Here is a 144179-nt window from a genome sequence, read left to right as displayed (position 1 = left end):
ATGGTAAGAAATTGTATTATTTCGATTATTTAGCTTCAAAGGACACTTGTAATATATGAATAAATATTTGAATAAATATTCTGTTTTCCACCTTGGTTGAAATTGTCGATATTCTCTGTCCAGTTTGTGTTTTTTTGCCATTGTGCTAGTACCAGAAATAATTTATCTTGTTTACATGTAGCGTAACATTTTTCTAACGTCTAAATTAGAGAGCAGGGTGAAGCGCAACATCACCACCTCAATATTATAATGGTCCCAAGACCTAATATTTAAAGCGAGCGCGGGCCACTTGAACTTCATTACCAAAACTTGTCAGGTCTGATTAAATGTTTTGACAAGCCGCATTTGGCCCACGGGCCTTGTAATTGACACATGTGCGGTACATGATGAGATTTGTAGTGATAAGCAATTTGGCTGTTTGCACCAGACGAAACACATCAGAAAATTAAATACAGCCATTCAGAAGCACAGAATATGCCCTCACTCACGAAATGGTAAGGATTATAATCTAGTTAATACATATTAAACATATTTAACATTATTAAATGTAGATGCTGAATCACTGATATGTGTTGGTTTTGAGTCACAGACATCACAACCATCTGCTGCTGCTTTCAGTAGTATGGCAATAAATGTCATGTAAAATGGCATTCAAACTCACATTATTAGCATTTAACACTGAATAAAACACATGAGGTGTACCTGAGGTGATCATTGTCAGTTTTCTGTTGTTCAACTGAAAGAAATAGAAATCGTTTCTAAAAATATAAATTTCAGCTGTTGGTTAGGACAAAAACTCATTTTAATATGGAGAATATTTCTTCTATTGCGTGCCGTTGCTTTTATTTAGAACACGATTTAATCTAGCCTTTAGGCTCAATCATCAGACTCGCTCCTTTTGGTCCTTAATCTGGCAATCTCCGCTTACGTTTGTTTTGATCCAGGAATGCAATACCTAGTTCAACCACTGGGAGTCAAACTTACCTAATACACCTTTAACAAAAAAAGTATTCTAATATTCATAAATCAACTTATTATAATATACAACAGATATATTCAATCATTCATTTTCTTTTTAGCTTAGTCCCTTTATTAATCTGGGGTCACCACAGCGGAATGAACCGCCAACTTATCCAGCACATTTTTACGCAGCAGATGCCCTTCCAGCCACAACCCATCTCTGGGAAACACCTATACACACTCATTCACTCTCATACACTACGGACAATTTAACTTAGCCCATTTAGCTGTACCGTATGTCTTTGTACTGTGGGGGAAACGGGAGCACTCGGAGGAAACGAATGCAGGGAGAACATGCAAACTCCACACAGAAATGCCATTTGTTCATCAATTTTCTTTTCGGCTCAGTCCCTTTATTAATTTGGGGTCGCCACAGCAGAATGAATCACTAACTTATCCAGCATATGTTTTATGCAGCAGATGCCCTTCCAGCTTCAACCCATCACTGGGAAACACCTATACAGTCTCCTTCACACACATACACTACGGACAATTTCAGCTCACCCAATTCACCTGTACCGCATGTCTTTGGACTTGTGGGGGAAACCGCAGCACCCAGAGGAAACCCACGGGAACGCTGGGAGAATATGGAAACTCCACACAGAAACACCAACTGACCCAGCTGAGGCTTGAACCAGTGACCTTCTTGCAGTGAAGCGACAGCACTACCTACTGTGCCACTGTATCACCATTACTATTATTTATTAGTTATAATTATTTTATTAATATAATATGATTATTTAATTTTATTATTATAATATATTTTTCTTTCTATAAATTAAATTAATATATTTATATATTTTTTGTTACTCTTTAGCATTGTTTAAATGGCCATTGTCTGTTGTTTTCTTGTAATGTGTTTTGTCACTAATACTTAAAAAGTTAATACAAATATGCAATTAAAAAAAGTTTCTGTTTCAGTAATTATGTTCTGTAAATGTCTCAGTTTTTACATTTTAGCTACCAGCTAAAATAAATAAATAAAAATAAATGAATAAATATATATTTCATTTTATTTCAGTTAATGCTTATTTGATTGAATGAACCTAATAGTAACAATTTACACTGGCAGTGCATCACACACGTTTAATTTCCTCAAACAATTAACACATTTTCTCTTGAATTTCCACCGTAAACTGTAACATTAACTTCTTTAAACCTCCAACACAAACAGCCGAAGACCCCTAGCTGTTCACAGTATGAAAAGAAATCCGTTATACCATGGAAAATGAAACATAAGGTGTGTGACTCTGTCTGCAGTGTGTTTGTGTCTGTGGTTTTCCTGTCGCTTTGGCTGAAACACAATTAAGTGGTATTGTCACCTGAATCACAATGGTAGGTGTGCTGTACGCGTTTCACAGCCTCCTACTCCTCCAACTGTACACTGCCAGATCTCGTCGCTGGAATATTCAACACGTTTCAGCCGAGCATGACAAGCAATTATGGAAATATGAAAACTGCGGGTTGGCAGTTGAATATTTTCCTGGCTAGAACTGACACTGGCAGCGTTTAAATAAGTGACAGACTTGAGTTGGTTTTGATTGTGAATTTTATTATTGATGATATTGCGATTAGGGGCCAGCAATAGAGAAATGACCACTAATGCTCTGTTCTCTGACAATCGAGATTTAATCGAGTTTTAGCATAAACATTGTGATTGAGACTGCTTACCAGCTGATGTGGTGGAGTTGCACTGATGTCTCCAGAAGCTGATGGCAGATCTCTGCCTGCTGTGGAGTCGGTTCAGCCTTTCAGCAAGACCCCCTCTATGAAGAGATTACATGAAATCAGTCCAATAAAACAATCATATAGTTACAAAGAATCATTATGACAGAATCAATTGATTGAATCTTTCACAATGAATTAATCTTAGAGATTCATTTATCTAAAATCAATCACTCTGCATCAAAACATGAATTTAAGCTGAGTAAAATCTACACCACAGAGTCAATAAAACAGAATGAATCATTTAGAATCAAAGCAGAAGATTCAAAGCACCCTAAATGAGAGATTGAATCAGAATTTCAGAATTGATTCACCCTAGTCATTCAAATCACTTGATTTTACGCAGCTAGAATTCATGTTTTGATGCCAAGTGATTTGATTTTATACAAATAAGTCTCTAGGATTAATCAATTCTGAAAGATTCAATCTCTCATTCACGGTGCTTTGAATCTTCTGCTTGGATTCAAAATGATTCATTCTGTCTTATTGATTCTGCAGAGTTGATTTTACACAGCTTAAATGTTTTAAAGCCAACTCTGCAGAATCAATAAGAAAGAGCGAACCATTAAGAATCAAAGCAGAAGAATCAAAGGACCATGAATGAGTGATTAGATCTTTCACAATGTATCAAAGCAGAAGATTCAATGCACTGTGAATGGGATTAAATCTTTCAAAATTGATTAATCCTAAAGACTCCTTTGTATAAAATCAGTCACTTGAAATTAAGACATGAATTCAACCTGTGTAAAAATCAACCCCACAGAATCAATAAGACAGAATGAATCATTTAGAATCAAAGCAGAAGATTCAAAGCTTTGAATAGTTTTGAATAGTTTCAGAATTGATTCATCCTAGAAACTCCTTTGTATAAAATCATATCACTTGGCATCAAAACATGAATTCAAACAGAGTAAAAATCCACCCCACAGAATCAATAAGAAAGAATGAATCAATTAGAGTCAAAGCAGAAGATTCAAAGCACCGTGAATGAGTGATTGGATCTTTCACAATGAATCCAAGCAGAAGATTCAATGCACCGTGAATGAGAAATTGAATCTGTCAGAATTCATTCATTCTAGAGACTCATTTGTATAAAAGCAAGTCACTTGGCATCAAAACAAAGTCAAGCTGTGTAAAATCAACCCCACAGAATCAATAAGAAAGAACGAATAATTTAGAATCAAAGCAGAAGATTCAAAGCACTGTGAATGAGAGATTGAATATTTTTAAATTAATTCGTCCTAGAGAACCGTTTATATGAAATCAATCACTCGGCGTTAAAACAAAGTCTAGCTGAGTAAAATTAACCCCACAGAATCAATAAGACAGAATGAATCATTTAGAAAAGCAGAAGCACTCTGAATGAGAGATTGAATCTTTCACAATGAATCAAAGCAGAAGATTCAAAGCACCGTGAATGAGTGATTGGATCTTTCACAATTAATCAAAGCAGAAGATTCAAGTGATTTGATTGAATCAATCGCATAAAAACATTCAAAGAATGAATCTCGTTAATCATTTACACTGATAGCTCTGTATAAATTGATCCTGATTGAATCAATCATTGAGAATCAGTTGCATTGAACATTATAATAAATCCAGCCAAATAAATACAGGGGATTTGTTTGCACATACTCAAAAAGAAGCGATTAAAGGAACAATTAGATTTCAGACCATAAAAATCAATCACACAAAATCAATAGTCAATAAATCCAACTCATTCACAGAAAATAAAACAGACTGAATGAACCAGAATAAACAAACAATTCACAACCAGCCACTCTGAATCTATCAGAATCAATCACAGAGAGAATCAGTTCCTTAAAATTAATCATTGAATCAATCAAATCTACAGTACATTCACTCCACTTATGGTCCTGCACACAACTCATTAGGCTTACATATGCAGCAGACTAGTTCACATTAGCATAAAAACTCAACTCTGCTTGCTATTAACTATTATTTACTCTATTTATATTTACTTTGTGCTCATTTTATATTAGTGAGTAGCAGTTTTTATGCACTCTATTATATTTATGTGTGCTGTAATCACATAAAAGCATAATACAAACACATTAAAAAGTCAGATTAAATATAATAAGCAAAAAATCCTCTGAATTTTGTGATATTTGGGAGGTGTTTTTGAACTTTGTAAAAAATGGAGATATGGAAGAAGCTTTGGAAGGCTGAAGTTGTGGAATGTGAATTGGTGCTTGATTCGAATGTTATATTTTTAATTATTATTTTTTAATAATTAATTTATTTTAATATTATTTTTAATTATTTTTTTAAATGATTATTATTATTTTTATTTTTTTTCCAAAACCTGTCTGGGGTAAGTTCTGAGTATTGGGGTTTGAATTATTGTAAAATCTTGAAAAAACTCAAAGACAAAAAAAATCATCTTCTTATACAAAAAAAAAAGTCAGATTAAAACATGCAGAGGCGACTGATCCAGTGTTTTTCTGCAGAAATAACTGAGGGTCAGCAGGAGGATCTGTGGACTATCAGGAGCCAAAAAGAGGCACAGCTCCCCCGTGAGGGAAACAAACTCCACACAAACTCTCCCATTCATAAAAGCTGACTCATTTACAGTACAATGTCAAGGGCAGGACTCCATCTCTGATGTTCCCTGAGTAGTGTTGTTGTCATGATTATCAGTTTCAAGGTAAACCACTGTACGTTTTCAGATGGTTAGTAATGCCATTTTCATTTATCATTAACACTGTGACTGATTATCATGATTTTGATAACTTACAAACCACAGCAGGGCCGGGATCATGAGGGCCGGGAGAATTCCCGGTGGGCCGGTCCCTTTTTTGGCTGCGAGAGCCTGTGTCCCTAGCCGCCTGCACTTTCAGCAGTCGCAGTTTTTTCATTTCTTTATTTATTTGACCATAGCCTCACTCGTTTTATTCATTATTTTACCTCAGATCCACTCTTTATTTATTTTCTCGCCGCCCCATGAGCTGAATGCAGCCTGCAGGTTAATGATGACGTAATTATCATTCGACTCTAACAGCAGCACCTTACTCATCAGCAAAATCATTTGTTAAGAGATACGCGAGAGACGAAAAATCGTGCAAAGGTGGCTCTGAAAAGGCCAGAATTAAAAAAGCGAAAGTACAACAACACATGAAGACGATGAAACGGCCAGTAAATTGACATTAGGCTAGTTAGGAGCAGTGCAAAACAACGATTACGTTTACTTGTACTGTAGCTCTTCAGCAGCAGCCTGTTGTCCTGTTTGCTCCTAACAACGACGAGTCGGTCCCCGTAATATTACCAAGGACCAGTCATGAGCACAACACACTAAAATGGGCTGGTAGGATTGTCATTGAATGTAAGAATTCGAATTATCAATATTAATATTAATGAATATTACACCTGCTCAATGAAAAAAATGCCCTGAGACAATTAATGAAATCAGATGATTCACTACATTAATAAATCTGACTTAACTTGATCAGAAAGCTAAAAATGGGGGAAAATATGAAGCCATTATTAGCTGTGATTAAAAATGTCTGGCAGATAACAGTGTTAAGACTTGTTTTATTCTTTATGTTTAAGGACTGGATGTCTGTACACTATTTCGCACAGAATATATATTCAGATATTGCAGAAAAGGACGTTGTGATGTTTTAAAGAGTAGTGTTGGAGATTTAGCTACCCTTTAATGTTCTCATATTTATGAAAAATAAAATTCAATACATTTAATTTTAATCTTTATTTTATACACAAACGTATTTGATACATATAGCTTAATTTATATTTGTATTTATTTGGTATTTTTTCATTTCAAGGTTTGTATATTTATGAGCACAAACTCTTACAGAAAATAGATTCTGATACTGTTAAACATTATTGTACGTGGTGTTAACTGTTAAATAAATCTTCACTGTGAAGTACTGAATTGGAAATTACATTGTTTTAATATATTCAGTCTTGAACTGAAATGGACTGGTCTAAGGCTCGAAACTCCAGGGCTGAAAAGAAGTCCCACTCCGGCCCTGATCCACAGTAAATCCTGTAACATTGTGTAAGCTAATTGCAAAAAAGGATGTAATGTAAATGCATGCTTATAAAGACATTTAATATCTATCTATCTATCTATCTATCTATCTATCTATCTATCTATCTATCTATCTATCTATCTATCTATCTATCTATCTATCTATCTATCTATCTATCTCCATCCATTTATATCCATCCATCCATCCATCCATCCATATCTATCCATCCATCCATCCACCTATCTACCTATCTATCTATCTATCTATAGCCTATATATCTATCCATCCATCCATCTATATCCATTCATCTATATCTATCCATCCATTTATATCCATCCATCCATATCTAACCATCCATATATATCCATCCATCCATATCCATCCATATCTATCCATGCATCCATCCATCCATATCTATCCATCCATCCATCCACCTATCTACCTATCTATCTATCTATAGCCTATATATCTATCCATCCATCCATCTATATCCATCCATCTATATCTATCCATCCATTTATATCAATCCATCCATCCATATCTAACCATCCATATATATCCATCCATATCCATCCATATCCATCCATCCATCCACCTACCTACCTACCTACCTACCTACCTACCTACCTACCTACCTACCTACCTACCTACCTACCTACCTACCTATCTATCTATCTATAGCCTACGTATATATCTATCCATCCATCCATTTATATCCATCCATCTATATCTATCCATCCATTTATATCCATCCATCCATCCATCCATACATTTATATCCATCCATCTATATCTATCCATCCATCCATATCTATCCATCCATCCATATATATCCATCCATCCATATCCATCCGCCTACCTACCTACCTACCTACCTACCTACCTATCTATCTATCTATCTATCTATCTATCTATCTATCTATCTATCTATCTATCTATCTATCTATCTATCTATCTATCTATCTATCTATCTATCTATCTATCTATCTATCTATCTATCTACCTATCTATCTATCTATCTACCTATCTACCTATCTATCTATCTATCCATCCATCCAATCATTCACCCACCCACCCATCTATCTCCATCCACCCATCTATATCTATCCAACCATCCATCTATCCAGAAAAATCGTGATCTTTATTTTAAGCAAAACAAATCGTGATTCCTATTTTGGCCAGAATCCTGCAGCCCTAATTTTAACAAGATAACCGGAATAATGTCAGTCACTATAATCAAGATATGAACTTTTCATACTGCTGAGTAATATCAGACAAAAGGCCTTAATGCTGTTTCTTGTGCGCATAGGAGGAAATACTCCTAAATTAAACAAGGTGACACACACTCACTCACACACAAATGTGCAAAGAAAGCCACTCCCCGATAGCCAATCAAAAACTAAGCTGACCAGGTTTTTTTACGGTAAGGGTGTGGATGTACTATTAAACTGCTTGAGCTAGACTTTGAGCTCTTTTGTATTCAGTCTGTTTACATTGATATGAAATTTCGGGGTTGTGAACTTGACGTCAAACAGAAAGAGAGTGAGAGAGAAAAAGAAAAGAATAAATAACAGTGTGAAAGGATTACCATCCGTTAAGGTGATAAATCCCAATCATAAAGCCAGAGCCTGAACTCATAAATGGAGTTCATCTTGCACAGGGTTGCACCAAAGTGAAGATTGTGGTCCAAGTGCAATAGATCATACCTTTCGAACCTCCTCCTCTTTTTGCTGGAGTCCTCTGGGGTTTTGATGGTCTTGGTGGTTTGCTTCTGAGGTGTCTGGAGAATGGCCTGAGCGGAGCGGATCCACTCGCTGACTGACTGTTTGCTAGTGTCGGCCGCCAGAGAAGATTCAGCTCTGCTTTCATTTGGATCTTCTTCATTACCTTCGTAAGAGGAGTAGTCGGAAATCTCAGCCGGTGACTGAAAAAAGAGAGGAGAGTTTGACGTTTGATCATCTGACTGATGCTTTAGTCAACAACTGTGCTATTGTTAACTAAAAGTATTAAAAATAAATTTAAATTAAGCTGAAATGCAATAAAAAGACACACATTTAATGAAAACCATGTGGTAAATGAAACCAGTAAGAAGGCTAATGGAAACATAAGTTGAAGTATCAAAATGGTTAAATGTGTAACAAGTTATGAAAATATATATATATATTTTAAAAAATGTCTATTAATTAACTTAAAGCTTAAATTTAAAAAATTTAATACTTATTAAAAATGTTAATTGTTTGTACAGAATTTAATTATTTTTACTTAACAAAAATTAAGCAAAAGTGCCAATTTAAATGTTACTTTGGCAAATAATACGTTGAAATACTAAAAATAACTAGAATACATTAAAGTAAAACAATATTTAAAATCTTAATAATAAGCAAAAACAAAATAAAAGACAAATATTTCATAAAACCTAATTAAATCAAAATCAAAATTATTGCAATTAATGATGAACAATTATGTGCTTGGTTGCTGCTTTTTTTATTTCCATATTCTAAAAGCTACCTCTCGTCTACCTGTCTTCCCCTGAAATGTGTGATGTTTGTGTATGGTCGGGGGGTCCAATTTCGCGACATGTAAAAGTGTGACAAATAAAGGCTTCATCATCATGAAAAATGATCTATTTTTTTTTTATTCATTTAGATAAAGCTTAAATAAAACAAAATCCCTTTTATAATTACAAAATTACAATAATTTATTATAATTAATAATAAAGTGACTGAAACCGAAATGAATTAATTTAGGGAAAATATGTATAATAAACTATTAAAAAATAAGATTAAATGCAATAAAATACAAATATTCGATGAAAACCAAATATTAAATGAAACCAATAGGAATGCAAATGAAAATTTTGCTGAAATAAAACAAGTTCAAGTATCACAATGGCTAAATGTGTAATAAAACCTCATTAAAACAATATGAAAACATTTTTAAATATCTATTAATTAAAATAAAGCTTAAATTTAAAAGAAATTTGAAATACCTTATTAAAATTTAAAAACTAAATTACAGAAAAACTTAAATGTTGCTTTGGCAAATAATAAGTTGAAATACTAAATATAATTGAAACGGGAATAAATGAATTAAAAATATATAATTATAAAAGAATATTTTAAATTTTAAAAAATAAAAAACTAATATTTAATGAAAACCAATGAAATTAAATCAAAATTATTGCAAACAATGATGTCAATATTTTTTAAAAAAACCTTTTCATTTAAATAAAGCTTAAATTAAACAAAATAGCTCCTCATAAATTAAAACCTAAAATTAAAGAATAGTGTAATCTTAAATGTTGCTTTGGCAAATAATATACTATGAGTTGTAAAATAAGTATGTTGTGACGTTGTGAAATAGATTATTTTGAATAATTAAAGATAATAATATTAAAAAAAACGGTTTAAAAATAAGCTTAAATGCAATAAAATACAAATATTTGATGAAAATTAAATAATAAATGAAACCAATGCAAATGAAAATTTCACTGAAATAACACAAGTTTAAGTACTAAAATGACTAAAAGGGTAATGAAATGAATGCAAACAATTATAAAACATTTTTTAAAGCTTAAATGAAACAAAATACCTCAATAAAAGTAAAACCTGAAATTAAATAAGCGCAAACTGAAATCTTGATTTGGAAAATAATAGAAAAACAAAAAGTTGAAATGTTAAAATGACTGAAACTTAAATTAATTTAAATGAAAAAAAAAATCTAATAAAAATCAATTCTGTTAACTGATGGTTCACATAAAACTACAAAAAAAAATATTAGATCAACATGCAAATATTATAAATCTTTCAAAAAAGTATATCATTTTTAAATAACCCTAATGCACCCCCCCCCCCCACCTCTTACAAATGAGGAACACCACGTGCATGAATAAATGGCATGCATTTTAAGATTTATTTCCACTCTTTATTGACAGAAATTGTCATACAATACAAGTAATTAATAATTTGGAGAGAAAGGGAACATAATAAGTCAGCATGATACTTGTCAGACTTGCACCATCAAAGTTCAATATTTAATACTAACTGAAGACCTGTGACCTCTAGGTCAAGATCTGTCTTATAAAGAGTGTCATTATGCGTCAAAATATGACTAAATAATAAACATTAAATGTACAAAGTCAAATGCCAATGACAATCCCAAAGGAGTCGCTGTAAGCTATATGAAATCCATAACATTGACATACTATTATGATTGAACAGCAAAGTAAACACTCTGGGTGGTCAGTGTTTACAAAGGTCAATAAGTTGATCATCAAAACAAGTACTTGGTTTACAAAATCACAGGACCTGATTGATGCCTTCAGGCTGTCAACAAGTGAAATTACACACTAAACAGGTGTTGCAAAAATATGACAGCCTGTATTTTTTTCTAGGGCTGCACAATACAGAACATTTTAAGGGATGTAAACAAAAAGATCCCAATGCAGTTCCTGTTTTACATTTCTAATTTCTATAACTTCCGAAAATCTAAGAAGAGCCACATATTGATAAATAATGCTATTATAGCCGTTTTAACATCAAGTTATGATTGAATTTCCTCTTGTTACACTTATGAAATAGCTTGATAACAAGCAGGAAATGTTCATTGGCCAATGACGACATCACATTGAAATGATCTATTGACCTTCTTCTGCAATATGGAAGCGTGCTCCTTTTTGTGATTGTTTTAGAACTTCCAATTCAGCCACCAATGGAAGAAATGACTAGGAATAATAAACGTCAAAAAATGGTCAACCTGTTTGCTCTACAATTAAGTGTGTTCATAATTATACAGACAAAGCTGAATAATATAATAAGAAAATATCAGTTTGCAACATCAAAGCAGCACAATGAGCTGTTTTTAACATCTAAAAATGAATGGAAGTGAATGAGACCGGAATCTAGAGACAAAAAGATTTAAATGGCTATGCCCGCTCGTACGTGAAGAAGAAGGTCAATACCGGAATGGTATTGATAATGATATATGCAATATTAACATCGCAGACATGTTCCCTCCATTAATTTTGGACCAATGAATTCTGGACCAAACTTGAGATGCCAGAATTGTAAAGGCGTTATAAGTCGAAATTTTTATACTTGCACTGTCGTTATACTTGCACTGTCGTTATACTTGCACTGTCGTTATACTTGCACTGTCTGTATTTTGCACTGTCGTTATACTTGCACTGTCGTTATACTTGCACTGTCTGTATTTTGCACTGTCTTTATAGTTGCACTGTCTGTATTTTGCACTGTCATTGTATTTGCAATATCTGTATTGTGTACTGTCTGGAGCCAGCACCTAAGCTTTTCCCTCATCATCGCACACATGCTGCTGATGATGTGACAATAAAAGTGATTTGATTTGATTTGTTAAGATGCCCGAAGCTGCTGAAGTGACAGCAAACACCACTAGGAGGTTACAAAACAGTCGAGGTGATCTCAGTTTCACTTTTACCCAATAAAAAAGATGCGCCGAGGCAAGATGAATGCTTTTTTTCATTGATGTCTGAGCACAATGAGCTGTATGATAAGCGCAACAGCAACTATAGTGGGAGTTGAGTGTAGCAAACATGATGGTGAGTTTCATTTCGCATTTCTTTCCTGATTTGCAGATTTATTAAGCGGCATCGAATGTTAGGGGGTAATTTTGCACGTTCACTCTGCTGGTGAAAAATCGACTGGGTTTAAATGCAGAAAAACGTCTTGAAAATCCTGATTATAAACAGAAGGGAAAAGTGTCCCGGTGTATACAAGTCTTAAGGTTGTGTGTCCAACGAAGCGTTTTCGTGCTGCAGAAACGTGAGCCTTGTTCTAAATGCACCGTGAGGGCTTTTGCAGCACAGTCGCTTGCTATGATATAGAGTATTGTCGCTGTTCCGTTACAAGTCTTTAGCAGATTATTTGTTGACAGTTGTGTGGTATAGTCCCGCCTCTCCTCAACTGTGATTGGACGGCTAGCTCAAAAGTGACGCTGATGGGAGCAGCATTCCTCCACTTTGCAATGTCTGAAGATCAACATCAAAAAATGCAGTGCTATCACTGATAAGAACAAAAAACAAACACAGCATGAGAAAAAACGCCACGGTGGACAGACACACAGCCTAATGGTGTGAAATCTTTTTATTTGGATGCGTTTTCAAGGCCTGCGACTGTAAGATTACAAGCAAATATAAACCATTTGGGCACAAGAAATTATCAAATTTGCCACTATAAGATTAATTGTGTTTAATTATGCAATGAATGAATTATACAATGAAGATTACATAGTGTTATTTTAGATTTAATAACTGAATTTCTGTACCTCAATAATGATAGGCTGAACTGAAAACCATGGAGCACTGTTTATTTCCATTTTACCTTTGTTTTGTTTTCATTTGTGCTTAATGCTTATTTTATTTGGTATATTTTACACAGATTCACTCTAGTACAAAATAATCCCAATCGATGTCAAATTATGAATTCTATCCAAAATAGAGTCATCTTGTGAAATTACATTCATATCACAATATATTCATTCATTCATTTTCCTTCGGCTTAGTCCCTTTATTCATTAGGGGTCGCCAAAGCGGAATGAACTACCAACTTATCCAGGATATGTTTTAGACAGCGGATACCCTAATATTATGTACTGTCATAATCATCATGGCAAAGATCAAATAAATCAGTTATTAGAAATGAGTTATTAAAACTATTGTGTTTAGAAATGTGTTGAAAAAAATCTCTCCATTAAACAGAAATTGGGGAAATAAATAAACAGGAGGCTAATAATTCAGGGGGGCTAATAATTCAACTTTAACTGTATGTGTTCTTCCAGCCATCTTAGCTATTTTCATAGGAAAGTCGATTTATAATCTGCTGCTAACTGCCATAGCATGTTACAGTAGAATGTAGCTATAAAATAATATGCTATATGCAAGAAACTCACTGTGGTTTAACTATTACAAAAACAGACGTGACTGGCTATATCATATCTAGATCATATCTAGAAAGCTAGAACAATTTACGTTTTTCTGACTAATTCGCATGTATTTACATTGATATGATGCACATTTTATTTATTACAGTTATTTTATTTCACCAAAACTACACACATTTTATACCGTAAACACAAATATTAAGCTTCATCAGTAGTTAGAACTATTCAGTTTTGCGAAAGAGTTGTATTATTAGCTCATCAACTTCAGCTCCTCAAAATAATGAATGAAGTGCAGTGGCAGAATTTTTTTAAAACCATGTGACAACAGAGCCACTCCCACCTGCCGGTAGAAACAGGTACTGTTGAACAGCTGACTATTTAAAACGTTTGTGGGTTGTGGGTTGTGCGTTAAGTGGAATGCGCGTGATGTATGTGGTAATTTTTAATACTTAGATAACAAAATAAATGTTATACAACATATTTTTATTTAAGTGCAACATATTCCAAAAGATCAAGGGCTTTTGACAATACATCAGGGGCTTAAGCCCCCTAAGCCCCCTCCTCGCAACGCCACTGGGCCAGTATGATCACCCGCCGGTGACCTACTCACCCCTGCAGTTCTCCTCGATGGATGACCAGCGTTCTACAGATCTGGCACCTAGACTGCAGTTACGCACAGGAAGTTTGGCCAGAGGACAAATGGTCGTGCCCAACTGAGCCTGGTTTCTCTCAAGGTTTTTTCTTTCATTTTCATCAATTGGTGAAGTTTTGTTCCTCGCCACCGGCTTGCTTGCTTTGGGATTTGTAGAGCTGCGCATCAATGGATTTGCTCTTCAGTGTTTGGACTTTCAGCAGTGAAAATTAAACCACACTGAACTGAACTAAACTGATCTTCAACTCTGAAAACTGGACTTCCGTGTTAAGCTGCTTGACCGTGTTAAGCTGCTTTGATCTACATTGTAAAAGTGCTTTAAAGAATGTGTTTTGTAGCTCCTGGTCAACTATAATTCTACACTATAACTTTGCACATCTTGCGATGTGACTATTGTGGATGCGCACATTGCAATATCGATGCAGAAACGATATATTTTGCAGCCCTAATCAGAAACATCACTATCACAATACTCAATATCCCATATTTTCCCAGTATCTTGCAGCCCTAATTCTTTCACATTACTCACACACACACACACACACTAAAACAAATCATGCCATGCTGGATTATAAAAGCGTCCACAATTTTAAACTGGAACCAAATTCTCATTAGAAATGGCTGAGGGCCACTAAAACAAGCCAAACGCTGAAGATCTATGAACCAGTTCCTCGTAAGACAAGATCACTACTCAAATTAGTGTTTCCAATGAACACTAGAGAGGAAAAGAAGTGAGAAGAGCAAAGGTGAAACACTAGAAAACAAGAACTCGGTGACCTGCCATTAATCCTCTCCTCTTGCACATCTCGTAATTCCCAACAGGCCTTGCAAACACTTTGTGAGCGTCTGCCGATCCAACACTGCGTTAATATCAACCTCTGGCCTCTGGAAAAAAAGCTCTTATTAAGCTCTGCCAATGAACACTGAATCCACATGTAACTCCTACATCACACTTCCCACATACAACACTTGCCTTTTAGCTACTAATTCTGAAATCACTACTTTGTGAGTTGCAAATTGCTGAACTTCCTATTAGTGCTTGGTAAGGCAACAATTACTGTTGTTATTATTATTGGTCAAGCTTAGGGTTGAGGGTTTCTTCAAATAAATAAGAAATGTGCCCTGATTCAGACAAACAAATCTACAATCTGCATGGGAATAACTCGTGTTGTTATTACTTATAATTATTACTACAATTAATAATAAAAATTGATTGTATTATTATGATGGACGGACGGACAGATATAAAAACAGATAGAAAGACGGATGGATGGATGGATGGATGGATGGATGGATGGATAAAAACAAAGATGGACGCGAAGAAAGACAGACAGATGGATTGATGGATTGATATAAAAACATAGAAAGACAAACAGATAGAAAGACAAATGGATAGATGCAGCCATAACATGGCTTGGATGCAACAAACATTTGGATGGATGGATGGATGGAAGAATAGATGGATAGATGGACAGATGGATGGATGGACAGACAGATATAAAAACAGATAGAAAGACAAACAGACAGAAAGATAAACAGATGGATAGATAGAAGAATGGATGAATATAAAAAAAATACAAAAAAGGGATAGAAAGACAAATGATGGATGGATGGATGGATGTAAAACAGATAGAAAGACAAACAAATAGAAAGACAAACAGATGGATAGATGGATGGATGGATATAAAAAAATAGAAAGACAAATGGATAGAAAAACATACAGATAGAAAGAGTGATGGATCGAAAGTCAAACAGATGGATGGATAAATGGATGGATGGATGGATAAATGGATGGAAAAAAAACAGATAGAAAGATAAACAGATGGAGAGATGGATGGATGGATGGATGGATGGATATAAAAGAGATAGAAAGACAAACAGATGGATGGATGTATGGACAAATGGACGGATAAAAAAACAGATAGAAAGATAAACAGATGGAGAGATGGATGGATGGATGGATGGATGGATATAAAAAGAGATAGAAAGACAAACAGATGGATGGATTGATGGATAAATGGACGGATAAAAAAACAGATAAAAAGATAAACAGATGGAAGGATGGAAGGATGGATGGATATAAAAAGAGATAGAAAGACAAACAGATAGAAAGACAAACAGATGGATGGATGGATGAATGGTTGGATGGATGGATACAAAAACAGATAGAAAGACAAACAGATAGATAGAAAAACTGATGGACAGATAGAAGGATGGATGGATATAAAAACATTAAAAGAGAAATGGCCAGAAAGACGGATGGATGGACGGATGTATAGACAGACGGATGGATGGACGGCGGATATAAAACAGATAGAAAGATGGACAGATGGGCGAATATACAAATGGAGAGAAAGACAAATGATAGAACGACAAATGAAAGAAAGACAAACGATAGAAAGGCAAATGGATGGATGGATGGATGGACGAATGGATATAATAACGCATAGAAAGACAAACGATAGAAAAACAGATGAATGGATAAAATACCCTAATTTCATATCTTTTAGCAAAACAATGAAATAAAAGCAGCACGGTGGCGCAGTGAGCAGCACAATTGCCTCACAGCAAGAAGGTCGATGGTTCGAGCCTTGGCTGGGTCAGTTGGTGTTTCTGTGTAGAGTTTGCATGTTCTCCCTGGGTTCGCGTGGGTTTCCTCCGGGTGCTCCGGTTTCCCCCACAAATCCAAAAACATGTGGTACAGGTGAATTGGGTAAGTTAAATAGTCCGTAGTGTATGTGTGTGAATGAATGTGTATGAATGTTCCCAGTGATGGGTTGCAGCTAAGTTGGCGGTTCATTCCGCTGTGGTGACCCCAGATAAATAAAGGGACTAAGCCGAAAAGAAAATGAATGAATAAAGTAACAAATATATAATAATAATATAAATAATAATAATGCATAATATATAGCTATGTACCAGCATACATTATTATAGTTTTCCTTCAATGCTATTTTTAATATTGTCATATTTTACAATACATATGGAATATTAAATTTTTTTAAAATATTTTTTACATTATTGCATGCCATGATAGAATATTCAAATGCCTAATTATATAATTACATATAAACAAACTTTTATTTTATACACCTTTCGTAACCAACTGTGTTAATTTTATTAAAAATTTTATTTAAATAATCAATAAATCAAATTTTTTATTTGACTTGATTTAATTTAATTTGAATTCATTTATTGATTTACTTATTTAATCAATCAATCTAAATAAAAACAAATAAGTTAAATAAAAATTAAATTAAACTATCGATTCCACATGCATTATGGAAAAAAACATCTGCGGGGGCGATCAGAAAATTGACAAGAGACACCTGTCCTGATAAAGCACACACCCCTAGAGCAAACAATAACAAAAGATGATACATTCCACAGATTGACCTGAAGATACGACCCGGCCCTTTAAGAGCCCTGATCATATGAGATACACTTATGACAGGTCGTAAAACCAACAGAAGTTAAACTGCTTGTGTGGTGGCTGCATTGTCACAAACTGGTTTTCCTGTGGAAAAAAACAAAAAAATTCGGCAGCCTCCTTATCATGTGGAGACACGAACAGCATTCCAGGCCTCTAACAGCCTACACACACACAAACACACACACTCCTTTATTTGAATCAACTTGACCCTGCAGGGCAGCCTGCCAGCGAACAGCACTACGCGCACTACTTCTCTCTCTCTCTTTCTCCGCAGTACACTATGTTCCTGGCCTGCGCTCAAAAATGTGTTCACCCTGCACTGGCTCAAAATGAATGGAGGAGTACACAAACTTTTCGCTCTGTCAAATGTGTATCACTCCCCGCTTAGTTTTTTTTTTGTGTAAAATCCAGAGACGTCACAGAGGGGCAGTTCCCAAAACCAGCGGGAACAGGACAGATCTGCTGCGCTCACGGAGAGGCTGCAAAAAGTGTGTCATAGCCAAGGACGATGAAGTATTGCACTCGGAAATGAATGATTAAAATGCAGGTGTAATTAAGAAATAAACGTGCAATAAAACATTACGTCTAGACATATGTCTGTTTTTTTAACTCTTCCAGTAAATGGGCCCAAAATGTTTTTCCTGCGAAAGCCAGGCAAGTAAACAATCTGTTTTTTAAACAAATGGTTTCAATCTTGAATCCAGGAGGCAGGATTGATGTGGAAGATGCTTTTAATATGAGGCATGAGAGTGGGTGCTAAACATAGTGGAGATTTAGATGTTTTATACACTGTAAAACCCAAAAAGTTAAGGCAACTCAAACTATTTCAGGAAACTGAATGCAACAAATCATTTAAGTTCAAAAACTAATCCTAATGAGTGCTGTGAACTTAATCCATTTCAGTAAGCGAAGCAATTTGAGCACAGCAAAACCCAATAAATGAAGAGAACTCAAACCAACTGAGTACTGCAAAACTCAATAAGTTAAGGCAACTCAAACCATTTGAGGAAACCGATTGCTACAAACCATTTGAGTTAAAAAAACTAATCTATACGAGTACTGTGAACTTACTCCATTTAAGTTGAAGTAATGAGGTATTTAATTAACTCTTTACCTTTAACACTGATTTCAAAACTCTTTTCAAATGAGTAGAATTAACTTTCAGTCAATTTTGAGTTAACTCCACTCATTTCATTTGATAAAGTTGGCTGTTGGGTTTTACAGTGTATGAATGTGTTTTTTTCAGGACTTTGATTTATGTCAAAGAGCTGATAAAAATTGTTGACAACTTTCTATTTAGAACTGAAAGATCTATTTTTGTCTTAAAAATGCAGCGTAAAATTTCTAGTGAGCCATTAAAAAGTCAGTTTACCCCACCAAAAATGTATATCCTCATTATATTTCAACATTCTCAAAGTCTAGTGGTTGTAATATTTCACAAATTTATTTCTTCCGATGAACAAAAGCTATATGGATATTAGAAAACAGACATCCATTCATTTTCTTTTCGGCTTAGTCCCTTTATTAATCTGGGGTCGCCACAGCGGAATGAACTGCCAACTTATCCAGCATATATTTTATGCAGCGGATGCCTTTCCAGCTGCAACCCATCACTGGGAAACATCCATACACATTCATTCACACACATACACTACGGACAATTTAGCTTACCCAATTCACGCATGTCTTTGGACTTGTGAGGGAAACCAGAGCACCCGGAGGAAACTCACACCAACATGGGGAGAACGTGCAAACTCCACACAGAAACGCCAACTGACCCAGCCGAGGCTCGAACTAGCGACCTTCTTGCTGGGAGGTGATCGTGCTACCCACTGTGCCACCATGCAGCCCAACAGACATCCATTGTAGAAGCAAAAATACTATGGAAGTCAATGGCTGTTTTTTCCAGCGTTCTTCAGAATATCTTCATTTGTGTTCAACAGAAGAAAGAAAGTCAAAGAGGTTGGGAACAAATGAAGGATGAGTAAATGATGACAATTGTCATTTCTTGGTGAACCGCCCCTTTTAAAAATGTGGTTTTTTAGTGTGTGTGAGTAAAACATTTCCTTTAACAAACAAACTTAAATATTTAACAAATTACCATTTAAAAATCCATTAATATATTAAGGGTGTAAATTATATTGGTAATCAGGGGTGGGGGGTTCTTTCCTATTGTTTATGTATTTATTTAAATTACATCAAATTTATTAATAAAATGTATTCAAGTTTTCAGAGATTTGAGGCATATTTAATTTATTCTGACCTACAGTATCCTCTGATTAGCTATTTTATTAGCTGTTTTAGGCTAAATGTAGATTCAAACAGCTATTTTACAAGACAGAAATGTCTTGTGAACACTTATGATGTTTAACAGTGCTCTAGATCTGCCGGTTTGAAAACAGTTGAATGAACATTTCACGCATTGAATGATTGTCGTGATTATGAATTCACATTGATATTAACAGTTATAGGGGTGGTCAAATATATATTTATAATATTATCTACTGTTTTAAGTTTTTTTTGTGTGTGTTTCCCAGTGATGGGTTGCAGCTGGAAAGGCATCCGCTGTGTAAAACATATGCTGGATAAGCAAACAATGAAATTCTTTCTTTTTTACTATACCTTTAAAGTGTTTTTCGTGCGTGACTGTGTGTGTGTGAACATTTTCCTAACTAAAAACTAACTAACTACTAACTTGCGTTAATATATAATTGTATATATGATATGCATTTACAGGCTTCATGGTGGCGCAGTGGATAGCACAATAGCCTCAGCTGGGCCAGTTGGCGTTTCAGTGTGGAGTTTGCATGTTCTCCCCGTGTTGGCGAGGGTTTCCTCCGGGTCCTGCGGTTTCCCCCACAAGTCTAAACACATGCGGTTTAGGTGAATTGGGTAAGCTAAACTGTCCGTAGTGTATGTGTGTGAATGAGAGTGTATGGTTTCCAAGTGATGGGTTGCAGTTGGAAGGGCATCAGCTGAGTAAAACATATGCTGGATAAGTTGGCGGTTCATTCCACTGTGGCGACCCCTGATTAATAAAGGGATTAAGCTGAAAAGAAAATGAAATGAAAATGAAATTTGCATTTACTACATTTTATACATTACATCATAGGCCAAACAATTCAATGTATTTCTAAAGGAAAGGAAGTGAGTGCCAAACGTAGTGGAGATCTGGGACAAGTTCAAAACTTTTTAGATGAAGAGGTTTCAGTGGCACCTTGGATGAATATAAACGTTGCTCTAGATTAGTGGTTGGCAACCGTTTTATCCAAAAACCAGTTGGTTGTGATTAGAGCTGGAAAGTGCTAAATGCACTTAGCTGTTTTTTATCTTCAGCTGCTGACGTCAAATGCCTTTAATCAAACAATATGGCATTTTTGCCACAAATTAATCTGTCAACTGGTAAAGCCCAGACATATTGTATAGTTGTCAACGTGAACAGGTTCAGTGACATGCACTCATTGTCAAAAATATGAACCAAAATACACAACACAAATAGAAAATAAGACTCAAAAGTCACTTCAGCTTTAGACTAAAGGCAAAGTGTTTGATATGGTGAATTATTGCCTGCATAGATTTATTTTACCTAATGTAAATTTACATAATTATTATTGTAATACACTAATAATATTGTAATCATAAATATTTTCATTTATATTCATTAAAAATAAATACATAATATATACCATTTAAAATAAATACTTCATAATGTTTATATCAGCTTAACATTAAAACTATTCTGAATAATTTAATTGTACACATGTATTACTTCTATATTTTTATTATAATCTCTTTTAATTTTCTATGCATTTATAATTATGCATTAAGGTGTTTAGATTAATGACAATGATAGCACAATTAAAAACAACCCAAGGGACAAATCGTTCCAAGGTTTAGGAGCAGAGAAGGCTCGATCACCCTGACATTTAAGCCTATACTCAGGAATCAACAAAAGTCTCTGATTTGAGGAGCTGGATGGATGGTGTTCAGTCAAAAGGGCTGAATGTTAAGATGAAGCTAAGCCATTCAATGATCAAAAATAAGAAGTAACATTTTAAAATCAATTTTGTAGAGCACCACAGATTACAAAGAAACTATTTTTGTTTCTGGATTTATTGAGAGTTAATAAACACCCCATTTCGCATCTCATCTCTCACTTCTGAATGTTTTAATCTATGTGTAATATCATGCCTTCCAACTATTCCAACTATTTATGAGTCCAGTCATAGCTGTTTATGCAGTGCTTCATTATAACATCACAGATTTGCATAAAACTGCCCTTCCAGGAATGAGACTGAACTCTCTTTCCAACATAGTCTGGACAGAACTTCACCTTATGACAGTAATCATGAATTCAGTGAGATGAATCACGCTAAATTATGCTAATCACGGTCAAAGATCACTAGCAAAACATAAATGCATTATTTCATGATGTCATTACCAACAGTGACACGGATGTTGGTAATAAAGTTCCTAATAAAGAAACATCAAATCGCCATATAGTAACACTTATCACTACAAAAGTGTGTGACTTTCAATTTTCACATGAAGAGATTTCAAAGAATGCTGTAACTGCTTCGGTCCATACAATGAATGTCAATGGAATCCAATGACGTTTTGATAATGTTAATATAATTAATATGAAAATATTAAAAAAAAAAAAAGCAGAAGCAACATTCATTACTCATTTAATCCCTCATTTTTTTCTTGCGATATGAGAATACATCATGATCAGAATTGCACTGGTGTGTGTGTGTGTGTGTGTGTGTGTGTGTGTGTGTGTGTGTTCACGGATAAATGCAGAGTACAGATTGTAAGAATGGGTCACCAAACTTGGTTACTTTTTACTTTCACTTTTGATTGACTTTAATTATTACTGTGACTGTTAACAAATTTCTAAAGAGTTTTCTTTTAGATGTGCAAGCAAGCAGAAAGTATGTAAACTGGTCATGTGACTAAAACATTTTAATCAAAACGATCAATTTTTTTACACTGTAAAAAATACCCATTAATTTACAGTTTTCTGTATTTTTGCCAAGTGAACATGCTTAATTTGCTTCAGCCGTGTCTTCCACATTTATCAGAAAAGAGAAAAAAAAGCATGCATGCTGACATCATGAGGAAAACTATGCTTGTACACTACCTGACTAAAGTCTTGTCAACGATCCCAGTTGTAAGAGCAACATATAATAACTTGACTTCTAGATGATAATTTATAAAAGTGGCAGAAGGTGGATTTTTCAGATGAATCATCTGTTGAACTGCATCCCAATCATCACAAATACTGTAGAAGACCTACTGGAACCTGCATGGACCCAAGATTCTCACAGAAATCAGTCAAGTTTGCTGAAGGAAAAATCATGGTTTGGGGTTACATTCAGTATGGGGGGCCTGCGAAGAGATCTGCAGAGTGGATGGCAACAACAACAGACCGAGGTTTTAAAACATTTGTGCTGCCCATTACATTACAAACCACAGGAGAGGGCAAATTCTTCAGCAGGATAGCGCTCCTTCTCATACTTCAGCCTCCACATTAAAGTTCCTGAAAACAAAGAAGATCAAGGTGCTCCAGGATTGGCCAGCCCAGTCACCAGTCATGAACGTTATTGAGTGTGTCTGGGGTGAGATGAAGGAGGAGGCATTGAAGATGAATCCAAAGACTCTTGATGAACTCTGGGAGTCCTGCAAGAACGCTTTCTTTGCCATTCCAGATGACTTTATTAATAAGTGATTTGAGTCATTGCAGAGATGTATGGATGCAGTCCTCCAAGCTCATGATGGAGTCAGACACAATATTCATTCCTTTTCCACTGCAGCATGACTTTATATTCTATACTGGACATTATTTCTGTTAAGTGAGAAGGCTTTCGTCTAAGCAAAGTTAGACTTTACTGTCCTAATTAAACAATTAAAAATCAAGGCATGATCATATTTTATTTTGGTAAAATAAGCGTAATCTAGAGGCCTTTGCCTTTCATATAAGCCACTTCTGATACCCAATGATCAACTAGAAGTCAAGTTATTATTTGTTGTTCCTAAAACTTGGATAGGCGACAACACTTTTGTCAGGTAGTGTAGTGTCTACATGATCATACTGTATGTGGAGTTTCATAAAATTTTCACCCTGACCGGAGTTGACAAAAGTTTCCGTTTCAGTGACCTGACACTGCATTTTCATGTGGAAAACAGCCAAACAGCATAGACAAAATACACGTTTTAAAATTACCCATGTTCGCCTAGACAGGGCTTTAGTTTAGAACTGCCACGAAAAAAATATGACACTAAAACTCACAGTAACTGGCAACAAGTCTGTGTCTGTACAAGTGATGCATTGAAACATTCACTCGAATAATTTGCTCAAATCGACACAGTGGCTTAGTGGTTAGCACTGTCACCTCACAATTAGAGGCTTGCTTGTTCGAGTCCCGGCTTGGTCAGTTGGCATTTCTGTGTGGAGTTTGCTTGTTCACCCCGTGTTCACAGTCCAAAGACATGCAGTTTAGGCGAATTGGATGAATTAAATGAATGAGTGTGTATGGGTGTTTCCCAGTACTGGGTTGCGGCTGGAAGGGCATCCGCTGTTTAAAACATATGCTGGATAAGTTGGCGGTTCATTCCGCTGTGGCGACCCGAGGAAAAAAGGGACCAAGCCGAAGGAAAATAAATGAATGAATGATTTGCTTAAATTGCTGCTTAATTTTACTTTCATTAACGAACCACTGCACTGATTCACTTTCATTTATTCATTCAAAGACGAGCACTGCAATGTTGGCTGTGAGATGCATGAATGTTCTGCCCAGGCTTTGTTTGAAATTATAATTGTTGCCAAAACAGAAAAAACAGACTATACTGTGACTCAAATGTTTTTGTATGACATACAGGTATATGGCACTCTTCCTTGTGTGATATTACTGAACTATATCATATCATAAATGTATATAAAAACACACTCACAGATGTTTTGATATATGAAAATACATTCTCATAGATGGACTATATTTTCATTCATATTTTAAATTCTAACAATATTCTAACAGGTTTTATCACACAATCAATGCTTTCTGACCGTCAATACATGTTTTTATTTGTTTTAGCAATTATAGTATTACAGTAAACTACAAAAATCAGGGTTATGAATATTTAAAGGGTTATATAATATTTAAACCTCCTTCGTTTAATTCCCTGAGCATCTCTACAACATCTCAGGAAAGATTTGACTTTATTTCAGTTTTTAGATAATATGCAGTATCTACAATATACCATTATGAGATGCATACATGTGGATTTGCAGAACAGTAGATTTGACTTTGACCATCATTAATTACCTTTTATACAACTACTGAACTCAAAACTGGTGACGCGGTGGCGCTGTGGGTAGCACAATCGCCTCACAGCAAGAAGGTCACTGGTTCGAGTCTCGCGTTTCTGTGTGGAGTTTGCATGTTCTCCGTGTTCGCGTGGGTTTCCTCTGGGTGCTGCGGTTTCCCCCACAAGTCCAAAGACATGTGGTACAGGTGAATTGGGTAAGCTAAAATTGACCATAGTGTATGTGTGTGAGGTGAGTGTGTGTGGATGTTTCCCAGTGACAGATTGCAGCTGGAAGGGCATCCGCTGCATAAAACATCTGCTGGATAAGTTGGCGGTTCATTCCGCTGTGGGGACCACAGATTAATAAAGGGACTAAGCCGAAAGAAAATGAATGAATGAACTCAAAACTAAAGTCTTCACTTAATATCACGTTAGATTGGTATGTCCCTCTGAGACTCGTTTGATTTTATATTCAGATGATATGAGTGACACTTGTGCTCAACATAATGTCAAATATTAATAAACTAAAAGTCAGGAAAGGTTACAAATAAAACATTCAGGCCAAAGGTGAGTCCTAAAAGGAGCAGGAACATTGAGAACCCTGATGAACACCTAAAAAGCTGCTGTTTGAGGACTCACAGCGCCACCTACTGAACAACCACTCACAAAGCCTTTTCTTAATATATTATATGTTTTCTTTCTCTAAAATTGCCATGAAATGACTTTAACACTTATGAGATGCTTCGGCCAATATTAAACTTTAAAACACACTTACCACAGCAGGATTTAGGAAGTCGCTATGCTCTTTGGAAGCTGAATTCTCCTCCTCGAATTCACTGTCTGAATCAATAGTGGGCAGTTCATCTGTGTCTGAGGGCAAGCAGAAGGTAATATCAAGTATTATCTGTATTATTATTTTTCATAATTGTATATATTGTATATATATATATATATATATATATATATATATATATATATATATATATATATATATATATATACACACATACATACACATATATATATATATATACACATACATACATACACACACACACACACACACATACAGTACATACATATACATACATATATATATATATATATATATATATATATATATACATATATATATATACATATATATATATATATATATATATATATATATATATATATATATATATATATATATATATATATATATATATATATATATGTATGTACTGTATGTGTGTGTGTGTGTACTAATATACATTTTGTGTGTGTGTGTATACTGTATATAACTAATAACACAGTAAACATATATATTTTATGTTAATACCAGCTTTTATTTTGGATCTCATTATTCGCTTGACATCACCAATTCATTTACGCTCATATCTAAAAGTCATAGTGCTCACCTACACCAGTACTAAACATCCGCAGACTCCTGTGCTGGTCAACTGGATGCTGTTTGTGTGCTCTAAGTGGCTGACGAGGAGCAGGAGGAGGAGGATTATCACCATCTGAATCTTCCTCTTCACTGGAGCTCCAGGCAATGTTCACCGCTTCATCTGTGCCAGCGCCTCTGCTACCTGAAATCAACACCTTTACTGAGTAATAGAGTATGAAATCAATCAAGACTAATAAAATCTCTAACATTTAAGCTTTGCACCATCAAAACTAACGACATTTTAAATTACATCCAAATAGAAAACATTTATTTTAATACATCTTATGAATATAAAAACATTTTATTTCATGGCATCAGAAAAAATACACAGTTTGCAGTATATAATACTTATTAATAATATATTTTAGTGTAATATTAAACACCTTTACGGGGATGCAGACAGAAACTGAACATCAGCATTGAGAAAGTTGCAATCTTGAAAGTACAATGTGTACATTTAGCATTTTATTTAGCAATATTTTTCTTTTTTTATGTTGTAACCTTAATCATTCGTTTTTCAAAAGAGTTTTACATTTTATTAACATTTATTTTATATTTTCTACATTTTGAATCATTGAATTCATTCATTTTCTGCCACTTTTCCAGGGACGGGTCGCAGGGGTAGCAGTCTTAGGAGAGAACCCCAGACTTCCCTCTCCCCAGACACTTGCTCTAGCTTCTCCTGGGAGATTCCGAGGCGTTCCTAAGCCAGCCGAGAGACATAGTCCTTCCAGCGTGTACTGGGTCTTCCCCGAGGCCTCCTCCTGGTGGGACATGCCTGGAACAACTCCCTAGGTAGGCGTCCAGGAGGAATCCGAAACGGATGCCCGAGCCACATCAACTGACTTCTCTTGAGCTCCTCACCCTATCCATAAGAGTGCGCCCTGCCACCCTTCAAAGGAAACTCATTTCGGCAGCTTGTATCCGAGATCTTGTCCTTTCGGTCATGACCCAAAGCTCATGACCATAGGTGAGTGGAATTGACCAGTCAATCGAGAGACATTTTGAATCCAGATTTTCTCTAGGATTTTTTTCCAGCTGTGGCGGCAGGCCTTTTCTACACAGATCTACCAACTACTTGTGGCGTTATTTCAATGACAAATGTCGTGAGCGCAGTATTACAAGAAGAGATCACATTTATGTAGTAGCATACATACAAGCATGCGAATCTCTTTGCTTGTGTGCTGATTTCCTCTGCTCGTGCACAAAACTTCTTGCACGCCCCCTCAAATATACGCTGCTCAAGCGCAGATCTTCTTGTGGGCTCTCAAATAAACGCTGCTGAAGTGCGATTTAGTGCGTTTATGTCACAAGTATGTCTCCAACATTTATTAGATTTGGTAGGAATATTTATGAATGTCTCCAATAGACCTACAGAGCGGCATTAATGCGTCCTGAAGTAAAGTGAAATGGCTATACGTTGTGTTTGCTGGCCTCACGCATCATGCACCTGTCAGTCAGCCAGTCAGTCAGCACGACAAATGACGCACATCACTACTACGGTTACAGAAAAGATCTGTATTAATTACTGTCATAAATTCACTTACCCTTTAATACGTTTTGGTGCGATTATCACTCACCATTTAAAAAACATGACTGAATGTTTTGAATAAAAAGCTGTGATGTAGCCGTGGCAGGATCAATTTTGGCATGGCGCCCCGCCATGGAAGAATGAATGTAGCGGAAACCATGGAATCAAATAAGAAAATTAAAATGAATGAGTAAATGAGTCAATTTTTGAGTACTTTAAAATGTAAAAAAAGAAATATTCGTTCACATGTGTTCTATATATATATATATATATATATATATATATATATATATATATATATATATATATATATATATATATATATATATATATATATATATATGTGTGTGTGTGTGTGTGTGTGTGTGTGTGTGTGTGTGTGTGTATACATGGTTTCCGCTACATTCGTTCTTCCATGGCGGGGCGCCACGCCAAAATTCATCCCGCCACGGCTACATTACAGCTTCTCATTCAAAACATTTAATTTTTTTTATAGCAGGTGATAATCTCACCAAAACGTATTAAAGGGTAAGTGAACTATAACAGCGCGAACTTTTCTGTAACCGACCGTAGTAGTGCTGTGCATCATTTGTTTAACACTTTAAGGTTACGTGCTGACTGACTGGCTGGCTGACTGACAGGTGCGTGAGGCCAGCAAACACAACATATAGCAGTTTCTCTGTAGGTCTGTATAACGCTCTGTAGGTCTATTGGAGACATTTATAAATATTCCTTGGGGGGGGGGGGGGGGTAGTCGTGTCGGGGAGGGATATCACAAACGTTTATACACTGTTCTAAGCATAGTCTTGCATCTCTAAGCATGGCATCTCTTTGGGAGATCAAAACGGGTTTATGAGGGCGGACCGGGGCTGGCGGACACGCCGTTGCAAAACCGCCCAAATTTTCACTACCTGCCTGTGTTACTTTTTACCCACTAAAATATTTTCAAAACCACCCAATCTGGCAACACGTATTTGAGGGCGCGCGAGAAGCTTTGTGCACGAGCAGAGGAAATCGGATATATATATATATTATATAGTGAGAGAGAGAGAGAGAGAGAGAGAGAGAGAGAGAGAGAGAAAGAAAGAGAGAGAGAGAGACTATTAATTAATTAAATTTACAAAAATAGAACTATATCATGATATATATCGTAATCAGGATATGAGCACAAAGAACATTTCCATAAAAAAAAACAAATACAATCCTTAGAATGTGTACATAAAATGATATATATTTTTTATATTAAATACATAATTTTTTTTACCAGTCAGAGAAACTTTGCATGCACTTCTGCTCTTCCTCTCTGATGTTTGCAGTTTCTGAAGAAAAAAACAAACAAAAAATTACATTCAGTCCATTAGTGTAGCAGAGCAGTAGCATTACAGTAACAGTACATAGAAAATGATGTACTAATATGTAAACTAAACATTATTATGATCTAAGGCTTAATAATGAGTTAAGGTATGTGCTAATCATGAACTAGCTTTATCTCTAACATGAGTCACAGAAGTTCATGTGTGAATAATGGCTACCTTAATTACTTGTTAGTTCATGTTTGTTAATTTAGTTTACATTAAATGTAACCAACATGAACTCTGTTAATGTATCTTTATGTCATGACTTTACTTGGAGGGGCACATTATTATTAACTCCTGTGTTTGACCTGTTCATTTTGATGTAGACAGAACACGTTTCTATTGGTCTTCAATGTAAACACACATTTGATGGATGTGCATTCACCTTTATTTGTATAGCGCTTTTACAATGTAGATTGTGTCAAAGCAGCTTCACATAAAAGGTCATAGTAAATAGGAACAGTGTAGTTCAGTTTGTAGCGTTTATGTTCAGTTTAGCTCAGTTCAGTGTGGTTTAATAATCACCACTGAGAGTCCAAACACTGAAGAGCAAATCCAACGATGCGCAGTTCTACAGATCCCATACCAAGCAAGCTAGTGGCGACACCGGAGAGGGAAAAAAAACTTCACTAATTGGCGAAAGTGAAGAAAAAAAACCTTGAGAGAAACCAGGCTCAGTTGGGCACGATCATTTTAATTTCTCCGCTGGCCAAACGTCTTGTGCAGAGCTGCAGTCTCAGTGGCGGAGGCTGGAAGCTGGCCTCAGCGAAGACTCGTCTGTCTCTGGAGCTTCACAGTAATCAGTCTCATGTTCTCCACTCCTCTATGACCACCACAGCAGCTGCTCAGGATACGGCGTGGTCCAGGATATGGAAACCTTGGGATCATCTCTTCGTTGGTCTTGGATTGAATCAGTGACTCTGCATAGTCTGAGGGCCTCTGGAAGAGTATCCCCAGGTGGAAATGGAGAATAAAGAAAATAATTAGCGTAGCTGCTGTTCATAGTGTATATAAATAGATGCAGAAACCTGTGTGGAAACCCGCTAAGTGGTGCACCGAGTGTATGCTTTACTAAACAGATGGGTCTTTAATCTAGTTTTGAATTGGGAAAGTATGTCTGAGCCTCGGACGTTATCAAGAAGGCTATTCCAGAGTTTAGGAGCTATAAATGAGAAGGCTCGACCTCCTTTACTCGACTTTGATATTCTACCAGAAGCCCTGAGTTTTAAGAACTTAGAGCGAGTTGGATTGTAGCAAGACAGAAGATTGGTTGGATAAACAGGAGCTAGATTATTTAAAGCTTTATATGTAAGAAGCAATATTTTAAATTCAATACGAAACCTAACAGGCAGCCAGTGTAAGGAGGATAAAATTGGGGTGATGTGATCATATTTTCTAGACCTGGTAAGAACTAGCTGTTTTGTACTAGCTGAAGTTTGTTAATAGAGGATGCTGGGCAGCCAGAAAACAGTGCATTACAGTAGTCCAGCCTAGAAGTCATAAAATCATGGACTAGCTTTTCTGCATTTGAGATGGGTAGGATACTTCGTGACTTAGCGATAATGTGCATAACTGTTATGTTTAAACACAGGAGTTCATGAGAAAGAGTTAATGATAATTTATGTGCCCCTCCAAGTAAAGATAAAGATTACATTTCATAAAGATACATTAACAGATCATTAGTTTGTGTTAGTTAGATTTAGCTAAAACTAAAGTGTTAATTAATACACTAATTAACAAACATGAACTAACAAGTAATTAAGAAAGCCATTAAGTGATTCATGTTGTAGTTAAAGTTCATGATTAGCACAAGCCTTGACTCATCATTAGTTCATAACGAAGTAACATTTACATATTAGTACATCATTATTCATGTACTGTTACTGCAAAGTGCTACCAGTATTAGTTATTAAGTATTAACGTAACACACATGGATGACGGCGCTGTCCAGAAAACTGTCTCCACATGTCTCCCATGACTTTGAGGCAGGAGTGGACGTTCTGGCTTTTCCTCCTTTTCTGAAATTGTTCTTCACATCATCTGGGAATAACACACACCTCATGTCCAGGGTTTTCTTACGCTGAAACCACACACACACACACAAACATGAAATATATACACAAGCACAGATGTAGAAAACATTAAGAGAGCACTTGAGTTTGTGGCATATAAGAACACAAATGTGTATGGGTGTGTATGACAAAAAGTAGACAAATGTGTGACAAGTAGTACAGGAGAAAGTGAATGTGTATGGGAATGACACAGGTAGTACAGGAGAAAGTGAATTATGAGGACACAGCCCATGTGCCCTTTTTTAATAAGGTTTATATTATATAAGCATACAGAATGAGGTTTTTAGAAAGTAAAAAATTGTCGATTTTTCTGTAGGGGGTATGGTTAAGTGTAAGGGCAGGGGTCACCAATCTCAGTCCTGGAGGTCCGGTGTCCCTGCAGGGTTTAGCTCCAACTTGCCTAAATACACCTACCTATTTGTTTCAAGTATACCTAGTGAGACCGTGATTAGCTTGTTCAGGTGTGTTTGATTAGGGTTGGAACTTGGAGCTGAAATCTGCAGCACACCACCACTCCAAGAAAAAGTCTGGTGACCCCTGGTGTAGGGTGGGAAAAAAATACAGTTTGGAATATATAAAAAGACAATTACACCTATGAAATGTGCCCAGAGCTCACATAAAACGTGTTTGTACTGTATGTTTGTGAGTAAAATGCTAATATTATTTTATTCTATAAATGTCCTATGTGTGTATGTAAAAAATTTAGTTGTGGCCCTCATACATAGTCTATGCAAGCTTACCATTGTACGATAGCACAGCACTATCCCTGATTGTATCACCCATTATTGTTATCTATTTATGTATGTATTTGTGTGTGTGTGTGTGTGTGTGCGCGCGTGCATGTATATATATATATATATATATATATATATATATATATATATATATATATATATATATATGAAGTCAGAATTATTAGCCCCCCTTTGAATTTTTTTTCTTTTTTAAATATTTCCCAAATGATGTTTAACAGAGCAAGGAAATTTTCACAGTATGTCTGATAATATGTTTTATTTCAGCTAGAATAAAAGCAGTTTTTAATTTTTTAAACACCATTTTAAGGTCAAAATTATTAGCCCCTTTAAGCTGTATTTTTTTTGATAGTCTACAGAACAAAAACCTCATTATACAATAACTAATTACCCTAACCTGCCTAGTTAACCTAATTAACCTAGTTAAGCCTTTACATGTCACTTTAAGCTGTATAGAGGTGTCTTGAAAAATATCTAGTGAAATCTCATTTTATTCAATTTAGCCATTTTGTTCTGGTATTTTTCTTTGTTGTCTTTAGTATTTTTATTATCATTACTGTTAATATATTAGACAGTGTATTCAGGGTTTGTTGAAGTGGGTTTATAAAAAATATCTCAGTATAAACAATGACATCTGAACTCATAAAAATAAAGGAGAAAAAAAAATTCCGTCGTTTTACAGAAATACAGATATCGAAAGTTTTTCAAGAATATAAGAACTCTTGCTTAACGTTACATATTTTCATGACTTTTTCCATTTAATAACGTGGATGATTACTATTTATTGATTTTAGTTTTTATTTTCCCATAAATCTGAAGTCGACTAAGCTCTCTCAGACTGAGAAATGTCCGATATAGTAAAATTAATCCAAATATACTAATATAACAATCACTTAGTAACTAAATAATTCATCATACAGTAGTACAAACACTATTTTTCTAAATGAAATCAGATATGAAACATTCAGAATGTTGCTAGTTAATTTATATTTGTATAATTTTCCACAGCGCCTCCATTATAATGATTTTTGTGAATAAACACACTCAGAAATGAACTGACGCTGAATAAAAACATTCAAGTGGTTCACTTAAACATCTGAAACACATACAAAGTTTGAGGAAGTCTCTTTACAGAGTGTTTGCCGGTCGCTTACCTTCCCCATGATGTCAAGCAAACGTTTGTCTCCAACGGGGCTTGTTTTCTTATTAAATTATATCTGTTTACATTGTTGTAATGTAGTTAAACTAAAAACCGCACAGAGGCTCTTCTTCGGTTCGTCTCTCCCGCTCTTTTGATTTGTGACGCTGCACGTTACTGACACTTGGCGGTCAGACTGAGCACTAATACCTACCAAAATAAATCCAAAATACTACTAATAACCAAGATTGGGTTCTCTAATTATCTCTGGTATTAATTTTACAGGGCAGAGCTGTAATGACAAGACTTTAAGAACGTTAGTAAATACATAGCTTTTCCCTTTCAAAGTTAAGAAGAGACCCCTTGTTTTGATTTTCCTGAAGACAAGGTGAATTTTCTCTCTTTTCCACTTTTACCAAAGGCTAAAGAAGTTCAGTTTATAAATGGTAAATTATTAACAATATTTATCCTTGTAATGAGTCCTTCAGACTTAGATTTAACATGGATTGTAATGTTTGTACCGTTTGTGAAGCAGACATAGAGGAACATGTTTTATTTATGCAAATTTCTGCAAAAACGTTTTGGGATGACATTTCTGTTTGGTTAAGATTGAAGTATTTGATGCCTGATTTTGATTTTAAAACTGTAAAATATTTATCTTTTTGTCAGAACTCTGATGTGGGATTTGTGGTTGACAATATTGTGACTTTGGCAAATTATTTCATCCATAAATGCAGATCTTCTAACAACCCTTCACTTTTTTTTGTTTTTCCATTGATTTAATGGTCTTCTTCAACTCTTTAAAGCTTTTGCGACATAAAAAGCTCTTAAACTATATAGTCTGCTACAGGTACTTTTTGATGATTAACCCCCTTGTTTTGTATTGCACTGTATTTGACTATTTATTTATTCTTTATTTATTTCTTTTGTTTTTGTTATGCTGCTATTTTGACTTCCTGGTTGATTAAGATGTTTTACTGTTGGTTATTATTATTATTATTTTTTTTGTATGTTCTGAAAAGAAATTAATAATAAAAAAACTAATAATATTTGAAACAATGATACATTTTTCCATGAAATGTGCTATTTTTCTTCATATCTGTCATGTATTTTGATAAAATGTGCAAGGAATCTTTTATGTATTAGCAACAAACATCTCCAAAAAGTCTCCGGATTTTAGATTGTTTACTTTGACCCCATTCTAAACATTTACTTTCAAAGAAAAAGTCCTATACATTGTAATTAATTGGTTAAATAAAAAATTGTTTTGATTTTATTTTACGTTTTGATTTATATATATATACTTTTTTTTAGGAAATAAAAATATTTATGTTTAACTTTTTTTCTCATTTTATTTAAAATCTATAAACATTTATGAAACAGCGAAATATGTATAACAATATAATATATATTATAATAATATATACATCTCAGGATTTTGGATTATATAAAACTTTTAAAATCTAGAAACATTTATGAAACAGGGAAGTAATATATTATAGTATATAATAAAATGTAAGTCTCAGGATTTTTGATTGATTACTTTGACCCCATTCTTCTGATTTCAAAGAAAAAGCCTCCTACATTGTAAATAAATGCTTAAATGAAAAAAAAAAAGGTTATTTTTTTACAGTTTGCTTTAAATATGTATATATTTAGGAAATAAAACATTTATTAATGTTTCAAATTTTTCCTATTTTATATAAACATTTAAAATCCATAAACATTTATAAAACTGGGAAATATAGATATAATAATATAATATATAACAATATATGAGATTCGGGATTTTGGATTGTTCACTTTGACCACATTCTAGACGTTTGATTTCAAATAAAGTCTCCTACATTATAAATAAAAGCTTAAATAAAATACATATAGTAATTTCTGAATTATACATCTTGATTTAAATATATTTACTGTTTCTCTTCTTTTTTTTCTAATTATATGTAAACATTTAAAATCGACAAACATTTATGAAACGCATATAATATATACACCCAAATAATATAATATATAGATACATATTTACCTAATGCTTACAACACAATCTACCAGTTAGGGATTTTATCATTTTATAGATCATTCAGAATCTTACAAACGATTTTAGAAATGAGTTTACTTTAAGTACACTATAAGATTCAGTACAATATATAATCAGTAAAAACTATTTTAAAATTATCAAATATATAAAACAAGACAAAAAAGTAACTGCATAGCTAACAAAATTAATCATTTTATCCTAAATTAACATCAACTTAACAATGAAAACAAATAATTTCTTCCTTTTGTAAGTGAAAGGGTTTTATTAGGGCAAGTCTATCCATATCTCCAGACTTTTAAACAGCAAGTTAAACATACAAAAAAAAAACATTTAACATAATTTGTTTTATTGTTTTTTTTTTTTCCTTCTTTTTTTATTAAATATGTAAAAAGCAGGTCAAGTTATTCACAAATAAAATGCAAACATGCAACACATTCGGGGAATGCATAAGGGGAGATACTGTAAGGGAAATAAAAAGAAAACATTGTCTATTTATAATTATTAACAGTACATATGTTTACATTCCTTTCCATTGTACACAATAATAAAATGACGTAAGCGTTGACCTGTGGAGAATATTGACGGATATCAGGAGATCACGAGAATGCGGTTTTCTGTCCTGTGCTTCAGGACAAACAGCGAAATAAAAACTTCAATGTGCATCATTTCCTTAAGATGATGGCTGTGGTTCTTTCCTACTGTACATGTAAAGTAAAACAGATGCAGGTTACAGACTGCACAGTCCAAATGAAATGCTTACTATCCAACACTGAGATCGGCTTTTAAAAATGACCTAATTTAGTCTAAAATAAACTGCGTGGGTTTAACTCCCAATATGCATTACAATCTAATGCAAAATTTACCATGGTAATCAATCGGTTCACAAATGGTAGCTTAATAGCTCTTTGCGCTACTCTTATTGCATTATATTTAAAACTTGAAGGTTCAGAACATAACCAGCTTAAGCAATAGGAAGAAAGTCAATTCTCCTTAAAGGAACACTACGTTTGTTTTGGAAATAGGCTCAAAGAGGTAAACAGTTCATTTTTACCATTTGTGAATCCATTCAGCTGATCTCGGAGTACGGTGGGAGCACTTTTAGCTTAGCTTAGCATAAATCATTGAATCGGATTAGACCATTAGCATCTCAAAAAAGACTAAAGAACTTAAATACTTTTTTTCCTATATAAACTTGGACCGATTTGACCATACCTACCAACACTCTCGTTTTTTCTGGGAGTTCTTTCACACCCATCTCACGCCGCCCTCCCATTTATTTTTATTTCTCCCGGGAAACTCTCATAATATTTATAGTTACTTTTTGTCCATGTTTTTGTCAGGTTGCCAGATCTCAAAAAAAGTTTATCACCTCACTAAATTGACCAAACATTCAAATCTTGAAGCATTTTTACTTTAATCTTGCCACATACATTACAACCTAGCTGCGCTGCTGATTTCTGTGCGGGTGGTTGATGTGGGATTTGCACGCCAACGGTCGCAACGCAAGTAGCATACTCTTATTCTGGCGTAATAATCAACAAACATTGCAGTAGACACAATGTCTTTACAGAGTCAAGCTTTAATTAAGAAAAATATCAAAACTCTTCGGTCATTTGAGTGAGATGCTAACGGTCTAATCTGATTCCATGATCTATGCTAAGCTAAGCTAAAAGTGCTCCTGCCAGACTTAAAGATCAATAAAATGGATTAAATATGGTAAAACTTAACTCTTTAACTCCATTAATTAGTAAAAGGAGCCTATTTTCATAAAAAAGTGGTGTGTTCCTATATATAATGTGTTGTTGAGATGAAAACCAGCAGGAGGAAACATCAGCAAACTGCAGGTGTAATAAAAACCCAATGCATTGCTGTTGTCACAGGATTCACACAAACAACATTCACCATTTAAGCTGATGTTGAGAATAGTCATGATGCGATCAAACCGGGCTGCAAAATGAAACGACCAACACAAAAGACGGGTTTGAGCGTTTGGCCGACTGATCTCTCACTCCTTCATGATGAGAGCAACTGAGAAATGAACCGTTGTGAGTCTGAGAGAATGAAGCTGAAGCAGTGTGTGTGTGTGTGTGTGTGTGTTCAGTATTCGTCCTGTGTGTCGTCTGGAACGTCCTCCTCCTGAGCCGGAGCCTCGTGCTCCTCTCCACCTGCCTCCTGATCAACAACACCGAAAAACACACACACACAAACAAAAAAAATGACTTGTTTAGAAGTTTGCAAATATCTACTACACTGAATTATGATCATTAAAATTATATTTATAAATCTCAATATCATCAGAAGGTGAATGCAGACTTCAGGCTGACAATGCAACTATGCATTTTAAAACAGCATCATATTTAAAGAAATACCATCAAGGATTATATGAGAAAATATTATAAGCAAGATATAAGTAGAAAACGAAAAAAAAATTAATTAGCTAATGGTGTGATGCTTATTAAATAGAACAAGAGGCATATTTAAAATGTAAATAAATAAATAAATAAATAAATAAATGGTGTGATGCTTATTGAATAGAACTAGCAGGCACATTTAAAATATAAAACAATAAAATAAAAATAAATAAATAAATGGTGTGATGCTTATTAAATAGAACAAGCAGGCACATTTATTTTTTAGTCACATTTAATTACTTTTTAGGGGTTTTCACCTTTAATGTTATAGGACAGTGAAGGACAGACAGGAAAGCATTGAGAGCAGAGAGAAGGGAAGGATCGGCATATAATTCTAAAATTATAAAATTAAAAAATTTATAAAATCAATTATTAAATACATTTGAAAGTGTTACCAAATAAACTTATAATAATAATGATGATGATGATGATAAATGCTAATTATAAAATTGATAATGCTAACAACAACAACTATAATAATAATAATAATAATAATAATAATAATAATGATGATGATAATAAATGCTAATTATAAAATTGATAATGCTAACAACAACAACTATAATAATAATAATGATAAATGCTAATTAAAAAAATGAAAATGCTAACAATAATAAAAACAACTATAGTATTAATAATAATAATAATAACAACAACAACAATAATAAACTAGAACAATTAACTAGAACAAGCAGGCACATTTAATAAATAAATAAATAAATAAATAAATAAATAAATAAATAAATAAATAAATAAATAAATAAATAAATAAATAAATAAATAAATTGTGTGTTGCTTATTAAATAGAACAAGCAGGCACATTGAATAAATAAATAAATAAATAAATAAATAAATAAATAGTGTGTTGCTTATTAAATAGAACAAGCAGGCACATTTAATAAATAAATAAATAAATAAATAAATAAATAAATAAATAAATAAATAAATAAATAAATAAATAAATAAATAAATAAATAGTGTGATGCTTATTAAATAGAACAAGCAGGCACATTTAATAAATAAATAAATAAATAAATAAATAAATAAATAAATAAATAAATAAATAGTGTGATGCTTATTAAATAGAACAAGCAGGCACATTTAAAATATAATTAAATGAATAAATAAATGGGTGCACTGTCTTAGGAATATAAAATGTTATGAATAACAAATGTAAATATAAAATAATACAAATAAAAAAACATTTAAAAAAACACTTTAAAATAACAGTCCATTAGTTAATGCATTTACTAACATGAACTAAGCATGAACAATCTTGCACTGCATGTATTAATCATAGTTCCACATTTACTAATGCACTATTAAAATATTAAACTGTGCTGAAATATAATGCTAACAATAACAATAATAATAATAATAATAATAATAATAATAATTACAGTGATGGTTTAAAAAAAGAAACAAGAGCATAAAATGTAATGAAAAATAATTATAAATAATAATAATAATAATAATAATAATTTAAAAATAATAATACAAAATAAAAGCACCATCTATAATAAAATGTGTGCTGAAAATTAAAAACGCTGCTGTTGTGCGGCTCTGACCTGGTCGTCTGCGGAGTACAGCACCTCCATGAGTCTCTCGACGAAGGGTCCGTTGTCCTGGCCCTGCTCCTGACACAACAGCTCCACTTCCCGTAGCTTCCCGAAGTAGAAATCCCTCTCCTTCTCCACTCCTTCAAGTGCCAGCTTTAATGTGTTCATCTGCGGCAGCCGAGAGAGACACACACACACACACGCACAGTATCAGAGGAAGCACTCTTATGACAATTATATGTCTAGGAAAAAGAAAAACAGCTCACAAGATGCTGACTAGAGGCGCACAATGCAATGCCAAGTAGGTTTATATATAAGCATAAAGGCTGAAAAACATCCAATCAGACAAATGTCTTCTAAAATTATCCGTCTCATTCAGCGCTTCTGTTCTCAGCCTGTCTATTCAAAGCTTTTAATAGCGTTAATAATGTTAGTGGAGTCCACCTGTTCGTTTAGTTGTGTTACTTGGGCTTCCAGCTCCTTCTCGCCCTTCGCAGGAGTCGCCGACATCACCGGGAGCTTTTTGGCAGAGGAGGGCCGGGAGGTGGAGGTGGAGGTGGAAGTGGAGGATTTAGGGGTGGAACTGGTTGATCTAGTAGCTCCTGCACACAAGTTAACCAATGCCATGATGCTCAGAGTTTAGTAGATGACACAATGAGAGCTGATTAATTCCAGCGGTGTAAAAAGTGACCTGATTCTCATAAATGATGCACATGTGAATTATAGACAATGAGTGAAAACTGTACTCAATATTTACTATACAACACTATTATTATTATTCTACGAAAACCACTACTACAAGGATTATTAATACGATGACTACTACTACAATGACTGCGAAGACAATGACGACTACTATTATTACGACAACTACTACGACAACGACTACTACTACTATTGCTACTACGACGACTACCACTATGACGATTATTACTACTATGACAACAATTCTACTACTTGGAAGACAACTACCACTACGACGATTACTACTACAACGATGACCACTACGACTTCTATGACGACGACTACGACGAGTACTACTATGACGACTACTTCTTCGATGATACTGACGACTACTACAACAACAACTACTACTACTACAATTACGAAGACAACTACTACTACGACGACGACTACTACACTACAATTCCGAAGACGACTACTACTACTATGACGAAGACGACAATGATGACTACTACTACGACAAAGATGACTACTATTACTACTACGACGACAACGCCGACGACTAAAACTACTAATATTACGGAGTACTGTGAGAGTAGGAGGCGGGGCTTTCTTTTTTTCACATTGTTCCTTCATAACTAATTATTGGTAAATGGGGAGTGGTTAAAAATATTGTGGCTGAAGCGTCAAACTGATGCTATCAGAGAAGGATGTCCAAACATTCCAAGCAAATGGATGATTTGATTGAAGATTACCGAAACAAACTTTTTTTTTTGTTGCATGGATTAATTGTTCACCTTAAGAATAACAATGCAGGTTAGCAAAATAAACCTCATAAGATTCATAAATATTGATTTCAGACAGACTTCAAGCAGTAAGAAAGCAAAAGAACAATCTTGCTGCATTGTATACTTCATTATACCATTACAAATTGGTCAGAATAATACGTGTTTTAATTAGAATCAGGGTTATTCCAGCAGATATTGATTCATTAACTCATCAAGTTTAAACATTGGTATTGTGTATCCGAAAACTAAGATATATACAGTTGAAGTCAGAATTATTAGCCCCCCTGAATTATTAGCCCCCTGTTTATTTTATTCCCCAAATTTGTTTAACGGAGCAGATTTTTCTCAACACATTTCTAAACATAATAGTTTTAATAACTCATCTCTAATAACTGATTTCTTATATCTTTGCCATGATGACAGTAAATAATATTTGACTAGATATTTTTCAAGACACTTCTATACAGCTTATAGTGACATTTAAAGGCTTAACTAGGTTAATTAGGTTAACTAGGCAGGTTAGGGTAATTAGGCAAGTTATTTTATAACGATGGTTTGTTCTGTAGACTATCAAAAAAATATAGAGCTTAAAAGGGGCTAATAATTTTGTTATTAAAAACTGCTTTTATTCTAGCCAAAATAAAACAAATAAGACTTTCTCCAGAAGAAAAAATATTATCAGACATACTGTGACAATTTCCTTGCTCTGTTAAACATCATTTGGGAAATATTTAGAAAAAAATTAATAAAAATAAAAAAATAAAAAAATAATAAATGAAAGGGGGGCTAATAATTCTGACTTCAACTGTATAAAACAAAAATCATATTTGATGTTTTACTCTAACACATCTAAAAATATTAAGCGGTCTCTTTATTTATTATTTTTTTCAATAGCTGTATAACAAGCTGAAACAATGCAGTTTAAAAACAGGTTACTGGTTTTTGGCATGCTAAGCAGGCACATTTACCAATTTTAATGTTCATCAGATGGAAGAAATCATAGAAAAGAAAAAAAAATACAATGTAAGCAATACTTTTTTTAGTTTCAATAAAAATGTAAGGAGTTAAAAAATAGTTTCTTTTTCAGATAGATATGTAATAATAAAATTAGCCAGTTTGACTTGTAATTGGGCTTAGTATAATTCCCTAAAAATAATGCTTCAAAGTTTAGTTCACCCAAAAATAAATGAATGAATGATTAAAATTAAATAAAAATTACAAATAATTAATTAAAATAAATAAATACATAAATTTACATTTAGTCATTTAAATAAATAAATAAATAAATAAATAAACAAACAAATCTCACCATTCATACTTTTTTTTTTGCTTCTGTTAGACAACACAAAATATTCTAATGCATGTTTTAAAAAATTGCCACTGACATCTATAGTAGGAACAACAATACTTTGAAAGTCAATGGCTGTTCTTTCCAACATTCTTTAAAGCATCTTCCTTTGTGTTCAACAGAAGAAACAAACTCAAACAGGTTTGAAACAAATGGAGGATGCGTACATGATGACAGAATTTCCATCTTTAGGTTAACCGTCCCTTTAATGACAGTATTTTACACCCTTGATTAACTCTGATTAATAGATGATGTGTTCAAGCTGGTGAACAGACCTGCAGTGGGAGAGCTGGCGGCGTGGTGGGATTTCTTTGGCAGGTTGAAGATCTGCTCGCCAGGGTCTGGAGGGGGAATGGCGTCCTGTCCCTGTCTGGCCTCCACCGGGTCGTACTCTTTACCGTCGTAATTTGCATCAAAGAACTTCTTGAACCACTGAATGAAGTCCAGGTTGTCTTGAAATCGACCCTTGACGAGCTTCTCTACGGGGATAATCTGAAAGCAGGGTATATGAGCGATTCCAGCGTCATGGATGTGACATTTGCAGTAAAAACGCAAAACAAATTCACAGAGAAAGTATATGTTAACATACTATTGAAACATCATTTATATTCTCCAAAACACCTAACCACAGAGATATAGGATCAGAAAAACGCCAATCTGTCAACAGTTTTATGATTTAATGGAGGGAAATAAACATGTTTTATGGATGTAACAAAAAAAAAGTCTGCTAGTTTACAGTTTACAACATATTTTGTAGAAATTGTGTGAATTAAACTGCAAAACACAAAAGAAACAATGCTAATCTAAAGGATAAGAGTTGCTCACTATAGAACAAAAAGATTCCTTGTATTTCATTTGACATTTTTGCATTTATGAGGAAAAAGCTTGGTTATGGATGTGACACCTCTCCATTATCGAGGTGGCATGTAAAATTGGCACTGCAGGAATGCGATAGTGTTCACCTATCTGCAACAAATCTTTCCAAGTCAAGTCTTCCCTACATCGCTCAAAAACTTCCAATGATGGATTAGCAACAAACCGCCACCTTGGAATTATAAGGTTTTATCTGCGTTCTGAATGATTTTCAGATATTGAGCTTCAAAGTTTTTGCATTCCATAGCAGACAGTACGTGTGTAACATTTGTTTTTTGTTTTTTAAGTCTTAAAATGTAAACAACTTATAAAAAACATCCCATAATGTAAATAAGTTGTCATTTAATAAGAATATGTCAATAACTCAATTTTGAACCTTATAATTTTAAGGTGACAAAATGTTTCTAAATCAAAAGTACTCATTAACCACATTTACATGAACACCAATAACTCGATTTTAATGCGATTAAGAGTTAACAATGTAAACAGCGATTTTTGATTCATTTAATTAGATTAAGGTCATAATCGAACTGAAGAGAAATCGTATGAAGACGTGTGGAGTATGCCGATTTTAGTCGCATTATTGAAGTGCATTACAGACACGTCAACACCCTAATCGAACTATTACCAAAGAGCGTAGAATCACCAACAGGCGACACTCACGTGCGATTTGGGAAACAGCCACTAGATGGCGCGGCGGCCATTTTGGAATGAAAGTTCCAATAGAACAACAGCATATTATAAGTCTGTAAAATAAACGATTAAAAGTGCTTGTGATAGTAAGTGTTGTATTGTCGTCTTTCAGGTTGTATCTCAGCTTTAACGTGCTTTTTAAATAAATAAATAAAAAACAAACTTGAACTTAAAAACCCAAACCACTTCCACACCTCTGCATTAGTCTTTCCTCTCTCATAAACTAATTCTTTTGCATCCTTCTGCGAAGGTGCTTAACCAATTGCTGAGCGCTAGCAGCGTGTCTGTGATGTACATCACCATGCAAGTGACAACACACTCTTTCTGACGGCTGAGCATTGAGCGTCATTCAGTGATACAATGTATAAGATCTTATAAATTCAGCTCTTATCCGGTAATTTATCCTTTGAATCAAATCTTTTAAATAGTAATCAGTTAAGTATCAATGATATGAAATTCATAGACAATAAATTTAATAATTGTTACATTAAAAAGTTATGCAGAACCACATTGTTGCCTAAAATGCAAATCTTTTTGGAATTCCTTATTTGAGCAAATTGAGTGGGAAAACGATTGGAACTTACCTAGTAAATACTGTCTCACCAATAAAGTTAAAGAAGTGACATATAAACTAATACATTTAATTTATCCAGTGAAAGAAGTGGTAAAAATTTTTTTTAGAGACTTGGAATCTGCGTGCACTTTTTGTGAATTAGAGGAGGAATCGATTAAACATCTATTTTTTGAATGCACATAAACCCAAATGATGTTCTATGTTGAATATCTTATATTTAAACTTACAAAATTTGAAATTCAGTTTTCATGTAAAGATATTTTTTTTGATTTACAACAATAATAACAAAACTTTGGAGCAGAATTTGTTTATTAATTTAATGATAATATATGGGAAGTACCATGTACACAAACAAAAATGGTCCAATGATAAGTCCAATATTCATTTGTTTAAAATTGATCTTAAGCATTATATAGAAACATATATAGAAAAATATATATAGAAAAATGCAATTTTGGAATCCTTTTCTTATACAAATTTTTTGTAATTTCTATATCCCCTGTAACTTTACTTTTATTTCATTTGTCTACTGATTTGTTCCTTTGATGTGAAAAAAAATGCAAACATTGTATTCCTCATTTTTTGTAGGCTATTGTTCTTGTTGTGCAATAAAAAAATAAATAATAAAAAAATAAATAAATAAAAATAAAATAATCAACAGATATTTTTATACAAAAAAATAAAAATAAAATAATCAACAGATATTTTTATACAAAAAAATAAATAAAAATGAAATAATCAACAGATATTTTTATACAAAAAATAAATAAAAATAAAATAATCAACAGATATTTTTATACAAAAAATAAATAAAAATAAAATAATCAACAGATATTTTTATACAAAAAATAAATAAAAATAAAATAATCAACAGATATTTTTATACAAAAAATAAATAAAAATAAAATAATCAACAGATATTTTTATACAAAAAATAAATAAAAATAAAATAATCAACAGATATTTTTATACAAAAAATAAATAAAAATAAAATAATCAACAGATATTTTTATACAAAAAATAAATAAAAATAAAATAATCAACAGATATTTTTATACAAAAAAATAAAAATAAAATAATCAACAGATATTTTTATACAAAAAAATAAATAAAAATGAAATAATCAACAGATATTTTTATACAAAAAATAAATAAAAATAAAATAATCAACAGATATTTTTATACAAAAAATAAATAAAAATAAAATAATCAACAGATATTTTTATACAAAAAATAAATAAAAATAAAATAATCAACAGATATTTTTATACAAAAAATAAATAAAAATAAAATAATCAACAGATATTTTTATACAAAAAATAAATAAAAATAAAATAATCAACAGATATTTTTATACAAAAAATAAATAAAAATAAAATAATCAACAGATATTTTTATACAAAAAATAAATAAAAATAAAATAATCAACAGATATTTTTATACAAAAAATAAATAAAAATAAAATAATCAACAGATATTTTTATACAAAAAATAAATAAAAATAAAATAATCAACAGATATTTTTATACAAAAAATAAATAAAAATAAAATAATCAACAGATATTTTTATACAAAAAATAAATAAAAATAAAATAATCAACAGATATTTTTATACAAAAAATAAATAAAAATAAAATAATCAACAGATATTTTTATACAAAAAATAAATAAATAAAAATAAGATCTTATAAATATAATTAAATCTATATATGTAAATTTCTATCGAAATACCGGAAATGAGTTTAAAAATCACCGTTATTGAAAAAATATATATATTGATATTGAATTATTGTCCAGCGCTGCAACAAACTAAACTAAATATGAAAAGAAAAGCATGAAAAGAAACATCTTCAATGTACCAAACGTCTTAACTAAACTACTCTAACTAAAAACAAAACATCCACAAAGCAGCAGGTTCTCCTGAACCTAATGAACTAATACAAAGATGAATTTCAGTGTTGTATTGTATATCGCGCGACTTACTCACTCCTACACCCTCTCTGAGGTATCACTCAAACATATCAGTTAACTGGACACTTTCACAAGCAAACACATTCTCTCAGACTAGCCCTCGCAAGAGAGACTGTCCTCACAGAGCCCCATAGAAAGAGTAAGAACGAGAAGGAGCGAGACAAGGAAAGAGATAGAGAGATCGCTATTGCAGTTTGGGCTCTGCTTTTAAATGCAGCGTCAGTGGGCAACATCATCAGCACGAAATGCGGATCCTCCAATGCCGTTCGTACCTGTAACACACGCATAAAGCGACACGCACACATATACCTGAAATACGCTCTGCAAGCGAACGTAACAGTGACTTTGGTAAATCAAATATAATTGTTTGAAAACACTGACAGACATTCTTGAGTGTTTTTACAGTACTATAAAATACAAGCCTACACAAAAAAACTTTAAAAGGGTTGAATTTTGGTGAAAACTTGAATTTTGGCTTTTTTGCATTTGAATTTTTGGCATAGAATTGCTCAAATACAGGAATCAGTGAAATTTATTCCCCTTTTAAGACTTTCCGTATATATTTGAAGACCTCATTGCAACTATGTTTCAACTGGTAATATTGGCAACATTTTTAACTTACAGTATATTGAGTTCAAGTCCAAGTACATTTATCTATAAAGCACATTTAAAAACAGCCACAAGACTGACCAAAGTGCAATACATAGAGTGCAGACAGAGTGTTTTGTATATATATGTATATATATATGTATATATATATATATATATATATATATATATATATATATATATATATATATGTATATATATATATATATATATATATATATATATATATATATATATATATATATATATATATATATATATATATGTATATATGTATATATATATATATATATATATATATATATATATATGTATATATATATATATATATATATATATATATATATATATATATATATATATATATATATATATATATATATATATATATACAAAAACAGAGCAAATTATAAAAACATAGAGGTAAAATCAAGAGAACCAACAGCAGCATACATTTAAAAATAAACAGTACATTTTTAATTTTTTATGAACTATCCCTTTAATAAATAAAAATAAATAAATAAATAATAAATAAATAAATAAATAAATCCTGAACTATTTCAATCAACAAGTCGTAGGTCAGATTAATATAAAAAATCTTAATATTTGAAAATAAATAGGCTTTTTAAGTCTTCAAGCGCTGTCACAAGCATCACTAACAATACAATATTCTTAAAATGCTTTCCATAAGACTAAATAATAAATAATCATTCACTGTATTTTGAGGTGTCCACAATAACAACATCATGCACGTTCATTATCTCTGCCTTACTGATTATCTGCACATGTCTAAAGCAAAGGATGAGGAAAATACCCTGATGGCTCACCTTATCAACATTCATCCGCTTAAAGGAGGCCTGCAGGAGCTTGAAGTTGTGGATGTATTCATGCTCCAGCTTGGCCTGGAATTTCACCTTCTTAAGACTGATACAGCCGGGAAACAGCATGTCCATGAACTGACAGTACGCCGCTCCTGGAAAACAATGCACAGAGATGAAATCATTTAAGCCAGACTTTTAACAACCGGTCTAAATTAAAGGGAAAGTTCGTCCAAAAATTATAATGTACTATTTACTCATCCTCAAGTGAGTAAACCAAACCTTTATAATGTCTTTCTACTGTTGGACACAAAAGAAGATGCTTAAAGAAAGCTGAAAACCTGTAGATACTGACTTACATAGTAGGAAAAACAAATACTATGGAGGTTAATGGTTACAGGTTTCCAGCATTCTTCAGAATATCTTCTTTTCTGTTCAACAGAAGAAACTCAAAGGTTCGAAACCACTTGGATGGAGCGTAAAAAGTGAGTACATTTACATTTTTGGGTGAATTATACCTTTAAGGTGGCCTACGACGTGTCCCAGATATTGATTAAAATAGATCTGACTCATTATAGGCCTGTTTTACATTTAAAGGTATAGTTCACACACAAAAAAATATTTAAGTTTTAATTTGGTTTGTTTAATTTTTATTTGATTTTCACCCTGAAGTTGACTTCCATAGTAGGAAAAACGACAATATATTGAAGTCAATGGTTACAGGTTTCAAGCTTTCCTCAAAATATTTAGTTTTTGACACCAATATTACAATGTAGGACTCATTTGTAGTTATAATACTGCAAATTACAATTGTATAAATTGTGACAAGTATATTTAGGCAAGGCAAGGCAAGTTTATTTATATAGCACATTTCATACACAGTGGCAATTCAAAGTGCTTTACATAAACAGGAATAAAAGAAACAAGTATAAGAGAAATAAAAACAAATAAAAAAATGGTAAAAAAAATAAAATAAATAAGCATAAAAACAGATAAAATGTGTTATAAAAGAATAAAAAAGAAGAGAAAAATAGAATAGTGCGATCTGTCGGACGTAGTACAGTGCTCATTGAGTAAAGGCAAAGCTAAACAGATGTGTTTTCAGTCTTGATTTGAACGTGCCTAATGTTGGAGCACATCTGATCATTTCTGAAAGCTGATTCCAGCAGTGAGGGGCGCAGAAGCTAAAAGCTATATTTGATTTACATCAAATATTACTTCAAGTTCATTACACTAAAGAGTAAAAGTTGTGCGAACTCAAAATAGACTATATTAAACAACTCGAACAGCCTGTGGTTAAACTTCTGACTGACCTATGACCATTAAGACTGCATTGCTTTCATTCACATTCATCAGGGGTCGACACAGCGGAATAAACCACCAACTTATTCAGCATATGTTTCACACAGCGGATGCCCTTCCAGCTGCAACCCAGTACTGGGAAACATACATACACGCTCATTCACACTTCGGCTAATTGAGTTTATCCAATTCACCTGTAATGCATGTGTTTGGACTGTGGGGGAAACCGGAGCACCCGGAGGAAACCCATGCCAACATGGGGAGAACATGCAAACTCCACACAGAAATATCAACTGACCCAGCCGGGACTCGAACCAGCAAGCTTTTTGCTTTGAGGCAACTAACTGCTGAGCCACCGTGTCACCACTGCATTGCTTTATTTAAATGTTATGCGAAACACCTTATTTACTTGTTTAATATAGTTTCATTACATTTTCAGTTGTAAAATCTTGTTTGTACATTTTAGTATGAATTACTTAACCTCCAATAATGGTTGAGATTAGGGGTGGGGTTTGGGGACACGCCTATTCCAAAAATTGTATATATTTGTATGAAAGAAATCCTATGAATTGAAACAAATTAGCTACTTTTCTGACAAGAAGTACAATTTTCTCATAATATCAAGAGAAAATTGTTTTATAAAACTGGATTGGAATATTTGGAATTATCATTTAATTGAGGACGTCAAAGGGAGACGTTGGCTTTTACAGAGTTCGCTTAGCAAAGCCTAAAGCGAAAGAAGTTTGGGGACAACAAAAAAATACATCCGGGTTAGTAAGATCACAAATGCTTCAGGTTATGTGCATTCACCTCGCGCACACACCCTGCGCAGCAAAGGGGCGTGGCCAGAGGCGCTGTAATATTACAGCAGAGAAAGCTAAAATGTCATTCAAATGCTGCTATTTCCACAGAGCTTGTTCTGTTTCTGTATTTGGGCTTCCAAAGGACACGACACAAAGAGAGAAGAGCTTAGTTTAATTTAAGTTCCAGAGAATTATAAATATATATATAGCTAGCATTTGACAAGGGAGAACTTCCACAATTTCTCTCAGTTCAGTGCTGGATTCAGCTAAAACCCCTCCAACCGACGAAGCTGTGGATTGTGAGCCATAACCTGTAAGTGTTTTTATTTGTTAAAATTAATCTATTACATGCACAGTGTCTAACAGTATGTTGTAGCGAGGACGTAAACAACGAGAAATGCTATTTGGCACCGCTAACAATTTAGCTACAAATTAATATTTATCTATAAAACCGCTGTAAACACACACACATTCTTCACCAGCGCTGCAGTGTCTCTCTATGCGGCCGCTATCCCTGCGTTCAACATCTCAAAGAACGACCTCGCAAAAGATATGAAATAGTTTATATTACTTACACATGCTTATTCTGAATATTTGAAAGACACTTTTTATTTTAGAGAGCAGGCGTGAGGTTCAGCTGTGTCCTCTACATTTTCTATCTGATTCAGGCAGCTAACACTGCTAACAGCTTCTCTGTTTACACAGCGCAAATGCACGTGCGTGATGTGGTGACGTGGAGCTGATGTTAGCTGACCAATCAGAGCCTCTTGAGGGCGGGCCTTTCAGAGGAACAAGGAAATATGACAGTCGTGTTCATGTTAGCTGAGTAGCTGTATATAATCAAAGATATATGAAAAAAATAACAACGAGATTTTCTAGAAATTAAGCATGAACACACATTGCTTTGCATCTTATAAACACAACCAAGCCTTAAAATTACACTGTGTACCAACCCTTTAATTGAATTTTTAGTCATTCATTCATTCATTCATTCATTTTCTTTTCGGCTTAGTCCCTTTATTATTCCAACTTATCTAGTTTGCCCTAGGATGCCCTTCCAGCCGCAACCCATCTCTGGGAAACATCCATACACACTCGTACACTACGGACAATTTAGCCTACCCAATTCACCTGTACCGCATGTCTTTGGACTGTGGGGGAAACCGGAGCACCCGGAGGAAACCCACGCAAACGCAGGGAGAACATGCAAACTCCACACACAAAAGCCAACTGACCCAGCCGAGGCTCGAACCAGCGACCTTCTTGCTTTGAGGCAACAGCACTACCTACTGCGCCACTGTGTCACCTTAATAGAACTATATGTGGACTCAAATGAAATAAGTTCATTTTAAGTTTTAAACAAATAAGTTCAATGTAATCGGTTTCCTCAAAGAGCGCGAGTTACCTTAACATGTTGGGTTTCACAGTGCTGGACTAGTGAAAAAGGGAACTGCAACACCATGGCATCAAAACAAAACCAAAACAAGTCTAAAATCATTTATACTACAGAGCAGTTGAGTGCTTGAGTCTGACTGCCTGTTGAACATTCTAAGGTGTGCAATGGACCCTTTTCACAAGCCTATTATGACGTGTTTAACGGTCATCAGCATCTTAAATCCTTTAAAGTTTGTTAAATATCTTGATTTTTTAAAAGACGTATGTATATTTATATGTATTTATGCATGTCTTATATCATCTTTGCTTCAAATTACAAAAAACGAATCATCGCTTCTGTGAGGCGTTTCTAATGCAGTGTCTATGGGACAGGACAGCAAACTTGACGTTATTCTCTCCTCTGGCTGCCGTCATCAGTCTCACACTATTTTTTCCTTTTTCTGAAAGTCTTTATAGCATCATCGTGGAGTTTTTCTTTTAATACTTGAGCAAATAAGATTGTATAATAATTATTTGTTGTATTCTTGCATTCACGTTTTCCCCAACTATGACGACTTCTGCAACTGAGGAACCAGGAAGTGTTAAAAGGGTCTATTATCTTCAAATAAACACACAGCTAAAGTAGTTCTAAACAGGTTTTGACCACATTACAACTTCACATATCACTACTCTCTCAAGTTATTTCACATCTAGGAGTCAAAAATCACATTAAAACACAACTGAAGGCTTTGGAAGAGATGTGTAAGAAAGTAGTCCAACACACACAGCAGTTTGAGGACAATAAAACCTGACAAATGTCTGATATACAACATCTGAGCGATGTCTTTAAGTGTAGAAACCATAGTATAAGTGCAATTATTCACTCATGTCTGTTGAATTATTTATTAAATATAATCTACACTTGGCTGAATTTACACTTCAGCTGAATTTAAACAAACAAATACAATTTAGTAACGTTCAACTTAAGTAGTTTGTTTAAATTCAGCCCATATAAATTGCTTGCAACCAGTTACCTTAAAAAAAGATGTAGTAAATTCAATAAATCTTTTTTTTTTCCAGTGTAAAACAGAGGTGTGTAAACTCAATCCTGGAGGGCCGGTGTCCAGCACAGTTTAGCTCCAACTCTACTTAAACACACCTACTTATATGCTGCGTCCCAATTTGCATACTTCTAATACACCCTAAATGTATGTACTTATTTTGTGAAGAAAAAAGTACACACTTTTGAGTGTGTAACAGAAGAGTATGCAAGCTTTTGGGACATACTACTTCCTCGTTAACAGATCGTGTTGCTTAGTTATGAGCCCTGTCAATCATCCACACATCCTCCACATTTCTTTCATATTTAATTTCCCACCTTATTGGAGAAGCAGCAGGTTAATCTCCCATTCACGAGTCTTTCATGCTGAGAAATCTCCTCAGGTGTTTGGATAATTCTGCATTCAGACGTTAATGTCCAAACATGTCTTTATATAAGTTCAGTATTGTTGTTGGAGATGAAATATAACACAGAAAACGTGATTTAAACATGTTCCAGTGGGCTAGATATTAATTAACAGTCATACAAACATCTTTACCGAAGACTCTCTGCTTGACGGTTGGTCTCGCGCGTCCATCATGTTTGTAGTTTGTTTACACTTTTCATCCGTGTTTGTAGTTCTAAATCGAATTCACGTCCTACGCGCAATGTATTGTGGGCAATATCAGCCGTTAGAGTATGGACCCTTCTACACTTCGAGTTTTTACCGGAAATAATAAACCATACGGGAATCTTTGGCATACTCTTTTCAACATACTACGATTTGGGACATACCAATTCTACTTTAAAATACTACTTGGGACGGATAGTATGCAAATTGGGACTCAGCAATAGATTTCTAGTGATCGTGAAGACACTGATTAGCACGGTCAGGTGTGTTTGATTAGTGTTGGAGCAAAACTCTGCAGGACACCAGCCCTCCAAGACCGAGTTTGCCCACCCCAGGTCTAGAACAAAATACTTGAGTGAATTTGAGATTTTTTTTGAGGTCTAAAAGTGTGATTTAGAAATTTAGGACCCAGCGGAAATCCTGAACACACTAACATCAAGACACTCTTCAGGACAGATTGAGTTCCAGCCTAATTTACAGTGAAGTAGATCTAATCTGCTCAATCAGAGGAAATAAAACAAGGGCACTTAAAGGGAGATCCATTTGACTCAGAGGATGCAAGTATACAGCGTCATGTAAATCGATGTCTTCTGGACTCCTTCCAGAGGATATTCAGTGTCTCCGAGTGTCTTTAAATACCCCTGCTCAGACCTGTGCTCGGGCTCAACTAAATTAAGGCACAGTGTGATGTCATGCTGAACCACACAAATGTTTATCCACACACATCCACTGTTCCCTAGCTGACGATTATTGGATTCATCATCATTTACAGAAACTGGTGGAGCTGATACCAATCCTTTATACAATCACAATAAGCAGCAAATTAAAAACAACCAGTTTATATAACATACTATACAAATCAATATGTTTTGGTAGTAACAATGAGTAACACAGATGGTGCCCAGCATACAAATCATTGTATTTTTTTTTTTATTATTATTTTGGAGTATATTGTTAGAATATACACGCACCGGCCACTTTATTAGGTACACCTGTCCAACTGCTTGTTAACGCAAATTTCTAATCAGCCAATCACATGGCAGCAACTTAACACATTTAAGCTGCGGTCACACTAGAGATTGAGCTTGCGAAATTCTGTCTTACGTCGCTGCGAAAAGGGGAGGGATTAAACAAGATGATTAGACATTAAAAAAAGTGAGCGATTGCTCCATGTTTTAAATTTCTGTCCAGAGAGGTCCTGTTTTGATCCTTGATTGGTCTCACGCAGTCAAGTGACGCGATTTCGCAGGTCAGAGTTCACCAAGCTTGAACTTTGCACCGCAGCAACCTGCGAAACTTGACGCATGACCTTGCGTTTCCGGTCTGACCCATTCGCCTGCGTATGAATGGAAGTCTATGGGGAGAAATGCTCAGTGTGACCGCAGCTTTAGGCATGTAGACATGGTCAAGACTGAAGATTCCATTAGTTAACATTAACTAAAAATAAAATGACTTAATTCACACTATATACAAAAAGTATTGCATTCAAAAGAATGAGACTTGTTTTCAGGCTCCTAAAATGTTGTTGTGTAATTGAATAGCTAAATTGCTAAATTAAAACAAATTGTGAGCTGTGAATACACATTAAAACCAAAGGATATGTCCACACTTTTTTTAAGATGTCCTTGTTAGAGTCTAACTTTTTATTTAACTACATGGTAATATTAATTAATTACATGTACTTACTGTATGCTTGGGTTAGACTGCGGTGTAAAGTTGGAGTTAATTGCATGTAATTATCCATTATTTATTATAATAACCATATATCAAATACATGAAACACACAAGAACACCTTAAAGGGATATTTCACCCAAAACTTTTAATTCTTGGTCATCATTTAATCATTCTTGACTTTAATTTTGAGTGAATCATCCCTTTAAAAATAACTAAAGTTTCTGTTAATATTAATTTAACTGACCTGAGACAATGAGATGATACCAACATTGCAGAATTGTGTTTTTTAATAACTTATTTTATCAAATATTAAAGAATACTGTAAGAAATTGGTCATTTTTAAAGCAAATATTCAATTTAAGTAACTAATGTTAACTAATGGGACTGTCCTTTTTTTATTTGTTTGTTTGTGCTTGTTTATTTATTGCCACATCAGCAACTTGGCAACTTCATGGAAAGATTAATATAGATAAAAGCATATTGCATATCAACAACAACAACAACTTTATATTTCAAGAAGATATGATACAAAAAAAGATAAATAAATAAACACATAGATAAACAAATAAATAGATAAACAAAGACATAAACAAATAAATAGATAGAGACAAAACAAATAAATAGATAAAGACAAAACAAATAAATAGATAAATAAGCAATACATGAATAAATAAATAAATAAATAAATAAATAAAAATATAAATAAATACATAGAAAAATAACGAATAAATAGATAAATAAATAAACACATAGACTAATAAATAATAAATAAATAAAGATAAATAAATAGATAGATTGTTAATAAATAAATAAATAAATAGATAAATAAATAAACACAGATAAATAAATAATTAAATAAATAAATAGATAGCTAAATAAATAAATACATAGATAAATAATAAATAGATAAAAAAATACACAGATAAATGATGAATGAATGAATAAATAACTAAATAAATAAATAAATAAATAAATAAATAAATAAATAGACAAATAATGAATAAATACATAGATAGATAATGACCAAAAAAATTAACACATAGATAAATAAATACATAGATAAATAAAGAATAAATAAATAAACACAGATTAAAAATAATAAATAAATAAATAAATAAATAAATAAATAAATACATACATAGATAAATAAATTTACAAAAATGTAATAAAAAAATAATAAATAAATATATAGATAAATAAATAAATAAAACATTTTACATTAAAAACATTTGATTTTTCAGTGTGATAAATGTCTTGCAACTTAAAATTCTTTCCAGAGATAAATGTTTAAAAACATCAACACCACCATCCTGTAAAGTGTGGCCCATGTTTAGTAAGATGATGATAACTACTGCGCTAAACCGAACTCAATTCCCAGGTTCATAATTGACATCTGCTTTACGGACCAGACAAACAAACAAGCGCATTTATGTCACAGCAATCCTCAAAGGTACAGCAGCAGCTCTACAGCAGAGCAGATGATCAGCGAGCAGAAGCCCTGGTGTAAATCCTGCGGGATTATTGCTTTGTGTCTAATGAGCATCAGCGCTGGTTTAAGTCTGGAGCTTCACATACCTGACGACAGCTGCTCCACTTTAGTGTAGTTTAGACAGAGCAGATCGTTGACCCAGGCTGTGATGTCATGCCTGCTCATCGTCTCCTGGGTGATTGAGGTAGAGTAAACGTTGACCGCCATCCCCCAGCTGTGGAGCAGACACACACAAACATTAGCATAACTAATACAGCACAATATATCACAAAATTATCATTATTACGATAATAATATATGCAATATACAGTGAGGAATATAGATATTGAGCAGATTTCTAAAAGTGCTGCTGACTTTAATTTTTCACCGGATGTTAGTAACACTCAAAGTAATCCATATATGCAAAGAAAATAAATCTAGTTAGCTTACAAATTAAGTTAAGTGTAATAAAATGAAATGACGCAGGGAAAAAGTATTGAACACACGAAGAAAAGGAGGTGTAGAGAGGCAGTAAAACCCCCTCTGCCCTTCATCAGTGTAAATGTATATCAGTTTCTTCAGTCCAACATCTACATTACCAGGATGATGAAGATGACACCAGGGGTTCGTTCTTCGTATGTCGCTTAAATGATCTAAGATGATTTAGCAGATCCTGGATCTGTTAATTTTGATAACTGATCTCTGGCTAATTTGGTTCGTCAAACAAGTTCGCAAATCAGATTAAAATGTCTGGAAGAACTGATTTGAGGTCGCTGCGTGTGTTGTGAACGACTGATCTATCGATCCTCGAAATCATGATCAGCAATGCAACGATTGGCTGACGGCACAGCAGCGTAATGACATCATCTGATTAATATTCAATTATCCATGTGAGCAAAATGACATAAAATTAGCATTTATCAATAAATTTTCTCTTTGAACCACCAGGTGGCAGTCTTTGTACTTTATTTCGGAGTGCAGATTGCATAAGTTTTATTAATATATATTTTTAACTTATGTATATATATATATATACTATTTTCCCAAATGTGTATAACTACTGTAAGTAAATATCAGCATTTGGTACATACTTTCAGTATTATCTTTGCTTGAACTGACCCAATCCAATCCTGTTCATTGTTTATTGGATGGCGAAGGGGTGTCGCGGACAAAAGTGAGCGGGATTGGGGTGTTGTGAATGATTGTGAAGAGGATTGGAGAGTCGCGGAAGAAAGTGAAAGTTAACAGTGGACAGGAAAGGAAGGCAGTTGAAGAGGGGGATTGGTAAAATGATGCCCAAATTAAGCCCTGGGTCCACTGCTTTGGAGTTGACATTGATAAGCTGCAAAAAGACGTGAGCATAAAGGCTGGTTTATACTTCTGCGTCGAGTGATCGCCAAGTCATGACGCCTACCTTGTGTGCAGCCGTGCATTTATACTTCTACATGCTGTTTGTGTTGCCGAAACACTAGCTGGCAGTAGGTTATGTTCCTCTGTCTCGAGTTTTTTCGCTGGTTTTTTGTTTTTTCTGAACACTACCTTAAATGTACAAGTAGCTAAAACTCACTCATCCCGAGTCAGGAACCGGTAGACGTGCAACAACATTAATCATAAGGTAAGCACAAAACATCTGGAGCTCCTTCACAGGACTCGACACTTGTAAACATTTGCTCCATCGGGTTCACGGCTCTCAGCACCGCCCACACTCGTCACCACTACCAAGTCGACCAATCACAGAGCTTGCGATAAGCATCATTGCGATATGTAGTTACATTTTTTGAGAGGTGCTCTTCAGTTTCGGCGTTAGTCACGGCAAAGTCTATGCGACCGCTGCGCCGGAGCATACGTGTGCGCTTGACACAGAAGCATAAATCAGCCTTAACAGTACATCAGTCAAGTACATTTTCATAGAAAACCAATGAATGAGTTCAAACTCAGCACACATAAAGAAGCGATAGATGCATAGGACAAACTCTAACACCCAGTGGATTAAATGATACAGCATTATTTAATGTTGTATATGTTTTAATTAAGGCAGATTATTTTTATTAATTATTTTACTTTATTAAATGTTATTTCTAATGATGGATGTAATGAAGGGTGTTTGTGTGAGAATTGCTTGTTATATTACGCATGGTGATTGGTTTATTCATTGGTTATAATTTTATTAAATATGCTGTGACTTTCTATGTGGATTATGTCTAATAAAATGTTACTTTGAATAAATCTTTGAGCAAGTGTTGCTTGCTTGTTTGTTTTCTGCACATTTTGACATAGAAAAATAATAGAAAAGTAGCACATTGCAAAGTGTTAACGTCTTCTTAGTATTCCAAACTATTTTCATTACATAAGTCTAATAAATGTGTAATAATCAATGAAAGAGTAACAAGCAAAAACCCAGTGAAAATCATTTAGCACAAGTCATGTGGGGTCAAATGGATTTGCTGCGGCAGCACAGAAAAAACCTAATTCTTATCAACATGTTGACAACACAAACTCCTCCAGTCTCAGTTACAACCACAGTGTTTGAGGGTCAATGTTTATAAACCTACGCTGGGCTTTTACAAGTAAAACCAGAGTTACTGATGACTTGATCCAGAGAGAAAGAATCACTTCTTTCTTAAGGGAATAATCCTGCACTTTTCTTTTACGTCAACAAACATCTGTGTGAAAGTGAAATCAAATAGGATGAAATCAAAATGGGCCACTTTAAACATATAAAATCATACGATTGCAAATTATTTTGGTTTTGAATATGTTAATCCAAACTAAACTGATCCAACCAGAGAGCCAGTATTTACATATTACCAACTTTACTCTCTAAAAGCGCTTTGCATAGCAGGTTTTTATCCACAAACACAGTGTAACGCGATCCTGATGTCAACTACAGGTAACGGCCATGTAAATAGTGTTATAGACATACAGAGAAAACTCCGCAATGTTAAACACAAGCAATTGAGTTGTGTTTTGTGTTTGCAGAATTGTGATTCTGGATGAGAATCCCCCCCACCCCCCACAGTCAATACTAATATTTTAAGCAAATCAATACGTACTGAATTTTTAATATGTGCTAAAGTATAGTCATTTTCCAAACTGGAGCAACTATACAATTGTTTTAGTGGAAAAATTGCTTTAGACTTGAGCTTTGTTGTTTTATGCTAATGTCTGTGCCCTTTAAAATCTGACAATAGGATTTAAAGCAGAACTTAATTTAGCAACAAAAAAAAAGAAAAACAGTGGTGTAAAGTAACAAATTACAAACACTCAAATTACTGTAACTGAGTAGTTGTTCTCAGGAATTTTACACTCAAAACATGATTTTTTTTTTTTGCTGCCTTTTCAAACAATTTATTCAAAATGAGCTGAAACACAACTCTTGATATTTTTGGGGACAACTCAATTGTTTTATGTTTAATCCACTTTAAATTGTTATTGTAACTTAATTGATTTGTGTTGAGAAAACATAATTAAATAGTGTACCCAGAATTTTTACAGTGTATTAAGTAACTAAGTAATTTTAAAAATGTGTACTTTTACTTTCACTAGAGTACATTTTTAGCACTGTATCAGTACTTTTACTCCAATATTTTCCTTCAACCAGAAGTCACTACTTTATTTTATTTATTTTTTTCTATTTGATTGGCTAAGTAGAATAATAAGTCCTATGATTCCCATGTAATAAAACACGTATTGACAGAGAGACGGGTCATGGTATCCAAATTTTGATACAGTCAACCCTCCTCCCTATTTTACCTCAGTATACAGTATTACTCTGCATAATAAAAAATTATGACGCAAGTCTCAGATAATTTTTAAATTGCCTAGTTCGCATTACTATGAATTACACTTAATCCTTGTCTCCTATAGGTGCATTGTTTTATAACAGTATTGAAACTAATATTGTTTCTATTTTTAGATCGCTCAGTATACCATAATACCGTATTACCGCCCAAGCCTAGTATGAGGACTGAAATCACCAAACGGCCTTAAACAATCAGTAAATTCCTTACAGAATAATACGTTTTCACACACATATGCACAATCACAATGTAAACGCATCAATCTTTCACATCGTAATACTACACACTTTGTAAAAGGCCTACTTTTTACTTATATTTTGAGTAATAGCTTTATTATAGCAGATAATTTAACTCTACTTGCACTACATTTTATGAGGCAAGTAATGGTACTTTTACTTGAATTAGATTTTTCTGTATTCTTCCCAACACTGCTCAAAACACAATTTTAATGGGTGTAAACTTTGTGGCAAGAAAATTAGGGGTAATAATACAACTAATCTTTTGTCCCACCACTTTTGTTGTGCAATGCAAATCCCCAAATGGCCTTAAACAATCACTAAAATTCCCTACAGAATATTACGTTTGCACACACATGCACAAATACAATGTAAATGCATCAATCTTTCACATCGTAATACTTAATACACACTTTTAAAAGGCCTACTTTTTATGTATACTTGGAGTAATATTTACAACAAATACTTTTACTCGCAATACATTTTTGGGCAAGTAATGGTACTTTTTCAGTACTCTTTCCATCACTGCACAAAACACCATTTTAATCGGTGGAAACTTTGTGGTAAGAAAAATTGGGTTAATAATACAACAAATCTTTTGTGCCACCACTTTTGTTGTGTGATACAAATCACCAAATGGCCTTAAACAATTACTAAATTCCCTACAGAACATTACGTTTTCAAACACACATCCACAAATACAATGTAAACACATCAATCTTTCACATCGTAATACTCACCACACACATTTTGACCCACATTTTTATTGGGTGGAAACTTTTGTGACAAGAAAATTAGGGTTAATAATACACCAAATATTTTGTGCCACCACTTGTAAAATTGTCTTGTATTTATTCTTATGCAATTCATTTTTATCTGTTCAATATTAGATTATAAACATCACCGCACAACATGTATAATAAAATAACCTAATGAAATCAACCAAATTAAATCACCGCCAATAAAAAGATCAACTACATCAACCCCATTCCTTATGAATTCCCAGAACATCCTCTCCTCACATCAATGATGAACTGAATCCCTCAAGAAAAAGCCACATCTCTTATATAAATCTCCCTTAAAATCCCTCCAGGATGACAAATCTTCCTCCCTAATAATTTCCCATGACTTTAATAAGCTTAAACACACCAGACATTAGCGTTGTGCTTAAATAGCAGATTCGTCTAAATTTAGCAGTTAAGATAAACAGTTTAGTGAGATGCTGGAATGAAGGGGGAGGGAAAAAGCAGCCAACAAAATCAGTGTCAACAAAAGCCATCAGCCCAAAACATGTTTCCAGACCCATAAAACGCATGCAATCACATTTTTCACACATCCAAAGGGTATCAGCCGCTATTATGCACAACACGCCGTTAATCTTCACACATATTTGGGGATGAGATGGAATGAATTAGAGTACGCAATGGCTGACTGCTTAGTGAACATACAGGCCATGCACTGTCAAAACCTGGGAAAGCAGTCTGTCAGCGCACATCCCAGCTCGTATCCATCCTAAATTATTCGACAAACATTTGGAGAAAACGCCCAAAGAATGAAAGCATACGACAAAAAGCGTTTAATTTGATTTTTAAGGGTTGCACCATCGGGGGAAACGCCATAGCTGCCACAGGAAAAGCCCCTCCGTTGGATATAACGCAGCCATAATGTGAGTGTGATTGGGAGTGCATGGATAAAAACGGCCCGATTGTGATGTTTTATGCTAAATGCATTGATTGAAGCTCGGATAAAGCGCTGGTTTTCTTTGTAAGCGGCCGGCGGATGGTAATAGCAGCGGTGTACCTGTAGGCGCGCTCTCCCCGCACTGTGTTCTTTCTGTAGGGAATGATGTTGGTGCCGTTGTTGTCCGGAATGATGTCGTTGTTGTTCTCTCCATTGGGGGACAGAGCTTGGGTCGGACCGGGCATTTGGCTCTGTGAAATACTCGAAAGGACGAGGAAAGGGACGTCGGGGCTGTTCCCTGCCGTCTGCCTGCTTGCTCTCAGTGTAAATCCCGAGTAAATGTATATATGTGTGTGTGTGTGTGTGTGTGTGTGTTTGTATGGATGTGTCTTCTGCTCGAGAGCGACCTCTCAGGTGAGTCGCGGAACTGCAGTCATGTGACTTTGGGAGGGGTGCTTCACATTTCAGCCAGAGTAACTTTGACTACTAAGTACATCATTTGAAGTTTTAAGATTTTTCATAGTAATTTGGTTAAATCTTTCTGGTTTGACGTGGGCAGCTGGATAAAACAATGCATTTCGTTGTTTCCATCTATTTGTTGGGACAATTTGGAGTACATCTGAACAACAAAACTGATTACCAGTCTAAAATTCCTCATTCATAAATGAAAACTTAAATAAAAACAGCTCCTCATCTGACTGTCTTTAAAAAGGAGTTCAGCACCTATACAGACACTTTAAAAATAACAAAAGCTTCAAAAATGGTATGATTTGTTTAATGAATATGGTTTTATTTAACCCCTTACAAAGTTCCAATTTGATGTTTGCACTCTATGTTGATTATTTCTGTTAAGTTATTTTATACATGATGATTATATGGCTTAGTATTTGACTCATTGTATATTGGACATTTCCCAGTCTGTCTGTGAAAGATTACATTGGAATTGATTTTGCCCTAAATTGTTAAGTTTTTTTGAAAAAGAAATAAATAAAAAGATCTTATATGATGCGTGTATTAGGGCTGTACAATATATCGTTTCAGCATCGGTATTGCAACCTGCAGATGTGCAATAGTCGTTCAGTTTATAAATTGGGATTATAGTTGACCAGGAGCCACAGATTTTTGGATTCACTGAAGAGTTTGACCATAATGGAGTTACAGTGCTCAGCATAATTGAGTACACCTCATTTTGAAAATGAATATTTTTATCAATTTCTCAGTAAATATAGGCAGTGTAACAGATTTATTAAACAGATATATTTATTAAAATAATATTTTAGTCACCAAACATCTTATGAAATTAAAAGATCATACAATTAAATTCAAGCAAAATTTAGCAAAAAAAATTTACAACCTGCAAAACTAAATTTCTCCATTTTTTGCTTCTCTTGATTTTTCCTCTTTTGTAAATTTGCATTTAATATTTTTCTATAACATATAAATTTGGGTGTACTAGTTTTGGTCCGTTATCGTAAATTATTTTGTTAGATAAGCTCCAGATTTGGCTTCGGTACGGACTAATCTAATGTATATTTGCACAAATATAATATTGTATAGCTTCCTGTTCAAAATATGAATTCAAAAGAGAGATTTGTGAGGTGTGTACGTACATATGTTGAGCACTGTATCCTTTGCATGTGATTTTAAGGTCTGTGAATGTGTAAATATTCGGGCATCAGAGTTTAAAGTACTCGGGCACATGAAATTGTACTTTTTGTGACTAATAAAGATCTAATTATTGAATTAATTACACAACAAAGACTACAGTGTTATTTTGCATTTGATTATTCAGTCTCTGTACCTGAATACTGTGGTTAAATATTTCACTTCTACCCTCCCAATAATAATCCAGAATAATTTTCCAGAATACTCCCAATCAGTCTAAATTAATGAATTATTTCCAAATAGAAATGCTCCAGTTATCTGGTCAATGTATTCATAATCTCAATACAAATTACAGCAAAACAAAATATCGAAATGTCAAATTTTTCCAATATCGTGCAGCCCTATGTATACTTATGAATGTAGTACACCTCAAAGCCCTCAGGGGTTTCCTCTTAAAGGGATAGCTCACACAAAAATTAAAATTAATGATTTATTTTCCCTCTTTAGTTTTAAACCTTTATGACAGGGATGTCCAAAGTCAGTCCTGGAAGGCCAGTGTCCTGCATAGTTTAGCTCCAACTTCCTTCAACACGCCTCCCTGGAAGTTTCTAGTCTGACGGTGCGGTCACACTTGACTTTTCCTCCCATAGACTTCCAATCATACGCACGCGAATGCGTCAGACCGGAAACGCGGGGTCATGCGTTAAGTTTCGCAGGTTGCTGCGGTGCAAAGTTCAAGCTTGGTGAACTCTAACCTGCTAAATCGCATCACTTGACTGCATGAGACCAATCGAGGATCAAAACAGCACTTCTCTGGGCAGAAATTTAAAACATGAAGCAATCACTGGCTTTTTTTAATGTCTAATCATCTTGTTTAATCCCGCCCCTTTTCGCAGCGCCACACGACAGAATTTCGCACACACAAAGCCCAGTGTGACCGTAGCTTAAGAGCTTGATTGGCTGGTTCAGGTGTGTTTAATTGGGGTTGGAACTAAAATATGCAGGACACCGGCCCTCCAGGACCAAGTTTGGACACCCCTGCTTTATGAGCTTCTTGTGTTGAACAAAAAAGATGATATTTTGAAGAATGCTGGGTGCTGGCACCCATCAACTTCCATAGTATTTTTTCTACCATGGAAGTTCATGAGTGCCAGAAATCAACATTCTTTTAAATATCAGAACAGAAGAAATTTGTAGGTTTTCTGAACAAGTGGTGAGTAAATGACGATAGAATTTCATTTTTGGGGGAACTGTCCCTTTAAATCAAAGACCTGCATCTGCATCCCCAAAATATGTCAGTTATTATTTTGATGTGGATTCTTTCCTATATGTATATGAAAGCTTGTTTTCAAAACAGGATGACAAACATAATAAATCAATAAAGTAATAGTGACTTCTCACATTTCTGACTTTTCTTGAAATGCTGAATTTTTAACACAATTCTAGACATTTAAATGTGCTGCATGTCAGTTTCTGACTCTTCTAAAGCATAAAAATACCATAATATGTTTGTAGATATTTAGGAAAACATGCTAAGTGAACATTCTTGTTTATCTGAAAAACAATGCTGAATGCATGAACACGTGTTTCATAAATGTGTTTTCAGTGCTGGAACGTCTGTCTTTGTTTTGGTCATTTAACCCGCCCAATGTTAGTTTAGCCAATTATATTTCAGCACCCCAGGTCACCTGGGTGGAAAACAGCATATTTCAATCATTTAGTCAGGAAGGCTCTCAAAGCATGTGTCTGTGACCAAAATCAGAAGCAGATTCAGAGTTCCACATGGGGTGGTTATCAATTAATTGATATAAATATTACAAGCGTAAACATTAGGTAAGCATGTTACATAGTAACCACGTGCACTAACAACACGCTGTGTGACGAGATTTGCAGTGATAAGCAATTTGGCAATTTGATAAGCAATTTGAACAGTCCAATTGCTTATCACTGCAAATCTAGTCACGTAGCGTGTTGTTAGGACATGGGGTTACAATGTAACAGGCTCACCTAATGTTTACGCTTGTAACCTCATGTGGAACTCTGAATCTGCTTCTTATTTCGGAGTTTGCTACTGTCCACCAAAGGTTGCATTTTGGTCACAGACGCATGCTTTGAGAATCTTTCTGACTGAATGAATGAATGAAATATGCTGTTTTCCATGAAGGAAACCCGGGGTGCTGAAATATAATTGGCTAAACTGGCATTGGGCGGGTTAAAAGAACCAAGAAAGCCGTTCTGGCACATAATGCACATTTTCAAAGCAGAATATCTGACTTTAGAATTGTTTTTCAGAAAAACAAGAATGTTCACCTAGCATGTTTCCTAAATATCTGCAAACATATTATAGTATTTTAATGTTTTAGAAGAGTCAAAAACTGACATACAGCACCTTTAAATTATAAATTCAAAAGGCAAGACACAAAATCTGAAATCTGAAATAAAGTCAGAACTGCTTTATAAGTCAAAACTGTGAAACAAAGTCACAATTACCTTATTTAGTCTGTGACACACACACAAGATTCCATACATACTAGCTATTATCTCATACACGAGGGGAAAAAAGTGAGTTAAAAGTTCAGAAATATGTTAAGTGTTGACGCAGACATTCCATTACATGACTAAACTGCTTATCTGGCCTGCTACATTTTAATGAATCTACTTTTTGCTCACAACTAACGTATGAAATGAATGCAGCATCCTGTTTAAATGTTATCATCGTCCTTATAGGAAGACAAAATACAGTTGATTACAATTGAACATTCATAAAAACAAATCTTCCGCATATTATAATAATTCTTGAAAATGATGCAACAAAGACTGGGGTAACAATGATACTATAAAATTCACCTTTGCAAAACATGAATAAATTAAAATTGTACAAATAATGAAATAGAAAATAGTCATTTTAAATTATATAAATACACTCACTGGCCACTTTATTAGGTACACCTGTCCAACTGCTTTTTAAATTTTTAAATCTGCCAATCACGTGGCAGCAACTCAATGCATTTAAGCATGTAGACATGGTCAAGATGATCTGCTGCAGTTCAAACTGAGCATCAGAATGGGGAAGAAAGATGATTTGAGTGACTTTGAACGTGACATGGTTGTTTTTGCCAGATGGGCTGCTCTGAGTGTTTCAGAAACTGCTGATCTACTGGGAATTCACACACAACCATCTCTAGGGTTTACAGAGAATGGTCAGAAAAACAGAAAATACCCAGTGAGCGGCACTTCTGTGGGCGCAAATGCCTTTTTGATGCCAGAGGTCAGATGAGAATGGCCAGACTGGTTCCAGCTGATAGAAAGGCAACAGTAACTCAAATAATTACTCATTACAACCGAGGTCTGCAGAAGAGCATCTCTGAACACACAACTTGTCCAACCTTAAGGCAGATGGACTATAGCAGCAGAAGATCAAATCATGTGCCACTCCTGTCAGCTAAAAACAGGAAACTGAAGCTACAATTCGCACAGGCTTCACAACGTTTTTTCAATCTTCTATTGTCTCATTTTGGAGCAATAGAAGATTGAAAAAAACGTTGCCTGGACTGATGAGTCTCTTTTTCTGCTGCGACATTTGGATGGTAGGGTCAGAATTTGGTGTCAATAACACCATGGATCCATCCTGCCTTGTATCAACAGTTCAGGCTAGTGGAGGTGGTGGTGTAATGAATCATCTCAGACTGGTTTCATCAACATGACAATGAGTTCACTGTACTCAAACGGCCTCCACAGTCACCAGATCTCAATCCAATAGAGCACCTTTGGTGGTGGAATGGGAGATTCACATAATGGATGTGCAGCCGACAAATCTGCAGCAACTGCATGATGCTATCATGTCAATATGGAGCAAAATCTCTGAGGAATATTTCTAGTACCTTGTTGAATCTATGCCATGAAGGATTAAGGCAGTTCTGAAGGCAAAACGGGGTCCGACCCGGTACTAGTAAGGTGTACCTAATAAAGTGGCCGGTGAGCAAATATTTAATAATATTACAGTTGTTGTTGTATTTCTGATCAACAAAAGACAGGTCTGGTCAGCAAAAATAGACTATTTAAAAAGAAAAAAATATCACTGACCCCAAACTATAAATCTCAAGCCAAAAATGAGTATGTGATGCTTTATAAATTCTAGATACTGTATGTGGGTATTTATGTGACGTGCCAGGGGCTCATTTTTCTTCCCTGCACTGCAAAGAAGGCTGTGATTTAATTCATTATATACACACACAATAGACCATGTTTAAACAAGGCTCTTGTGAATGTATGTAGTGTGACATCTTTACAACGCAGTCTCTCTCCAACCAATCAAACCTGTTTTTTTTAGAGTCAAAACAAAGAGATAAATGATCTGAAATCAGTCCACCAGGTCATGACATTAGTGAGGTTATTTATGCTTTCCTCCTGCTTCAGTAAAACACAACTAACTGTTCAATTTTCAGCCTGTTCAAGCTCTAGAAAAGATCTTATTGGGGTAAAAAAAGGTTGATGTTTTATATAATAGTTATAAATAACGTTGCTTTTGACGTTATTCAAGATAATCTTTAGCTAAAAGGTATTTACTCCAACATACCAGGCATTCAAATGCTATCATATTCACGCAGATCATTAGGAAACTGCTTTGAAGACTGAAGAAACATATGCAATATACATATGCTGCATCAATAAATCAATCGGCTGATAATGCAATTGATTACTGCATTAATCAATAGTTCATAAAAAGTTCAGAGGATTCAACGACATTTTGAACTAAAAGCTTTAAAGTACACGTGAAATCAAAACTAATCATATTGATTTTGTTAGATCACGTTGCTAGTTTTGGGGGCAACAATTCATCAGTGCATGTCATTAAGACAAAAAAAGTTTGCCTAAAATTGGAATCTGAAAATTTCCTGATTGTTTTCAGTTCTCAGATTACATCTGTCTCAGGTATTGGGCGTGACTAACATAGTTAGCCACGCCCCTCCAGCTGTCAGTTTTGACAGCGCTATGACAACAAACAAAAATGGTAAAGAGGAGGAGTCTGTTAGGTTGTAATAACTCTCCCAAAACCCTTTTTCCTGATTTGTCCGAATGAAACGCCTACTTTACTACATCCAATCAGCTTGCAGTAAAAAAAAAACCAAGAAAAAAAAAAAAAAAAACAAGTCACACCCACTTTTTTTCTCATTTAATATTCTGTTTCTCTAGGAACTGCATCACAATATTTAAAAAAATGGTCACAGCTTCCGGTTCATGCAGACTTTAAACTTTTTTTGCCAATGCTGTACGCTGTAGTTCATTTTTCAATAATGCAAATAAAAAACAGCACTTTTACTTTTGTTGTGTACATTATAAATTGTATAATGCTGATTATAATTATGATACAGAAAAGTAGCATAGTCCAGAATGTAAAGCATTTTACCAGTGATCTCAGACCTTTGGACCTGATTTATACAAGTTCCTAAAGCAGCACTAAAAATGTTAAACCTGCAGTCATTAAAGGGATAGTTCACCCAAAAATGAGTATTTACTCTCCCTCGAGTGGTTCCAAACCTTTATGAGTTTCTTTCATCTGTTGGACACAAAATAAGAGGTTTTGAAGAAAGCTGAAAATCCTTAACCATTGACTTCAATAGTAGGAAAAACAAATACTATGGAAGTCAATGGTTACAGGTTTCCAACATTTTTCTAAATGTCTTCCTTTGTGTTCAACAGATGAAAGAAACTCTTAAAGGTTTAAAACAATGAGTAAATGATGACAGAAGTTTTATTTTTTTGTTGTTGTTTGTGTGTAAACTATCCCATTAAGCTGGTTGTGTTGCAGATTACTGCATTTCAATGGCACCAGTCAGTTCAATTGCCTTTTGTTGGCTTGTTTCTCCTCACAAGTATTTGCAGGCACCTTTATATTTTATACAAATATATGTTCAACGCGTACATAAATGTTGGGTATTTCGTCCACATATTGCACCTTGCTTGTCACCAAACCCCATTCAATCCATTTCTCCAAGGAGCAGGAAGTGTGTTTATCAAATTAACAACTTAATAATATATTAAAGGGAACAAAACGATTAAACAAAAACAAAACAGCACAAATATGAGTCAGTGATATTATACATTTATTAATCACGCCATCAGAAAAGACATAATGTGACAGTTAGGGTTAGGGTTAATGAAAGAACAGCTGCTGCTACGCTAACAAGCTAAACAGCCTTCATGATCTTTGAACTTAACGGTTAAATCAAACAAAACTCAATGGTTTCCTACAGGCTCGGTCCTGCCCCTGCAAATCCCAAACTCTCCAAATAAGAGATCACATTAACAGTTTAAAGACAGCGCCTGATATAAGCTCGACTCACCCGTGAACTCAACAGCAAATCCGACCAAACCAGCTGCGCGTCTCCGTTCGCACCCCACCCTCCAGCGCCCGGAGAACCAGCTCTCAAGCCGCCTGTCCACCGGTTGCTGCTGATTGGCTGACGCTCCGTCAATCTATCCACTGATTGGTTGATAGTTGGTAGGCTGTTGTTTTTCTCATAGGCTTCTCCGCTGTTTGGTTGACGAAAGCAACGGATGTTGTTTTTCTAGGCCAATAGGAACGCAGTGCGCTGTTTGTTGAATAGATGCTTCTAGGTTTCCTTATGGTTTATGATTCTATGTATCAAAGGGAAACGAGCGAGGAGTTATTTATTACGACGGGAAACATGTTTGGATGAGAGATAAAAGGCTAAATTTAGAATAAGAGCCTGCCTTTGTTTCATTGTAAGAGTCCTTGCTTCTGAATAATGGTAAGCAGAGCCATCTGTGAAATCAATATTTATAACAAAATAATCCCCTAAAGCCTTTAGTAAATTATTTACATACAGTTCACCCTCGATAAGAGTCTCATTTACGTGCATACCAAATTTAATTGAGCATTATATGAGATAATAATTAATTAATATGTTGATTTGTTCGTTCATATAAATGTAATTTATTTTATCCAGCTGCCAAGGAAACATTTACAGTAGATTGAATTACTGAAGAATTAAACATTAATCAATACAATTTAACAAAACAATTCTGCATAAAAATTTATAAATAAATAATATTCAATAATAATTATGCATTTATATTACTATATATTATATTATTAATAAATATTAATGATATCAAAATAAATAGTAATTATATTTTTATTTTTATTTCAGATTTATTCAGTGGTCTCAATTCCTGGAGGGAATGTGTTTGATTAGTGTTGGAGTAAAACTGAGCAGAGCTGCGGCCCTCCAGGAATGCAGTTTGAGACTTTTTTATTTAGTCATTTTTAATAAAGTCATGTTTTTGTAATTTGAAATACAAATAAAATATATATAATTACTATTTTAATTTACCATTATTTGTATTTTTATTGATGATAATTTCTAAAAATAATTAATGACATTATTAATATTCAATATTCTTAACAAATAAATGTTAATAAATAAACTAATAATAGGCCTATATCAGTAATGCTAAAATCAAACAGCTTATTAGTAATTAATAGATACAACTGAACAAAACAATTGTGCATAATGATGTATAAAGCCATTTTTAACAAAGCAAATAAATAGTAATTAGGCCTATATTTTATTTGTTATATTTTAGTCATTTTACAGTCATATTTTTGTAATTTCTTAACTAAAAACACAAAAATATAAAATCTGAAATACGAACACAATATAATTACTATTTTTAATGAACTATTATTGGTATTTTTATTAATGATAATTAATAAAATAATTTATGACATTATTAATATTCAATATTATTAATAAAACAAATATTAATTAAATTCTATAAGTCAGAAATAGGTTAGAAAATGTGCGACAATCTATAGGCCAATTTGTATTTGTATTAATAATAAAAAAAATGAATCAACATGATATTTGTGTTCAGCATGTAACTTATTACAACCATTATAACATAATGTTGATTAAAAACAAGCTCAGTACTGACATCTAGTGGCTGTTATTTATATTGCATCAAGATTTTCATTCATTCATTTTCTTTTCGGCTTAGTCCCTTTATTAATCCGGGGTTTGCCACAGCCGAATGAACCGCCAACTTATCCAGCACATGTTTTACACAGCGAATACCCTTCCAGTTGCAACCCATCTCTGGGAAACATCCATACACAGTCACTCACACACATACACTACGGACAATTTTGCTTACCCAATTCACCTGTACCGCATGTCTTTGGACTGTGGGGGAAACCGGAGCACCCGGAGGAAACCCAGGCGAACACAGGGAGAACATGCAAACTCCACAAAGAATCGCCAACTGACCCAGCTGAGGCTTGAACCAGCGACCTTCTTGCTGTGAGGTGACAGCACTACCTACTGCGTCGCCCTCTCAAGATTTTAATAATCTGTTCTAATAAAGTCATGCAAAATACAGACACAGACAGCTCGGATTTTATTAAATAACATTAAAGCACAAACACTTGATGTTACTTGTACAACAGAACGTTTTTATTTATTTTTTGCTTTAGTACCATGCAAAACGACAGAAAAGTGCAATGGTTGGCAGCAGGGTGCAGATGTGGTTTTTGTTCTGCCTTTGCGTAAACAATGAGAGAAGTGTGTGTGCGAGCGTTGCAGTGTGACAGTAGCATGTTACAGAACAGAAAAAACATCAATGAGAGAGTCTGGAGACAGTCAAAGCCACATGTCCCTTACATGTCTACTAGAGAGACAACTTCACGAGGAATTCATATACACGAACAAAACCAATTCAAGCATGAGCATTAGAATCTTCTTGATCAACATATATCATACACCAAAATATGCGTTTTCCGCAAGGCATCTTAACAGCACATTCAGACTTGTGTTATGTTTTTGCCTTAAAAACGGTTTCCTGAAACATTTAAAACTTTTCCAGTTCAATAAAAGAGTGTGGTAAATATACCGAGTGCCCTTTAGAGTGCAGAAGTACAAAGTTTTCAATGAATTCTCATCAAATCTGTCAAAAAAAAAAAGTCCAAATAATATTAATAAAGACAGAATTGTGCTGAAAGCCTAAAAACGTGATCTATTTTGCATAAAGAGATTGAAGCGTATTTTAGGGCTATTACTGTTTGTTTTTTGCAGTGCATTTATTGTTGTGATGCAAAAAGATTCACATATTATAAAATGTATATTAAAATGGTAAGATGTACAAACATCATGCAAGAATCTGTTACTTTGAATTTAGGCTAATTTAAACAAACAAAAAAAACATTGTAATATTGTGCTTAATTAATAAGCATGAAAAACATTACATAGGAAATGTTAATTGTCCATAAAGGGGACCTATTATGCCCCTTTTTACGGGATATATGAGAAATAATTGTCTGATGTGTGTGTACGTGAGGTTTCAACTCAAAATACCACACAAATAATGTTTTATAACACTTTTAGGCTTTGATCCTAACTGTGCCATTTTGGCGACTGTCACTTTAAATTCAAATGAGATAGTGCTGTTTTTAAAGATGGCGGAGCTGCAAACGCCTGTGTCAGCATAGTGGCAGATTCAAAAACAAGACTAATGTCTTATGCTAATGAGGGAGATATCATCACTGATAGGCGGGGCTTTCCCCCTCTGATGACACGTACGAAAGGGAAAATGTCAATCAAAGTGTTTCTACACACTGTTTTAATGAAGTGTGATTATAAAAAATAAAAAATGAATACCTTTTTATTATTAGAGGCTGGTTATATTCAGAGTCTGTTGCCACATAGGTGTGTTTAAACCCCTTATAAATGTGATTTTTGCATAATAGGCCCCCTTTAAAATCATTTCATTCACAAAAAAACCTAATGTGATCTAGTGATGAATTCATCACATTCACCTGCTTCTAAACTCTTCTTAAAGGTGCAGTATGTAAGTTTGACACCCAGTGGTTGAACTAGGTATTGCATTCCTGGATCAAAACACACGCAAGCACAGATTGCCAGATTGATGACACCAACAGCAGTGTGCCTGACTATCGAGCCTAAAGGCTGATTTAACCATTGTTCTCTATAAAAGCAATGGCTTGCGATAGAGGGGATATTTTCATATTAAAAGAAGTTTTGTCCTAACCAACACCTGGAATTTATATATTAGAAATGGCTTCTGTTTCTTGCAGCTGAACAAACTGACCACCTGAGGTACACCTCATGTGTTTTATTCAGTGTTAAATGCTAATAATGTGAGTTTGAATGCCATTTTACATGACATTTATTGCCATACTACTCAAAGCAGCAGCAGATGGTTCACCTCAGATCTTTAAAATAAAATAAATAGTTTAAAATTGAACTTTAGAACTGTGACTCAGTGGAAGCCAACACATATCAGTGATTCAGCATCTTCATTTAATAATATTAAAGAGGTTTAATATGTATTAATTAGATTATAAACCTTACCATTTTGCTGGAGTGCAGTGAGTGCACTATGCTGTGCTTCGGAATGGCTGTATTGTCGTCTTTTTAGTCTGGTGTAAACAACCAAATTGTTTATCACAGTAAATCTCATCATGTAGCGTGTTGTTAGGACACGGGTTACAATGTAACCTGCTCACCTGATGTTTACGTTTAGTAATATTTATATTATTTGCTAATTAATAACCTCATGTGGAACTCTGAATCTGCTTCTCAGTTCGGAGTCTCCTACTGTCCACTGGAGGTCATATTTCGGTCACAGACGCACGCTTTGAAAGCCTTCCTGACTGAATGAATGAAATATGTGATTTTCCAACAAGGCAACCTGCGGTGCTGAAATATAACTGGCTAAACTGGAATTGAGTGGGTTAAATGACCAAAACAAAGACAGCCGTACTAGCACGTAATGCACATTTTCGAAGCAGAATATCTGACTTTAGCATTGTTTTTCAGATAAACAAGAATGTTCACTTAGCATGTTTCCTAAATATCTGCAAACATATTATGGTATTTTTATGCTTTAGAAGCGTCAGAAACTTACATACCGCACCTTTAATAATTAAAATGTCTTTAGAAGATAGTATAAACGGAAATAAAATACACATACCTATCCATTTATAGGGAACAAAACTCAATCTGGTAAGCTAAGGCAGTGTATTTGTGTATCAAAGACTATGACAAAAATTTTAAATGATTTCAGAAAAACTGACGCTACAACATAATCCCACTTTTTATGCTTTAAAAGTCCATCCTGTCCAGCTATTTAATGTACAAGAAAAGACATTGTTGATAAAGATAGCAGCTTCATTAAACGTCACCCCACATTAGCCCGAACAGATACAACCCAGGCTCATTCAGAAAATGTTCCCCTATATACATTTCCGGAGAGCGCCAAATACGTTCCAGGTGCTGCGTTTTAAATTTTTTTGCAGTTTTAGTTTTCGCGAATCCACCAGAGGCCGCTGTGTACGGTTTTTCAGATCTCAAATTTCTCTCGCGAGTGCCATTTGCACCTGCTGTTCTTGCGTAAATCCACCAGAGGCCGCTGTCGACTGACTGACTGACCGATCGACTGACTCACCCTCCTCCTTCACTAAACCTAACCAATAGTGTTTTCAAAAGCACCAATTGACGCAGAATGAGCCTACGTTGCAACAATATTTAAATACAGTACAGGTTTTAAACATTTAAACACACGGAAACTAAAACCAAAGGCGAACGAACGAACGCAGTTACACTAAGTCAATGAAATAATCTCATAATCACTGTATTTATGGCACTGGCGGTGTTGTAGACAGTTCCATTAGTTGTCATTTCCAAAGTCGCTTCACAGTTTTGTCTTAAAACGTTTAGTCGATTCTAAAAATAGATTTGGATATTAATAGATTGGCTATTGTTGATGCTTTTCAGAAGTGTTGTGTGTTTGGGCTGGTTGCACAGTGCTTTAGAGCCTCCTGTCATGAGGAAAAAACAAAGACAAAACCATCAAACATTGCTGGGTTTGAAAAAACAAAACAAAAATGAAGAATACTCACCACTGCTTATTAAAGCGCAGCTATTCTTGTAAAGTCACCTGGAGAAATAAACAACTCAATTTAGCAAAGTTTAAAGTTCAGAAATTTGCTTTAGGTAGTACTTAAGGGGGCGGCATGGTGGTTGGCTCAGTGGTTAGCACTGTTGCCTTACAGCAAGAAGGTCACTGGTTTGAGTCAGTTGGCATGATTAAATTTGTTGCACATCCACTGCTTTCTGCCTCTGAATGAGCGAGTTTGAACTACTTGTACAGTAAGGTAGAAAGGGGGTAGCAATATTACGCTCAAATAAATTATGAAAAAATATTACCAGTGTATTTTGTGACACAATGAAATAAACGATACAGCATAATATGAAAAACCTTTTTTTTGTCTATACAATATAATCGTAATATTGCACAACTCAAACTGTGACAACACATTACTTTGCTATTAATTTTGCTAATAATTATGTTTTCAGTATTATTATTCAGTAATATATATATATATATATATATATATGTATATATATATATATATATATATATATATATATATATATATATATATATATATATATATATACACACTCACATATACATTTATATATATACATATATATATATATATATATATATATATATATATATATATATATATATATATATATATATATATATATATATATATATATATACAAATCTATGTATATGTGTATATATATGTGTATATATATATATATATATGAGCAGTATCACATGAGTAGCAGTGCGATATGGCTGTATATCAGCACTGGTGGGAGGTGCGTGTTTGCTCGAGGCTGCAGGCCGAGTGCCTTAGTGCCGATATACAGCCATATCACTCTGCTAGGAGTGTGACATTGCGTTTATACAACAGCTCGACGACATAATCGTGTATATAGAAAAGAAAATCAACACAGAGGGCCTAAAAACCGTTTTGTATGAGGAACTACTTTCTTCCGCCCTTCATTCACATGAATAGTCATGGACAAAAGTGAAGCGCGGGGCTGTGGTGGAGGATTCTCGTGAGTTAAGCCCCATAAGAGTAGCTCTGGGGGTCCAAAAAGTGGACCCCAATTTATCATGTAAAGACAACACTCATGAAGAAACTCGACACTGAGGAACATGGAAACCCTACTGCCAGCTTGCGTTTAAGAAGTGTTACTGCAGAGCAACACAAACAAAAGTTCTCCACGCTGCCAAATAAATGGTTCTTTCAGAATTGTTCACTGAAAGTTTCTTTGTGGAACCGGAAAGTGTTCTTATATATTCACTAGGCTGCAGGATGTAATGTGAGGTAATGCAGCACCGGTGGCCATTCTCATCCAGACACGCTGTTAAAATGAACATCATCTTGACGCTCAGAAACAGGTGCTTGCCCCGAAGCAGCCTTGGGAAATGTTCATTACAATGAAGTATCCATTTGGTTTAATGGATATTTCATTTCTATTTCATCTAATTTCTACAGCAATTAAAAAGGAATCAAATGTGATGTATGATGTAGCAGATACTCCTGACGCACCGTTGGCATTTTTCCCAGAACATCCATCTGAAATTTGCTGCTCAGAGATGGCTTTGGGGCACACAGCAATATGGATGCGAATGCAGAAACATACGAGATATTATTTATGATTTCTGAAATATTAACCACATGTATTATAATTACATTTGAGGTTAGATTAATGCTGGCGAATTACACAACTCAACAAAAGTGGGATTTCTGAAAAGTTTTTGAAAAAAAAAGGTCTATTTTGCTCACCAAAGCTGCATTTATTTAATCAAACATCCAGTAATAACAGAAATATAGTGAAATATCATTGCAATCTAGCATAACTGTGAACATATTTTAAAAGTACTCCTTTTAAAAGTCATTCATTTATTTTCCTTTGGCTTAAACTCCTTATTTATAATGGGTCGCCACAGCAGAATGAACCGCCAACTATTCCAGCACATGTTTCACGCAGAGGATGCCCTTCCAATCACAACTCAGTACTGGGAAACACCCATAAACTCTCACATTCACGCACACACACTCATACACTAAGGCCAATTTAGTTTATCCAATTCACCTAGAGCTCATGTATTTGGACTGTGGGTGAAACCGGAGCATCCGGAGGAAACTCACACCAACACGGGGAGAGCATGCTAACTCCACACAGAAATGCTAACTGGCCCAGATGGGACTCGAACCACTGACCTTCTTGCTGTGAGGTGACAGTAATAACCACTGAGCCACCGTGCCGCTCTATCAATCTAATAAATAATCTATCTTAATATTTTTTGAGGACAATATAGTACATTTATTCAGGATTCCTTGATGAATATTGACGATGAATACTGATTAAATTATTTAATTTATTCAGAAATACTGTAAATGTCTTTCAATTCTTAAAAGTAATGCTTTCTTTTAAAAAACTTTCAACTTTTGATGTTTGTCCAATCGAGCATTAAGCTTATAAAACTTAAGCAAGATACATTTTCTTGATAATCAACCCGGAGTAAATATGAATTGGTCGATTGAAAGCTGTATTCAGTATTGCATCTGTCAATAATGTCCACTTACTTAAATCAAAAGCTATACATATTTATGTTAAATTTATAAGAGATGGCATGTCATAACTGAATTATTATTTGTTTTTTAAATTAATTTACTAATGTATTATTATTATTATTGTTGTTGTTAATGTTGTTGTTGTTATTTATCTAATTTAATAATTTATTTCTTAATTTTTCTGTTTACTTTATTATTGTTGTTGTTATTTTCAGAATAATTTTTATTATTAATTTACTAATGTATTATTATTATTATTATTAATCTAGTTTATTAATTTATCTATTTATTTATTTTATTATTTTTCTGTTTACTTATTTATTCATTATTATTATTTTATAAATTATATATTTTTTATTTGATTTCATTAATTTACTAATGTAATGTTATTATTATTATTATTGATATTATTATTATTATTATTTATCTAATCAATTAATCTTTTATTTATTTTAAAGTTTTTTCTGTTTACTTGTTTATTATTATTATTTTTAGTATTTTCTAACTTATTTTTATTATTAATTTACTAATGTATTATTATTATAATTATTAATTTAATTTATTAACTCATCAATTTATTTGATAATTTGTCTGTTTATTTATTTATTCAATATTATTATTATTATTTTCTCTTTAGCATTGTTAAAATGGCCATTGTTTGGCAGTATATTTTTAATGTGTTTGTTATTAATAGCTATTAAAAGTTATTAAATGCTAATAAAGTAAAAAGATGTAATTAAAAATAATAATTATTTGTGAAGTAATAAAAACTATAACGTTTTTAAAATAAAAAAAGTTATAGTTTTAACAGCATAACAATTATTCAAAGATGATAAAGGGTTTTTTATCAAAAGCTTTCCAAGTCATTTTTCCAGATGGTTAATAATATTGATATTTGCATATTAATTTCACAAGCTAAACTCTAAAACATTAAAACACATATTAAAGGGACAGATTAACCCAAAATTTAAAATCTCTCATCATTTACTGGCACTCAAGTGGTTCAAAATATTTGATAGAATTTCTTTCTTCTGTTGAACACAAAGGAAGATATTCTGAAGAATGTTCAGATGTTAAGGGGCTAATAATATTGACCTTAAAAGGTTTTCAAAAAAATCAAAAAACACTTTTATTCTAGCCAAAATAACAAACAAATAAGACTTTCTCCAGAAGAAAAAAGATTATAGGAAATATTGTGAAAAATGTCTTGCGCTATTAAAGATCATTTGGAAAATATTTAAAAAACATTCACAGGAGGGCTCATAATTTTGATTTGGTAGGAACAAAATACTTCAGAATATCTTCCTTTGTGTTCAACAGAAGAAACGAATAGCTCACGAAATGATTTTTAGGTGAACTGTCCCTTTAAATATGTGATGCTTTTGCTTCGGAATCTGTGTAATGTCTCACCAGGAGGTTCTTGTCGGGTTCCTGCGAGTGTCTGAGCCGTTCCTCCATCTTCAGCTGCTTCTCCAGATCCTCGTGGCCATAGTAATCTTCCGGCTCCAATTTACCTGCTGCCCTGTGAGATGAGAAACAACATCAAGACCAGTCCAGGAGATCAGAAACCAGCAGGAGATTCGATTCTGTTACCCTGATCTAGAAGAGCTGCGTGTGTGGAGAACGTCTGACAATGGAAACGTGAAGTCTGAGATGCTGTTGCTTTCATTTCCAGCCTCTAAACATTAGTGAAGAGGAAGTTTAGATGGCAGTGATTCACATACACAATTCTATAGCTGGTGGACATGAGATTGATCAGGAAAAATAACAACCTGAGTTGAGTTCTTTGACCAGTGAAGACATTGTGTTGGTTATGGAGTCTGCAGCTACCAGGAGATCGCTTCTTAAGTTTCTTCTGGAGCCTTCACAAATAAATCAAATGACAGAATAATTATTAATATTAAAAAACATGATTTATTATTTTAATAGTTGATAACGAGAATTTTGTTGAGTAGCAAATCATCATTTTAGAAGGATTTCTGAAGACTTATATTACACTAAAGACTGCTGAAAATTCAGATTTAAATGATAGTAATAAATTACAGAAATACATTTTAATATAAATAAAAACAGAAAACTGTTTTATATTTTTAAATATAATTAAATAATAATTTCATTTTCATAATAATATATTTATTAAAACAGTTTTTTTCTTTTTTTCGAATAATAAATAAAATAAATAAAAATACTTAATATATTTAATACAATTACAAAAACACAGAAATATTAACAGATCAAATAATAATAATAAATAATAATAGATAAAGAAATAATAATTTTTTTGTACTTTTTTTTCTGTATTTGAACATAAAAAACACATTTTAATACTTTATTTATTACAAGTAAATTATAAATAGACTTTTTTAAGTTCGAAACTTTTAAGTAGTACAGTGTAATTTGATTCAAATATTGGTTATATATATGGTGACACGGTGGCTCAGTGGTTAGCACTGTTGCCTCACAGCAAGAAAGTCGCTGGTTCAAGTCCTGGCTGGGTCAGTTGGCATTTCTGTGTGGAGTTTGCATGTTCTCCCCGTGTTGGCGTGGGTTTCCTCCTGGTGCTCCGGTTTCCCCCACAGTCCAAAAACATGCGCTACAGACGAATTAACAATCTACGTCATGCCTGAAGTCGGGTTCCCGGTTGCAAAAAAAGACTGGTTGGAATAGCAAACACGTCATGTTGTGCGGTTGAATGCCAAATTCTAAAGTCCAAAAATAGAAAACTTAACTTTTACCATACACCACACTGCTTTAGTGCTAACTGCAGACGTCTTTGGCTAAAAGGGAGCTAAATGAAGTGACGACCTAAATATAAACCCTGGACTCTGCAGTTCTCATGTTAAATCAGGTTAGTTCACGCTATGCTGAATCAGACACATTACTCGTTTTTGATTGCAGCAATGATTTCAGCAAAAAGTGTTAAGTATGGTTAATTAAACTGCAGACACTGAATGCTCAGAATGAAACGTGAAAGTGTAAGTTATTAAGGTAAACTTGGTTTTATATTCACACATTCATTCAGTGACAACTTGTGACACACTCCATATATTGTTTACCACGGCACTTTGAATATTCGGTCTGAAATAACCTGCAAGTGTGACTTGAAAACAACATTAACACTGTTTATTTGACTGTAAACAATGTTGTACTGTGATAGTCATTGGCTGGTAATATGATTTCGCTATTTAGAGTTTGCAAATAATACTTTTATGACATTATATTATTAAGGAGAAAATCCGAATGTGCGAATATAGAACCAACTTTACCTCTATGTGTAAGTTCACATACCCTGCCGTACAGATGTAGGCCTAGTTAGCTGTCAGAATGCAGTAGTTTTGCTTGTTGATGATTACCCAGGCCTTGTATAGCTCTTCTTTCCTTGTCTTTAGCTAGACAGAACCTCGGTTTTTAGCACTACATAGTTTTGAATCTAATTAACATTATTTCTTGCACATGACCATACAGAAGAAAATTGTTGACATCCAAAGACTTGTAGGCCTTTGACTAAAATCACTTGCAGTTTCAATGAGATTGTATATTTGGGGCTGGATGCTCGGCCATTTCGTCTTAACCAATATCCATTGGGATGGCGGTATCGCAAATGGACCAGTCAGATGAATGTCGCTCACTTTAACGTTAATTTTGCCAAATCGCTGTGCTTATCACTGGGTGACGAGCTGTTATAATATGCTAAAAGCATTATGTATATAATATATATAATATGTAATCAATATATCTTATTTTAAAGATAACAGCAAAATCTGTACCGCATCGGATATCATTCGCTCACTGTAAATGCTAGCGCTCCCGGGTTTTTTCTGCCACCTCCCTACGACCGCATCCTGAATGTTTAAAAGCATGGTAAATCGTCTATAGGTGAACTGAATATAAACTAAATTGACCGAAGTGTATGTGTGTGTATGGATGTTTCCCAGTACTGGGTTGCAGCTGGAAGGGCATCTGCTGTGTAAAACATATGCTGGACAGGTTGGCGGTTCATTCCGCTGTGGCGATGTATTATTCATAAGTGTTGTGCTGTCATTATCAAACGGTTGCTATTTCCATTGTTTGGAAAATTGAACGGGATTGAATTAAGATTTAAATTAGATTGTGGTTTTGCTATTGGTGGATCTCATGTGACAGACAGATTAATCCCACCCAAAGGCTATAATTGGCCAAATAAAAAAGGTTTAGGTTACTTTGGTTAAAGATTACGAGAGCTCTGCAGTGCTTTATTATTGAGACTGAATGAAAGTGTTACCCTGAGCGAAGGCCTGCTGCACTTCTCCTCCGAGGCCCATCAGCGAGTCCTGAGGGGTCTGACTGGGTGTGGTGTTTCCGGATGTTGATTGGACAGGCATAGGAATGGGCGTGGAGTTGCCAGACAGTGATTGGACGGATGCGCTGAGAGTGTGGCTGGGGGAGGAGCGAGGGGAGGGGCCAGGACCCTGGTTCTGGGAACAAAAGGAGACTATTGGTAGATAATATGGACACATTTTATTTGTATCCTTTTGTATGAAATAAATCTAGTCAGGCAATTTATGATTAATTTGATAAATTATTAAAAGCATAACAGTGAAGTGACAAAACACTCATTAATTGTCATTTTAAAATGCCAGGTTTCACACATTTTTTTTACCAGCAGAATTTAATCATTCAAAATATATTAAAATTGTAATGTGATCTTTTATTATTTACATATTGTAATAAACAGAGATCAGAATAATTATGTTGTTTTGTTTTAATAGTAATATATTATATTAATATTAATAGTAGTTATGTGGAATAGTGATTTTTATTTCCACAAAAGTTATTAACGTAATTTGACATAGAAAAAAGTAATAAAAAAAGTGAAATCTTAATGAAACATAATGAATATTAGGAATGTTCCCATGGCTAATAATATAATATAATATAATATAATATAATATAATACAATACAATACAATACAATACAATACAATACAATACAATACAATACAATATAATATAATATAATATAATATAATATAATATAATATAATATAATACAATACAATACAATACAATACAATACAATACAATACAATATAATATAATATAATATAATATAATACAATACAATACAATACAATACAATACAATACAATATAATATAATATAATATAATATAGTATAGTATAGTATAATTTAATATAATATAATATAATATAATATAATATAATACAATATAATATAATATAATACAATATAATATAATATAATATAATATAATACAATATAATATAATATAATATAATATAATATAATACAATACAATATAATATAATATAATATAATACAATATAATATAATATAATATAATATAATATAATATAATATAATATAATATAATATAATATAATATAATACAATACAATACAATACAATACAATATAATATAATATAATATAGTATAGTATAGTATAATTTAATATAATATAATATAATATAATATAATATAATATAATACAATATAATACAATATAATATAATATAATATAATATAATATAATATAATATAATATAATATAATACAATACAATATAATATAATATAATATAATATAATATAATATAATATAATATAATATAATACAATACAATACAATACAATACAATACAATATAATATAATATAATATAGTATAGTATAGTATAATATAATATAATATAATATAATATAATATAATATAATATAATACAATATAATACAATATAATATAATATAATATAATATAATATAATATAATATAATATAATATAATATAATACAATACAATACAATATAATATAATATAATATAATATAATATAATATAATATAATATAATATAATATAATACAATACAATACAATACAATATAATATAATACAATATAATATAATATAATATAATATAATACAATATAATATAATATAATACAATATAATATAATATAATATAATATAATATAATATAATATAATACAATATAATATAATATAATACAATATAATATAATATAATATAATATAATATAATATAATATAATATAATATAATACAATATAATATAATATAATATAATATAATATAATATAATATAATATAATATAATATAATATAATATAATATAATATGATATATAAGCACTAAAACTGAAACTAAAATAGAAATAAATAAATCATCATTAATAAATCAAAACCAATGAAACATCAATTAATGAATAACAATTAATAAATTATAAATAATTACTAAAACTAATTTTAAAATGAAAACTGAAGACGGTCAAATAAATGCTAATTAAATATGATTATATGACTTGAAATTATAATAAAATAACTGTGCGTTAAACCCACAATTCCTCATGTCTGTTACAAAAACAAATACATTTTTATAATTTTTTTTTTATTTTATTGTTTTTACTTTTTTATTTTATTTAGAGAAAAGAGAAAAGAAAAAAAGACAGGAGGGAAAAAATAGAAATAAAAAACAAGAACAAAACGGTTGTCATAAGGGTTACAAAATCAAGTCAAAATACATCCATCTATCTATCTATCTATCTATCTGTTTGTCTGCCTGTCTGTCTGTCTGTCTGTCTGTCTGTCTGTCCGTCCATCCGTCCGTCCGTCCGTCCGTCCGTCCGTCCGTCCGTCCATCTATGTCTATCTATCTATTGTAGTATTATTGAAGTTTGCTCAAAAACTGAGACTTGTATGTCATTATTAGTGTTATAGAATTATTAGTGTTTATAACTCACATGCCCAAAAGAAGTTAGTCTGAATAAATAAGGATTGTGTTCATTTTAACTTGTGCAATGCTAAATGATGGATGACAAATGCAAAACCAACACAATATTAGAAAGAAGAAAAAACACAGCATACAGTTAATCTACATACTGTACAGTTAGATCAAGTACATTACAGTTTTTCTCAGTGGCTTTGGTGCATTTCTCACAACACTATTTACATTTGCACAACAGTTAATGCATTTCTATAAACTATTAGTACAAACTGCAAAACCTAGTTGATAACCTGCAGAAGTGTGTCACTTGCTCAAAATGGATCGCTCATTGCTCAAAAGCAAGTATTGATGTCAATCAAAGTGTCAGTGTCATCAAGAAAAAAAGTCCTGACACCATTGTTTATGAACAAGATAGTCAAATGGCCTTGTCATGTTTTCATTTTGAAGTTTTTTTCAATGCAAAATAGTCAGATTTGGGTGACACTTCCTGAAAATGCTCAAGACAGCACTATATACTATTAGCACAGCCATTTGAAAACTACAGTAAAGTTAGACATCACTGCATTTAGTGAGAGACATCACTGCATATATACAAGACGCTGACTATATGTTTCACATTTTTACTGCATTTGCTCTTTACAATTCTAATTTATTCACAGCATTGTGCAGAAGAATATACACCCTTATTTACAACAACTTCCTTTGGGTAGAGCTGTGCACAACTGGAAACAATATTGGTGTACATATTGGAACTGAACCTACGGTTAAAGTCAGAATTATTAGCCCCCCTGTTTATTTTTTCCCCAATTTCTGTTTAACGGAGAGCAGATTTTTTTTTCAACACATTTCTAAACATAATAGTTTTAATAACTCATCTCTAATAACTGATTTATTTGATCTTTGCCATGATGACAGTAAATAATATTTGACTAGATATTTTTCAAGACACTTCTATACAGCTTAAAGTGACATTTAAAGGCTTAACTAGGTTAATTAGGTTAACTAGGCAGGTTAGGGTAATTAGGCAAGTTATTGTATAATGATGGTTTGCTTTGTAGACTATCGAAAAAATATATAGCTTAAAGGGGCTAATAATATTGACCTTAAAATGGCTTTTAAAACATTAAAAACTGCTTTTAGCCAAAATAAAACAAATAAGAAATAAGAAAAAATATTATCAGACTTACTGTGAAAATTTCCTTGCTCTGTTAAAAATCATTTGGGAAATATTTAATTAGGGAGGCTAATAATTCTGACTTTAACTGTACAACATACACTGGTCTTTAAATCATTCATGAAATTGTTCATTTTAGAAGACATTTTCAGGAAAATAAAATATTTAAAAATATTTATTAAATTAGTTTGACAGATTTTGACTAGTTGAACATTTTTGTATGTAATGACTCAAGTAATGAAATGAGGACTCTTAGTTTTACATGGAATGACTATTCAGCATTCACAAGTTTAATTAATTCTGACTGACATGACAAGCAAATGATAATGTTATAAAACAGCAGAGAGTCGTATGAAAGCAGTTGATGCATGTCCAAAAGCATTTACAATTTGTTGGAAGGAATGAGAAACTGCTGCTATGATGTGCACAAATGACTAACTGTTTTGAGAAATGCATTAACTGTTGTGCAAATGTAAATAGTGTTGTGAGAAATGCACCAAAGCCACTGAGAAAAACAGTAATACACACAGTTTCTGTTGCACATTCTCTGAGATTTACAGCTCTTCTAAGCTCTTCTTCCTGTAGATGGAGCAGTTGGGCTGATTAACAGAGATCTGTGCATCTCCACATTTGAACAGTCATCATTTGTGTGTCTGTAAGATCTGCCGTACCTTTAAGAGGAGCATGAGCTGTTCTAGCTGCACCATGAGCTCTCGACGGCTCTCCTGAAGGGCCGACATCCTCTGCTCCAGCTCCTCCTTCCTCTGTCTGACACACAAACAAAACTCATTTACATTTAGCAGACAATGTTTTCCAAATGTGACTTACAATTGAGGAGGCATTTAGCAATACACAAAAGAAGTGCTAGTTGTACAAAGAAACTTGTTTGTGCTCAAAGTATTTATTGCTAGACACTAAAACACACACACTTATAGGTGTCAAAATTATCAGCCCTCCTGTGAAATCTGTTTCAAATATTTCCAGAGTGATGTTTGACAGAGCAACAGCATTTTCAGAGCATTTCCTGTACATTTTCTTCTGGAGAAAATCTTATTTTGTTTAGTTTAACTGGAATAAATAATTTTATGGTCAATATTATTAGCACCCTTAAGAAATACAGTTAAAGTCAGAATTATTAGCCATGATTAGCCATGAAATTATTAGCCATGAAAATGTAGTCCATGAATGGCGGAATTTGTAGTCCAAGTGAATGTGTGTGAGATCCAGCGATCTAGGATGTTACGATCGCTGGTGATCGTGACAGGTTTGTTCTGTAGACAATCGAAAACAAATATTGCTTAAGGGGGCTAATAATATTGACCTTAAAATGATTAAAAAAAAAATAAAAACTGCTTTTATTCTAGCTGAAATAAAACAAATAAGACTTTCTCAAGAAGAAAAAATATTATAGGAAATACTGTGAGAAATTCCTTCCTCTGTTAAACATCTTTTGGGAAATATTTTAAAAAGAAAAAATATATATCACAGGAGAATCACAGGAAAAATTTTGACTTCAACTGTATGGGCTTTTTTTAAACGATGTAGGCGCATAGTCTGAAACGCATGACCCAAAAGTATTATGGGCGTCTACGAATCCACTTTTGCTATTTTAAGGATGGAAAAATACGGTTTGCGCTGTGGCGCATAATCAGGGTTGTGCTTATTCTCCTAATGAGTCCCACTCCCTTTAAAAGTCATTTGCGTCGTGCCAAGGTGCATTTGCTATTTACATGGCGGACTTTGTAAGTGAAAAAAAAACTACACGTTTCACTAGTGAGAAAACAGTCAAACAGATGATCTGCAGGGCGAGGATAGAGAACGAGCCTCCTCCAATCGGCCTCTTTACTTTCTCTTTCTCTTTTCGTGGATAAGGAAACGATGTTGTATGCACTCCGCTGAAGACATCCACTACCCTACATATTTAATTTCGCTTGTTAAGCGCAAAGATTTGTTTCAAAACTATTTCTAAATTTAGTTCTAATTTCCAGCAAACGAATAAATAAACAATAATAACGAAGTGTGATGAAAAAACGGAGTCATATTCAAACACACATGCTGTGCCCCATATGGTCTAAAACCTGACAGGTGGACAAATCTAAGCTTGTTTTAATAAAACAATTATAAATATGCATATAATAAATAATATTACTACTAACATTATGCAAATGCAAATTCTCATGAATAAACTGAAAAAGCCCCCCCGAGATGAAGGCATGTAAGCAGTGGTTTTTATATTTATGTAGAAAAAATATTTTTTGTAATATTTAATCCTTTAATTCTTTTTCATATGTAAAGATATTTGTGTATTGCTGTATATCCTGTATGTTTTAAGCAATGTGTAAGCATTTAAGCACACAACTAAAGCGCTCTGCACTGGACTGTAGACCTCCTTTCAGCTGGTCTATTGCACAGTCTATATTAGTTCCTCAAAATAGCAGCGCACCAACAATGCTCCTTAACACACCTCCATTCACGACCCACACACCCATGAGTCCACAAAGTGGCGCAAATGGATTTGCTATTTAAACAACATGACGCAAAGCAGGAAACTTACTGTTGAGCTGGTCTGGAAACAGCAACACGTCGCGGCAAACACATCTTGCGCCTTATTGCGCCGGGTGTATGATAGGGCCCTATATGTTTTAATTTGATTTGCTACCGATGTCGTACCGATGCTTTTTGCTACTGTTGTCTTATATTAATCTTGCCTAAGTTAACCTAATTAGCCTAGTCAAGCCTTTTAATGTAACTTTAATCTGAATACTAGCATCTTGCAAAATATTACTGTCATTATGGCAAGGAGAAAAAGGAAATGAGTTATCAGAAATTAGCTATTAAAATGTTTGAAAATATTTTAAAAAGTAATTACAATTTCCCAGGAGGGCTAACAATGTTGCCTTCAACTGTAAATGGTCAAATTGTTAACCTAGAGCTTATTTAAATATGTATGCGTGGCTCTGCTGACCATTCAAACAAGCAGACTAAAGGAAGTTCACTGAGAGGAAGGAGTTTCAGTGTTGCCAATGGCTTTTAAAGTGCTTTCACTCATTGAAGAGAAGAGCCGTGATCAGGTTGCTTACTTTCAATGCCTAATCTCTAAACCATCAGCATCTGTTGTTCACCACAAGCCATCGGGTTTCATGTCTAATTCACAACTGTGTGTGTGTGTGTGAACTAGTTTGTGTGATTTATGCACGGACACATTTATATAATGACATGGGTATGACCTAGGTATACAATGTTGATGTGGTTTATAAGGGCATGCCATGTGTCCTCGTAATTTGATGGAAACCTATTATGCCTCTTCTTTAAAGATGTAAAATAAGTCTCTGATGTCCCTCAAGTGTGTATGTGAAGTTTCAGCTCAAAATACCACACAAATACTATGTTATAACTCTTTGAAACTGACCCTTTTTAGGTTTTCATTCAAAAGGTGCCATTTTGGTGACTGTCGCTTTAAATTCAAATGAGATCGTGCTCTTTTCAAAAGAGGGTGGAGCTATAAATGCCTGTGTGTCAGCATAGATTCAAAAACAAGACTAACGACCTATGCTAATGAGGGAGAGATGGTCACTAATGGGCGGGGCTTTCCCCCTCTGATGACACGTACGAAGGGAGAATGTCAATCAAAGTGTTTCTGCAGACTGTTTATATCAACTGTGATTATAAAAACTTGAATTAATTAATTTTTACCATTAGAGGCTGGTTATATTCACACACTGCTATTGCACAACTGTGTTTAAACCCCTTATAAAAGTGATTTTTGCATTATAGTTCCACTTTAAAACTGTTTAAAATTACATTAATGAAGTCTTTTTACAATAAAATCTTGCCTCGGGCTTCCTGTGAGGGTTTGGTTTAGAGGTAGAAGTAGGATAAGGCCCATATATTAAGCATTTATTACAGTATAAAGTACATTATGCCTATATCAAGACACAAATCTGTATAATGACATAGGTATGACACAGGTATTACAAGAAGGTGGTGAAATATGAGGACATTGCTGATGTTCTCATTTCTCAAAAGCTTATAAATCACACAGAATGAGTTTTTTTCGGAAAGTAAAGCTTTACACAGTTTCCTTTGAGGTTTGGGATTAGGGGGTTAATACAAAATTATTGCAAAATTAATTATAATACGAAATACAGTTTGAACAGAAAAATAACAATGGAAACTCATGTAATGTCCTCACAATTCACAAAAAACAAACGTGTGTGTGTGTGTGTGTGTTTACCTGAGCAATCTCAGTTCAGCCAGTAACATTGGATTTTGTTGGTTTTTGTCTAATGGAGGCTCAGAGGCTTCCTCGTGTTGCTGTCTCAAGCGCTGAATCTCTTGCAAAATCTCCCTAATAATAAACAGTGTTAGTTTTTTGTTCATTTAAATATGAATTCTGCATCAAATCAGTGTGCAACAGCAAAGTAAACAGACTCGAACTCACTTGTTTTTGTTTTCCAGCTCAGCAATGAGTTGTCGCTGCTGTTTATTGGAGTCCAGGCAGAGAGAGATGTCTGTCGGCACTCTGCCCTTCTGCTGATCAGTTTTCAGATCACAGAGAAACAGCTCATTTACTTATTCACTGGATTATTTGTTTACTTGTGCTGTCAAACGGTTAATTGCGATGAATTGTATATTTTCGTGTATGTAAATCTATGTATGACTATATTGTACAACATTTATAAATATTTATCTATAATACAAATCATATATACAGTTGAAGTCAGAATTATTATTCCCCCCTTTAATTTTTTTTCATTTTTAAATATTCCCCAAATGATGTTTAACAGAGCGAGGAAATCTTCACAGTATGTCTGATAATATTTTTTCTTCTTATTTTTTTTTATTTTGGCTAGAATAAAAGCAGTTTTTAATGTTTTAAAAACCATTTTAAGGTCATGATTATTAGCCCATTTAAGCTATATATTTTTTCGATAGTCTACAGAACAAACCATCATATACAATAACTTGCCTAATTTCTCTAACCTGCCTAGTTAACCTAATTAACCTAGTTAAGCCTTTAAATGTCACTTTAAGCTGTATAGAAGTGTCTTGAAAAATATCTAGTCAAATATTATTTACTGTCATCATGGCAATGATAAAATAAATCAGTTATTAGAAATGAGTTATTAAAACTATTATGTTTAGAAATGTGTTGAAGAAATCTGCTCTCCGTTAAACAGAAATTGGGGGGAAAATAAAATAAACAGGGGGCTAATAATTCAGGGGGTTTAATAATTCTGATTGTAACTGTAAATATATATGTAAATCTATTTCTTTTGTATATTTCTGTATTTTATGTTCAGGATGTGTGTATATGTTTAGATAAATAAAAACAGTACATGTGTATATTTTATGTTAATACAAACTTTTATCTTGGATGTGATTAATTGCAAATTAATCATTTGACAGCACTATTTATTACACATATTAATGTCTGATTATTTTATAACAAAATAATGATTGTTTACCAAAAATAAAATAAATACAGTTTTTACTATGAGAATGAACCACTGCAAATACTTAAATGACTCAAAATACTGATTTATTTATATATTTGTTTATTTGTTTGTTTATAAAATGTGGACAATATTTTTATCCAACCATTGATAGACACTGTGAAACCCAAAAAGTTAAGTTAACTCAAACCATTTGAGGAAACTGATTGCAACAAACCATTTAAGTTCAAAAATTAATCCTAATGAGTACCGTGAACTCAATCCATTTGAGTAAATGAAGCAATTTGAGCACAGTAAAACCCAATAAATGAAGAGAACTCAAACCAACTGAGTACTGTAAAACTCAATAAGTTAAGGCAACTCAAATCATTTGAGGACACCGATTGCTACAAACTATTTGAGTTAAAAAACTAATCTATAGGAGTACTGTCAACTTACTCCATTTAAGTTTAAGTAATGAGGTACTTAATTAATTACCTTCAACACTGATTTCAAAACTCATTTCAAATGAGTAGAATTAACTTTCAGTCAATTTTGAGTTAACTACACTCATTACTTTGATAAAGTTGGCTGTTGGGTTTTACAGTACATGAATATAGATTTTTAAAAATCATTTAAGCAAGATAGCTAAATATATATACACACACACACACAACACACACACACACACACACACACACACACACACACACACACACACACACACACACACACACACACACACACACACACACACACACACACACACACAAACACACACACACAAACACACACACTAGCGGTCAAAAGTTTGGGGTCAGTTTTTTATTCATATATTTTTTTTAAATATTTATTACAATTTTAAATAACTGCTTTCTGATTGTATGTGTTTCAAATGAAATTATTACTCCAGTCATTATTGCTTTTATTACTATTACCATTAAAAAATAATATAAATATTCTGTTATGGGTATGTTTGCTGGTGCTGGACTGTCCACTAGATGGCACTGATGTCTTGAGGTCACTTGTTCCTTTATGTGCGCAGGTTGGGAGTTCATTACAGGTGTGTCGCACTGCCGTTGATGAGTGCATGATAAAAGGATTCCGTTTTTGTTCGAAAGAAGCTTGTATTTTGGACTTGACTTGGGCTGCCTGATCGATCTCCTCCAGCACCAGATTTTCTGTTTGTTTAAAAGATTATTTATTTTGCATTTGATGCTTGTTTAAATTAATTTAATAAATCTTCTCATTTTTGGAATTATTTGATTGACAGCATGGACTCATGATTATGTTGCAGACTGTCTATAGCCGGACACAAAAAACATTTAAAAATCTTACTGACCCTAAACCTTATACTGGTATATATATATATATATATATATATATATGTATATATATATATATATAAATATATGTGTGTGTGTGTGTGTGTGTGTGTGTGTGTGTGTATATATATTACTTCAGGGGTCAAAAATATATTTGAAAAACTATCTATGAAGTTAAATGAATATGAAAAATAAATTCAATACACAGTTGTTCTGAATGATATAAGTATGGATTGTTTTGCAGTAATCATAAATTCTAAATTGAATTCAATTCAGTCCATATGGGTTAATACTGATAATTCTATGTACCTATGAATAGTTTATTTTTAAAACTCTAATCAATAATAAATGTGAAATTTAAACTTTCAACAAATATCTCACTTTTTCAATTATTAAAAAAGGGTCAAAAAAGTAATGATACAGTATAAAAAAACAGGTGCATTTGCATATTTTTGCATTCACTTTCTAATAATAAGCTGCTGACCACATACAATATGGCTTTTATTAAAAATGTTAAATTTTTTTGATGATTTGTTCTGTCCAAAAAGACCAGGAATGCAAAAATAGTATTGAATGCATTATGGGGTTAATTAAGTACTCAGAAAGCTCTTTAAAGCAAAAAGCGTCATTTAAATACCAGTTATTTATGTAAAAACCCATCTAGGCAACTGTTATGTCATTAATATCCATGTGAGCATTAAGTGAGTGAGTCTTACCGCAGCAACTTCATCTGCAGCCAATCGGGAGGCGTATCTGGCAATGAGGCAGTGCTCGTCATCCTGGTTTTTACTGCTCTGCTGGAAACTGTTAATCAGACAACAAGCACTGTAACAAATTATATGACTGATAATATGATTCTCATAAAGAGTTCAGATGCAAAACCCTCTAAATCCATCAGACCTCTTTTCTTGTACAGTAAATGAGCATTTTCTATCAGGCTCTTCTGATTAGGTGCAGAAGTTTCATTTTATATGTAATGAAAAGGTGATTATCTAGTAAATAAAACCCTTTTTTTTTTCTAAAACGTCACTTTAGACAATTCTTCGGTTTTTAAGAAGGTACATTTTCTTTTGCGCCAAAACCAGCTAAATCCACTTGTGCTTTTTTTGCAAAAACCTCTAAATCCACCTATTGGAACAAGACTAGTTAGTTAATTAGTTAAAAAATTACTAAAGGTGCTAATTATTTTACCAAACAATAAATGCATACACAAACCACCTGAAATTACAAATACATGAATCTGTCAAGTAAGTGGCGGTTCATTCCACTGTGGTAAACCAGGGAAAAAGCAGAAGGAAAAAGAATTTGTCGTCTGTCCAAAAGCGATGTCTTTCAATAAACCCTTTTAACGTCCGGCAGGGCACACAGTCCAATCCCTGAGTGCTTTATGCTGTACTTCTTACACACATCATCAAGGCACTAACTCAGGGGCCATTTATCCAACAATGTTTTCAGCCAAAAACGTTTCCATTTTTGGCTGCACTGTTGTCGTGTAAACGTAGCCTCAGCTCCAGCCTTTTAGATGCTCCAACATCTGATCAATGGAAACACTTAGAGGTTTTGCCCCATGTCGCCTTTTTCTGGTCTACTTCTGGTTTACAGGTCTACTTTTTTCAAACTTGTTCCTTCAACAAAGTACTTCAGATCATTCCATATTTTTTAAATGGAGGGTAAACAAATGTAGTGTCTGGTTTTACCTTCTAACCGAGTACCTGGCAAATGGATTATGTTCAGCCAGTCCTACAGTCTCAAAGAGAAAGGACTGAGCCACCGCTCCAGCAATCTCTTGATAAAGGGACTAGATTCTTTCTTTCTTAAATCATTTCTACAAGAGATAGCAGTGAGCCTGAAATGTCCACCGCTCCTTCAATCTTTTGATAAATGGACTGAATGGTTTCTTTTACAATTCCTGCAAGTATCGAGAGAAAGCAAGGCCCAAGCCTGAAATTTGAACAATATGTGATATAGTGGCTGCTGAATCAGCACTCAATCAAGAGTTTCCTGTACTTGGAGCAACATCAGTCCCCAGCTATTTCTACAGCTCTTATAGCCGCTGGGCAAATGGATTAAATTACTTTCAACAATTACTAAAATCTCCAAGAGAAAGGACTAAGCCACTGCTCCTGCAATCTCGAGGTGAATGGACAAAGCTTTTTCTTAATTGATTCCCGCAAGAAGGCGCAAGTCTTCACTTTCGTCCACCATCCACATCCACTTCACTTTCACTCCCTCGTCCCTTTTCAGTTAAGGGGTTTTCACTAATTGCTTTTTTCATAGGGCCCAAAACTGCTAGTGGCACTCCTGCCTACAAGTACCCAAAGAAAGCACTATGCCTGAAATGTCCACCGCTCCTTCACCGCTTTTGATGCATGGACTAAATGGTTTCTTTAAGGGTGGCTCAGTGGCTCAGTGGTTAGCACTGTCGCCTCACAGCAATAAGCTCACTGGTCCGAGTACCGGCTGAATCAGTTGACATTTGTGTGTGGAGTTTACATGTTCTCCCAGTATTGGCGTGAGGTTTCCTCAGGGTGCTCTTGTTTCCCCCACAGTCCAAAGACATGCGCTATAGGTGAATCGGATGTGTGTGAACGTGAGAGCATATAGGTGTTTCCCAGTACTGGGTTGCGGGCACAGCGGAATGAGTCGCCAACTATTCTGGCATATGTTTTACACAATGAATGCCCTTCCAGCTGCAACCCAGTACTAGGAAACACCCATACACTCTCACATTCACACACACTTATACACTATACCTAATTCACCTATAGTGAATGTCTTTGGACTGCAGGGGGAAACTGGATCACCAGGAGGAGACCCAAGCCAATGTGGGAAGAACGTGCAAACTCCACACAGAAATGCCCAGCCAGGACTCAAACCTGTAACCTTCTTGCTATGAGGCGACAGTGCTGACCACTGAGCCACATTGCCGGCCATTTATTAACAATATATTATAAACTTCAGCAATTAACACAACAAGAACATTTGATTCAGTAGCACATACTTACACTATATTACATTAGTAAGTCTGTATGGGGAAAATGCATGTGATTTTCACTTCTGGACTATTGAGCTCTACGGCAGTGAAATGTGAAGTGATCGACACACAGTAAATACACATAACCAAAGCCTAGCCAGTTAGCAAGCAGCAAACATAACGTCACCATCCCACATCCGGTGTATCAAATATGGATCCCCTTGCAAAAAGTAAGTATATTCAAGTGTAATTTAGCTCGATCATCTTGCTGAACATAACTTGCAGTGGCATATCTTTAAAAAAAAGTCAAAGATGATCTTCTTGATGTGATTTTATCGTATTTTGGGGGTTTCATTTTATAAAAGCTGCTTAAATATCAAAATGTAACTAAGGCCTATACCCTACTGAAAAAAAACTCACAAATATGATAAATATACTCAACGGCCACTTTATTAGGTACACCTATTAGGTGCAAATATCTAATCAGCCAATCACATGGCAGCAACTCAATGCATTTAGGCATGTAGACATGGTTCAAACCAAGCATCAGAACGGGGAAAAAAGGTGATTTAAGTGACTTTGAACGTGGCATGGTTGTTGCCAGATGGGGTGGTCTGAGTATTACAGAAACTGCTGATCTACTGGGATTTTCACACACAACCATCTCTAGGGTTTACTACTGAAAAGGGGGTCCAACCCGATACTACTAAGGTGTACCTAATAAAGTGGCCGGTGAGTGTATACTTTCACCCAAACTAATTGTCAGTATACCTCAAATGTGTTAGCTAACTTGAATTGTGCTATTTTAGAATGACGTTTATTTTAATTGCAAATAAATTATAGTGAATCATAACTTTTAGTGTATCGAGAGTATTTTTAAGTATTTTTAAATTGTATAAACTTAAAGTAAACCTACTGTGGTATACTATAAATATAAGCGTGTAAAAGTGTATTTTATTTGTATAACAAGCATCTACAATTTTTTTACGACTGTCTTCAAAACCCACAAGCCATAAACCGTAAATGTACTATTTATTATATTTAGTAAGACTATGCTCGGTAATGACATCATGGTGGCGCAGTGGGTAGCACAATCGCCTCACAGCTAGAAGGTTGCTGGTTTGAGCCCCGGCTGGGTCAGTTGGCATTTCTGTGTGGAGTTTGCATGTTCTTCCTGTGTTGGCGTGGCTTCCCCCACAGTCCAAAGACATGCAGTATAGGTCGATTGGGTAAGCTAAATTGGCCGTACCGTATGTGTGTGAACGCAAGAGTGTATGGGTGTTTCCCAGTGTTGGGTTGCGGTTGAAAGGGCATTCGCTGGATAAGTTGGTGGTTCATTTCCCTGTGGCGACCCCTGATCAATAAAGGGACTCAGCCAAAAAGAAAATGAATGAATGAATGCTCAGTAATAACTTTAGCTTATTACAAACAAGCTACAAAATTAAGTTTACACGACTTCAAAAGCAAACTTTCTCAAGTGAAATAGCTTTTTTTTTTTAACTATTTTAGTAACTTTTCACTATTTTGGTACAAACTAAATTCTCACTATTAACTAGTGGATTATTACTTGCCATTTATTTATATTTTAGCTGTTTATTAGTGCTTATATAAAGTATATAATATAACAGTGTTCCCACTCTTTCATCGACCCCAAATTTAAGAACTTTTTAAATCGGTAGTAAATTTTAATCGAGCACCTTAATTCACACCCCCAGCATATTTATAAGGCCATGAAAGTCCTTCCTGTACTGAACATTTCACTTACACTTACTATTTACATTAAAATGTCATAGTAATGATGATGTTTTAAATGTGTCATTTTCAAACATGTAGACCATTTTAAACAGGATCTTTAATACAATTAGTTTATTTCAACACTTAATATTCAAATGTGGTTTCTGAAATACTGATCAAATGTGCATAATTTGTCATAGTTCTTATATAGGACTTTTAAATGGGGAATTTATTCTTTTGTCATTCAGTTTTTGATAGCAGCACAGTACAATTGTTGAAATAACACCATAAACTATAAAGTCAAGCACAATTTCAAGGACCTGTGTTTGTTAAGTACTTTGCAGCCCTTGAATTCATGTCTGAAATTCAAGTACTTTCAAAAAGCATGGGAACACTGTTATGAACTATTAATAAGCAGCAAATTAGGAGTTTGTTTGCAGTATAACACTAGAAATATACTAGTTAAAATGACCTTGAGGTATACTTCTTTTCTGTAAGGGCAGAATTGTATTGTATTTGTAATTGCATTGTAATTTTTATTACATTGTAATTGTTATATTGTTTTCTGGGCTTTACCAGATTGACATGGTGACTTTTGAACTCTAAAAAAGAGATTAGGAAGAAAACTGACACAGCAACCATCAGGCAGACAGCTCACACTGACCATAATTGCTCCTTTTGCAGAAGATTCACATAAAGTCCGATAAGTATGTGCTCATCTGCGAGCCTATCAGCAATATCGAGGCTGTACTGAACCCTGAAACCATGTATCAGAAACAAAGACTTCAGGAAGAAAAAGCTGAAGTTCAAGTGAAGATGGATCCTTATTTGTTTAAGAACATTGTATTGCATTATTTTAATGCATTAAGGGGATAATTCACTCCAAAATAAAAACAGATTTTCTTTGAGAAGAAGATATTATGAAGAATTTTGGAAATATGTCGCCATTGACTTCAATAGTAGAAAAAGAAAATACTTTGAGAGTTGATGGTTACCTGTTTTCCTACATTTCCAACCAGCTTATGTTCGAACAAGTCAGGGGTGAGTAAATGGTGAGTAAATTTGACATTTTTGGGTGAACTATCCCCTTAACAACAATAACACAGAATGCATTTTAATATGAAATGCAAAAACACTTTAGTTATAACATTTAATTTGATTTAAAGGGGACCTAATATCCCCTTTATTACAAGATCTAAAATAATAATCTCCCTGTATGTGAAAATTCAGCTCAAAATACCCCACAAATATTCGCTTTAAATTTAAATGACCTTGTGATCTTTTCAAAAGAGGGAGGAGCTACAAATGCCTGTGCATCAGCATAGTGGGAGATTCAAAACAGGACTAATGTTATTTACTTTCAGGTGAAAACTCTAATGGCTGCATCTTCCTCAGGGCTGCTAATTTATGCTAATGAGGAAGAGATTGTCACTAATGGCCGGGATTTTCCCTCTCTGATGACATGTACAAAGGGAGAATGTCAATCAAAGTGTTTCTGCAGACTATTTTTTGTGTGATTGTACAAAATAGAATTGATTAATTTTTACCATTAGAGACTGGTGCTATTCACACACTGCTACTGCACAACCCTTATAAAAGTGGTTTTTGCATAATAGGTCACCTTTAAATCAGGGATTCTCAACCGGTGGGCCGCGAGCGATCCTGCAGGTGGACCGCGAGATAGCTTAAAATTAACTTAAATATTATATTATAATTAGTTGATTTCATTATTAAATATGTCATATTAAAAAATGATCGAACTGATGGGATTTCACGTGATTGAATAAGCTAATTCAGACTCACTGTTAAATGCAGACTGTGGCTTAAATTTCCAACCGATGCGCGTCAACTAGGACTACGTCCTCAGTTGCATAAATCAAACCGTCATGCAAATGTAAAGGTAACGATGATTAGACTTATAATAACCAGCTCGTGCGTGCCTCACGTCTGCGACTCATACTGTATCAGAGTCGCACAAGTCCGTTGATTCACAAACTATGCGTGTCTCTTTGTGTGAACACTTTAAGATCCACATAGTTGTCCAAATTACCATCTTGCGAGTGTTTTATAACGGACGCGCGCCCGTACAGTAGGATCCAGCGAGACTTGGTGGTGTTTCAGTGAACACCTGTTCACTGTTCCTGTCAGCGAATTCCAATAATGTCTACAAACCCTACCGTCCCCAACCGCTTTCAGAACGATGTTTCAACAGATTTAGTGTGTTTTTACGGTGTTTTACATTTATGGATATGAATATCAGTAGTGTTTTTTTTTTTGCCATCTCCTGTTGTCCTGTCAGGTTCATTTATTGAAGAAAAGGCCCAAATACTCTGCAGTTGTAAAGAATAACTGAAATAAATAATTCAGGAGCTTTGAACCTGTATGTGCATTAAAATAAATAAATAAAAAAAATAAATAAAATATATATTATTATATTTTTAATTTTATATACAGTTAAAGTCAGAATTATTAGACCCCCCGTTTATTTTTTTTCCCAATTTCTGTTTAACGGAGGGAAGATTTTTTTCAACACATTTCTAAACATAATAGTTTTAATAACTCATTTCTAATAACTGATTTATTTTTTGTCTTTGCCATGATGACAGTAAATAATATTTGACTAGATATTTTTCAAGACACTTCTATACAGCTTAAAGTGACATTTAAAGGCTTAACTAGGTTAATTAGGTTAACTAGGCAGGTTAGGGTAATTAGGCAAGTTATTTTATAACGATGGTTTGTTCTGTAGACTATCGAAAAAAAAATATAGCTTAAAGGGGCTAATAATATTGACCTTAAAATGGTTTTAAATAATTAAGAACTGCTTTTATTCTAGCCTAAATAAAACAAATACGACTTCAGACATACAAATACGAAATCAGACATACTGTGAAAATTTCCTTACTCTGTTAAACATCATTTGGGAAATATTTAAAAAAGAAAAAAATCTATAATTCTGACTTCAACTGTTTGTATGTATGTATGTATGTATGTATGTATATATATATATATATATATATATATATATATATATATATATATATATATATATATATATATATATATATATATATATATACATACATATTTATATATTTATATAATTATATAATGATATAGAAGAATAAAACAATAACAGAAGGCAAAAGAAATGTTTTGCTAATAAATAAAGCTTTAAAATAAGCATTTTCTCTAGACAATCAGTTTGGGCCTTCAAAAATTTTTCAGAGAACGAGGTAGGCCTTGAAGTGAAAAAGGTTGAGAACCCCTGCTTTAAATGATATTGAGTCATGTGAGATTGATGTGTGATCCACTAAATATGCCAATTTGAGATATGTCTTTTACAAATGTGCAAAGGACAAAAGATTATGCTTATTTTATTGACTGTATAAATGCAGTGCAACATCTTAAAGCTGCAATTCAATTCCTAAAAGCCTTGTTTTTATTTGCATCTACTCTTGTTATGCATTGAACAGATAATAGTGACACATATATGATCATTCGTGCAGGTTGACTTACCCTTTCCCTTTCAGAAGATCTGGAGTGGTCCGGGAAAACCGCTTCATTTGATTTGTCTCATCATGAGCACCGCTTTTTACACCCAAAATAAGACACAATGAGAGAAATGAGCGAGCAAGAATTCTTAACAAGACTGTTTAAAACACTCCATGAAGAAATCTGAACATTTATATATAAGAGCTGTTTTAGTATATTGTTTACAGGCAAAAATATTAGTTAATAAAGGCCTAGTTTAGCCTTTAAATGTCATTTTAAGCTGAATACTAGTGTCTTGAACAATATCTAGTTAAATATTATGTACTGTCATCATGGCAGAGATAAAATAAATCAGTTATTAAAACTATTATGTTTAAAATGTTTAAAAAAAAGAGAGAAATTTTGACTTAAGGATTTACTGTTCTTTTTTACTGTTCTGATTTACTGTATTGTGAGTTTTATAATGTGATTTTCCATGATTTACTGAATCCAATACTGATCAAATTGACCAACAATATAAAAACTGTACACTGTATACCTAAAATTTGAACTTAATAAAGGGTTAATAATGGTCTAAAATAAACTGTACAAAATGACTGTACATTGATAGCAAATGAGCAAAACTGCAAATCAGTTATTAGAAATTAGTTGTTAAAACTATTATGTTTTAATCCTTCATGGCATAGAGTCAACAAGGAACTGGAAATATTCCATAGAGATTTTGGTCCATGTTGACATGATAGCATCACAGAGTTGCTGCAGATTTCTCGGCTGCACATCCATGATGCCAATCTCCCGTTCCACCACATCCCAAAGGTGCTCTATTGGATTGAGATCTGGTGACTGAGGAGGCCATTTGAGTACAGTGAACTCATTGTCATGTTTTTCCCCATTCTGTTGCTCGATTTGAACTGCAGCAGATCATCTTGACCATGTCTACATGCCTAAATGCATTGAGTTGCTGCCATGTGATTGGCTGATTAGAAATTTGCGTTAACGAGCAGTTGGACAGGTGTACCTAATAAAGTGGCCGGTGAGTGTATAGCAACACAAGAACACAGAATGACATTTTAAAAAGTGTTCTAAATTAAAACAGCATTTTAAACACTATTTAAAAAGGAAAGAAAGTCTTTATGAGCTGAGGTGAGGCTTGAATGCTCTGAAATGAGCTTGTAAACACTGACTGTTGTGCAGTGTTAAACTCACGCTTTGCTGGAGTAAGGGTTTCCTGAGGAAGGCATGGAGTGAGAAAGCATGTACTCATTTCCAGTGGCCGCGGGTCTGGGCGGCCTTCAGCAAACACACACACACACACACACACACACAAATATATGTGATATTATGTATATATGAAATATATGATGATATCTGACTCTGCATTTCACTTTACTCACCATGTGCCCCTGTTTTGCAGCATAAAAGCAGAAAAAAGGAGGGAAATTTTAGAATGCACAGTTTATATTACATTCATTGTAAAGTAACATGGCACATGATTTTTTTCTGTGTTGGATGTTGGAGTTCACGTACACAATGTGATTAAGGTTGAGTGTTTTCTCAGGTGTATCCGAGAACTGTGGATATGCAGGCTCTCGACTCGCCGCACAGCTCAGAGATTTACTGAGAGCGTCCGACAGCTTCTTAGCTGGAGATTTCTACACAAAAACACAAGACAGAAGTCAACCAGAAGAATAAAGAACAAGAACACATACATATTTTTAATAGAGTCATATTATAGAAATCATTATTAAATAATTTATAATAAAATGCATTTTTTTTTAAACAGCTTAAGTTAAATTATTCGCTTCCTGTGAATTTATTATTTTTTAAATATTTCCCAAATGATGTTTAACAGAGCAAGGAATTTTTCACATTATTTCCTATATTATTTTTTCCCCCTTAAGCTTTGATGCTTTGTTTCCAGTGAAGACTTAGAGAAACTTGTTCATGCTTTTATCAGCAGCAGGGTGGATTACTTTAACGGCCTAACCACTGGCCTTTCCAAAAAGACAGTCAGACAGTTACAGCTCATCCAGCACGCTGTGGCCAGGATTCTGACCATGACCAGAAAATCAGATCACATCACACCTGTCCTCAGGTCTTTACACTGGCTCCAGTTATATTCAGAATAGATTTTAAAGTATTATTACTTGTCTATAAATCACTAAATGGCCTAGGACCTCAATACATTACAGATATGCTCACTGAATACAATCCTAACAGATTACCCAGATCACCAGTGGCCACTGTATATGCTTTTTGAGATCAAATTTCTCTCACAAGTGCCATTTCCTCCTGCTGTTCTTGCGTAAATCCACCAGAGGCCGCTGTCGACTGACTGACGGATGGACTGATCCTGATGTGTTTTCAAAAGCAACGATTGACCCGGACCCGGGGCATGATTATGCTAGCACATAAGCTAACTGGGCTAACAAAAAAGTATAAAAGATAAATGCTTAATTTCATTACCCATGCATGCCTTTAATTATACATAAGTATACGAAAGGGTCAATATAACGCTTACACATGCCATTTTAATGGTGAAATGAAATAGTCACGCTTTTTACATTATATAAATTATGAACGTGATTTCATATACTGTACTTTATAATTAGGCACTACAATCTATACAAACTGTACCTATTACAACTCCAGTAAAACAATAGGATCACTCGGAGTCCTATAGGCAGACCCAATTCTCAGTGGGGACTCAATTTCTCATGACACCAGTCAGCTGGTAAGCGTGAAAAGGAACGGCATTGTAGAGTTTATTTTAAAGATTAAATGCAGCCATACGTACCTCTGGCTACATAATTCGCGTTCATCAGAAATGCATACCGGGCTACGTTTTCAGAGTCTATGTTGGAAGAATCTCTGAAATAAGTGAAGGGTGAGTAGATGGTGACAGAATTTTCAATTCAAGAGTTCACACTTAGATATTGTTTGACAACTGTTAGCAGGTTTGGCATGCTGTCCCGGGAGAGAACCCTGAGCTCGGAGATAGGTGAGCCCAGGGCTCCCGCCTGGTCCATAGAGCATATGAGGGGAGTACGAGATCAGGTGGTTCTCGAGAGCTCCCCGTGGTAAGGGAAAAAAGAAAGAGAAGGGGTGGATGGGGGGTTTCTTCGGAAAACGAAGATAAGAGAGTAGTTCTAGCTAGGCTACTTATAGTGAGTTGAGGTTAATCTGATTGGCTAACTAGTGAATGTAGATGAGTGGCCAGCTGCAGTCAATCATATCACGTGCTCCTCTCGAAATTAGTTTGTGAAACTTCACTTTTGATTAAACTTTAAATACTAGAAGTATTGTCTCAGAAGTATTTGCAATTTTGCACGTCTCATTTGCTATCAATTCTGTTATTATTTGAGCAAATAATATTGTAAAAAAATATTTGTTGTACTCTTCCATTCACTGCGTTCTAAGTTTACCTAACTATGATGACTTGCGCTCCTGAGAAACCCGGAAACGTGAAAATGGTCCATAATTTTGCCATAAACTCAAAGTAAACTCAGTTAAAAAACAAAAAAATCAAAAGAAGCTGCCAAAGTGACACACTCAAGAGTCAGAATCAACATGTGTCATGACATTCAGTAAGAAATGAGTGGACTGTGATTAGTCTGGATGACGAGGCTCTGATGTTCACCTACCCATGACATGTACTCCTTCATCTGGTGCTGGTTACTGTGGCTGCCTGACGCGTGGCCTCTCCAGAAACACTCCTGGCAGAGCTGGTAATTATCACACTGCTGGCATCGGTAGCGAAATCCCATCATGCTCTGGCTGTGGCAGTACGAACACTCCACTGGATGAAAAACTACAGAGGAAACCAGAAAAATTGCCACACTATTCAATATGGTTGTAAGGTAACAAAACTTTAAAATAATACCCCATAAGTTAATTTACCAACATTAACTAAGTATGAATAATCTTGTATAGCATTTATTAATATTAACTAATGCATTGTTAAAATCCAAAGTTGTGCTTGTTGTTACTAGTAATATTGAACTAGTTGTAACTAGTTAATGTTGAACCATGATTAATAAATGCTGTACAAGATTATTCATATTTAATGTTAGTAAACACATTCACTAATGGACCGTTATTCTAAAGTGTTACCATTGATACAACCTTATTGTAAAGAGAATAATTTTGTACAGCATTTATAAATCACAGCTCAACATTAACTAATGATAACAACAAGCACAACTTTGGATTTTAACAATGCATTAGTTAATATTGAACTATAATGCACTGTGAATTAACACGAACTAACGTTATTAAACTTCAAGAGTTCACACTTAGCTCACGATTTATACATAGCTTGTTTGGCGTGCTGTCCCGGGAGAGAGCCCTGAGTTCAAGGTATCCTCGAGCCCAGGGCTCCCTCCTTTCACAGGGCGAGGGGAGACTGAGCTCAGGTCGATCTGAAACTCCCCCGCTGCTGAGGCCAAGGTGAACTTCCTGAGAGTAAGACATTAGAAAAAGATTTAGGCTTATTTTATCTATAATATAGAGCACATTTGCATGGTGGGAGGAAACCAGGGAACCCGGGGGAAACCCACACGGAGAACATGCAAACTCTGCACAGAAACACCAGATGGCCCAGTGAAGACCCAACGCCATTGGTATTCTTGCTGTGAGGCAAACGTGCTAGTCATTAGGCCACCGTGCCACCCATTCTTGATAAAGGTGGAAGAAGGGGAGGAGGGGGGTTTCTTCCAGACGAAGATAGTTGTAGAGAGGAAATGAGGATATATATAGTGACTTGGGATCCTTTGATTGGAGGATCATGATTAGCTAATGTGGACCAGCTGGGTCAATCATGAGCACATGCTCCTCTCGAAATTAGTTTACCAATTAAACTTCACTTAATAACATTAGGTAATGTTAGCAAAGATGAATAAATACCATATTAAACATAGTCCTAATAGTTTGTTTGTGTTAGTAAATACATGAACTAATGGAGCATTATTTTAAAGGGTTACCGATTGTATTACTGTTGGTTCATGTATTTGCTAACATGAACAAACAATGAGCTAAGCATTTATTACAGTATTTGTTTGTGTTTGCTAACTTTAGCTAATGAAAATAGTCATTTGTTGTTAGTTTATTTTAGCTCACAGTTTATCACATCTGATTGGTTAGTCGCGACATTCCAAGGTTTAAATTCCAATCTCTAAATCTGGGATTTAATCTGGGAACTTTAAAAGACCTTGACCTTAGTGAAAACGTTCACATCCATATACATACATCCACATTTATTTGTATCTCCTTGTCTCTCTGTTTTTGACTCTTTGGCGTCGTCTTGTGAATGAATAATAAATAGCTTCCTTCAAATGGTTTAGTTTCTGTCAGCTTTTCAACTGTTTGGCACGACTGAATAATGCGAAAGCTATCGTATCCGCTTCCATCAGCTCTTTTTATTTTTTTAGCTTTGCGTTTAAGTAAAGAATTAATAAACTATTACGGCTCAGAACAATATTTTGTGATTAATTTTTATATTCTGTGGCAAGTAGCAATGTAATAAGCGGGATAAAGTACATCCAGGACGGTTGTTTTCACAGAATAAAGCCCTTCAGTCTTATACAACAGTGTTCTGCTTCTGGCTTTATCCTGCGATAAGAACATCAGGGATCACTTTATTCCTAACTGAACAGACACAACTTTTTTCAACTTTTTTTTTACTAATTATTCATTAGTACATGCATTGTTCATTCTTTGAACAGTCTCACAACCTTTGTCGCTCAATTGAGTGATGAATGGCTGGAGAAGCACTGATGTTTTTGCTTTGAAAATGAAATAAATGTATTACAGACGCACCGTTCTCAACATTTGCCAGCCGATGCATCAGCGGAAGCCAAACCAGACACTGAGGAGGAGGATCTGACATGAATGTGTCGAGAAACACATTGAGCGTCACCTTTTTCTGCAGAAGGACAGTGGTTAGTAAACATTAGCATGTCATAGAAAAAAGAAACTGTAAATGCTGTTTGTAATAATTATTAAAAGAATAGATCGTTCCAAAAATGAAAATGTAATCATTGAAATGAACCCTTTACTTGTTCCAAATCTTTATTAGTTACTTTGGAAGAATTCTGAAAACCAGTAGCCACTGACATCCACAGAAGGATGTGTGTGTGTGTGTATATATATATATATTTGAAGACAGAGTTATTAGCCCTTTGCATTTTTTTTTTTAAACATTTTTATTATTTCCCAAATGATGTTTAACAGAGCAAGGAAATTTTCACAGTATGGCCAGAATAAAAGTTCTTAATTATTTAAAAACCATTTTAAGGTCAAAATTATTAGCCCCTTTAAGCTATATTTTTGATAGTCTACAGCAGTGTTTCCCAACCCTGTTCCTGAAGGCACACCAACAGTACACATTTTCAAACTCTCCCTAATCAAACACACCTGAATCAACTTATCATAACATCAGAAGAGACTCCAACACCTGAAATTAATGGGTCAGAAAAGGGAGCCATCCAAAATATGTACTGTTGGTGTGCCTCCAGGAACAGGGTTGGGAAACCCTGGTCTACAGAACAAACCATCATCATACAATAACTTGCCTAATTACCCTAACCTGCCAAGTTAACCTAATTAACCTAGTTAAGCCTTTAAATGTCACTTTAAGCTGTATAGAAGTGTCTTGAAAAATATCTAGTCAAATATTATTTACTGTCATCATGACAAAGATAAAATAAATCAGTTATTAGTAATGAGTTATTAAAACTATTATGTTTCTAAATGTGTTGAAAAAATCTCTCTGTTAAACAGAAATTGGGGAAAAAAATAAACAGGGGGGATAATAATTCTGACTTCAACTGTATATATATATATATATATATATAGCAATATAACAATCGCTACAATAACATTTACAATAAAAATGATTTATTTTAAAAAATGCTTTTGAATTCTGTTCTACCAAAGGTTGACCATAACAGACCTTTTATTATTTTCTTTTCCCCATTGAAAACAAAAGAATGTTTTGTGAAAAATGTAAGATACCAGTAGCCATTGACATTCACAGTAAATAAAATCCAAAAATATTACACAATACTACACCAAAATACCAACCCCGGCTCATTGTGAAAACGTACCGCTATATACATTTCTGGAGAGCACCAATTACGTCCCAGGAGCTACGTTTAATTGTAGTTTTTGTTTTTGCGAAACCACCAGAGGCTGCTGTGTACGCTTTTTCAGATCTAAAATTTCTCTCGCGAGTCCCATTCGCACCTGCTATTCTCATGTAAATCCACCAGAGGTTGCTGTCGACTGACCGATCGACTGATCCACCTCCTTCCCTAAACCCAAGTGACAGTGTTTTCAAAAGCAATCCAGATAAAGAAAAGCCCTCACCTGATTTTTACCATATTTTCAGATTTTACCACATTCTCACCCTGTTATTTACTTGTTTATTTTATTTTTTGGCTTCTGTTTTTGTGTTACCCACTTTCTGGAATCGTTCTTCACCGCACTTGAACCCCGTCGTTGTGGTCAACTCCTCTCTGCATCTCAAGTCTGCCGACGTTCATGGCAAGCTACTGGACAAACTGGTAACAGCGGGAAAGCTGTCTCTATGGAGATAAGTGTTCAGCTGCTAGTGTGAAAAGGAACAGCATCATACCGCCCCGTAGCATTCATTTTAAAGACGAAATGCAGCCATATGTACCTCTGGCTACATAATTTGAGATCTCTAGAAATGTATATATGGCTACGTTTTCAGAATGAGCTATGTTGTATATGTTGTAAAATACACTATGCTATGCTTTATTCTATACTATACTATTCTATACTATACTATAGAAATCAATAACCACCAGCATTTTTCAAATTATCTTCTTTTCTGTCTATCAGAAGAAAAACTCAAAATATGTTAAAAACATGTGAAGGGTCAGTAAATGACCTTATATTTTTGCCTGAACTATCCTTTTACCCAATATTTTGCATCAGGACATGACAGGCAAGAAGCTCTCTGCATGAAACTACATTAAAACTCTTCACAGACCTCTTGTGGAAAGCAGGATCTTGTGGACTGCTCAGTGTAGCCAAAAGATGGACCCTCAAACACCGACACTGGCAGTTTCAGCACTTCTCTGAGGAACTGGTCAAACTGTGAGTAAATCATCAGCCCGTTTGGGTCTGAAATCTGTGAAAATATATCTTGAAGAGCGAAAAGACGACATTAGGCATGATTTGTTTGAAAGAAATTAGTTTTTAGATCAAGGTAAATAAAAAACTAATAAGCAGGATTCAGGTGTACAGCACTGTATACAATGTTTAATGTCTGGAAATGTTCCGTATTTCACCCATCCACATACTGTATACACAACTGGAAACTGTATTAAATCAGAATAATAAAGAAAAAAATACATATAAAATAGTCCTTAACCAAACACACCTGACTCAGATCATCAGCTCATTAGCAGAAACTGAAAGACCTGTACTGTAATGGTTGTGATAGACAAAGAAGTCATCCAAAACATGCAGTGTTGGTGGTCCTCCAGGAACGTGGTTGAGAAACCCTGTTTTACTATATGTTTTTATCAAATAGCTGAAGTCTTGATACGCAAAAGAGCCTTTCAACAGCAAATTTAAAATCTTCTCAACCCCCCTACTAAACTTTCATCAGCAGCAATGATTCGAAAAGTTTTCCCCACACTGACAAGGTCATGAGAGGCGAGTGTAATTCTTGCAAAGAAGTGACTTTCAAGTGACGACAGCTGCTCTGACCTTTAAAATGATGATGATAGAATGATTAATCCAGTCCATTCACTTATGCGTCCATTAATCAGCATCAAACCATTGAGCACTCATCAGTTCAAAGGCAAATCCAAAGTGAAACTTACATCTTAGTTTGTCCAAAATCTTCCCTCCACAAAGAGCAGCCAGAGCCATCTTCATCACAAAAACCGAGATCTTCCCCACACCTTCCCTAAAAAAAAGAGGTTAAAACATGCTTTGGTGTTCTCATATACTGTAGAGTCTAACTAAAATATTCTTGAAGGGATGGTTCACCCCCCAAAAATAATAATTACTCATTATTTACTCCCTCTCAAATGGTGGAGCTGAACACAAAAGAAGATATTTTGAAGAATGTTAGAAACCTGTAACCATTGACTTCTACAGTAGGATGAATAAATACTATGTTAGTCAATGGTTACAGGTTTCCAGCATGCTTCAAAATATCTTCTTTCTTATTCAACAGAACATAAAAACTCATAAAAGTTGAAACCACTTGAGAGTGAGTAAATAATGAGTACATTTTCATTTTGGGGTGAACTATCCCTTCAATAATGAGTTCATTCAGTTCTTCAAAATAGATTTTAATAATGTCAGATAACTTTGATAGAATGCTACAGTAAGTAATGGATTACATTCATCCAAAAATAATTCAGACAGCTGTTATTTACATCAGTGCTTTGTTTGTCCTCAGTATTCATGAAAGCTGAATTTCTTTACTTTGAGACTTTCAGACAGTAGAAATGTATGAAGGATTTTAATATGTCATAGTTTATTTTATTTAGGTATCTTTGTTTAAATTAAAATGTGTGTAAAATATGTCTAAGATGTGTCAAACATGGCTAAAACAAGGCTAAATTTGTGCTGTAAGTGAAAATCTAATAGACGTCTAACAGACAGACCTCACAACATGTATAGTCATTCATTCCTGTCTGTTTTTGGGCTATTGTTAAATATTTATAAGACATTCACAGACAGTGATGATTTAGCCTTGTTTTAGTCAAGACGTCTATTCTTGGGTGTCTATTAGATGTCATTTTAACACAAAATGTCCCACCCCCTCATGTGAAAAGGTTCAAAAATTATATCCGCTGTCTTAATAAGTTTTGATTTGACTGTTCAAATGTTGGCACCATTTGTAAATATGAGCCTAGATGTTTGTAAAAAATTTTAGGTAAATGTGATGTCAGATGTCAGTAAATCTGTGATGTCAGGTTGTAGTAACAAATAGAAATCTGACATTTGGAAATATATATAAATATTCAATGTCAATATACAGTGTTAAATATATGTCAAATATGCAACATTTAATTCAAAATATTTGTGTAAATGTCTACTTACATATGTACATATTTTTTTATTTATTGGAATTACAAATTAAAATATATGTTCAAATATATTAGCTATATATATATATATATATATATATATATATATATATATATATATATATATATATATATATATATATATATATATATATATATTTATATATATATATATAGATAGTTGAAGTTAGAATTATTAGCCACCCTTTGATTTTTTTTTTTTCTTTTTTAAATATTTCCCAAATGACGTTATTTCGGCAAAAAATATTTTGCCATATTTTGAAATATATGTTATATATATTATATATATATAGATGAGCAGCAGTGCGAAACATGAGTAGCAGTGCGATACTGCTGTATATTGGCACTGGTGGGAGGCTACAAGTGTGATAATGCATTTAAACAACAGTTCGACAGCATAATCATTTTGTTTTGTATGAGGAACTACTTTCTTCCACCATTCACATCTGCAGCTGATGTCAGAATAGCAAAAACCGGTGCTCATTCACACAGATCACTTTAGAGCTAGTGTTTGAATTATTCTCTAGCGTAATGTCTAAAATGATGACAAAACTGGTGACTGGTTGCTCACATTTTAAGATTATAAGGCTGAACGGCATGAAATGCCTTCAATCTACAGAGATTTCCCAGTATTTCTCTGTTGCAATCGGGAAATCACAATAATTAATCCCTAAAAATCTGACTTAGAATATCAGAATCCTGTTTTAGAATGATTTGATCAGCTGTGGTTTGAAATTTACGCTGGTTTTCTCCCCTAAGGACTTATTATGTGGTCTCTGTTGCGATGCTGTGGCTTCTTTGCTCTGCTCAGTATGTCAGGCTGATAGCTGCAAATGTGGTAAATCTCCAAAATTAGAAATATTTAAAGTAGGCACTATCCTTATAAATAAACTGCATAGTTGCAATCTAAACAACTATATTCTTGCCTAAAAAAAGTCTCAAAAGTACATTATGTTGTCCAACAGCTGCGATATTTGTCAAACTGTAGTGAGTTTATTGATCTGCTGTCACTGTGGGCGAAGTAATACACAAGGGTGAAGAGGTTGTATAAGTGCTGTTATTAAAGGAATATTGCACGGCTATTAGCCAATCACAATCAAGAACCAGACAGAACTGTTGTGTGTGTAAATATCTCCAACATTTTTCACAATATATTTTATTGTTTTCAATGGGAAAAAGAGAATAATAAAAGTTCTGTTTTGGTCAACCTTTGGTAGTAAAAAGGGTATGTATGAGTGCTGTTATAATGGGAATATTGCACGGCTATAAGCCAAATCAGATTTGAGAACCAGACAGAAGTGTTGTATAAATATATATACAAATCAAATATGAACTGATATATCATATATGTAAAATGCATATATTTCCATGTATCATATTACAGTATAGGAGATTTGAACTCTCTGACCCCAAGACCTTCTGCGAACAAATTTGGGCACTCAAATTGACCTCCTAATGGTGTGTTTGGACAGAATCCACACAATATCCTCTTTCAACTGAAACATCGCTCTTCATATTTTCTTTATTGTTGCCCTGATGGGGGAAATGGGCCCACTCAGTGTTCTTTATTTTTTTTTCTTAAAGCAGAAACTCCATTTTGTAAAGCTCAGGAGCGGAAATGTGTTTTAGCCCTTACGCATTTTGATGAGTTTTTGAGTAAAGGGCCAGCGTGTTCCTCATATTTATACCCCTGCACCCATATGAGAATCTGATTGTCAAGGGGCAGAGAAATGGATCCGAGTACAGATGGAGGTTTTAAGAAGCTTCCATGTTCGTATTATTGAATACTTCAAAAATGGAGGGTTATCTGTATCTCAAAACTGAGTGCGGATGTGGGTAAACAACATCCAGTAGATGAAAGCCAGAGAAGATGCAGGAAAACAGAGTAAAAACCAGCAGACGAGGAGAGAGTTGAGCTGCTGAGGGTCTGTTGCGAGGCAGCAAACACTCATCCAAACAAAAAAATTGTATTGCCATAAACAAGCATAAACGTAAATAAGCAACCAAAGCTTTAGAAAAGCCCAATATTATTAGATTTATTATGATCAAATTTAAATATTATCAATTATGCATATACAGTGCTCAGCATAAGTGAGTACACCACCTTTTGAAAACATTTTTTTTTCTTCAGTTCTCAGTGAATATAGCCAATAATTTTGCAGTGTTTAAACTACTTTATTAAACTGTTATATTCATTAAAATAAGGGTTTTGTCACCAAACATATTTAAGAATAAAGAAAACAATACAAACGACTATATTTTAACTAAAGGAAAACAAAAATATATATATATTTATCTTGATTTTTCCTGTTAATTAAAATTGTATTAAATATTTTTCCCCAACATATTAATTTGGGTGTACAATGTTTTTGTTTGCTTTGGTACTGACTAATCTAATGACTATCCACAAATATATTATTGTAAATCATCCAATAGAAAATATTAATTCAAAAGAGAAATCTTTGAGGGGTGTATCGTTGAGGGATGTATGCTTAGTACTGTATATCAGTAAATTAATGAACCCAAAACATGTTCATTTACCCCCGAAAGATAAAATAAAATGAATTAATAAAAAATTGTCAACAAAATGAGCAAAATAAAATATAATATAGTCTGTAATGATTCAGTACAGGTATATTTTAAAAAACAGACCTTATATAGAAATGTCGTCTCTCTCATATGTATATATAGTTATGATATTTCTTAAGTGACTTGGAGAAAGGGAAAGAGCTTTTATTACTGCAATGTATGAGAGGGGTCTGGATGTAAACTGTTTTTGCTGCACCCCTAACCCTGACATTGCATGTCTGAGACTGTGTTTTAGCATGCTCATGCAAATCTGCATCCAGGTACTGTTGCTATGAATGTCTAGTAGTTGTGAACAGTGTCAGTCAATGCATTAGAGAAAACAAAACAGTGAGCATAGATGCAAAAAATAAAAAATAAAAAAATTTGTTGCTTATCACATTTTTTAACACGATCACAAAAAAAATGTGTATTATGTGGACAGAACTATACTATAGGAAAGAAAATACATAGACCAAAAAAATGTATCTCATTAATGAATTGGACATTCTAAGGGAAATTTTACACATATGATGCATATTTATATCTTTGAAATCCAAACATGAACTTGTATATTAAATGTGTGATGTATTACATGTTTATATTGCCATATATCAAATTTCCATATGAGTAAAAATATGAGGTGGAGATTGACCAATTTCCTTTTACTAGTTGTCACCCAAATGTAGTAGAAAATTGCAAAATATCAATGGGAATTTATTTCGAATATATTTTCTTCTTAGGAATTCATAGGGGTGGAATAATTGTGGCACACATATCTTTAACATCTGTTTGTTCTCAATGAGTGCAGAGTTTTTTGTTAATATTTGGAGCAATTTTGTTCATTTTGTCAATGTTGTTGCTTATTTTTGCCACTGACTGTTCAGTACTTTGTATTTCATACTGTGCATCTTGTCATACAGTACAGCATGTTCACTCTATATAGACAAATGTAAGGCAAATGATTGTGTGTGGGTTTCTTACTGATCATACGCTGTTAAGAGAAAGTTGAGGAGATACGAGATGGACTGGTCCACGCTGATCTGGTGTGTTGTGGGCAAGCGCTTGTTCAGCTGCTGAAAAATGGTGGAGAGTATAGCTTGCAAATGTGACACTGAAAATTCTGTACTGAGCTCCACTGAGTTGAGTCTGTTTTCCCGGAAAACCTCGATAATATTCCAGATATCCACTAAATGCACTGCAAAAAAAAAGAAGCAAAACCCAAATAAGAACATCTGAAACTGCAAATGGGACAAAGGCTAAAATAGATTTTCAAGCATCCAAATTAAAACATCTTTAAATGGTTTTATCACCCATGCACCCATAGAATGTGTCTGCTTTAACTGCATGCTTGCCTGAGCAAAATGTTAACAATCATGCATTTTTAGAGGGATTTACAAAAGAGAGAGTGAGGTGTCAATCAGTGTATTGTCTATGCATTGGGATTTGTTTATTTTTTAGTATATATATTCAAGTGATTAAATTACCTATTAAGTTACTTTTCAAACAAAATATTTAGAAAAACTATTTAAATACAATTGTAATAATATAATAACTACTTTTTAAAAGTAACTTACCAAACACTGCTCATAATTCTCTTTAATTGTGTTTTTAAATGTTAAAATGTACTTTTCCACTGTGCTTTAAACCACTAGATTCTACCCCAGGCATTGGCAAACTTGATCCTCGAGGGCCGGTGTCCCTGCAGAGTTTTGCTCCAACACTAATCAAACACACCTGAACACCCTAATTAGTGTCTTTAAGATCACTAGAAAGCTACAAGCAGGTGTGTTTGATTAGGGTTGGAGCAAAACTATGCAGGGACACCGGCCCTCCAGGATCGAGTTTGCTCATCCCTGTTCTACCCCTTTGTCAGCGAGACATGTTATACTCATTACAATTCACTTATACCACATGTCTTTGGACTTGTGGGGGACACCGTGCTACCCGACATATTACATCATTTTTTAATATTTTATTTCACAAAACATATTGATGCAGACACCAGACACCTCATCTCTGACCCAAACACTACATATAATTCTCAGAATAACGTGCATTCGTTTCTTACGAAAGTTAAAATGACGACCATACTTACAATTGCACCTCTTCTGGATGAATCTCAGCTTGCATGCTGTCCTGTAAGTGGACAATCTGATAGAGTCTAGATCTAGAGCACCTGTGACAGATGAAAACATCACATCTTCTGGACACACACAGTAAAATGCAGAACTTGCATCAGCTTAAGATATTTTATCTTCATTTTAGGAAGATTTGGTCAGCCTCTAAAAGCAGAAAAACAGACTAGACTAAATAGTCTATTTACGTTGTAGAAGCAACCAAATACCTTACATTGGTTTTAATCATGCTAATATTTTTCATAAAGTCATCTTAAACTTTAAGATGACTTTATGAAAAATATTAGCATGATTATACGATTACTTTAATAATATTGAAGGATTTTAAAATAAGTTTCTAATGCTCAGAAAGTCAGCATTTATTTGATAAAAAAAAGATTTAAAAATATTATGAAATATTTTTGCAATTTAAAAATAGCTTTTTTTCTCTTGGCATATTTCATAAAATATAACTTATTTCTCTAACAAATTATTCCAATCTTCAGCGTGACACAATTATCTAAGAAAGCATTCTTATATCTTGTGTAAAAAGTCCAATGATTGGAAAGGGAATGCAGTGACATGCTGTACCAGAATATGATGTTTCATCCCCCCAAAAAGTTGTATTTGGATATTTAGATTATTCAGATGCTCCAGATAAAGTGTGATGATGATGTGATCTAAGTATGCAGCTGCTAATTTTTTAGTCACAACAAGGACCTGATGCATCATCTTCTGAAAAGTAGCTGGAGCTCCATGCAGCCCAAAGGGGGGAACACAGAACTGAAAATGTCCAAAGGTTTTTAATGCTGTTGCATCCTTACTTTCCGGTATGGAGTCTTTACGAGTGATTTGAGGATTAGGTTAGTTCTGTCAGGTGTCTCCATGAAAAGCTGGGATGGAAGGCACTGAAAATGTTCCTGCTTTTGTTGGTCTTCCAGATTCTCAGCTGATTGTTGTCTTGATGAACTGGCAGGTAGTCTAATCCTCCACAGATTTCACAAACAGTGCTGTTTCTGCTCCTTGCTCAGTTGCAGGTTCTGGCTGTGGGGCATGAGCATTTCACTTTTTAGCATATTCACATGGAAGGTTCGCAAGGGTTGTTCTCTGAATGGGATCTCATATTTCACAGGGCACATGTTCTGCTTTATTTGGTAGGGACCAGCAGTTTATGCACACTCATTGGTAGCAGTAATAGAACCTTCGTCCCTGGCTCGAACCTACAGGATCAGCTACCACTGGCAGGCTTGAGACTGCAAGAGGTTGTGTCCTGCTAGTACAGCTGTCTTTAGCAGTTGCTCTCTCACCTTTAGCACATAGGAGAGAGGATTGTTCTTTCCTGGTTTTTCTGTGGCTTCTCAACTCTTCCTTAAGACATCCAGGGCCCTTTGACCTGGTGTGCTTGCAGATGCTCAAACGGTGAAAAGCCAGTTGACACTTGCAAAACCTCCATATATGCTAATTCATTCCATTCATCAGTCATTCATCCCAGTCTTTGCCTGTATCAGAAACATATTTCTTCAGCATGGTTTTTAGGTTTGATTAAAATGTTCAACCAGGTTATCAGTCTGAGGATGTTAAAGGGTGGGTCATACTCTCTTTATACCCAGTAATTGATAAACATTTTGAAGGATGTGGCTAATGAATTTGGACCCTGATTTGTATGAAGAAATATCTAAGGAATGAATTGGCTACTTTCTCACCTTTCTTAGTGGGAATGACTTAGAGTATCTGGTAGCATAAGTACATATCACCAAGATAAATCTGTTCCCTCTCTGGGTCTTCTCCACAGGCCAAAACATGGCAACACTTATTTGTATTAGAGAATGCATACAGTATGTAGAGGTACGACTAGCAGTAAACAAGCGTTCTGGATTTACAGAACTCCTAAACCTCACTGTCCATCTTTGGGCAGTATAATCTTTTAGGAATGTGACCTGCCCAGGGAATTGAATGTTAATACCTCCTTCCTGTCTGCCTTAGGGCTGGAACACACCAAGCTGACGCCAAACAACTAGCACAGACATAAGACAACTGTGTTGTCGCCTTGCATCGGCTCATGTCTGGTTCCGTCTGGACCAAAAAGATTATCTGTGAACACGGTAAACAAATGAACAGCAACTGAAACAAGAGCACGTGTTCTGCGCTTACATGGGAGGATGTGTCTTTCTGCACCACAGGGGGCAGAATCTGTTTTTTCTTTCGCAACTGGAAAATGAAACTTTTGAAATTCCCCCCAAAAATGTGTAAAGTGCTTTGAGTGTTCAGAAAATGTAATGAATTGTTAATATTACTAATCGTTATCACAGCAATTGTCACTCACCATGGAGGGATTCGCTCCTGCAAATATGTCTGATAAGCTAATAATCCATATCGTTGTCAAATATTTGAGAAAAGTAGCAAACTTACAGCTGGTCTCTTTGTGATTTCTTCTTGACTTGATTTGTTTACTTGCTACGTCACTTCACTTCGTCACACTTGTGCTCTGATTCATTGCTGAATAACAAATCAGAGTGCTCTCTTCGGCTGATGACCGACAACCTTTCGACATCCTGAATCAGGTCAATGTGATCCAACATTAAACATCAAGAGGCGATGTGTGTGTTCACACAAAACCAACTAGCCAGACGATGAACCAACGAAGCCCAAACCGCTGGCCGTTGGCTTGGTGTGTCCTGGCCCTTAGGTACTAGCGTATACACTGCTCTCCTGTCTTACTGATTTCCTGGAATGTTCCACAATATGAAATATTCATTCATTCATTTTCTTTTCGGCTTAGTCCCTTTATTAATCTGGGGTCGCCACAGCGGAATGAACCACCAACTTATCCAGCATATGTTTTACACAGCGGATGCCCTTCCAGCTGCAACCCATCACACAGGGAGAACATGCAAACTCCACAAAGAAATGCCAGCTGACACAGCCGAGGCTCGAACCAGCGACCTTCTTGCTGTGAGGTGATCGTGCTACCCACTGTGCCACCGTGATGCCGTATGAAATATTGTTTTAGCTTTTTATTCTCTTTTCTTCATTTATGTTATGCTGCTTCGGCACAATCCAACTCTATATAGTAAAATGTACTATAGAAATAAAGATGAATTTAGCTCCTTATTATGTCTGATTACAGAGTATGCGGTGTGGAACGGCAGGAATTTCGGCTCCACACTCTTAAGTATTTTCTAACTGCTCCACTCTGGGTTTTCCATCTCCCGCTCCTCGATCACTTGCTTCATCCTCACCTGCTTCCTGCTCAATGAAAAATAAAGATTTAATTAAAGGGTTAGGAATTTACTATTGATCACTATTTACTATTTACTCACCCTGCAGTGGATCCAAAACTTTTATGATTTTTTATTTTAGTTTGTTGAACACAAAAGACGAAAACCTATAAACATTGAGTTCCGTAGTATTTGTTTTTACCTACTATGGAAGTCAATTTTTACAGATTTTTACAGAGCTTTCTTTAAATGATCTTCTTTTCTTTTGTTTCCAGCTTTCGTTAAAATATCTTTATCTTTTATGTTCAACAGATGAAAGAAAGTCAAATGAATTTGGAAAAATAAAACAAGATGACAGAATTTTAATGCTTGAGTATGATTGTCATATCACAAACTTCTGTCGTATCATGGTTACGTTTTAATACAATGCATTATTTTAAAGATTTTGTCTTGAGCGTCTGATTTTACCTCAGTGCTAGTGTGCTTTAATTTTCCCAGTCACTAATAGTGAGTGAAACTCACAGAGATGTATATTAAGACCATGATGAGCATACTATAATCATTTTTGTTTTTTCATGTAGTTCACTTATTTTTTTATGAAGACTAGTTAATTGTTTATATATAAAATGAACGCCTCAATTTAATTTGCAGTAAAAATTATAAGGATCATTGTGCACTGCACAGATTGTGTATTCAAAAATTCAGAAAGCGCAACCTTCCAACTTTATATGATAACCTGGTTAGCGGGTAGGAAAGACACGGGTCTGCCTCAGAAGGGGGAACGCTCCGTTGCTGAGTGACCCATACAGTACGGGAGTGGAAACTCTTTCCCCGTCATTGATGAGTGTTTACGGCAATCCATGATTTAGGTATATTACCTTAAGTGATTCCTTAGCGCAGTGGTCGGGAACCTATGGCTCGCGAGCCACAAGTGGCTCTTTGACTAAAATACGTGGCTCTCCTGCTGTCTCCCTTAGATAATTTTCAGTAAAAAAAAAAAAAAGTTAACCGTCAGATAACTAGAAATCAGTTTCCTATTGAAAATACAATTACAGTTCCTTCGTTATTGTAATTTTTTTTGGACAAAAAAAGAAGTAAAACACGACGTTTCAAATAATGCGTGTGTGCGGCACTGTGAATAAACTTACATTTCTATGGTAACCGCGCGTGCATGTAAATTCAAACAACATTTATGAGTGGTGATGGTGGCAAAAAGAAAATAATCCTGAGGAACAGCGCAAGTTTCAAAATGAGTGGGCAGAAACATTTGCTTTTATTGAAGGCTCTGGTGCTCTGCTCTGTCTGATTTGAAGAAAACGCATTTCCTCCTGAAAAAAAAAATCAAATGTTAAAGAGACATTTTGAAACCCATCATGCAGCTTTTGTGGCAAAGTACCAGCCGAGCGAAAGCCGAAAGAAGGTGTGTGAGGTCCTGCATAAAGTGCAAACCGGACAAAAACAGCAGGGGCAGGACGAGAGTTTGGACAGGGGCATCTGGGAGTTCGAGTGCTGCGAGCTTTGCTTGTCTCATTGGAGATCGCGAGGCAAAGGAAACCTTTCACGGATGGCGAATAAGTCCTGTGTGTTAAGTACGCAGATGTGCTGTTGGCGGCAGTCCTTAATTTGAGCTGGATCTTGTCCATCGTAGTGTTTTGCGTTCCGGTATTTATTTTAATTGATCCGGCATTGACTGGTGAGAGTTGAATACCTGCGCGCGTGCGTGTGACACAGAGAGAGAGAGAGAGAGAGAGAGAGAGAGAGAGAGAGAGAGAGAGAGAGAGAGAGAGAGAGAGAATGTGAATGAGTCCGAGAGAGAGAGAAAATGTGAATGAGTCCGAGAGAGAGAGAGAGAGAGAGAGAGAATGTGAATGAGTCCGAGAGAGAGAATGTGAATGAGTCCGAGTGAAAAACTGTGAGTTGAGTGTGTGCGCGCAAGAGAAGATGAAACTGCGTGAAAGGATCAGGAGACAGACGCAGCCAGAAAACATGACGAAAGAGGTAACTCGACTCATCTTGAAGATTAGACAGAGTGAGTCACTTTCGCTCGGCACATATTAGTGAAGTGAACTGAATGTCAGTGGTGTTTGTAATCTGAATAGTGATGTTTGATGTTTTTTCACTATATATTAACCGCTGAGTAACGTCATGTTCCGGCGTCCTGACATTTTATCTATCAGATTATGCTACCAACATTATATATATATATAAATAAATAAATATAAAGTCACGTGGCTCTTTAAGAAAAAGCATTTGGCAAAAAATAAATAAATAAATAAATAAATAAATAAATAAATAAATAAATAAATAAGAAATTGCTCTTTGCTGAAAAAAAAGGTTCCCGACCCCTGCCTTAGCGCATGTCCTGAATGATGCGATTCTGGGTCTCTGCACATGGAATCTCTGGGTGGATCTCGATTCTTATTTGTACATTCTCGATTCCTCTCCTTGTTTCCTTTCCTCGCATCTTAGTTCCACTGCTTTAAGATGCGAGGGAAAGATTCAAGAAAAAAAATTCAAGGAACTGAATCAAGTGAAAGGATATATCCTCACTCCTATAGCATCATCATTTAATGAATACTGTACATCACTGATTTTGCTTGCTTAATTTTAGAGATATTTATATTGTAATTGTTTTAACCTCTACAAAACCATATTTGTCTGTATATTTTGTTTACTTCAATTTTTAACAATGAATTATTCCACGTTATGAACTGCTTTTAATTTGTTATAAGTTACACCGACAATAACATTTATAAGTTTCATCACATTTATAATATTATACATCACATTTATAGGTTACATTTATAAGTTACATCAACAATAAATGTGGTTTTAGACAAAAGCTACTAAATACATCTAATAAATGCTTAATTGTATATGTAAATGTAAATGAACTGTGAAAACAACCGACATTTGCAAACATTATATGTGTTAATATTGACATTAAAGTGTGTGTGTGTGTGTGTTTGTGTGTGTGTGTGCGTGCGTGTGTTTGTGTGTGTGTGTGTGTGTGCGTGTGTTTGTATTATGTACTTTTATGCAATCTGTTTTCTGTTTTTTGTCAAAATTGTTGCCTTTAAATATGTTTTGATTAAATCTGCATTCCATTGGTGATAAACATGAACACATTAAGATATAATAAAATGCATTTTTTGCATTTTTTTGCTTTTCTTTCTTTGGATGTATAATAATAATAAATATAATCATATTTTCAAAGTAGAAAATAAATGATTAAAATAAACTATTGAGGGCCGTCAAATTTGAAATTTGAAAAATCACCAATAATTGTCCGTGGCTGGCAACTTAAGAACAAATGGGTAACCCTTTACCATAATGTTGTAATAGTTAACATTAATATATGCATTAGTAAACATGAATTAACAACAAACAACACATCTGTTTTAGCATTAATCAATATGTGTTCATGTTAACTAAATAACTCTATGTGTATTAATGTGTTAGTTAATGCATTATTTAACATAAATTAATAGTGAACAATGGCATAATTCAGCATTACAAAATCTGTGTTAATGTTAACTTACTCATATTCTAATGCATCTCTTTACATGAACAGCTTAATTAGTTAACACGAACGCATATTGAAAATAACTCAGGATCAGAAATCTTTGTACATTTTAGCCTACTCCTTTAATACATGCTAATTGGTAAAGCTTAGGATAAATTCAATGTCCCTGACCAAAATCGTGGAAAAAAAGGAGTTCTGTTTTGGACACTGTTTTGGAGTGTAAAGTGGAAACTTCAGCTTTAACTTGCATGTGATTCATGTTTGTGGACTCTTTACTAACATGATTTATGACCAACAAAACATTTTATTTGGAACTTTATTGTAAAATTCACACTATTCCAACAGTATCTAACGTGTCACTTATATTTGTAAACTTTTTACTAACATGGTTTACCAGTAACAAAGCATTTGCTAAGAGGACTTGCAGGACAATATTCATTTATTCATTCATTCATTTTCTTTTTCTGCTTAGTCCCTTTATTAATCTGGAGGTCGCCACAGCGGAATGAACCTCCAACTTATCCAGCATATGTTTTACGCAGCGGATGCCCTTCCAGCCGAAACCCATCACTGGGAAACATCCATACACACTCATTCACACTCATACACTACAGAAAATTTTAGCATACCCAATTCACCTGTACCACATGTCTTTGGACTTGTGGGGGAAACCGGAGCACCCGGAGGAAACCGACGCAAACACAGGGAGAACCTACAAACTCCAAACAGAAATGCCAACTGACCCAGCCGAGGCTCGAACCAGCGACCTTCTTGCTGTGAGGTGAACGTGTGCCACCGCGTCACCCCTTCCAGGACTACACACACACATAATACACAAATACACTTCATTAAACATGTACACATGGACATCACCTATATGCAATAAAATTGCAGGTTAACTATGTCTGTATTTAATAACTTATATTTGATTGTAACTTGAACTTAATTTGATTGTAATGCAATAATGTGAACCTTTTGTAAAGCTGCTTTGAAACAATATTTATTGTAAAAAGTGCTATACAAATAAACTTGAATTGAATTGAATTAAAAAGAGAATCAGGAAACTTATTGCAGTGTACTGTATGTCAAGGTTTGTGGGTAGGGAGGAAACAAGGACTCCAATGTACTGCTGGATGGGTATTTATTTAAATAACTAAATAAAAGTAAAAGGCAACAAAAACCACCCAGAAGATGAAAAAACATTAACTTAAAATAAAACTTCACTTTGCTGGGCTGGCACGACTGAAACAGGACACAACAATGCGGGATCAAACACAATGACAAACTGGCACAGCACAGCAAACACAAGGAAGCTTTAAACAAGACAAAAACGGCATCACTTTATTTTGATGGTCCCTTTAACGCATTTTGTTGAATTTAAGTTACATTTCATCTACATGCTAACTAATTCACATTAGATTATAAGTAGACTCCTAGGTTAGGGTTAGTGTAAGTTGACATGTACTTGCAAAGTTTTTTATAGTCAGTTAAATGTTATCTGAAGGGGCAGTATCAGCAGATATTAAGCAGACAATCTACTAATACTCAAATGAGAAGTAATTGACATGTGGTTGCAATTAAACTTTTAGTCAGCATAATGAGCAATAGGAACCATCAAACAGGACGGGAACATGCATCCAGTGAGAACACTCATTAACCACATGTTCAAATTAAACGAAACACGAAAGCACGAAGCCACACGTAAACATCAATCACATGCTTCACACAACGGCAACACAAGACACAAGCGCACGATAAGTGAAAGTACACGTACTGTATGCAACATGCATGTTTGGATCCCAGCGGCAACCGAAAACTGAATCCAACTTGACTGAAGCACTGGGATCAGACAGCATGCCGTGAACAAACAACGTAAACACAGTGACAAGAGAGCGCGCAACCCAAACCCGCCCGAGAGCCTGTGCGACCCGACCGCACATTTGACCACGCACTCATTAATACAAAGACACAAAGACAGGGATTAGTGCACAGGACAAGTGTCCAGACTCCGCCACCAAACGAGAATAAAGAACAAGTCTGAAGTGGCAGATTCCTGACGGTGTACTCTACTCCAACAATGTTATTTAATATTACTAACATATATTAGTGATAAATCCTGTTAGTAAAATTGAACAAATGTAACACATTTGATAATGTTGGAATAGTGTACATTTCACAATAGGGTTCCTTAATTACCTTAACAAATGCTTTGTTACTGATAAATCATGTCTGTAAAGAGTCCACTAACATGAATAATATGCAAGTTAAAAGATTGTGAATTGCTGAGTCATTTTTCTTTACGTGTTCATGCAAACTAATGCATCAACTAACACTATTGTACTGATGTAGAATTGCTGAATAAATGTGTTGTTCATTGTAAGGGTGTGTATGTGTATGTAAACATTAACTAAATGTTTCATGTAAAGAGATGCATCAGAATATGAGCAAGATAACATAAGCGCAGATTATGTAATGCTGAATAATAGTTGTTCACCATTAGTTCATATTAAATATTGCATTAACTAACACATTAATATACGTTTAGTTAACATGTATAAATATTAATGCTAAAACAGATGTGTTGTGCATTGTAATTCATGTTTTACTGATGCATTAATTAACGTTAACTAGTACAACCTTATTGTACAGGATTACTAAAATATGCTGGCAGGGAAAGAGTTAAACAAGAGAAACATTGAAGAGGGAACTATCTGTGTCCACCACACCTGGAAGTGGCTGATCAGTGATGACTGATACAGTTTCAGGGTAGGGCACAGAAAGAGTTGTTTTCTTGGGCTTTTTGAGGCAAATGGACCACCACTCAACACCACAGTTAAAACATGCAACACTCTCTCTCTCAGCTGTTGTTTTGGGCATGCTACCAGATGTGGGTGTGGATGTACGAATCTTGGTACTTCTTCGAGAGTTTGAACCCACCTCTAACCCCTCAGACTTACCCTTTGTGTGGGGATGGGTGCCATCATATCGAGTAGTTCCCGATGCCTTTCGAGTCATAATATAGGTTTCCACCAGTGTTGCAGCTTGTTCCGCAGTGTCCGGATTTCTGGCTTTTACCCAAGACCTCACATCAGGATGCAGCACTCTCAGATACTGCTCCAGCACAATTGTCTCCATAAAGTCCCTCTTGATGAATTGCTCATAGTTCACCCATTTGTAGAACGAGTTCTTCAGTCGGACACACAGTTCTTTAGGGGTCTCATCTGCAGGCGTACTCAGGGACCGGAATCTCAGCCGATATGTCTCTCCATTGATTTCATATTTTTTTAGAATTGCAGCTTTTACCTGATCGTAGTCTCTGGTTTGTGAGGGGTTCATCGCCACAAATGCACTTCGGGCTTTGCCTGACAATAAGGGTATAAGGCGTACAGCCCAGTCCTCCTTTGGCCACTGATGCATGTCTGCAAGCATTTCGAAAGTGGTAAGATATTGTTCGATATCGTCATATTCTTCCAGTTTTGCCATTTGTGGTTCACGATCTATCCCCCACACTGCAGCTCTTTCTGAAACTTGAAATCTCATCTGCTCCATGTCTAGCTGCATTTGGGTGACCTCATAGTTAAGGACCTTGTGGCATTGATAAAGCCGAGCAGCCTCTTTCTCTTCCCTCTCTTCCCACTTACATTGATGCTGCATGAATGACTCGAACATTTGTGGCAATTCTGTGATGATAGCATCTCCCCTGGTTAAAGGGACAACTGTAGACATGAATTGCTCCTCTGGAACACCGCCAACAGCACCTTGTTCCACATCTGAATCTGTTTCCTCCATAGGCTGACTCCTTGCTTTGGGTAGCATGTCAGCTGGTTTTACAGTCGAGTCACCCAGTAGTGATAAAATATAACTTCTGATCAATGGAGAAGAAATGCAATGATGTCCTGTGCCAGAATATGATATTTAATCCTTAAAAAGTTTAATTTGAAAGGTGCAAAATATGAAGCAAAAATGCAAGAAATAATTTTAAAAATGCACCAAATGAAATAAAAAGCAACAATGTTCTAACTGGAAAATGCACAACGATCCAAGTATACACATATGTGCCAGGTTTTATTTGAGCCCACAACAAGACGAGGTGTCCTGTATTAAGACGAGCCAGCAAGTCTTTATATATTAACTCAAGCCACACCTACGGGCCATACCAACATAACTAAAAACAGCAAAGTTTATTTAAATCAAATTAAATTTGATTATACACACTTAAAACAACCATAGTTACATTTTCCAAACAACCACTACAATATTCATTAACAAAATTAGAGAATAACAGCATATAATTGGCAAAACTGCTGTTCATAATTTCCACCCCCTGACAGTACACCAAAATGGTAGCTTCCACAGTTGCAGCGGCTTTAAAAAGGGCTGCAACTGGGTTGTGAAAGATTTATAAAAAAGGTTCAGGCTTTCTTTGTCTTTTAAGAAGCAGTGAGCAAAATAAAATATTGTGCAAAATAAATTCTGATACCGCAGAAAAAAGCTTAACTAAACACACAATCTGCCATCACTTTCTGATGTGTACACATGTTAAATCACCGGCAGTGCACAGAACAAATGAGATGGATGTGAGTTTTAAAGTCCAAGTTTTAAAGTCAACAGGTTAGCCTGTGACATTCTGTTTTACATTTCCTATTAGTATTAATGCTTCAACATGAAACAATTTTCAGGCTATTTTAAAGAATATAAAGTTCAAGAGCACACCACTATTTTACTACATTATAAATCAGTCTTGTCTTTCAAAAAAAAAAGGTTAAATGGAAAAATATGTCCTCATATATTACCCGGGATAAAGACTAAATCAGTGCAATACTTACGCATTTCAGCAAACAGTTGTCTTCTGTCTGCCATGGTGCTGCTGTTTCTGCCTGAATCTTCAATCATTCTGCAAACATACAGAAAACAAAAGGACAGCGTGACTTGAGTCTCACAGCTGTGATGACAAACTGGGCTAAAAATTAGTTTTCAGATTAACACAAGGTTAATTAAATATTATCTCGGGTAAAACAACATATATTACATACAGTTTTGAGCTTGCAATCCATCGGCAGAGCAATGCAAATTTGATAAGCTTAACGGGAAAAATAACGGGTTCTAATAATAAACCATTGAGCGATGCATTTGTGACAAAACGCTGAGTTGGACAGGACAAAGTATAGAAAAGATATGGGAAATACGTTCTCTTGAATTTTAGAAATAGCTCATTCATTTCATGATTTTAATTTAGTTTCATTATTTTGATATCATTTTGTTATTTAGTTATATATTTTATAATTTATTAATATTTCCTGTTTCAGCATTGTCTGCATCCACATCAGACAGATCATAATCATTCACTTTAACATAAAAAGACATGATCCTTGGTGTTATTCATGCGTTTATCTTCCTGCTTTCTATCAAAGAGACATTTTGATATGATTCACATTACAGAGGGTTTTTGTGACACTTAGTACAATATCGGTTTTTTTTTTTACTGTGAGAAAACAACAGTGGGATTATTTAATTAAAAATCTACAATTAAATCTAATCCGAGAGTTTCAGTAAGTTGCATAATATTTTACCACGATTTACAGAATGTCGTTCAGTGAAACACAAGTTTATTTACAAAAGAATCTTGTCAGGAGTATTTAGGACAAGAATAACTTGAAGACATACTATATATTAATACTCTAAATATTAAACAATGCGGTTGATCTACTAATTACTATTTAAACCCCCTCTTTCGCAAGGCTTTTCATGCTCAAGTAGCTTTAAGGAATGTTCGCTCACAATCCCAGAGATGCCGGACTTCAGAATCAAAGAGGAAAAAGCCCCATCGGTAGTACACTCAGCTGCAGATGTGAACAAAATTCTCAGAACGCACAGTGAAAAATTCATCCATGAGTAAAGTGACTCATGTACCATACTAATGATTCCGTACTAATAAATAATAAACTAAGTATAATTTAGAATTTTTACTCAGTTTACGGTGACCGAACTGAAGAGATAATCCCGAAATACACAAAAAACTGATACCCCTCATGATCCTCATTTTACTAATTCATGGCCAAGTTTTATTAATGCTTTTCATCATGTCAAAACGTACATCGTCATATTTTTTTTGGGGAGAAGCCTTTGTAATTTACAGTCAAAAAAACTTGTTAGTTGAATAAAAGTAACTTTAAGCCAGAATTTGCCAGGGGTATGAATAATTTCAGACTTGACTGTATATATGTGTGTGTATATAAATATATTTATATATAAATATATATATATATTTTTTTTCTCTTCAAATATTTCTTAAATGATGTTTAACAGAGCAAGAAATTTTTCACAGTATTTTCTATAATATATTTTCTTCTGGAAAAAATCGTATTTGTTTTATTTTGGCTATAAACACAGTTTTAAATTTTTTTAAAAACCTTTTTAAGGTCAATAATAATAGCAATATTTTTTTTCGATTATCTACAGAACAAGCCATTGTTATGCAATAACTTGCCTAATTACCCTAACTTGCCTAATTAACCTCTCTCTCTCTCTCTCTCTCTCTCTCTCTCTCTCTCTCTCTCTCTCTCTCTCTCTCTCTCTCTCTCTCTCTCTCTCTCTCTCTCTCTCTCTCTCTCTCTATATATATATATATATATATATATATATATATATATATATATATATATATATATATATATATATATATATATATATATATACATACAATTTTAAATATTGGATATTTAATTTCAAACTATTAGTAAAAACAAAAAAACAGCCAATACCCTCAGAAAGCACTATAATCCTCTTCTTGCAACATCATGAATGGCTGCAACAAGTCCTCAAGTTTTAATAATGGTTGACACAACAGAAGTGGTTCACAGTGCTTCTGCACAACAGCCGACTGAAATAAGAGCCATCGGGATCCAGCATGTGTCGCCTCTATCTTTAACTTCCAGCGAGCGGCACTCACATTCTTGCTGGACTCAGACGTCTGGTTCAGCTTTGGTTACGAATCTGTCTCCACTGGGAGACCCCAGGTCTGTACAAAGGAGTTGTTTGGACTTTAAAGACTCTCTGTGTGAAATTATTAGGCAAAATGATGAGGCTACGCAAGAACGGCTCGCTAGAGAAGACTGTAATTCAAGCGCTCTAATGGGACATTTTGAGAGAGATCCCATACTTCACACAGTCAGTCTTCTAATCTTTCTCTTTCTCCTTTTATTGTGGCTCAGGGATCTACAGGCCTATAAATATCTTTTTGGACAGTCGGTGGCATCCAGGCATTTTGAGCTTGATGATTTTTTTTTGTCTCTCTCTAAAGGTGATTTATTTAGTATGGCAGGTTAAATGAAAAACATGAAATTGTGCTTTTTGCCCTTGAAAGTCGGTCAGCATATTACACTGTACGTACAGATCCTGGAGGATAAACTCATAAAATGTTCTACACACAGTACAGTAAAGCAGCTGTCCGGAGTATGTTCAGCCAGTAATTAGCACTGGATTACTCGTGTTAAAGCATCTGTGGGAGAAACTGATAGCAGCTAATGTTGATGCAGTTTTCCTAAACCACATAATGCATCTGTTTGCGAAACGCCTCTGCTATATGTCCTAGATGAAGATATACTGCATTCCTTAGAAAAATAATAAACACTTTTCCATGATTTACAGAGACAAACAACTATCAATCAGTGTTCTTGTTAGACATGTTTAGAACAAGAGTCATTTGACAACACATTAAAAAAAGATTATTTGTGTCAAATACGAATTAATTGACATTTTAAATATTTATACTTTAAAACTTCAAATCACAAAGGTTTTAACACAATTTATTCTATATTTATTTTATATTCTATTTATATTAGTAAGCACAAATATAAGCAAATCAAGCCTCATATGCACAAACATAAATCATATATTAGTTATATATTAATATTGATGATATAAATTATTTACTGTATATAATATCAATATATATATATATATATATATATATATATATATATATATATATATATATATATATATATATACAGAATGTACATACAGTTGCAATCAGAATTATTAACCCCCCTGTTTATTTATTTCCCTAATTTCTGTTTAACTAAGAGAATATTTCTTCAACACATTTCTAATCATAATAGTTTTAATAACTCATTTCTAATACCTGATTTATTTGATCTTTGCCATGATGACAGTGAATAATATTTGACTAGATATTTTTCAAGACACTTCTATACAACTTAAAGTGACATTTAAAGGCTTAACTAGGTTAATTAGGTTAACTAGGCAGGTTGGGGTAATTAGGCAAGTTATTGTATAACGATGGTTTGTTCTGTAGACTATCGAAAAAATATATAGCTGAAAGGGGCTAATAATTATATATTATTATATAATTATATATTATTATATATGATAATTATATATCATATCATATAATTATATAATATAATATTATATATAATAATTATATATTATTATATAAATACAGTTGTAACTAGAAGTTTACATCCACTGTATAAAAAGGCACATTACTATTTTAAAAAAGTCAGATGTTAATGTGACTAAACTTTTTCTCTTTTAGGTAAGTTAGGATTATCAGATTTGTTTCTGTTATGCTTAATAGCAAAATAATGAGAGAGATATTTTATGAGAAATTGCTATAACTTTTCATGAAAATCAAGTTTACTAAAATAATACATAAGATTATTATGCCTTTGAAAAAGCTGAGATGATGTTGTCTAATGGGTTTTCCAAACAGACCATGATCCTAAGCATACATTCAAATGAGTTAAAATGTGCTTTAAGGACAACAGGGTGAATGTTTTGGAGTGGCCATCACAAAAACAGCAAGACAGCCAACAAATCTGACTCAGTTACACCAATTCTGTCAGGAGGAATGGGTCACATTTCTTCAAACTATTGTGAGAAGGTTGTGGAAGGATACCCAAAACATTTGACCAAAGTTATACAGTTTAAAAGCAAAGCTAAAAAAAATACCAAGGAAATGTATGTAAACTTTTGACTGTCTAGAAATTAATAAAAAAAATCTCAAAAAAAAGTCTCTCATTACTCTGGCACTTAGCAAATGTAAATCATTTAGGTAATCCTAACGGACCTAAAATGGTAAACGTTTAGTATGATTAACCATCAGACATTTTTTTTAAATTTTTATTTTCTTTTTTTAGAGTGTATGTAAACTTCTGGTTTCAACTGTGTATATATATATATATATATATATATATATATATATATATATATATATATATATATATATATATATATATATATATACACATACACACACACGCATGCACGTGCACACACACACATACACAATTTGTGCAAATTTGAATGCTAAATAAAAAAGTGCTAGGGCACTGATCAGCACGCTCTATATGTTTTTGAGAGATTATTTTATAGTCAATGCAGTCTGAGATTCGTTATATAAACACATAAGGTTGCAAATTGGATTTCATGAGAACTCTATCCGCAGCGAAGCGAGCCATTACTCAGCCTAACTGCTTTTTCCACCAATCAGATGCAGTACGAGTCTGTAAGCTACACTGATTGTCATGGCACCACAGTGAAGCGGCACAGAACTCAAGTAAAGTCTCTCAGCTCTTTCACACTATGATTTACATCTAAAGTCTTTGTACTGCTGTCTTCTTCAATCACCTTTATTTGTTTCATGTATATGATTAGATAAATGCATGCAATGATGCACATGGAGTGTATTCATTAAAAAAAACAAAAAAACAAACAAAAAAAAAACACATGAAAATGCTGTAGGAATTACTCAAATTTTCCAAAGGTTTTCAAATTTCCCTTAAAGTACATAAAACACAAATAATATTCCAGCAATGTGCATGTTTACAACGTGAAGGCCAATTGTGAGATGGGTTTTCACTGACCTAGGAATAAAATTATAAATAAAACACGTGACACAAATAAGTAAACTAACATAAACTGCGTATCAGATCGTCGACTGAATGCATGTAATTACATAAATACATTAACCTCGCAATAATAAGCTGAATGTATGAGTACTTATATTATCAAACATAAATATGAAATGATTTAGAAAACAATGTCCTGGTTACTCTTTATGAATACGATAGTTTTGTAGAATCTGCATGATGTCTGTGAGTATTGTATTGTATAGCGTTCACAATGAACCTCTATGAGAGGCGTCTGTGCACTTGCTACTCACCAAAAGCCTGTCATCGATGAAACGGCTTTCACTTGTGTACCTCTGCCTTCACCGAGGCCCATCTGCGTTGAAACGACGCGCTTCATGGACGACAATATTGCAGTTTCTGTACAAAAGTGTGTTTTCATTCGCTTTAGACTCCCAGAAAGCAGCGCGGATCTCGAAGCTCTGCTGCTCATTTGCTTTGATGTGACGTAATGCGCCTCTCGCGGTGACGTAATGCGGAATCTCTCCACTCGACACAGCGGTATCACAGTGCTCTGCAGCAGCAGGGTGATTACACAAAAATGAAAACATTACACTGAAAAAAAAATCTGTCATTTAAATAAAATGCAAAAAAAACCCCAAAAACAAAAATATTATATATATATATATATATATATATATATATATATATATATATATATATATATATATATATATATATATATATATATATATATATATACATTATTAAATTATTATATATATACAACATTGTATTTATGTTTTTAGTCAACTGTAGAATAAAAAAGTTGTATCATCATTTATTATGATTGTATTGGCTTAGACAGTTTAGATTTATAACATTCTTTTTTCTATTTCTATGGGTTTATTTATTCTGGTTAAAATATATTTATATTTATATATAAATATATATTTATATTTTTCATTTTAATGAATAAATAATACAATTAATTTAAAATAATACCACAACAAGCATTAACTACTGTTTTATGTTACTTCAATTATTTATTAATTTATTTTTGAGGCCCTTTACTTTGTGCATATGCTCTCTTATATTTTCTTTAAAAACTGTAAATACAATTATTTTTATTACAACAACTATTAGACCCACCCCCTATTTACAAAGGTCCAGAATTTGTCCAAAAATGAGCTAATTTGTCCTATTTTGACTGCTATGCCATCATAAATTGTTAAAACCTATCGAAGAAGACTTTAACACCAAGCAAAATCTGACAAAAGTGAAGTCAACTTTCACTGTATTGTTGTAAATAAAGCAAACATTTTAAATAGAGCAAACATTTTATTCTAAATCTTGGACCTTAGTCTTGAAAGAAAAAATGACCAATAAAAATGTGTGAAGCAGTGCCTGTATTAAATTTAATTTGAATACTAATTAGGCTATAGGGTATTCGGAAGTATGCAAAAGGACTTTTAATTTGTCAGTAACCTGGGTTAAGGGCTTCCGGTGAGCTGTTTGCCATTACAAAATTGGCGCGTTAAAGGTCTGTTTTCTTTAAAAATCACCACTGGCTGAGTAATATCCGATATAAAGAGGGTCTCAGAATGTACAAGAAGAACTGCATAAAATTACATTTTCCCCGCCATGTCTATAAAATATGAACATTTATTTTACCCCAGCAGAGACCTTATTCTTGGCAGCTGCATGGAGGTTGCCATAGCGACTAGCGTGTTCCGGTAGAATGCTAAGAACTTCCGTTTACAGTGTTTACAACCGGTAATTTGCGCTCCAAAAATGGGTTTCAACAGAGTTATGAGTGGATTACGGAGTGTTTTTGTGACACACAACTTTGAAAGGTGTGTGTTAAAGCCGTTATAATCTGTCAGATGTGATTCAAGCGTGCGAGAAAAACGTTCTCCTAGTTCATGTGTCTGCCGTCAGAAATATAGTGTCTGTGTGTGTTTCCCTGGCCTGTCAGCTGTTAGCTCAGCAGCTGTTCAATACACACACACACACACGCAATACTTCATTGCATTATAGAGCAAACCAGATTACTAGCATGAAACTTAACAGGTATGTAAATCATGCAATTTACAAAAATGATACTCTGTTGGCTGATTTGCAGGTTCATTTCAATCGTGAGCCATTTATGTTTCATTTAGTGTGTGTTATTTACCACGGTTTGTGTTTTTCTGTCATTTCAAAATGTCAATTTATTTTCACTTTGTCAGAGTTATTAAATCAGTGTGCTAGTGGGAAAGTACAGGTGACTTTAGTGATGACGAGGCTTCATTTAAACAGCAGAAGATGCCGTCTGACATGGAGGGGAAAATGCCTCACAGCAGTTGTTTTCCATCCTATTTGATCACATTTTTTAAAATGATCAGTCCAGGAGGTGGCGCTGATCGACAACAGTATCAGTTTAAAGAAGATAAATGCAGGTAAAATATATTAAAACTATCATTTCAAAGTTGTCCAAATGTGACTGTTTACACGCATCAGCTGCCGACCGGAAGTTCTTAGCATTCTCCTTGCGCATACACGCAAACCATAATGGGTAATTTTGCGTTCCAAGAAAAAGGTCTGTATTCAATGGAGCTTCTGCGCTAGCCTGCCGATCCTGACGGGCGTGTGCGAGTAAACGGCTTTTTGTGTCATTTTATGCTTGAGCAACTAAATGAATGCCAAAGTATATTAACAGATTGTATTTTAATTACATTACAATATTGATGCTGTAAAAGGAACATATAAAAATGGAAAAGGTCACATTAACCATTCACCGGAAGTTTATTAGTATGGGAAGAAATACTAGCTCCACATATACCCTATTGCTGTTGTTACCCATGAATTTTACTTTTTTTACAAGAAAAGCTAGCTCTACATTATTATTATTATTATTATTATTATTATTATTATTATTATTATTATTATTATTATTATTATTATTATTATTTAAATAAATTCTGAGTGAGGAAAATTGAATGTGCTGGACAGTTTGTTATTACTGACAATAGGCTACAGTTTTTAATTTAAAACTTTAACACATACTTTTTTAATAATAATAATAATAATAATAATAATAATAATAATAAGAATATATGTAGTATTATAGTATTTTTTCCTATTTCTTTATTCTAAATCTTTAGAAAATGTATTTGGTACATCAAAAAGTGTGACCATGTGACAAACTAATCCAGTAAAAAAAAAAAAAAAGCTTAAAATGTCACTAAAATGCAGTATTAAACTTTATAATTTAATAGAAAATCAGGCGAATAACTGCAAAAAGGTCCACTTTTTGAGAAAAAAGACAGAATGATATGGAATACATATTTTCAGCTTTTCAAACACACAAAGAGCGTTTATAAAGGTATATACACGTTAGTACATTTTATGCTTTAAATAAATGTGTGTTTGTGAGGTGTTTTTCAAAAGATATTACAATAAACCGCTTTTTTTCTGCTGTAATTTCCACTAGCGCTCCTGCGTTTGTCCACAAACCGACGACCGCAAATTGCTGTGAAGTAGATTCCCGAGCTCTTTTTTTATGTATGTTTAACATTGATTTTTCCATGAGTGATATAATTTGTTACTTTTCTCATGACAAACATAACATAGAATTTATAGGCAATTTATTTATTTTACTGGGTAAATATTATATTCACAAATGTAAATTTTCTTCATCATTACCTAAGTTGCAGAATTTTCTTTGTGACTTAAATTGTTTAATTACTACTTTACAAATTTTTTACAGCAAAAAAGTGTTAAAACTGTGAAAATGTATAAGGACTTTGTAAATATTATTTAATTTGATCATTTGCTTCTGTACTCTGTTTTTTATTATTATTATCTTATTTTATTATTTTTATTATTATTATTATTATCTTATTTTATTTTTTTTATTATTATTATTATCTTATTTTATTATTTTTTGATTATTATTATCTTATTTTATTATTTTTTGATTATTATTATTATTAATTTTACTTGTTTATTTTTGTTTTTGATGTCATTCATTGTTATGGTTAATGTCTATGTTTTGCTAAAATACAATAAATAAAAAAACTGTTTTTTTCTTTTTACAACTGGTTCAGCGTGTCCTAAAAGTTCATCACGCAGACCCAGCTTAAACTTAATACGTGATTGTGTTCGCCATTCAACATCAAACCTTCCTCACCCTGAAAGGCTTTGTTTTTTTTCTTTTCCACTTTCTCAGTTGTGTCTATTGTGTCTGCGGTGAATGAAGGCCTTCCTGTTGCCTAGTAACCGCGCGCGCCCGGTGAAAGCAGGTCTGGAAACAAAGTATGAAACAGGCCGCGACGTGACACAATGCCGAGATATGCGTCAACATTCATCATATCGCTCTTGATGGCTCACATCTAACATAAATGTCATTCGTGGCTGAACCTTCTGCGCTTTAGAAGTAAATAATGTAAGTATCGAGAGCGTGAATCACAGTCAAACCTGTTGTGAGACTGTTGTCAGCTCATATAACTGTTAATAGGAATGTTAAGCGTTTTAACCTATCGTTCATCATTAATTAATTAAAGGTAGGTTAATAGTATTTATTTTGTTCAGACAGAAAGGCTGTTTCGGTTCATGTCACTGTCAGCACAAATGTGATAATGGCAGAGGAAGCCAATGTTTACCACATTTACTATTAAGTAAAATAGTTACACAACAGCTAAACATTATTTGTATTGCTAACACAGTGATCATTGGCTATTGATTGATTGATACATTGATTGATTTTGATTTTCATAGATGTTTCTTGAATGATGCCTGATATAAAGTTACTCAAGTTTCCTTCAGGTGAAGCACCATTCTTACAAGGTAAAGAGCCACATGGTTTACCGATTCTATTATGAAATATATTTTTGATTCATTATATACTGTATATTTACAAATCATTATGAGAATGGTGTTGCATCACATAATTATAATATAAAGCACATGAATAAAGAATGTGATAATATCAAATGTGACCCTGCACCACAAAACTATAAGGGTAAGTTTTACATTTCTGAACACTGAATAATTAAGCTTTCCATTGTTAAAAGAATGGTTTCAGAAAGAACAATATTTGACTGAGCTACTTGATATTTTTTTAAAATTTATATTATATTGAATTAATATTTTCATTTTCCACTTGACTAGTTTAATGTCCAGTCTTTTTAATCAAATATGCTGTTTCAAATTAAAATAGCTCAGTTTATGGACATAAAATAGCAATGTCCTATTGTTTTCAGCATAAACGGTGTAATATGAGATCATCTGGGTCTCGGTTTTTACATTGAGTTGTGTGTTTCAGAGGGAGAGCTGCAGACGGTTTGTTCAAGTAGACATCACAGCTGCGCTCTGGTTAACACTCCAACACCATGCGTGAATAAAGTAGTGTTTCACATACAGGAACTGCAGACCAAACTAGACAACTGGGATCAGCAGGTAGAATCAAACACAACCTTAAGATGTATATTATTGAATAATTTAGAACATAACTGTGGATGCAAATCGCACAGATCAAGCTATGATTTTATGTTTACTGGTGTTAAGGCTGTTTTCTGCAATAGTAATAATAATTTAAAAAGTTATAATTGCAATTTATAAAAAAAAGATATTACATAAAATCTGTGTGTGTGTTATGTATATTTATTATATATATATATATATATATATATATAAATATATATATAACTCATAAATATAAATATAACTCATAAATAAAAATATATTCATAATTCTTGTTATATAAATATATAATTTATCTAAACAAATAAAACAAATTGTCAAATATATGCAAATTTTTTCATTTACATAATAAATATATACAATAGACACACATACTCTTAACAATATGTAAAAATCAGCATGACAACTTATGTTTTATGTTATTTAACTTAATCAGGTTTGAGCTTTATTTATTCTAATTTTAACTTGATTTTTAAGTCAGTTTAATTGATGTAAGTTGAAATGGCTTGTAATGATAATTTGATTCAACTCAAATGTTAAGGCAGAAACCACTCTTTACTATTTACATTATGTGAAAAACAATATAAGAATGACAAAATTAAATACAAAAGAAAACCTACAATAAAAAATTATTGCAAAAGTTCATTCCTTTTTTAAAGCAAATGAGATCATTAAAATACTGTAAGTACTTTAAACAGTGTTAATAATGTTGAACTTTTCAATATGTTACTTTTATATTCTGAATTGCATGGCCAAGCAACACCAACCAACCAACATCATTAAAATTGGCTGGAAGTCTGGACAAGGCTATTATGTGGCATTATTAAGGAGAATAGTATGGAGCAGAACTCAGAACTCCACGTGTATGTTCATTACCTCTCTGCATGCCAGTTTTCATGTGAAGCACAATTCTTTGAATAAAGCCCACTTTTTCCAAGAATTTTCTAAATTGTTCAGTTCAAATCAAAGAGATATGGTATACAATGTACAAAAAGTTTAACAAGTTTTACAATAAGTAAATTGAAGCATTCACTAATAATATGATGTCATGCATCATCTCACAATATTGCACTATGGGTCAGAGGTTGGGGCCCTGTGTACTGTAAAAGGAAGAATAAACTCAAAAGCAGATTTTTTTAAATATAAAAAACTAAATAAATAATGAGGAACTGATATTAAAATATCAGCCTTGATGAATTAAGTAAAAAATTCTGCAAATATAACGAATAGTGTACTGCATGTGCTATGATAACCAGCGATTTAGCAGTTTTGCCACTGATACGAACTACTACTCCCAGAAGTCTGTGCACCCATCACTCCTGCCACAGCTGACAATCATTCATACACTGTCGCACAAACACACAGCTGAAGCTCATAATTGACTCATTACTTACTATTTATATACCTCACATTCTCAAGCTGCGGTCACACTAGAGTTTGAGCATGCAAAATTCTGTCGTACGGCGCTGTGAAAAGGGGCTTGATTAAACAAGATGATTGGACATTAAAAAAAGCGAGCGATATCTCTATATTTTAAATTAAAAAAATATAGTAAAAAGAGGTCATGTTTTGATCCTTAGTTGGTCTCACGCAGTCAAGTGATGCAATTTCGTAGGTCAGAGTTTAACTTTCCAACGCAGCAATCTGCGAAAATTGACGCACGAGCTTGCGTTTCCGGCCTGACACATTTGTGTGCTTATGAATGAAAGTCTATGGGGAGAAAAGTGCAGTGTGAACGCAGCTTCACACTCTTTGCTGAGTTATGTAAACTGTAAGTGAGCAATTCAAAGTGCTTTCCTCGTTTAGCCTTGACATGTTTTGACCCTGTTTTCGGTTTATTGTTTACGTTGTTTCACCTCCTGTCACGACCATTCGTCTGTTATTTTGAACTGCGTACTTACTGTACTGTACCTTCAATAGCATAATTATCTCCGATTACCTTTAAGAGTCAGTTGCATTGCGCGATGGCGCATTTGCTATTTACATGATAGACTTTGTAAGTAGAAAAACTGAATGCTTCACTAGCAAGAAAACATCCTGGTTACTGTCGTAACACACATTTCGAGATATTAGGAATCGTTAAATGACCAATCTCTCTGAATAATAAGAAAACAGGGCAATGAATGCCTATGAACTGGCAAAAGCGCAGCTCCTCAAGGTGCAGCTGATAATAATCAGCGAAGTAAATAGCCTGCATAGCAAGCTAGGCTTTTACTTGGTGAAGAAGCAGAATGCTGAGACCCAACTCCTGTGGCAAGGAGACACAATGTCTCCATTCCCTCTTTGGGAAACGTGGATTACGACCACTGGTGTATATAGAGAACTGGATTGCTCACTACATCAAATAAAGCGAAGCCACTAGGCATGGGCCGGCATAAGTTTCTGATGGTACAAGAACCTTGGATAAAAATATCACAGTTTCACAATATTGTTAGCTTTTTCCCTATAGAATGCTATAATGCACTGTTCAGGTCTATAGCATTAGCATGCCTGGATGTTGGTGCATAAGTTTTCATATGTTTTTCAAATGTTTGCTGAATCATGGGCTGACCAGTAGCTTTTGCTGTGGAGGGTCCTATACTGCTGGAGATACTGTTTGGCCTAAATAAATAAATTAAAGTTAGGGGAAAAAACTTATATACCTTAGGAACGATTTAACAGAAAATTTTAGTGGTTTTAAAACTGAATTTTCCAAACCGTGGTAAACCTTAAAACCGGTTATTGTCCCATGCCAAACCCACCGTACCGCCATATTGGTAAGCCCTATTATGCTTAGGCATTCTATGGAATTATTAGGAAATAGTATGATTTTAATGAGAAAACATCGCCTAACATGACAATTGCTCAGATTTTAAAACCTTCATGTGTACTGTTATGTCTACATAAATGTCCTAAATATGACAAAATAATTTATTTGGGATCAGGAAGCTTTTCTGTTATCAATAAAAAGCTTAGCCTTAAGAAGAGTATCTAGCAGAACAAAACTAATACGTGTTCTTGGTTAACAGCAGGTGGCAGAAAGTTTTCTTTAGGAAAATACATAAAGATGTTGAGGGATATATATGGGATATGGGATAAGCAAGCGGGGATCACACATAACTAGCACAGATCCCCAGAATGTAGTACTACCCAGCAACCTAGAGGAAACTAAGATCAACTCTAAGATTGTAAAATCTTGTGAATGTGTTACGTGTCACCCAACCAGAAGCTCTACAGATGACTGCTAGAGAGGCACCATGTGCTAACGCCCTAGAGGTGGCAACACATTTTGTTGAGTAAGCTTTCACTCCTGGGGGACATGATTCGCCCTGGCTATGATATATGAGGGCAATGGCATCCACTATCCAGTGGGCCAACCTCTGCTTTACATGGCACTTCCCTTCTGCCGACAATAACAGAAGAAGAGCTGCTTAGAGGCTTATGCTTTAAGTGCGGTCCATAAAAAACACGTGCAATCAGGACACAGGAGTGAAGAGCTGGGTCTGCCTCCTCCGCAGCCAGTGCTTGCAAGTTCACTACCTGGTCTTGAAAGGGGCGTGGTAGGACACATAGCTGGTTCTCGGCACGATTTAATTACCAATAATACCTCCAGATCCATGACCATCTTGATCAACTTCAACTCAACCAGCAGAGCTGTCTTCCTGGACAGAAATCTTAAAGATACTGAGTCAAAAGGCTTGAACTGATGTTGCTGCAAACCGGCTAAGACTACAGAGAAATCCCAAAGGGGAAAAAAAGGGGGGGGGGCAGGATGGACTTAATCACTTTGTGCGTGTGAGGAACCGGATGATAAAGAAATGCTTTTGCAGCACGCTGCCATCCGCTGTGTGGAGGGTGACAGCCTCAGCTTCAGTTTATCCCGAAGAAAAGATACACAAGACTGATCTGTTATGTCCGAGAGTCTTCTCAGAAAGAAGTGAACCACTCAGCAAATAGACTCCACTGCAGGGCAAGGCATACCTTATTGAGGGTGCTCTAGCCTTGAGTTATGGTGTTAACCACCCAGACGGTAGGTCACCTAAGTCTTCCATGCCAAATCTGTGGACCAGATATGGTCCATATCCAGAGATCTGGGTGCGAGTGTCGGAGGTTGCCCCTCCATAACAAAGTTGGCTCTTTCTTAGGGGAATTCACTAGGGAGAGGCCGTCACGAGGAGTATGATTTTGGAAACCCAGGTCTGGTGGGACCACGGGGGTATAACAAGCAGAACCTGGTCCACATCCTCTCTGGCCTTGCACAGGCTCTTCACTTTCATCTGCGACTCCACTCCACCTCCCCCACTTTTCAGTTTCCTCCATACCTACCCGCTCTTTGTCCACAAATCTCCCCCCTTTTCACTTTCTTCTGTGCCACAAACACCCAATCCAATTAGGCAGTCTGGTGAGAAAATACCTCTTGATTCTTGCAATGAGTGCCCCTCTGAGAGGGGTTTCAGTGTGGGAGGTGGGGGTCATAAAACTAAATTTACTCTTAAAAAAACGGAAAAAAGCACCATGAGTTAGTTCTCGTGGCCTGCTGTCTCTCTCCTGTGTCCTTCTTTAACTGCCATTTAAATGTCATCTCTCCATGGCAATCACGCTATAGATTCAGGTGTTGATGATGTTTTTGACTGACCAAATTTTTAGAAACAGGTTCTCTTCCCCTATGTGGTCCATCTACTCATGCCCCCTCACGACAGTGGCATTATTATTAAAGAGAAAAGTGTGAAGCAGGACCCATATTTATGTTCATTACCTCTCTGCATGTACCAGTTTGAGATTTCAACTGTTCTGCTCATGTAAAATTCTTTGAATAAAGCTCATATTCCTTGGATTTTTCTACTTTTTCAGTTATTATTTGAGAATAAAAGAGAATAGCAGAATGCAGGACTCCATGTGTATGTTCATTACCTCTCTGCATGTGCCAGTTTGTACTTTCATCTGTACAAAACGTACAATTCTTTTAATAAAGCTCACATTTTCCATGGCTTTTCAAAGTTTTCAAATCCAAAATATGTGGGATACAATGCACACAATCTGTAAGTTTCAAAATAAATAAATTCACTGACAATATGACATCATTTATCAAAGAAGAAGAACAAAACAAAATGAATCTAGGGGCTCTCCAACAGCAAAGCTAGGCTATAGCTGAAGTAAAGAGCCTAAAGATTACACTCGTGCAGACCACCACACACTTATGCACTCACACAGAGAGAAAAGTGAATACAAGCACCATTGCACTTAACGTGGTTACACCATTAACAGTACACAAGGCCTGTAATAGACAAAAAACACACATATTGTACACAAAATAAAATTACATTCAGCACAACATATACATTTACATCCAACAAAATTGTAATAGAAACAGTCTGTTTAAAGAAATACACCTTAATAAACAATCTAAAGAAAATTACACAAACCAATAAATGACCATCTGAATGCTTCACAAAAACACTGAGCCACGCACATGCACAGATAGGAGTAAATAAAGAGCACATGCACACTTTGTTCTTTAACTCAGAAGTGGCCTTTTTTGCAGTTTTTTTTTTTTTCAATGTATCAGTTCTACTGGTCACCCTTTAGTTCTGTCTGCATCTTTTACAAATATATTTATATGTAATGAAAATGTAATGTGATGGTGCTGTTTTTAATGAAAAACAGACAATGGCTATGTTTACATGTACTAATTGTCACTTGTGTTGTGTTATGTAAAATTGTCAGTGTTTACAATTGTAGGGATATTTTATAGTTTTTACACAATAATGACCAGTCAGAGATGAAGAAGAGCGGGAGTCAGAGATTCAATTAAAAAGTAGAATTGGGATTGGGCCTAAGTGTTTCTATTCCATTGTTATTGCTAAATTACTGTTAAAAAGGTTGAATTATTCCAACTTGATTTACTGTTTAGATGTGCCACAAATGAAGCATGCTGCTGATACAACCATGCAACTACAACAAGAATAACAAAAACTTAAACCTGATATATTTTCCTAAAATGTACTTTAAAGTGGTTGAACATGGGCTTAGAGAATAAATCAGTATAGTTCACCAATTACATAATCATATACTTAATGTTCATGTGTGGTACTTGTGCCTGCTCACTACATAAGCTTCTTCAATTAGTGATAAAAAAGTTTATAAATTAATTTCAAGAGGATCACATGCTTATGATTGTTCATGGCTGGTCCCGCATTAGCTTACGATTGATTCACCAATCAGATAATTTCTAACTTCAGAGATTATGGCAGCTGTTCCCAGAAGCGGACCCTCATTCAACACCTGTCCCTCATTATTTAGATATGATATTGCCATAAACCTCTCCTCACATCACCTCTGCGTAACTTCCATATCCCTCAGGGTTGCCCCTAGAACCCTTCAGTCATACCTCCTGCATGGAGTTCATTCAAACACCTTTACTCCTGCTATAAAACACCTTTCACAGATTTTTCCTTCCTCTGTATCACCTCATTAATTTCCCATCTTCACGCTTTAAAAAAAAATCATACAAGACAGCTCAAACAAAGCTACTTCAGAGGGATCCAATTCTTTCACAAATTGATCCACGGGTCCCCTTCAGACGCCATTTCTAATTCCCAAACCACCCTCTTTATCAAAGGTATCCTAAT

General features: G+C 34.3%; 3 protein-coding genes across 5 annotated transcripts in view; all 3 read right to left on the bottom strand.

The window, feature by feature from the left end:
• Window positions 1-33487, bottom strand: part of spidr (scaffold protein involved in DNA repair) — a 105855-nt gene extending 72368 nt beyond the window's left edge. The window contains exons 1-7 of the mRNA XM_056450222.1: window positions 33368-33487; window positions 31320-31469; window positions 29299-29353; window positions 26472-26645; window positions 25844-25938; window positions 8464-8681; window positions 2692-2786 (exon numbers count right to left, since the gene is read on the bottom strand). Of these exons, the coding sequence (XP_056306197.1) occupies window positions 2692-2786; window positions 8464-8681; window positions 25844-25938; window positions 26472-26645; window positions 29299-29353; window positions 31320-31469; window positions 33368-33376 (796 nt within the window). The 5' untranslated portion in view covers window positions 33377-33487. The remainder of the gene's footprint in view (window positions 1-2691; window positions 2787-8463; window positions 8682-25843; window positions 25939-26471; window positions 26646-29298; window positions 29354-31319; window positions 31470-33367) is intronic.
• Window positions 33488-35629: 2142 nt separating this feature from the next.
• mapre2 (microtubule-associated protein, RP/EB family, member 2) lies at window positions 35630-69773 on the bottom strand. Of its 2 annotated transcripts, none has more exons than XM_056450569.1 (7): window positions 69681-69773; window positions 56123-56250; window positions 47733-47878; window positions 42461-42677; window positions 39810-39967; window positions 39375-39533; window positions 35630-37567 (listed from the first exon to the last, which is right to left on the bottom strand). In XM_056450569.1, the coding sequence occupies exons 2-7, from the start codon at window positions 56241-56243 to the stop codon at window positions 37493-37495; spliced, it is 876 nt and encodes a 291-aa protein (XP_056306544.1). In that variant the 5' UTR covers window positions 56244-56250; window positions 69681-69773; the 3' UTR covers window positions 35630-37492. The 2 variants fall into 2 exon arrangements, with proteins under 2 accessions (XP_056306544.1, XP_056306543.1); XM_056450568.1 differs by lacking the exon at window positions 69681-69773 and adding an exon at window positions 61852-62121.
• Window positions 69774-72747: 2974 nt separating this feature from the next.
• On the bottom strand, window positions 72748-132599 carry dtna (dystrobrevin, alpha). Of its 2 annotated transcripts, XM_056450354.1 has the most exons (24): window positions 132420-132599; window positions 127057-127124; window positions 115468-115548; window positions 114354-114567; window positions 109563-109648; window positions 108722-108876; window positions 106522-106627; window positions 104349-104515; window positions 102232-102356; window positions 102099-102107; window positions 101911-101994; window positions 100729-100800; window positions 97874-97966; window positions 93218-93305; window positions 90183-90274; window positions 89976-90089; window positions 86413-86509; window positions 86300-86320; window positions 82089-82281; window positions 79600-79689; window positions 79421-79505; window positions 79238-79349; window positions 75281-75318; window positions 72748-75199 (listed from the first exon to the last, which is right to left on the bottom strand). In XM_056450354.1, exons 2-23 carry the CDS (start codon window positions 127121-127123, stop codon window positions 75301-75303), a joined length of 2169 nt encoding a protein of 722 aa, XP_056306329.1. In that variant the 5' UTR covers window position 127124; window positions 132420-132599; the 3' UTR covers window positions 72748-75199; window positions 75281-75300. The 2 variants fall into 2 exon arrangements, with proteins under 2 accessions (XP_056306329.1, XP_056306328.1); XM_056450353.1 differs by lacking the exons at window positions 72748-75199; window positions 75281-75318; window positions 79238-79349; ... (11 more) ...; window positions 102099-102107; window positions 132420-132599 and adding an exon at window positions 128992-129021 and having other exon boundaries at window positions 102117-102356.
• Between the last annotated feature and the right edge of the window lie 11580 nt (window positions 132600-144179).

This window comes from Danio aesculapii, chromosome 24 (assembly GCF_903798145.1).
Source record: "Danio aesculapii chromosome 24, fDanAes4.1, whole genome shotgun sequence".
Lineage (NCBI taxonomy): Eukaryota > Metazoa > Chordata > Actinopteri > Cypriniformes > Danionidae > Danio > Danio aesculapii.
This window is presented reverse-complemented; position numbering and strand designations above follow the sequence as displayed.

Excerpts from the sequence above, each read along its gene's own strand:
- mapre2 (XM_056450568.1), bottom strand. The coding sequence starts at position 61,976 with ATGCCCGGTCCGACCCAAGCTCTGTCCCCCAATGGAGAGAACAACAAC. Across the intron at positions 42,678-47,732 it reads AGCGGATGAATGTTGATAAG|ATTATCCCCGTAGAGAAGCT; the intron begins GTGAGCCATCAG and ends CCCTGCTTTCAG. Across the intron at positions 39,968-42,460 it reads CGCCAGCTCTCCCACTGCAG|GAGCTACTAGATCAACCAGT; the intron begins GTCTGTTCACCA and ends ACTTGTGTGCAG.
- dtna (XM_056450354.1), bottom strand. The coding sequence starts at position 127,123 with ATGATTGAAGATTCAGGCAGAAACAGCAGCACCATGGCAGACAGAAGA. Across the intron at positions 106,628-108,721 it reads GATCCTGCTTTCCACAAGAG|AAAAAGGTGACGCTCAATGT; the intron begins GTCTGTGAAGAG and ends GTCCTTCTGCAG. Across the intron at positions 79,690-82,088 it reads GCAGCAGGCCTTCGCTCAGG|GCTCCAGAAGAAACTTAAGA; the intron begins GTAACACTTTCA and ends TTATTTGTGAAG.